This window comes from Puntigrus tetrazona, chromosome 20, assembly GCF_018831695.1.
Source record: "Puntigrus tetrazona isolate hp1 chromosome 20, ASM1883169v1, whole genome shotgun sequence".
NCBI lineage: Eukaryota > Metazoa > Chordata > Actinopteri > Cypriniformes > Cyprinidae > Puntigrus > Puntigrus tetrazona.
In genome coordinates this window covers 20,922,551-21,035,037 of record NC_056718.1, presented here as the reverse complement: position 1 = coordinate 21,035,037, position 112,487 = coordinate 20,922,551, and the positions used below count along the sequence as shown (strand labels likewise).

The 112,487-nt window shown below is 36.5% G+C and overlaps 5 protein-coding genes and 1 long non-coding RNA gene across 7 annotated transcripts; 3 read left to right on the top strand and 3 right to left on the bottom strand.

Annotated features, from left to right (window-relative positions):
- Nucleotides 1-30,659: 30,659 nt before the first annotated feature.
- Nucleotides 30,660-32,948, bottom strand: insm1a (insulinoma-associated 1a). Its single transcript, XM_043219754.1, has one exon. It carries the CDS (start codon nt 32,799-32,801, stop codon nt 31,605-31,607), a length of 1,197 nt encoding a protein of 398 aa, XP_043075689.1. The 5' UTR covers nt 32,802-32,948; the 3' UTR covers nt 30,660-31,604.
- A 171-nt stretch (nt 32,949-33,119) lies between these two features.
- cfap61 (cilia and flagella associated protein 61) lies at nt 33,120-59,261 on the bottom strand. Its single transcript, XM_043219752.1, has 26 exons — nt 59,167-59,261; nt 58,787-58,936; nt 58,054-58,204; nt 57,889-57,965; nt 57,480-57,547; nt 57,262-57,379; nt 56,327-56,459; nt 54,577-54,786; nt 54,425-54,475; nt 54,187-54,308; nt 53,606-53,645; nt 53,023-53,162; nt 52,242-52,368; nt 52,086-52,163; nt 51,797-52,003; nt 50,627-50,755; nt 46,993-47,120; nt 43,457-43,549; nt 42,376-42,544; nt 41,423-41,597; nt 39,389-39,681; nt 38,358-38,685; nt 37,438-37,517; nt 37,109-37,317; nt 35,358-35,454; nt 33,120-34,918 (listed from the first exon to the last, which is right to left on the bottom strand). The coding sequence occupies exons 2-26, from the start codon at nt 58,927-58,929 to the stop codon at nt 34,721-34,723; spliced, it is 3,564 nt and encodes a 1,187-aa protein (XP_043075687.1). The 5' UTR covers nt 58,930-58,936; nt 59,167-59,261; the 3' UTR covers nt 33,120-34,720.
- On the top strand, nt 39,525-42,517 carry LOC122324961. Its single transcript, XR_006247242.1, has 3 exons — nt 39,525-39,641; nt 40,891-40,990; nt 42,388-42,517. It is a non-coding gene; the product is annotated as an uncharacterized LOC122324961 (long non-coding RNA).
- A 21-nt stretch (nt 59,262-59,282) lies between the features above and the next one.
- crnkl1 (crooked neck pre-mRNA splicing factor 1) lies at nt 59,283-66,850 on the top strand. The gene is made up of 14 exons (XM_043219753.1): nt 59,283-59,456; nt 59,614-59,766; nt 61,025-61,116; nt 61,203-61,361; nt 61,468-61,634; nt 62,282-62,460; nt 62,552-62,722; nt 63,513-63,704; nt 63,818-63,877; nt 64,107-64,187; nt 64,514-64,753; nt 64,892-64,993; nt 65,079-65,327; nt 66,380-66,850. The coding sequence occupies exons 1-14, from the start codon at nt 59,409-59,411 to the stop codon at nt 66,758-66,760; spliced, it is 2,274 nt and encodes a 757-aa protein (XP_043075688.1). The 5' UTR covers nt 59,283-59,408; the 3' UTR covers nt 66,761-66,850.
- A 428-nt stretch (nt 66,851-67,278) lies between these two features.
- Nucleotides 67,279-69,705, bottom strand: naa20 (N-alpha-acetyltransferase 20, NatB catalytic subunit). Its single transcript, XM_043219755.1, has 6 exons — nt 69,589-69,705; nt 69,122-69,146; nt 68,945-69,035; nt 68,455-68,590; nt 68,200-68,345; nt 67,279-67,563 (listed from the first exon to the last, which is right to left on the bottom strand). Exons 1-6 carry the CDS (start codon nt 69,639-69,641, stop codon nt 67,478-67,480), a joined length of 537 nt encoding a protein of 178 aa, XP_043075690.1. The 5' UTR covers nt 69,642-69,705; the 3' UTR covers nt 67,279-67,477.
- A 410-nt stretch (nt 69,706-70,115) lies between these two features.
- Nucleotides 70,116-89,401, top strand: cd109 (CD109 molecule). 2 transcript variants are annotated; one of them, XM_043218874.1, is made up of 33 exons: nt 70,116-70,249; nt 71,130-71,296; nt 71,853-71,881; nt 71,965-72,201; nt 73,072-73,197; nt 73,387-73,426; nt 73,498-73,579; nt 73,652-73,745; nt 74,217-74,349; nt 74,460-74,569; nt 76,089-76,394; nt 76,499-76,597; nt 76,674-76,736; nt 77,566-77,742; nt 78,382-78,534; nt 78,996-79,085; nt 79,196-79,265; nt 80,160-80,262; nt 80,518-80,632; nt 80,728-80,841; nt 81,699-81,917; nt 82,375-82,516; nt 82,619-82,795; nt 82,888-82,969; nt 83,141-83,369; nt 83,944-84,115; nt 84,326-84,516; nt 85,426-85,584; nt 86,321-86,386; nt 86,931-87,067; nt 87,686-87,842; nt 87,980-88,082; nt 88,161-89,401. In XM_043218874.1, exons 1-33 carry the CDS (start codon nt 70,179-70,181, stop codon nt 88,355-88,357), a joined length of 4,410 nt encoding a protein of 1,469 aa, XP_043074809.1. In that variant the 5' UTR covers nt 70,116-70,178; the 3' UTR covers nt 88,358-89,401. The 2 variants fall into 2 exon arrangements, with proteins under 2 accessions (XP_043074809.1, XP_043074808.1); XM_043218873.1 differs by having other exon boundaries at nt 80,157-80,262.
- The last annotated feature ends 23,086 nt before the right edge of the window (nt 89,402-112,487 follow it).

Below are 112,487 nucleotides of genomic sequence, written 5' to 3'. Positions count from 1 at the left end.
GAGATTCCATCCATAATTTCTGAACTCGAGTGTTGCTATTGTTTTAACGTGTTAATAGTTGCAATGCCACAAGAGACGAACACAGACTGTGGAGTCTCACCGGTTTCAACTACATGGCCTTGGTGGTTGTTTCAACCTGCTTTCACAGCAAGTGTCATTCTCACCCTGTCTAAAGCATCCCAACATGCACCTGGCTCCTGTTCAAAGTGTCTGGCTGTTTGCCATCCCAAACGCTCTTTTTGTCAAACAGCACTATGATCCCATGTGAAATGTGGCTCATCAGAAAAAGAGAAGTTCTGGATCTGATCTCTTAGCTGGCAGACTTCAGCATGGATTAAATTTCATGGGCTGAATAACGCAGTGAAAACCCGGGTTTAGGGGTGTGTGATGATGATGAATGAAAATATTCAGTTAATTATTTAAAATTGATATATATCTATTATGTCATTATAAATGTCAGTGTTCAATAAATTGGTTGTTATTATGAATGATAATTAACTAGGTGTGTGTGTGTGTGTTTGTGTATCTATGTATGTATATGTGTGTGTGAATATGCACACACACATTGTGAATAGAGAGTTCACAACACATGTTGTGTTTCCATGTTTTATGGGACATCCCATAGGATACCGTACAGACTGTATGTGTTATTGTCCTATGCCAACCCTACATCGTAAACTACTCCTTTAGAGGAAACTATCAGCATTTTTACATTTTCAAAAAAAAATAATTCTGCATGTTTTATAAGCTTGTTTCCTAATGGGGACCTAAGGTCACAATTTACTGATGTTCCTGTTCTTGTGGGGACGTTTGGTCCCCATAAATTGATTAAATACCAGGTTCTCATACACACACAGACAGCCCTCAAAACGTTTGGATACACCGTAGAAAACTGTTGTTTTGGATAATATTGTCTTGAATAATTTTGAATTTGGTAATTTTGCACTAATAAGGGACAACACAGACTATGAAAACATTTTATTACGTAAACAGTTTATACATAGAAAATACTTATACATCCTCATATATATCCTCAAAATAGCTCAACTTTGACATGTATATATTGCCTTTATGTAATCAAGATGATTATTATCGCTGGTCTTCAATGATAATGTCAAGTTACTTTAATAACAAATATTGGCACCAAAAAATCATAAGGATTTATGCTGATATCATCCAAAACCATTTTTCGAGGACGGTGTATATGAGATATGCTGTTAACTAATTATAACAAATTTTATATATTTATATAAAAATAATAAAAAATATAAAATAATAATATAATTTATATCATGTAGAGTTAAACCACTCTATACCGGTATAACAAACTAAATGCTAAATAAAATAGTATGTAATTACTTAGTCATTTATATGAATAATATATAATATTTTATTTATTTATTGAACATTGAGATAAATAAATGTTACCTGTAAAACGTCACTGTAACTGTTATACTGAAGTCAAATCTTCATGTGTTTTAGTACAGTAGTTTAGTTCATTAATGCTAGGGGGCGCTATAACTGAGAACATTTTTTACCATTTTTAAAAAACAACTTTTCTTCACAGCACAATATATTTGGTTGTGGTCACTGTGTGACTCTCTTATGGCTAGCTGTGAGTGAAGCTCACCTTCAGATCACGTTTATAAATTTCTTGAAGAATTCTGAACATTTAGAGAGATGCTTGGCGAGTTCCTGCTGATTCCGGCCCTCATGTATGTAGTTGAAGGCAGCGTGTTCCGCAGGGCTGGAGAGCACAGGCGGTCTGATGGTATCAGGCTTTGGCAGAGATCAGGTCTCTGGCATCATCAGCAGCTCCTCCTGTGAACCTGCGGTGCTGCTGCATCGAGGAACCAGGTGCTGCCTATTCATTAGCCATTAGCGCTCAAAGCTGCAGCCAGAAGGGCTCGTCGAGCATCTTAAACCTGCAAACAGGTCTTACTCCCAGAACATTAGTTTGGTTAGTTGGTTTGGTGATATTATAGAGTCACATTGAAGAATCAAATCCTCATCATTATGCATTTATTCGTTTACTTAGAAAGTCTTGGCATCTCTACAAAGCCTCTGCTTGTTATTTCCTTCAGCTTGAAATGACTTGTATAAGTCCTTCTTTTAATTAAATTTTAAATTAACATGCCAAATCCAGGTGCACAGCAGGTATTTACAGAAGCTGCAGTTAAAGTAAACAGTGTTTAACTACCCTGATTTGTGCTGTGTGTGTGTGTGTGTGCAGATGCTGAAGGAAGGACAAACAATGAATGATCACATGCACACCAAAATACTTTATAGTAATAGTAAAAACAGTTCTTTAAAGCGGGATAATGATACATGAAACAGTTTGAAAACATTAAATATTTAATTTCCAATTAGTTGCCCATCTGTATGCATATTTGTAAATGCATAGTGTTGTGGTACAAGTGCATTAATGAATATTTACGGATCGGTATAGACGCGCCATGAAAGAGAGGCCTGAATTTAAGGCTTGTGTTTTTAATCTGGAGATTATGTTCAGATAGGCCTCTCTCCAAAGCCTGTATTAAATGCAATCCTCCCCATGGGCAGAAAACATCCAGGAGCTTCAACTCTAATTGGCTTTGGCTTTTACAAAACCCACGAAAACAATGAGTAGCTGGCAGCTTTGAAAAAAAAACAAAGCGGTTTTACTTCTTCCATCTGTAGTGTAACGTGTTTTAATGTGACTGCTTCCATTCACTTACTGTGTTCACATCGTGAATGAAAACCCATCAGTGCACTAATATGAGTTTGTGTGCATCTATGAATTATTTATCTAGATTGGCTCCGGGCGCTCTGTTACTATCGGGTGTTATTTATTCACTTTGTCCAAGAATGTAGTGCAAATGGTTTGATCTTCCACTGAAATATCCATTCAGTTCATTTCACACACACTGTCTGCCTCTTATAAAGATGAAAATCCAGTGATGTGAGTAGGTGAGTGATGTAAGTTTGAAGTAAAATTGACAAAACCCAGAGGACGTTAATGTACAAGCGCAGCCGTCTCTCCTCCCTCCCGTCTCTCTGTACTTTCATGCTCTACAGATCACACTCTTAATGTTATGAACGTGCATTTGTGGCATCTGGATGGTTCTGCTGGCTGATTCATGTCCAGTACAAACACATCCAGACACTGAACAGATACGAGTAACACAAACGAGGAAAAAGAATCAATGATTAGAAGAGAAACAGGCAAAAACCTTTGATCAGAGATGTGAAGATCTATCTATCTGTCTTTGGTTTGTTCTATTTGTCTGTCTGTCCTTCTGTCTATCGATGAATCTAATGTTTGTTCTGTTATTGTTTCCATCGTTCAGTTTGTCTGTCATTCTATTCTGTCTTTCTCATGCTCTGATTCATTCTGTCTTTCTGTCTATCCGTCTGTTTTTTTACTATCGTTCTGTTATCTTTCTCTCCATCAGTCTGTTTTATGTCCTATCTATTGACGAATCTGAGTTCTATTTAAATTTTTTTAGCATTGTTTTGTTCTGTCTATTGTTCTGTTGTTCATTTTGTCTATCTAGTTCTATCATTCTTTCGTCCTATTGTTCTATTCATCATTCTGTTGTCCTGTCGTTCTATTGTTATGTCTGTCTATCCTTCTCTCATATGTTATTCTACCATTCTTTCAGCCTCCTCTGCTATATATTTTTCTTTCTTCTCAGTGTTGGCACGCTGCTGCCGCTTTAATGCAGCTTTAATCTCGGCTGATTTCAGGTTGAACACACTCCACTCTCGATTCCTCTCTGATCTCCGCGAGCCGTCACACACACAGATGGTCACCTGGACCTTTCGCTAACCTTAACACCTGTAGCATCGCCTCACCTGTGCGATTTGTCATGAGAATAATTTTCCTTCCCTGAACTCCTGAGAACAAGGTTTTAGATATTGCATTCTGTCAGTCGCTTGATTTATATTATAATAAAAATGTTACCTCTTTATTGAAGTGTTCATTGTGAAGAATATATAAATGCATCATCTCAAAGCGACATGTAATAAGGGTTTAAAAACATTTCAAAAACCGTTTAAAATGCATAATCACCTTGTACAGGACTATTAGTACATTACAGTAATACTGTCAGCTAAATTAAAATGACAATATATCATCCATAAATCATAAAGAAGGTACTCAGAAGTTTTAGTAAAGGCCGTGAATGTTATTTTTCATGGCGGTTTCAAACAGGTCTCAAAGATTCAGGAAACTGGAATGACCACAAGCAACCCAAGAATTGTAGAATTTTCAAGGATTTACAATTTTATCAACGCTTCATTCCAGGATTTAGTTCCACTTCCCTTGTTCTTTGTTGAAGGGAACTACAGAATGAGACCTAGTAAAATGGCGATTAATCCAACCGTTTTCCTCCTGGCTAAGCACTGGTCAACCAGACTTTCCAAATACAACTGTACTGGTAAAAAATTATTTCTGCTGACCGAGTCTGGAGAAGTGCGTCGCTGATTTTGTAAACGGCTGCCAGGTATGTGCTCAAAATGTCTCGGGCAGCAAACTAACGGCTTGAATCTTTTTATACAAAACTTCACCATGCACATAACAGTCCTCTGACTGCAGTTACACTACATTTCACAACGTGAATCTGTGCAGCAAAGCATCTAGTGACAATTTTACCGGTACTGAAAGCTTTCTGATGTGGTTGACCAATGGAAAAGGGCTCTGAATTGTTCAAAGCAAAGGGATCAACAAATTTAAATGACTTTTACCCTACTTCAGTACGTACAACTGGAAGGCTATAGCTAGAAACTTATTTTTTACAAATGTAAGTATTAAGATATGAGGGAAATAAAACCCAGTATGATTTGTAAATAAAAGCATGCCAATGTATTAACCTACGGCTAGATAAAGCAGACTATCCAACCTGGGCGTACAACTCACAATGATAAGTGAGGTATAAACCTCAGTGCACAATAATAAACAGTGTTTATGTAAACTCTGAGAAGATGTGTGCATATATATATAATATCTCCATAACAGCTGCAGTACCAAAATTATTTTTTGCCTCAAAGAAAAGACAGGATTTAATTCTAAAATAGAAGCTTAAAATATCCTGTTGCCAGAATCAACATAATACAGCCTCAAATTAGAAATATGATAATATAGCTGATGTTACTGCCCGACCAAAAAAACAACAGCTGTGGTTAAACACTATAAACAGAGCAGACTGGACAGAAACCATCATCAAAAATGCTTGAGTTTGCACACTTCTTATCAGAAAAGGTTCATTAAATCATTGTCTTTTGTTGTTATGGGCGCGTCTAAACTTGTATTGCATCTCATGACTATGTCATTTATGAAATAATGTCTGTGTGCATGTGTGTAAAACAAGAAACCGACTTATATATAATTGTGTTATTGTATATGCAATGTTGTAATTAGCTGGACTAGTGAATAGTTGAAATGGTAGCTGAAATAATGATGTAACTGCAAGTAAGATACATCTTATGGGGGACCATATGCAGGTTAGGGGAACTCATATTAATGTTAAAAAATCTCATAAAGTGAAATTTTCATGCCATGGGACCTTTACATTTTCACCAGTTGCTGGACATGAGTCAAAGGAAAGGGTGTCATCAATTAAAATTTCAAGATACTTATACTGAGACACAAATTCAATCTCTAAACCTTGAGAGGATGTAATAGAAAGAGGATTATAAGGGATTGATTTTGATTTAGCATACATTTTGTTTTATAAGCATTTAAAACAAGTTTTAGATTGAATAAGTTACGCTGATCAGTAAAAGCAAGCTGTATCTCTGAAAGACCCAAATTAGGTGTAGATGCTGAACTATATATTACAGTATCATCAACATAGTAGTGAAAATTTTTATTAACATTTTGATCAATTTTATTTAAAAAAAAGTGTGTGTATATATGTATATTTTATAAGTAAATAAGAGTGGTCCTAGGACTGACCCCTGTGGCACACCTTTAGTTACAATAAGTGAATTAGAAATACAACCATCTGTTCTATTTCTAAAGTTCTATTAGAGAGATAATTTTTAAACCAACCAATAGCATCTCAGACGAGAGATATATAGACATAAAGAGATATTTTCTGATATATTTAAAAAAGTGCATTATTTTGTTTAACGACTTTTGGTCAGTAACATGTACCTTAACTGTTAAATTATAAGTAGATTGTATAAGCTCTATATGCCTCGGCTGTGATTTTGGGTACAGATGGAGCTCAGATTTTTTTTCTCTCTAGCATCTACAGGTTACGCTTCCCGTCATCATTAGCAGGTCTGTGTCAGCCAGTGGCCCAGAGGGAGTTCAGAGAGGACCTGAGTTGTGAGATGAGGTGAAAGCCGCCCATATTCCCACAGTGACGGTACAGTCTGTTCACATTATCAGGTTACAGAATCCATGGCAACATGGGACATCTCGGCATTCTGGGATTAAGTAAGACCAGCCTTGATCTTTTCCTTTTTCTTTCTTTCTCTGTTCTTTAAATAAACAAATGTTCAAAAGATGAAAAAAAAAATTAAAGCCTACAATGCATTTATTTGATCAAAAAATACAGTAAAAAATTGATTGAGTAATATTATTACAGTTTCAGATAATTGTTTATTGTTTATAATTTATTCCTGTCATCAAAGCTGAATTTTCAGCATCATTACTCTAGTCTTCAGGATCACAATTCTTCAGAAATCATTCTAATATGCTGAAAAAGCACACATTTCATATTTGTATCAATTTTGTTTCCATTTCATGCTGTTTTGTTAGGATCCTTTGATGAATAGAAATAGAAATTTAATTAGAAATGTATTTGATAACATCAAAGTCTTTTATAACATCATAAATGTGCTGTTAAATGTGACAATTTAATACATGCTTGCTTAATGCAATGCTTCTTTAATCATTTAGTTTTATCACAATTAATATTATAAATGCATGCATGTTATTTTCATCATTTGTGCCTTGACTTTCATTTCCTAAATGTTTAACCATTGTTGTAATCTTTAGCACTGAAGGGTATTGACTGAATCATTTTGCTTTGTTTGTGTATGTTTAGTTTTGGTTGTGATAAGTAATACATTTTTGTTACATATCCCATAAACTTTGCATTTGTTGGGTGTGCTGACTCCTTTTAAATTTTTGTATTTTTTTTTCTCCTGTTGATTGAATCTGTGCGCCCAACTATATTTTCTTTTTTACTCATCTGGCCCAGGAATTTACGTCATTTGCGATACTTCTCTAAAATGCCACATAAAACAACATTAAGCAGTTGCTGAGATGTTTTAGATTTATTATGCATTCGAATCAGCTTTTGTCAAGATTAAGAAATCTTTAAAGAGACAGCCACCCAGACTAAAACATTCCATAATACCTGCATAACAACACCCTAGCAACCGGCTGGAACACCCTAGTGACTTTTGCAGTCGCGTTTTCTTCACGAAATCTACTCTGTGCTTGATCCCGCTTTCAAAACTGTGACTGTGCATGCGTTTTGTCTTTTTATTGGTTGATACTGATTGCTCATTAGAGTCTGGATGGCGTTTAATTAAAAAGCAATTGCGTGTGTGTGTCTTGAACTAATTAGGAGCGGCAATTACCCCAAACTGTGACTGCGTCCTCCTACCGGCCGCGGGAACAATGGACTGTCTGTCAGCGGCGGTGTTGCCCAAGCATAACAGATGTGTGTGGACACACTAGACAATGGCGTGGCTGGATAAGTGGGTTCCTGATCTCAGAGGCAGGGGGGGAGGACAGCAGCTTGTGTCCGAGACGCCCGCGTGGGGCGAGGGAGAAATCCACAGGACCAGATCTCTCTCTCCCTCTCTCTCTCTCTCTCTCTCTCGTGTATATACACACACACATACGCATACACACACTCTCTCAGACCTGTCACGGCCCCTGTGGAGACAGACCCTGCTGATCGGCTGCTAATGGACATCTGCCATAAATGCCTTGCACCCGCCGCTCTGATGAGACGGAGATTAGCGTGTATCGTAGATGCACGTCCTCTCACCGCTCACCTCACACAAACAAAGCGAACTGACAAGAAATGATGCAAAATCCACTCGGCTGAGTGGAAAATCCCCTGTATGAAGTGACACGCAGTCCATAAGGAAGGACGGATCAGCCGAGATAGTCAGTCCATCTGAACCGGGGCCAATTTTCAAATTAGCACTGATTTCTCTGTGGACAACAGCCGGCGTTTTAGCTTATGAAGTTTGCTTGCTAAGCTGCTTTGAAAGTTTGGTAGCTTCCCAGGCTACTTGTATTTTAAAGTAGTTCAGTATGGTTTAATATTAAATGTATTGAAGGAATATCTTTGTTGAAGATTACGTGTGTCTAATTTCTATGCTATTTTCTATGATTATTTTCATACATAATCTCAAAAAATCCCTTTTGACCAACAAAGCAAATCGCATGCCATTTAGTTAAAATAATGTTTCCTGGGATGTTTTTTTTTTTTGAAAATTATAGTTGCATATAAACCTCAAATAGGCATGGTATTGATATTATTTATACATTATTATCATATTTATATATTTTTTTACCCCTAGTTTCAAACAAGGTTTAAGACTAGTCCTAGACTAAAGTTTCAACTCAAAAGAAACTTGCACTGACTGTTTTTAAAACATGTCAATGCCTTTGTTTTGTCTTAAGATGCACACCAGTAATGCTTTTTTCTAAGGCACGCGAATGAAAATTACTTAAATGCCCTAAATGAACTATGGCCTAATCCTGGCTTAGACTAAGCCCTGTCAATGAAACTTGGCTGTTTATTGTGTTTTATAAAATACAAATGAATAAAGAAAAATTAATCAATAAATGAATATAAAGCTTAATTTTGTTATTCAAAAAGTAATTTGGTTAGAATAGCATTACTACTTGATTTTCTTTATACTAGATGACAACACCAGTTTTTATAACCGTCAAAAACAGGTTTCTTCAAAAATATGAGTTCAGCTGCATCATAGGTATAAATAAATATATTCAAATAGAAAATGGTTACTTTTAACTGTAATAATTTTTGATTAAATAAATGCAGTTTTGGTGAGCACGAGAGACCTCATCAAAACATCAAAACAAAAAATGTATATATCTCTTTAATATGTACATTCACTTCTGAGTAAAAGTGTACAGTTATATGCATATTAGCAGTGACATAGATTAAATGATGGTTTTTATTTAAATGATGCTACTAAACCCCCATTTTTATAACCAAGTTATAAAAATAGAGATGAACTTACTTTGCAATGCACTTTACATGTGCAATTGATTACAGAGGCCCAAACAAATCATTGCTTTTGGTTTTTTTTTGCACTTTATTAAGCACCAAATCACTAAAATGAGCTAAAACTTTCAGGGCTTTCTTTTGAGAGAAGAAAGTGCATTTGACTGTTACTTTACGCTTGGTTGTAAGATGCATGCACAATACAAAGAAACAGTTTTGTCTGCCTAATTTATTATTGGAAAAAGCTCCCCTCTGTTTAAACCTGAGCTACAATAACACTGCTTAAATAAGTAGCTGGATTAAGTAGCATATCTAATTTGAGTTCCTCACTCTTCCCCCGTACTGGAGTTAACCTAGCTCGTCTTGGAAGCTGTGTTTGTTTGTGTTCAATCGTCTGGTTTTTGTGTTTGCTGTCAGGAACAGCATGGCAGCGTGTCCGTAGAGCATGTTGGAATGGCATGTGAGGACATGTCGGTGCAGAAGGCAGCTGCCACCATCAGGTGCTGGAGGAGGAACCTGCCTGTGTGGCTCTGACTCACTGGCACCTTCAGCCGCAGGAATCCCCTGATGTGAAGAACTCATTATTCACTTTTGTCCTGTCTTTGTCTCCGTGGCTGAAGCTGTCAAACTTGTCATTGCCAGAGGAGCGCTGTTTTTCCTAGGGGATTCTCTCTCTCTCCCCCCCCTCTGTAGGAAATGAAAATCACCACCATGTGAAATGGAATCGCTGTAGCCCGTTCCTGGTTCACTGAAGGAGATGCTCGTACTTCAGTAATTTTTAATCAGCACAAAAGCCTGTGAGATTTATACTCAGATGGTTGCACCGCAAATGCTTTGTGTTTTTTCTGGTTCTTCATTTTTGCTGAATCAAACAGCAGATTTGTGACTACTATAGGCAAACGACCACCAATTATAATAATAATAATCATTATCAATACTTCTACAGCTTTTATTTATGTTCATTTCTATGTCTATTGGGTTGTAACATTAGTTTATGTTGTATGAGCAAACATAAATATGCACTAAAAGAATATACATTACCATTCAACTGTTTTGAGTTGGTCTGATTTATATATTTTATTTTTTAATAGACAGTTAATTGAAATAAATGAATGCTTTTATTCAGCATTGATTGATCAAATGTGACGGTAAAGATATTTATAATGATACAAAAGATATCATATAAATGCCTCTTGTATCATATAAATGTATTTTAAAGAACATCAAAGAATCAAAGCAGTAATTACATTTTACAATATATATTTGAATTAAAAAAATTTTTTATTGTAATATATTTGGCAAATTACCCTTTTTTACTTTGTTATCAGATGTTGTCTTGGTGAGTATAAGATATTTCAAAAACATTCAAAACATTTTTTTTTTTTACCAACCACAAATGTTTTAACTCTAGTGTATTTATTTATTGCATTAACATAGATTAAATTCTGTAAAATTGATGTTGATAGCCAGATCACTGTACCTAATACATTAAAGGTAATATTATTGTTATTGTTATATGAAGGATTTTCAGATTGGTTTTAGTTGTGGAACCTCTGGTGAATGCTTCTGATGTGTGCTCTGTTGTGGTAGAAATCAATAACTGTGTTTCCAGCCTTGTTCATTTCACGTTTTCTGTCTACTGTTGTCTCAATAACACTCTGTCTTCTCTTTTCTCATGCCGCTGTGCTTTTATGTGACTATCACAGATACCCAGAGTGTTTTCTTTCTTTTTGTTTGATGGAATTGTCTATGTCTTTCCTCTAGCAAGACCTTCAGCACAGCTGAAATCTCAATGGCCTCCAATCCTTGTTCTGGGTGAATGTTAGAGGACTGACATGAGACCTTTCTTTCTCTTTTTAAAAATAAAGTGTGTATTTATTTTCTTATAATCATTTAAATATGATGACTCTTTTCATACAGGTTTTCTGAAGACTTTATCAAGACTCAATCAACAAAAAAACCTGCTCCAAACTTTAGTTTGAGGTCATGTTCCTCTGGTTTATTTATTTATTTTAATTTAACAATGTAAGATTTATTTAAGGTAGTGTGTAATTACATGCCATTTTCAGTTTTTATTATTTGTCTTAGCATCTGATAACTTAATTTGTATAATCTATTATACTCTAAATGTTTTATTTAAAATGATTATTTTTACTTTTAATTTTATTAATTATACTATTTTTCATTATATTATATATTGTGTTCTTTATTGATCTATAATGTTCAGTTGTTGGTGCTTAGTCTCTTCATCTAACATTAACAACTAAGCAACATGTATTTATTTGTTTAAAATTTCATTCATTTAATATTTTTTTTCTTTCTTTCTTCCCTTATGCATGGTCTCTCTGTGTCTCGACAAGCCTAAAGCTAACTTTTAATTTGAACCAGAACTGATTAATCTTTAATAGGATGTGCATTATGCCTCTTTACATAGTTCAAAGACTCGTGAAACGACTGTGTGTGTGTATGTGTGTGTGTGTGTGTGTGTGTGTGTGTGCGTGCCTGTGCATACACACCTCACCTCTTGCACCTTAGCATGTTTACTCAGAGTGGAATTTGTTAGTCTCTGTCTCTCTCTCTGTCTCTCTCTCCACACGTGGCTGGGTAAAGAGGATTAAAGTGATGCAGCACTGCATCTGTCTGTCCTCCAGCTCGCAGCTTTCAGTCCCCAAGCTTTGATGTGTTAAATGGGGCATCTTCAGTGCGTGTGTGTGTGTGTGCCTGTGTGTGTCAACCTGAAAGGCAGAGGAGAGCAGAGAGAATGTAGAAATGCATGTGAAGAAATGAATCATGGGTCTAATGGAGCGCACAGCCTGTGTAAACCATTAAAGTTCCCTTAGCGCTTGACAAATGCAGAATATCATCAGCCCGGCAGAGAGAAGGATTAGCCATGCCTTTTTGTTCATTTGTGTTTCCATCTGAATTAATCAGCATTCAGGAGAGGTTCGTTTGCTCAATTAATCTTTCTGTATGTCTGTTTACTCATTCATTGGCTCTGTGGTGTCTTACTGCAACACAAAGCAACAGGCGTTCTGATCACTGATAGCATTCAGCTCATGCTCAAGCTGCTTAATTCGAGCTTGTAATTTGCGTTCACAAATTGCTGTTCATCATGACCCTAGCATATAGATCTACTTGTATTGTTATTAAAATGAGCGTTGTTTGCTCGACTCTCGTTACAATGGCTAGAAAACAAACAAAAAATGGAGCAAAACAAAGGTCAGTGTTATGGGTTTATTCTTTTCAAATTTCCATGCTACTGACATTTCTAACAAAACAGTACTGTGGAAGTACCATGGATTTTTTTAGAATTGCAGTATGATTAATTATTTTTAATTATTTGGTTTTTGTATATGTGCCAAAGTATACTTGGAAGACCATGTAAATACCATGTTACATGAAGTCGTTAGCATGGTATCTCTCAAAAAGATGATGTTACCATCTGATGCCATCCCTTTTTTGATGTAATAAGCAGCCTAATTTCATGCCTTGTCATTAATACTTTCTAATTCGCTCACAATTTTGCACAGTTTTTTGGTACAGATGTGAAAAATATTTCTTAACAACTGACTGGTAACCACCAACAAATCAGAAAACCACCCAGAACACATCAGTAATCCGCAAGAACACACTAGCAGCCTTTCATAAACCTATAGCCCATATAACCTATGCCCAGCAAACCACAGGGATAGTCTAGAAACCACTTGGAATGCCTTGGCAACAATCTAGAACAATGTTTTATCCACACCCATGGGCTAGAAGCCATTTAGAACACCTAGCAACCACGCAGGAACTGCTTAAAAACGGACCAGAAAACTCTAGAAACACCCAAGAAACCACTCAGAATATCTTCGCATTTGTCTAGCAGTTACACTTACCAACCAGAAAACCTTAGGAATGACATAGAAACCATCCAGAACAAATTCCTAGCAACCACTCAGAATGCTTTAGCAACTGTGTAGCAGCCCCCAGAACACATTATAAATCACCTAGAACAACCAGAAAACCCTAGGAATACCCATGAAACCACTTAAATACATTGACAACTGTCTAGCAGATACACTAGCGACCAGTGTAACCTTAGGAGCGTCCTGAAACCTACCTAGAACACTTTGACAACTGCCAAGCAACCACCTAGAACACTCTACTTTAGCCACTGAGAATCCCTTAGTAACCACCCAGTAAACTTAAGGAAAGAATAGAAACCACTCAGAACACCTGTCTAACAACTACAAAGGAACACCTTTGCAATTGTCTAGCATCCAACCATAAAACCATATCTGTCTAGCAATTACACTATACCAACCAGTTTTAGAAATGTCCTACAACTACATAGAACACTTTAACAACCATCATAGCAACACCCTATGTAAAAGAAGCAACTAGGGACTAGGGAAAAACCTCACTTCCCTAGTCTCAAGAGTATCAGGAAGAACTGTGTTATTAGGGGCTGTGGTCTTTCGCCTCATTGTTAATGCGCCTGCCTCCCATGTCAGTCAAGTCAAGTGACATGTAGTCACTTTGATTTTTTTGCTTTGTATTTAAGCTATCCAAGTGCATACACACCAGGAGCAGTGGGCAGCCATATTGCTGCAGGGATTTGCTTAAGGGTCTCACCTCTGTCGTGATATTGAAGGTGGAAGAGAACTTATTAAGTGTTTTTTGGGCATTCTTGCTGGTCCTGAGATTTAAACCCGTAACCTCCGGGCTACAAGTTGGACACTCTAACCATTAGGCCACAGCTTTACCAAAATCCTAAGTGGGCACCCAGACCATGTCAGAAATGGTGGTTCAAATCAAGCAGAACTGAAGGGTTTACGTTGGTGTTGTGACATGGATAGGAGCGAGGTTTAGGGAGGCGAGTGTAATGGAGGTCAGTTAGCAAGATCTGTGCAGGTAGACCTCACTTCTCTGATTTCAAGAGGTTCTTTAGTGACTGATGCTAAGGGCTGCAGTCTTTAGCATCCTTGTTAGTACCCCCACCTCCCATACCATGAATGCTGCTTGAAGTCCTGTAGAACACCAAACAGCCAGGAAAACTTGACAAAATGCATTGGCAGCAGCCATCACCACCACCAAGAAACAGCTTAAGCAATGGATTGTCAAATGCATGGGAAATTATTAGGCAAATTTAACCATTGTTGCATTGGGCTTTGCACTGGCAGGCACCCCTTACCCTGTTTTCTGAATATGTAAAAATCAAGTGTTTTGTTGTTTCTGTAAAGGCCCTATTGTGAGACAGTACACTTGGAATAAATAGACCTGAAGAAATCACAGAGGCCTCTTAAACATTCGGCCCGGTCCTCAGTGCAGGGATCCAACCCCTTAAATGGGTTTAAACGACATTGTTTCTGAGCCTGTAAAGAATACATAGTGTCTGCCCTGGGGTGAAAAGGCTGGGCGGCAGGCAGATCAGGGAGGGGGCTGCAGTCTTTATTAACCCTAGAGTGGCCAGCTAATGTGATTGAAGAGGTGCCACCTGGCTGTGTGTATGCGTGTGTGTGTGTACAGTCAGCTGCCGTAGATTGGGGAGGACCAGGTGCTGAGATTCGGCTCTCCTAATTGTTGCCATGTAACAGCGCGCTTGACTGCACCGTGCGGCTTGGGGCGAGAGGATTAGAGCAAAGAAAGACGCTGTTGCTGACACAGAAGTCCATTTTCTTTCTTTCTTTCTTTCCAGATCCCCACCCCCCTGTCCTCCACAATCCCGGCACTCCTCCCAAGAAAGACTGAGGGATGAGGGCGGACAGACAGAGGGAGAGAAGCCGGTCGTATTGTTTAATACACTGGAGGTGGAGATCTGGAGTGGATTTTGAGAAAGCAAGATATTGGCTCCATCTGTTTACGAACTTGACGACTCTGAAACTCATCACTCCTTCACCTCATTAAAATACAGTCGACTGTAAATCTCAGAAGCTTGAGAGAAATAATGAGAAATGCTCGAGTGGAGATACTGAAGTGGAAACGCTCCCTCCGGATATTTGGAATCAAACCTTGCATATTTCAATATAAACTCATACATTTCTCATCATGTTTTTGCCAAATCTAATGAACTGAAAAGCTTTATATACTCATTTGGGTTAATATTTCTCTCAAAAAATGTTTGAATCTCATGTTTAACTGATGTACCTGGAATGTTTGTGACGCATTTCTTGTGTTGTATTTCGAGTGCCCTTGAAGGCCATCTGCATTCATGTGCGTAAGTGCTGTAATGTTCCAGGATCTCCTCTGTGGTCCTCTGGAGATCCCCATCCGAAGCTTAATGTGAGAGTGACAACCCCTTTTTTTACAGCAAACGCACAACGCTTTTACTAGTTAACCCACCCTTTCCCCCCGGCCACAGGAGACGCCGTCAAAGCCCGTGGAGAGAAGTGAGTCAGCCTCGCCTCCGTCCTTTCAAGCTCGTTACAACTTGTGTTTAATGCAACGCTGCTCTTAGAACCGTTTGTCTAATTGTGCGCCATTGTGTTTAACCCATCTGAGCCTCTGACAGCACTCAACAATTGGAAATGCAGTCGCAGGGTAGCAGTTGTCAGCGCGAGCGTGCTAATTTGAATATGCAGCGAACGGGGGGCTTTCAGAGCGAGACAGAGAGGGAGGCCATATTGAGAGCCGCCATCTGTGTCCGTGTCGCTCGGTGCGGCCAAAGCAGGGAGATCCCATATGTCACACAAAGCCCCGCTGGGTATAGCACTCTTGTTGCTGTTTGTTGTTGTTATTTATTTACGAAAGGCCCTAGGAATGAGAAAATCGAGCCGGGTTTGCAGTGCCAGGGCCGAAGGGGCGATAATCTGGCATCGTTATGACCATCTAACGAGCAGACTACATGTCAATTGGTCTGTGGGTGTGTGTTTACCATCTGCAAGACGGTATGTGCACATCTGCTGAATCACTGTGGTCCGTTGGGCGTTGGGCCGTCGTGGGACCATGTGGTGCGGTGGCAGAGACGGTCCCCTGAGCTTTCAGTGACAGGTCTGGACGGCTGACATCACAGACACACCTCTACATGAACTGACATCATGGCTAGGCACTCAACTAGAAATAAAGGTGACATGTTAGCTTCAGGGCGATTTCACACTAGAGATTTTGAAGTCAGAGTTCAGTTGGTTTAGTTGGTGTGAAAGCTGTTTTACTAACACAAATGCACAACACTCTTTAAGCAGTGCCTGGGACAGGGTTTCCCAACCTTTTTAGGCATGTCTATCACACGTTTCCATAATTTTAGTGACGGCTAGGGACAAACTAAGCCTAAGAGTGACTATTAAGAACTTAAATGCAAATAAAGGGACAGTTTTCCCTACAATTTTAATTGTCATGATGTTCCAAAACTATACAACTTTTAATACTGCAGAATACAAAGATAATTTTGTTAAAAATGTAAAATTAAATTAAATGGTATATGATCTTGTCTTGTTTCCTTTCCGAAGAAAAAAAAGTAATGAAAGCTTGGATTGACATGAACTAGGGGTGTCCAGTCCTGGTCTTCCTGGGTCAATATCCTGCAGAATTCAGTTTCGGATGCAAGTATACACACCTGAACAGTGTTGAGGAGAAAGTTACATGTAATAATTATGTAATTTAATTACAAAATAAATGTAACCATAATCTATTAGAGTCACTGAGAAAAAAAATCTGTAATTAAATTAGCTACTTACAAAAATGTTAAATGTTACAAAGGGGGATATTTTTAAACACATGCAGAAAGGATTGATTTCTTCCCCAAGTTGCATTGGCTGTTTAGAATGTGGAGTAGAACACATGCTTATTCCATAACAGTTTTATTTCCTATTTAGGGCTTTGTTAGATGCCAGTTTTATAGTTATGCATGGATTTAATTTCAAAATCTTAGATTGTGTCAGGAAGGATTTTAAAGTCAGTTGTGATTGTTGATTAGTACTGTAAGGTTAACAGCTGCTTTAAATGTTTGGGAATAATTAACAGTTAGAAATGTAGAAAAGTAAATCAAAAAGAAAAAGTAATCAAATGTAATAATTTACATTAATAAAATAATTTAAATAGTTAACACTTCTTAATACATATAATTTGTAATCTGTAACCTTTTACATTTCCAAAGTAACCTTCCCAGCGCTGCACCTGAACCTCAAGTACTGTAGCGAACCGAATTCTTCAGGCATACTAGAAACATTCATTTAAGTGTATTGAAGCAAGTTCAACACTGTAGGATTTTGACCCTCCAGGAGCAGCTTTGGTCTCCCCAGAGATAAATGATGACAGAATGTTAATTTCAGGTGAACTTGGTATTGTAGGTTTAACAAAGCAAAGCCAAAATGTTTCCAAGGACCTTAAGTGTATCCTAGTTGGGAATATGAGTAAGAGTGAATTGAAATCACTGCAATTTAATGACAAGTAATTTGCCTATTTTAGTATCTCTTTCAGTGCATCCATGGACTGTTCTGCAAAGAGACAAAACCATGGGATGCTGTTGTCTTCCTCTTTTGAGTTGTTCCCTAGTTACAATGGTAAACAGCTGCTGCTGGTGCTCAACAGTGGCACTTGCGTCAATGACAAAAGCATGCAGGGATACCCAAATAATATAGCAGGAAAAAAGCATGTAGTGGACAAAGAGGGTTGAGTCAGGTTTGAGATTCAGAGCACGCATCTCCAGAATAACTACTTCCTTTCCCTCAAATGCAGCTCCTAATGCACCTCTGAAAACCCACGTCGCACAGTCAATGTTCTGGGAAATGGAATCAGCCCTTACTGTAAGAGAATGCCCCATAGGCTCAATTAACCTGCCAGCACAGCGCTCTCTTCTCCCTGTGTTAATTAGATGGCTTCGGTGCCTGCCAGCACAGCGCTGAGACGTCGCCATGCACAGAGCAAGAAATGCCGCCGGGGCCACGGGACACTCCCCACCCACAACAGCCCACTGCTGTCATCTCTAAAGCAATAATAGTGACCAACTTCCAGTTCCAGCAGAATTCCAGATCAAGGTAATAAGACAAATACAAATCCTTCCTAGAAAAAAATATACATAAGCTGTTATTGGGGCTGTACCTTTTTAAAAGGTGCTAATATGTACTCTTCTGGTATTAATTTTGCCTTCAAATGCTAATGAAAACGTCCTATCTCCCACTTATGAGTCATGATTATGAGCTTGGCTTATTCAAGTGCTTTAATGTTGAAAAGAATAAAATGTAGCATCCCATTGGTTGACAATAATATAAACATCCACGGGCCATAGGCTACATGCAGTTTGCTGATCATTTTGGAATTTCGGTCGAATACATACTTATTTCACTGCTTATAGAATATAGAATATGCTTCGAATGATTGGTCATATCTAGCCTATAAATACACCAGCGACAAAAAACAAAGGGATGTAGTTGTTGTGAGAACAGAACAGGTGAGGGATGCGCAGGAATTCCTATGAGATTTCAGCAACTTCTACTTTCCTTGTCTCTCAAAACAGATAAAATGAGTCATCCAGTTTTGAGGTTTCATGTTTTAAGATAGGTGCACCAAGCATCTTTTCCTGACTAATGTGGTGTCCATGTCAGATTTATTTAGCCCTAATGTGATTACTCACAAGCATAATTACTTTAACAGCATTCATTTTCCTTGACACTCACCCTTATACTGACGCAACATGGACTACTTCCAAAAATAAAACGCTCGCTGCATAATCAAGCTGCCTCTTGGTGCTAGCAGTAAACTGATCTATACTGGCCCCGAAATGCATATGAAAATGTAATTAGTGCGCTTATTTTGAGTAATGGAGATGAGATTGGATTAGCAGGCTCTGATTCCGTCTTCATCACGGCAGTGGACGCATTTCCTCATTCGCTTTTAGCACCTTGTTAAGACTCAGTAGCTGATGAGGTTAATTGGAGTCTTTCAGTGTGGCTTTAATGACTCAAAGGGGCAAATCTCGCAACTGGCAGAACGTGTGGCATGTCTGCATGGACCCAATTCTCATAGGCTTGGATTTTGTGATTGGCTGAATGTCAACGAGGCAATTATCCGCAGGGATTCAGGTCGCCCCGTTGAGGAGCACAAGGGAAGGTCATCATGATCCATGGAGGTTAATTAGTTGACCTCATCTAAAGGAGGATAACTTATGAAGGTAGCCACCTCTTTTCCATGTGCTGGGCTTAGCACACTGTTGCATTTGGGAGTTTGCATGGATGTTTTAGTTCTTTTCAGGTTTCTCTGAGCCCTGACCTTCTTCTTGCTGAAATTGCATTTATTTATTTATATTTTGAATAGCTGCATCTTTTTCTGAATGCCCCTATTCTTAAACTACCATGTGTCTATAATAGATTTGTAGGGTCTCCTGTCTTTTGCGTGTGTCTTGCGTCTGGTCAACACACCCACTCCAGACCACAGTGAATGTCAGAGTAGACCGTTGCTGACCCCTCATGACCCTTACAAACGGTGTCATCCATCTCTAAAAGGACAAACAATATGAAGTGAACAATGAATTCAAAGGGATTTCCTTCACTGAAATATGTTCAATGGTAACTCTAAATGGAAGCATTGATTTGCGCTGTCCATGGTACTTTGAAATGTTGCATGCATGCTTAGTAAATTTGATTTGAGGAATTAATGATGAACAGATGTTTGGATTTTGGTACTCGTGCCTGTTTATGTTAACAGATGCATTGCTGAGTTAATTTTTAACAGTTCATTTTGTTTTGCTTTTTTTTGAAATAGCAAATAAATCTTTCTAAAATAAAAATGAAAAACAATGAAGCGTTTGGTCTGAGCAAGTTAGTTTAAATTACTAAATTGGTTGTACAAAGAATTGCTTTTAATTAATTACTGTGGCAAATTAAACTCAGGATTTGCTGTTTTCTAAAAAGGTCAACAATTAAACAAACTGTTGCTCTGCCATGGAAATAGCTGACATAAAAGGAAAAAACTGACTAATATGGTGGACTTTAGCCATGCTGAGAATTACATAACGCATGCTTTATTGTTTCTCTATGAATGGTGGTATATCATATGATGCTTAATAAATACCATGGTATTAGCATATTCATAAAGTAATGCATTTGAATGATCCTGCAACAGAAAATGTTTTTCTTTTTCTTTTTTATTTGCCACAGTAGAATTGAATCACAACGCGCTAAAAGCAAAGCACTTTATCAACAATAAACTTTGTCCACGCATAGCTCCGATGTTGTTTTCAGTCTGTTGCACCACAAGTCACTCAAACGGTGGCTGAATGCATAAATAAATATATAATACTCAAAACAAAGACACAATCAGCAAATGAGCATTGCTTTTTTGTGAGTGTGAGAGCCCTTTCAGCTGTGCTCACATTGTATTCTGTGCTGAATACCACAGTACTCAGGAAATGACCCCTTATGACATAGTCCTTGTTGCTATGGCAGCGTGGATAGTGATACACTTCCCAGTCCCAACAGAACGCAACATATTTTTAATGAAATTGCTTTAGGTGGGAGGTCCGTCATGAACCTTTGGTCTGTTGTCCTCAATGGATCGCAGATTTTTCGTTCTCCAGCTAATAAAGAAGAAAGGTTTGTGTGGAAATCTGTTCCGGACAAAGCTGAGGCTGTTTGTGCTTGCCCACAGGAAAGACAAATCACAAGTGTGATCTCTTTACAATCTCTATTATTTCTCCTAGTTGGAGAGCAAATGGAAACTTTGGAGACTGCTGGTGTTTCTTATATAGAGTTTCAGATTTTAACAATATGTCTCAAACTGAACTGCCGAAATCTTAAGTTAAAGTTCAAAGTCGGACCAGGCTGGTGTATGCTGCTTTTGGAGACAAACATAGTTTTTGCTTGCATATTTCTCTATTTAACACAATGATGTAAAGGAAAAACAATACAAGGTTAATACATCCAATTTATTGAATTACAGCAGTGGCCAAAACCACTAATATTTTCAGCAGCTAAAATGCGTTTTTAAATCAATTATTTCTATCTTTTTCTGTAGTGTGTGAGTAGTATCAGTTTACATTTCCAAACATTTATTATTATTATTATTATTGTCATTAATTGTAAGGAGTCTGACAACAGCACCCAGTCTTTCTAGAAGGACATGAAGAAACTAAATTGAACTGTGGCAACGTCTTCAAGATGCTTCAAGAGACCTCCCTACAAAACTCCCTAAAAAACATGTGCAAGTGCATCAAGGGCAAAAGCTGCTTTAAACGCAGGGATGCGCACACCAAATGCTTATTTCATTTAGTTAATAGAAGCTAATTGATAAAAAAAATCTATTTATGACATTATTTTTAAGTGCATAAACCTTTCAACTGTACTGTAGCTTTGCAGGGAGGTCTCTTGAAGCATCTTGAAGACGTTGCCATAGTAAAATCATCCTCTTTTATGGAAACTAAATCTCGAATAACTATGTACAGTCAGGACCATGGAATATTGATGAAAATAGTGATAGCGTGCAGTTTCAACAACTACTGAAAGAGTTAACTGAATCAAAGTCAAGTGCCCAATGAAACCCTGATCATCGTAATGGTAACCTTTGTACATGTGCCATACGAAAGAAATAGAGCCGACTGCTTTGTAGTGAGAGAACAAGGTAATGCTGTTTTTGGGAGTTGTTTAATCATTCTCTGGTGAGATATTGATTTAATCTGAGGCTGTAAGTCAGCTGTAGTTGTGTTTCTGCTCACCTCTTCATTTTTTCTGCTCTTGCTGTTCTTCTTATCCTCAGTGATTCTGCTTGTTAACTATAGGTGACTAATGCTCAGTCATCACTTGTATGACTTGTATGAAGAAAACATGCATTTGGCTGGTGACCAGAAAAAGTTTTTTGTGTTTAATATTAATAAAATTCTAAATATTTTTTTTAAAATGATTAATAAAGTATTTAAAAATTTATAAAACTATAATAAAATATTAATACGAACACATAACAATAAAAAAGAATGTCAAATGTAATTCATTATAAACCATACAAAACTGGAAAATATAAAAGCAATATTTAAGTTAAAAGTTAAAGTTAAAGGCATTTCATTATTGCACAGATACTACTTAAACTAAACTGATCTGGACAATCAAATCAGTTATATGAAGATCTAAATCTAAATCTTTCTGCCTCTGAGTGAAGCTTCCGGTTCTGTAGGTACATAACGAGAAGAATAACAACTTACAGTAAATGGTTAAACAGTTTGCACCAAAACCAGTGTGTTTGTTATTAAAATAATACATTAAAATAACGTAAGACAGCTATGTTTAATGTCAAGCAGCAAATTAATTGTTTTGTACAGTTAAAAATATCTGGACTCGAGAAGCTAGATCCATAGAATTTACGAACAGTGGCACCCATTTATTTTAGGAGAAAGGTCTAATAAAAGAAAGAAACAGCAGCTTTTTAGCAACAAAATAAAAGGCGGTTGAAAGACGATCTTGTTTGAATTAAAGCAAAATGCATTGCTTGTTTTAGACTGTGTTGATTTGTGTTTTTGAGCAGGATGCATGCTGGAATTCTGACGTGTGCATCTGTGTGTGTCCTCTGACAGCGTCCTCAGGTGCATGGTGTTGCGCTCTTGAATCGGGCTCTTTCAGCGATTTGTCACGGTTCTGTTGGGCCCTGCTGCGACGGCACGTGCCAGATCACCGCCGCGGCGCTGCTCCCTGTGTGCCAGACGGCCTCTCGTCGTCCTGACAGCCCACCACTGCTGTCACCCGCCCTGCGCCCGGGCACCGGCTCCCGGCCCTGGCAACACGAGCGCAGACACAACCCCTACCCAGAATAGATGCAGGCACAGGGGCCAGACAGAAACCCCCACAGGACACACACACACGCTGTACCCTGCAGCTCTGCAGACTGTTCATTTACTCCAGGCGGGATGAGACAAGGTCAGATTCAGACTGACTTTATGGTTTCAGTTTTTCAAAACATGTAAAATTAATGTTTGTTAAATTATTAAATGCAATAATTTTGACTCTAAATCCTGACTGGATGAGACTCTCTTAAAGCCACTGTAAAGTAATGATACACAAACCACAATTTAATTATGGTGTCCTCTTAAGGCACCATGCTGCTTGGCAACTTTAAATAATCTACACTTATTGTCAGGACAGGTCATTATTTTTTTAAACTTCAAATGTAACTTTGATTAATTTCTTTTGCTGCCATTTTTCTTAGAGCATTGTGCCTACAAATTGTTATATAAATGTTGTAAATAATAAATGTTGTGTCTAAAAGCTATTAAAAATCATCTCTGTAATTAAATTAAGGAAATAAAGTTGAAATAATTTTTTAATGTAAATTACATGTAAATAATAAAACAAACATTAAGTGAAAAAAACTAAAAATACAATGACAAGTGAAATATATGAAATAAAAGCTTATTCAAAATATAAAAAATACTGTAATAATAAATATTGTATAATAAATAATATTCAAATACATTTTTAGCATTTATCTAAAAATGGTGATGAGAATCGTACTTAACACTAAAAATAAAATCTTTAAACATAAAAACAATAGCTAATTTAAATATATATGTATAAAGGCAATTAGAATATATAAATAGTACTAAAACAAAGTAATATAAATAAATTATGAATAAATAGAAATAGAAGAAATGAATAAAGAAACAACAAAAACTAAATATAAAACAAAAATAAATAGAAAAACCTTTTTCAAAATATTATTAGTAATATATAAATAATATTAAAAGCTATTATAAATATTAATATATATATATATATCACTACTACAATACTAAAGTGTTATAAAATGCTAAACTGCACAAACAATATAAACAATCATTTAAAGTTGTATAAATATCTCTTTCTCTCTCTTTCTTTCTTGTACAGTAAATGAGTAATGAATTCTTTGTTGCTCTTGAAGAGGAGGGGGAGTGTTTGTTTCCATGCATTCATTAAACAGCAGGTGAAACTGAATTGAAGAAACAGACACACACACAGACTGACAGAGGTATGTAAATGAGGAGATTCCAAAGACCAAGAAAAGCAAACCTTCCAAATTGAGAAGCATGCAAGTAAAAAACATGGTATACCTTAATTTTAGAATAATAAAGACCTTTATTTATCAGTATTTTGTCCCATAAGTAGAGGTTTATTGGCGTTGTTGGCGTCTATTGTGTGTTTCGTCTCAAAGATGCATTTGTTGCATGTTGCTCCAAACTGAACACATGAAACACACACACAGGTTGATGTCATAGATCACATAGTCTGATGTAATCTATCCAAGCACTTTGGGGAGAGACATCATCTGTGTGTGTGTGTGCAGACATGTGGTCGTGCCCATAGCGGTCTGGCCCGATCAGCAGTCTGACAGTGATGAGAGAAGGCGGGGGAGCCAGCTACATTTGCATAATTATGGTTGTGCTTCCTGAAACACAGCCCCGCCCACCGACGACCTTTCAGCAACCCAAATACTGAAGAGCTCAGAGACACACAGCTGAGAGGAGTGTGTTTGATGTTTGTAGACTTTTTTGTAGACTTTTTTTTTTCTCAGTTCTAGTGTTTGTTAGTGCCAGTGTTGAAAGTCGTATTTTTGATTGATATTTTTAATTAGTTTTTAGTTTTTTATTGATATTTTTACGGGTTTGTTTTTTCACGTCTGTTTTGCTTTTATTTATTTTTATTTCGATTTAAGCAATTTAAAGTTACTTTAGCAACTTAAACTTATTTCGGCACCGAAACATTTATAATTGAATTCATATTTTACTTAAACTTTTACTTATACTTATTTGTTTGCTTTTAGTTATTTTACTATATCATTAAATGACAATGATAAATGTTTCTTTGGAAATTTTGTACACTTTTTACATTTTATGTTAATGTTTATTTCAAATACTAGAAATATTTTATGGTTTTAGTTAACTATAGTATCCCAACAAAGTGCACATAAAAATATAAACTATGGAAAAATGAGTGTAAAAATATATATATATATATAAAATAATTATTTGATACCTGTAATGCTATTTCAGTCTTTCTGCTTATGAAATTCATATTTAAATCAATGTAACTTGTATATTTTTTTATCATTAGTGAAACATACTAGCAGTGAAAATAACTTAGTATTTTAAAAAAAGGAAAATCAATTCGTTTGATGGCAGTTTTCTGTTTTCCGTTCTCAGATGTTTCAGCATCTTTGTCAGAGTTTTTTGGTTTAGTAGATGCGCTGGGACCGGCGTGCTGCCATGCGCTCTGATCAGTGAATAGATTTACAAGCATTAGGGTTGGGGTATTGTGTGCTGCTTGTGAACAGGAGGTCCGAGTCTTTTGTGTGGATCAGCTGTGTTCCCCCCACCCCAGAAAGCCGTCTGCAAACCTCCTGCTGAATTGTGCAGAGGGTCCGGGGTCCCAAAACACAATAGACATGTGCCACGTTTAACTGACACTCCAAAACCGGCCAACACTTAACAAACACACACACACACACACACACACTCAGAGAGACCATGGTTTTTACTGATATGCATGTTCAAGAATTTACTGATATGCATGTTCAGTAGCTACCTTTATTTCTTGTTTCTACTGCAGAAATGTCTTTCATTACTCAGTATTTTTATTTTATTTTAGTACAAAAATCTAAACATTCTTAAATCAACAGAAGTTTACTTGAGACACACATTGACTTATGAAATCTTCTGGTTTTCTGAAAAAAGAAAGATTAAAAGTAGGTATATGTACAAAGATTTTCCAATAAATCTGAAATAATCAGACTGATAAAGCGATTTCTCAGTTGATCTACAATTGAGATCTCTTACTGTTTAATTTTATTTTAATATTAAGTAATTAAGTAATAAGTAAATTTCTGTGAAGTGGGATCTCCTTTAAATCTCTTGAACTGTGAACGAGCATCATTGCATTAAACAGATCAAAAGTGACAGTTAGGACATTTATAATGCTACAAATAATCTTTTTGAAATTTTGAATGTTCTTGTGTGAAAGAATCCTGACAAATGTATTTTGGTTTTCGCAAAAATATGAAGCACCACAACTGTTTACAACACTGATAAAATCTAAATTTGACATTTTACAACAAATTCATATAGAAAGTACTTTTTTTACTTTTTAGCAGAGACTGGCCCCAAACTTTTGATTGGTAGCATGTGTCTACATGTAGACTTTTGTCTTTCATTTTCATAATTTTAAGAATCTTTAAGAACGTTTTTTTATAAAACGTGTGCCATACCTGAACAAGCCTTAATTCTCTTTCACAGCCCCATCAGGCTGTGTGTTTTCATCCTACTGTAATTTCCTTTGTGTGTGTGTGTGTGTGTGAGTCCACGACAGCAACACCTGCCATACTGGAAAATGCCTAGAGGTTTGTGTGCTTTGCTGTGAGCCTGAAAGTGCAAGTGTTTACTTTCCTCTCCGTCTCTTTGTCTGAGCGCAGGCCAGATAAGAGCCGCCACGCACCAGACCGCACGCCTCCGTCAAACACTGTTTACTTCTGAGGAAAGACAGCAGGCGGAGAGAGGGACGACAAACAGACGAGTGCGACCTGCAGCAGGCAGGTGTGACCTCTCTTTACACGCTCGTATGAAGAGAGAGATTTGTTTTCATAATACCACACCAAGCACAAACACGTGCATTTTAATGCTCTTTCATAGCTGAGGACCCTCAGGTTAATTCACGTATTACGTTGTTTCAGAAAAAAATTCTCAGGAGAATAAAAATAGACACAAATGAGTACACGCCTTAAAAATAGAGGTTCTTAAAAGGTTCTTTAAAGAACCATCTGTTTCTTATTTTTTTAATTTTCTGACACGTAACATAAGAGGTTCTTCAGATGTTCAAGGTTCTTTATTTAACCATTTAGACAAAAAGGTTCTTCTCTTTAGGAGCGTACAGTAAGAGGGCTAGAAAATGAAGGTTGAAGGCGGCTCACGCTAGGTTTTACGTTAGGTTTAGTATTAGTTCTAGAAAGGGATTTGGTTAGTACCACGAATATCACACACAAAGAGCGTTACTGGAAGAACTTTGATAGGATTTAGCGAGAAAGTTGTTAGCTAGGATATTGATTGGGAATGCATATTTATGTATGTTTTGTTTTCTTTTTTTAAATCTTCTAAGTAGGTTTTGCTGACGTTGCCATTTAATTGTGAAATGTTGATTCTAAATGTTCTCTGACTGTTCAAAACATCTGTTCATATGAAAATTTTAGAACTTTTTTTCTTGGTCCACTAAATGTTGCCGAAACATTGCATTTTGATAATTTTGAAAACATTACAGGAATGTTACTTTTATGTGTTCTCTGAACATTTCAAACATTCCATGCTTCATGTATAAATGATATGTAGTAACACTTTAAAATACTGTTCTGTCATTAATGAATAACTACACAGGTGCAAATGACTAATTTTGGAAATGACTACTATTAACATTGTAGTAACTAATATTACCTAACAAGAAGCAATTAAGTAATAGCACTAGCTAATCAAAACTACTATTTTTTCATATATCTAGTGTATACAGGTTCATAATTTATGTGAATTATGCATAATAAATTATTAATTCCAAAATTAAGGTAACCCACTAGTAATGACTCAAGTATGTACCTCGATAACAGCTGATCTCACTGTATGTTACTACATCCTTCTGAAGAAACTACTAGTTATTTGGATCCGTGTTCTAAAGTGAAGATCATAGTATCCCACTAGTAATGATTTAAATCTAGCAAAGTGAATTACTAACCAGATCCTTACAAAAACAACTTCAGTAATTACCAGAGAGTTATCATGATCTTTGCTTTAGAATACTGATCCCAAAATAGTAATTCCTTTAGAAGGACTAGTAATGCCTTAAAAAGTACTATTCAATACTTTACAAAACCTGCAATAGCTTACAATGATTTTAGTCATTACTAGTTAGTTATCGTAATCTTCACTTTAGAATACTGATCCAAATAATTTGTAACTCCCTCTGACGGATTTGGTAATATTTGAATCATACTAGTGGGTTACTGTGACCTTCACTTTAGAATTAATTACAGATTATTTATTTTTTATATTAATTATGAACCTGTATACAGTAATTCTTAGTAGTTCTTGGGGAAGTACTACAGTGAGCTACCACTTTCTACAAGTACTACTATGTACTAATTCATTAATCAGAGTTTCTTGTTAGTAAGTAGTAGTTACTAGAGTGCTATTATTTATTTATATTAATATTTTTTTCGCCCAGAACAGATAAACATATGTTGAAAAGCGAAAAATATGGAGCTGTACTTGTAACTGCGTATGAAAACGTTTTACCGCCTCCAGTGTTCATTTCTGTTAGAAACTGCAGTGATATGTACTGATTGGTACATATTTCGTGTCATGAGATAAATACATTTGTTTCTTGGTTACGCGAATGTTAAGAGAGCGCTGCATTTCGAAAGCATTCAAAGGAATGTTCTTTTGAATGTTCTCTATACATTCTGAGATTTAAAAAGTGTTAAACTACGGCATTTCAGGAAAAAATGTAATGTAATGCAATGTTTTTGTGTTAAACTTTTGAGACAGCTTTGATCCAACGCTCTATTAATGCTACTGTATGAACATTTGTTCATAACTTAGAATGTTTTGAGACCGTTCTCTGTTAGCCGGGTGATTGCTGGTACTTTATTCTCAGTGAAGGAAGTGCTATTAATCAGTTTCATTCTTTCTCCCAGCATGCACCAGCTCCATGGATCAGACCTCAGATGATGAATACCAGCTGAAATGTGTCCAGTTAAATCATTAGGACACACGCTACAGGCCAGTCATTCAGAGAGGCAAGCTAAGTCAACATCCAGCCTCTCAATGATGCTGAACTAATGCTGATTGATCACACCGCTGATGCCTGTGTGTTTGTGTGTGTGTGTGTGCGTGATCGGTTTCAGCTGTAAATCATATCGGCTTGTTTTTTGGTGTACCTTCAGATGCCATTACCTTGTTTTGTTCTGGTTGTAAATGTTGGCCTCAGTGTGTGTGTGTGTGTGTGTGTGTGTGTGAAAAGGCTTTATCTGCTGTTATCTTCGCCGGCCCGCTTTGCAGCTGCTCTCCACCTGTCACTCACACAGGGAGTGGTGCACATAGTCTGGGGCTGCGCGGGTGTGTGTGTGTGTGTGTGTGTGTGTGTGTGTGTGTGTGTTAGTGATTACGAGGTAGCAGAGGGTTGCGTTCTATAATACAATACACTGATGGAATGTGTGCAAATAATAATTAAAACTCAAGTCAAGTATTGCATACGACATTTCAAGTAATTATGTTATATAGTTCATCTAAAGCTGTTTTCACAGCATTTTCTCATGTTTGCATAATACATGCAGTTTTTGAGTCCATGCTACTAGAGAGATCAGTTGTACTCCATTAAACGTATTTGAATAGGTTTTTCTTTCATTATAGGATTGAATGGAAATATATAACATGCAAGATCTATCTATCTGGGTTCAGACTGGAGCAGGTTGTCACATGTGTTAAATGTATAAATTGTGTACAGTTTATTAATTACAATTTATTTGTTCCAAAACAGTGATTTGTTTCTTTTCAGCTTTATGAATTGTGTTTTGTGCTTAGATGTTTTATTGTTAGTTCAAATGCCACTAAAGTGACGTTTAAAATACAATTCCCTCCTATAGATAGTATTTCATATTTTAAACAAACATCTTTTCTCCAATCAATGTTAGCAGACAGCAAGGCCCTATTGTGACAACTTGCCCCAGGGTCAGTGTGTTTCCCTGGGTAATAATAGTAGTCATTAAGGGTATCTGTTTGTGACAACTAGCGCCAGACTCCATTACAGTATTATTTTCGTCTAAATTTATTTTCGATCTGTAAAACTTTCTTTCTCAGCCATTAGGTGAGGCTGTTTGTGGACATGTACTTGTGTGTGTGTGTGTGTGTGTGTGTTTGTGTGAAGCACTGATGGCCTTTGGGAGGCAGTCTGCATAGCAGCAGTGTGTCTGAGGTGCTGCATTGTGGGATTTGGTGTCTTTGGTGAATTCTCTCTTCAGGAGAAAGTCCCCTGCATACCAACACCAAGCAAGACCATTTTTTGTTATTTAAAAAAACACGATCAAAAATTCACTCTCAGTATAAATTACATTTATATTAACTTCATTCATTCAAATTGTTAGAAATGTCAAGAAAAATGGCAATTAAAAAATACTACTTTATGTTAATCATTAAATGATTAATTGAATAATTAAAATAAATGCTGATTTTTTTGTGCATTTTTACATACATTATACTTTGTAGTATTTAGGACCAAATTTAGTACTAAATACTACATTTTAGTTTAGTATTGCTGTACTGAGTTTTTTTTAGCTTGTTTAACGTTACACTTTGTCATTAGTTATACAAAAAAAATGAAGATATTTAAAATAGTTGAAAAGAGTTTAAAGAATGTTTGAGAATAGCATCCTATTATTTGAGTTATCGCTGAGCTTGTGAAACAACTGTACCTTTCATAATGAGTTTGAGCTTGCTGTTGATCTGGAGGAAGTCTCAGATGTAATTAGTCACAGACAAACAGATTGTTTTAGGTTGATGTGTTTTATTAAGTGCAGACGTATCTTGGTACAGAATCCGGTGGGACAGATGTCGTTGAAGATGACGATGAATTTCTCCGTTTCACAGTGTCCGGGTTTCCACATGACAACAGATTGCTGGAATGTCACATCACGGGTGGATCCCACTTTGACTTTTTGGACTGTTTATTATTGTTATCATTATAAGCATTTTTGGACAAATAGCAGGACTGCAGAAACACACAAGCGCTGAACATGTAGAAAAATCAAAATAAATTAATTAAACGATTGTATCTAATGCAAAGTGAATTTCAGACTTTCAGCACTGACAAAGATCGATCTTTAGATCGATAAATGAAACATTTGGCTGTCGAGACAAAATTCAAATCAATCTTAAATGAATTAGGCAAACGAATAATTTAAATAAAACATTTGAAATAAATAAATAATAAGATAAATAATCACAAACATATACACACACACACACAGGAATAATAATAACAACAACAGCGATATAAAAAATATTATCAGCAATCGCTCCGACATTTACATGATTAAGGCAGTTTTACAGCATGTCAAGATCTAATTCAAGGCATTTCTGGCTACACTAAAGGGAGAAACCCTTGTCAGTAGGTTGTTTGGAAAGCTACAGTCAAAAGTCCACAGATTCACAAGCTCTATTAAAGCTAGAGACGATGGAAACGTATGTACAGCCTCAGCCTGTGAATTCAAGGCATGTTCTAGGATTTCTTAGGTCTAAAAGCTAAAAGCACTTGTGCGGAGATCCTAGAAAAATAAGCGAACAGTCTAACCTGTTGTAGATCAACTACCTTAGATTTGAAAAGAGTCTCATCTGGTGCTCATCCGGGTCGCGTCTGTGGGTTAACGCAGCGCTTCCCGACCGGATTTCCGAGAGCTGGGTCGAGAAGCGCTGGTTTAAGGCACAGCTTTGCCTCAGCAGGCTGGACGCACCGGCATCTGGAGCAGGATCACCTGCCTGTTCTCCGACGGGTGGCATTTGTTGATGTGTCTCGTGAGTCCCGGCGAGCTGTAGAACATGGCGGGGCAGTATTTGCAGGGGTAGATCTGCGCCGAGTGCTGCAGACGGATGTGCCGCTCCTGGCTCACTCTGCTGGGGAAGTTTTCTCCGCACACCGGGCACAGGTGGCACTCGGACGCGCTCAGGTTCAGCGGCGCCTGGCTTTGGGATTTGTCGCACGCGTCGTGGTGTGCCGTTACGTGCTTCTTCAGGTACGCCTGACGCTTGAACCTCTTCCCGCAATGCTGGCAGTCGTAAAGGCCGTCTTCGGAGCCGGATTCGGAGAGCCCAGGACTCGGAGTGTCTCTGTCGCTGGAGGTCTCCTCTTTCTCGGGCGCGGGGGTTTTGGTGCTCTCCGGGTTCTGCGGTGCCGTCTTGGGTTTGTGCCAACGCCGGTGCGAGGCCAGGTTCGCCGGGCAGCTGAAGAGCTTGTCGCACTCTGGGCATCTGTACTCGATCCGGACGATCCTGGAGCATTTGTGTTGGGCTAGAGAGAAGGGGTCGGCGTAGGCTTCTCTGCACAGCTGACACACGAACTCGCCTAGCGGCTTGTCGCCGCCTGCGCACTGGGATCTGGGCTTTTGCTCCACTGGACCTTCTTTGATCTTCAGTCCCAGCACTGGTGAAGTGGTGACTTCGTCCTCGAACTGCAACTTCCGCATGGCTTTCGCTTTCTTGGATGCTGGTTTGCCTTTGCGCTCCGCGTCTGGCGCGGGCCGTTTGGCGGTTAATGTGGTGCCGGTTCGCGTGCTGTTGCTGGTGCCGATTTTTAGATCCACGGGCGCGAACGGTGCATGGTCGGAGCCACTGGGCGCCGCTGGGAAGGACTCCGCCGAAATGGGCGAGCCGAGATTGAAGCGCCTTTCCAAACACGCCCTTTCGTGCTCCCTGCTCACCGGTCGGGTCGGGCTGTACATGGATCGGTAGACGATCTCTGGGTTCCCGAACTGCACTGGCTGCGCCGAGTCCGTGCGCGGTGACGCCGGGCGGTGCGCGCTCGCCGCGTCCTGCTGCGCGCCTGGAAACGCGCCCTGCTCATCCTCCTCCGAGCGGACGCGGTACGAAACAGGTGTCGCTTTCTTGTTTCTCTTGACTAAAAATCCCCTCGGCATCTTCGCCAGCTGAAAGGCACTTCAGACGGGTTGGATTCAGAGGCACACCTGGTACTATATTTGGACGCGTGCGGCGATCTTTCCATCACGGAGGCATAGCAGCAGTCTTTTTAAGCAGGAATGATGACATTGTTCTCGCCCCTCGCCGCCTCGTCCAATCAGATGGAGCTGGAATCCCTATGGATTTGGAGATGGGAGGGTCCGCAGATTGCTCGGGCAGATGTACCTGAGGTTTATTATATTAGGATGCTTTAGGCACACGCTGGTTCCTCCTCTTTTCACGCTTTGATGCTTCCCGTCAATGCACACGTGCCCTGCCTTTGTCAGCACCCTTTAGGGGCTTCTTCACTCTTAGAGCATCAGAATTTCAAATTAAAAGGGGGGAAATGGCAACAAAGAAGTTCCGTTTTTAATTTTCAAGCGCGCAGAGCGGCGCAGTTTTAACCCAAATGTCCCTAAATCGGTTCGTGCTGCAAAAAGGCTCGCAAGTTGCATGCGTAATTTGTCTCGCGACTAATTAAATGTATAAATCAGACGCCCTCGGGCTCAGGACATGTGCGACAGTTGAATGCGGGACGTATTAATCACTCATTGCGCGCATACATAATTCATAAAAGAGGCTCCTCTCGTTTGCATCACAAAAGACACGCTTGCGCGAGCGGCAGGGACAGACGCACACCATCCTTCTGTTCAAACGGACTCGTTCCTGTCTGCAAACTCGCCCGTGCCATCGGCAGCAGCATTGTGCTCGTGTGTGATGATGTCATTCCAATGCAACGGTCTCGTCATAGCGGAATTTCTCGCAATCTTCCTCGAATCGTTCGGAGAGCGTAGCAAAAACGGCGTTTTATTTGCAGACGAGCGCATTTCTTGCACGTGATTTTGACTCTTCACGAGCATTTTTGTGAACGCATGCATTTTTTTATTAACACACGACGCGTTTTTGGGGAGCAGATAGGCTACATGCATCATTTGAACAAACACACATTTGAACAAACATTTGTTGCATCTGGAATAAGCTTTTAGTTTATTAAACTTTAATGTGCTATTTGGAGGAATAACATTTCTACATACATATTAGCCTAATGTGCAAGATTTGACTTTCCAAAGATATCTTCTTTTGTATTTCATTTTATTTTATTGCATTTGATATGTAGTTTTATATTGCATTGCACATTTCTATTTGTTTTGTGTGTTACTGCATTTTATAGTGTTATTTTATCATTGTTGAGAATTTCAGAAGAACCATTTTTTTTTTTTTTTTCATTTTACTTATTTTGTGATTATGATCAATGTGCATTTTGGTGGAACCTATATTTGTTAAATTTTAGTTTTTATTGTATGTCGACATTCGACTTTGAGTTTAAGAGGCAAGGTGGTTTACTTGCCTAACTTCAACAAACACATTTGTTGCATCTGAAATCTCATATGCATGTTTATTTCATGTTTTTAATATCTGCTCTGCTCACATTACTGCTCACCAGAGGTAAACATAGTAAAAGACACGAGCTATGTGACGTGGAACTGTTGGATCATGCGTCTGTGATTTTTCTGCCCCACATTCATTATCATACAGCTGCTGCGCTCCGTCTCTACAACCGCTCAGATTCCCCTCATTCTGCCGCTCTTATCTGCCCCGCCGCACTGAGGAGCCGCCGCATAATATAATACTGGACAGCAGATACGTTCGAGATTTCAAAAGAGCAGAGTCAGATATTTTAATGAATAGTCACCCGGTTAGACACAAAACGTTTGCATTTGACAAAAACAAGAATCTTTATTTATTTGCTAAAGTTCTTTGAGCTCCAACCCCCCACAATGTGTCCCCCCCCCAAACATATGGTGCAGTGAATGCAGGAAATAAAGAAACCAAAGATAAAGTACTGAATAAATACTTGTAAATACTAAATAGATATTGATTACAGCAATCCCGGCCGGGCGTACATAGTCAGATGGTATCTGTTGTACTTCAGATAATCCAGAACACTCTTCCTCAGAGCAGAATAAGCCTCGCTTTTCTGAAATACCTCGCTGAGACTCATCGACTGATCGGACTCTGCTTTATCGTCCACTATCTTCTGAAGGGCCTCTTGAATCGACACTGAACCATTCTCGCCCTGGGAAGACACAAAAGTCTTGTTTTTTGTATTTTAATATTAAAATCTTATTGTATTCTTACTATGCTTGATTTTATTATGTCTTAGTGGAAGCTGTGTAGTTTTTATTGTTTTTTTAAACAAACCCATTTATTTTACATGACATCAGTTTTTTATTTATTTATTTAGTTAGTGTTTTTCAGTGTGCATTTTGCTGCAGTTTTATTATTTATTTTCACATACAGTATCCAAAATTTCATTTAATGGACAAGATGGTTTGCTTATTGAAGCTGAACAACAAATTTGTTTTTCATTGCATTAAAATGACTGGTGCGTGACAAACAGATTCAGAATGTTTTATAATTGCATTAAAGCGTTAATCTGAAATCACAGGATCTCTGGAAAGACGTATTACAGAACAAATGCTTCTGACAGAGATGTAGATGTAAAGGAAACTGACCTCTAGTTTGGTCGAGTCCATGATTTGACGGACTTCCTGTTCAAAGTCAGCAAAGCGATCGTGATAAAGAGCCAAACACCAATTCTCTCTAAAATAACTGGAAAAGGGAAATTGAAAAATCACATTTGGATTTTAAAAAAAAGTTATATGTACTACTTGTTTGACGCACAATGTTTTGTGGCTTTTTTCTTAGAGCTTGACAGATGTGGTCACTATGAACTGTGATGGTTGGCATAAAGATTCATCAGAACTGTTTCTTTTGCATTCCATGAAAAACACAACAACACACAGGTGTGAAACGACGTGAGGGTGAGTAAATAATAGCAGACACACACACACACACACACACACTCCACTTAGCATGTTCATCTAATATGCTCCATACAGAAGCGCGGTTGATCGATTATATTCACAGGTCTTGATGGTCAACTGTTTCTGTAATGACATTGAGCACCGGCCACATTCAGAGTCGTGACAAAAGAGCAGTAAAGAATCCCATTTTAATAAGTGTGATCAGCGCTGCTGGGTGGCTTAACTATTGTGTGGTGGTGCTGTGGGAAGGGGATTGCACACCTGCATAAACAGATTAGTAATGCGGGACAATGGCTCTGAGGGTGGAGGGTCAGTGGTGTTAAAATTTAAGAGCAGAGGTCACTCCGTCGGAAATAGATCATCATATAAAGTGTGACCAGATGAAGACAGATATGATTACGGTTTGGAGTGTCATAATTAATCCACTGCCTAATTCAAGAGCATTAGTTGTTTGATTTGGTGTTCAGGTATTGAATCAAACAATCACAGCGGGCTACAGTGTACCCTGTGAAAAATGAATGTGATTTTAACAGAAAAAAACTGAAAATGCTACAGTAAAAATCTGTTAAATGGTTAACGGTAAATTCCGTAAATTGATGTTCCCAGTATTCCCTGCATTGCAATTAAAATGTTGTTTGAATTTGATGTTTTTTCTTTCATTATGTTTCTTAGTTTTTTTTCTTATCAGTTATGTTTATCAGGGTTGTATATTACATCTAATGTTGATAAATTAATGTTTATTGCATATGTCAGTTTAATGCACATGTGATGGGCATTGGGTAATCATGTGACTTTCTCATCACCTCCTGCATTTGGTGGTACAACATTGTTATATTAATGTTATATCAGTTTAAAAAAAAAATACGGTATTTAACTGTAAATTTAACTTAAAATCGTAAAACCAAAATTTAAATAAAAATTTTATGAAATTGTCAATTTCTTTTTTTCTTTTTAAGGTTTTTTTGGCCACCCTGTATATTAAGTGGCCTTAACTACTATGCACTTGCTTCAAAATATAAGTACATATGGAATATGTTTATATTGTACTGAAAAACACTTCTGCTGCTACTGGGACAGGTTTAGTATATGGGTAGGTTTAAGTGTGAGTTTAGGGGTCAACAGTGCAATTATGAATGTAATTACAGAAATGATTACAGATGTAATTACATATGTTTTTTTGTGCAAAATAAAAAACATTCATGTCCACATTTGTTAAGGCAATCTGATATAAAGTGGGACTATTTTTTTCTTATACTTTTAGGGTGAAATTTTACTTTTGTGAGACACCTTGTGAGTACCTTCCTAATTTGTAGATTTGAAATTCCAATTTTGAAGCTGAAATCTGTATCTTGTAAATTAGAATCAGGCCTGATTTGAGGGCGGATGCATCGTCAGTAAAATGAATTTCTGACACTAAGATTGATGTAACGCGGTTGAACCTGTACATGTCATGGACCAAACCCTCGTGGTAGCGTGAGCAGAGATGATTCAGCAGCAGCTGGTGTTTCCTGTAGAGACACAGGAGGTCTGAGACGGGAAGTGTGTTTTTAGAGAGGCACGTGATGCTCTCCACCACGTCATGTGGGCTGAGATGCAGATGGAAGTAGTTCCCTGTTTCAGTTCGGCCGGTCACGATGTCACAACCCTGCTGCATGTGAATAATAAAAATTTGTCTTTTCAGCTCATAATACAACTCTTAAACTCTTGGTTAAAGTAATCTAGGACTGTACAGTGATTGAATGTAAACTCATCTTTATTTAGACCATACCTTCTGAGCCGCTGCTTTCTGGCCAATGGCAGTGGGTTTTGTGACATGGAGGTAATTGTAGCCACCTGGTAATCTTCCCCCTATGGATGTGAGATTTGTAATAAATGATTCCTCCTAACTCTTGTTGTTACAAACACACAATTAGTAGTATTTTCACTCGGACACCACAAATATAATTATAAGGCTGTTTATCTCATATCAGATGCTGTGTTTCTGTGTAACAGATGGTCCATTCTGCTTTAATCACTTAGCCCCGTGATTAGATTATGCAAATTAACTGTCAATAGTTTGGTGTCAGTCAGAATTAGATGAGGGCGAAAAACTGGGTGATGCAACACATGTTAAACAATTTAAACTACTGCACGGCTATAAAATGGGAGAAAAGTATTAAAATTGTAGTAAAAATGATCACTGGGTCCTCTAATAAATGCATACTGAGCACTTGACTAAGTCTTGTAAGAGATGCAAATGAACTAGGCGAAACTTGTGTAAAAATGTAAGCACTACAAAAAGAGTAGTGTCATTGCTAGGTAGTTTTGAGTTACTTTGGTTGCTACGAGATCTTCTAGTAAAGTGGATTTTTAGAACTTTTTACAGAGTATTTCAGTTGCTAGGGTGTTTTAGGCAGTTGCTAAGGTTTTTGAGTGTATTTTCTGAAGTGTTCTTATAGCTAGGTGTTGCTTAGGTGTTCTAGGCAGTTGCTAAGGTGCTCTGAGTGGATTGTAGAGCATTTTTCTAGAGCGTTCTGGTTGCTCAGGGGTTGCTAGGATGTTCTAAGCCTGTTGCTAAGGTGCTTTAAGTGAATATTCTTGTTGCTAGGGTGTTCTAGGCAGTTAATAGGATGTTGTTTAAAAGAGCCCATACTGAAGTGACTGGTTTGTTTTAAGTACTGCTTAAGAAATTCCCAGAGAAATGATGACCTTGGATCTTGGCTTGATTATACACTGGAATGAGGTGGTCGTGGTCAGACGGTGGGCAGGCGGGACCCTCCAGGGTCGGGTCACATAAGGGCAGGACAACAGATGCCAAACTCTGCCCCACCTCCTTACAATTAAAGCAGGAGTCGCTCCACTGGTCGGCATGGTAACGACGGGAGTATTTGGTCATGGGGCCTGCGGCGTATATGGAGGGGTCGTTGGTGTGGAAGCTGGTATCTGTGACCAAACGCCCATCGAACACAAGACAGGCATCATTGATGGCCTTGAAGGCATCGTAGTCAACGGTTTTATGAGAGAAGCTGAAGAAAACCTATGAAAATCAAATGCAAGTTAGTGAGCATCTGAGTTAGACGTTTTAAAATGGACCAAGATTGCAGGTGTTTTCCAAAATCATGATGGACTAAAAATCCCACAGACATTAAAAGAAGAGCTGATGGACGCTTGTTAAAAAAACCCATATTAAGAAGCGCCAAATTCCCTTGCTCTTATGAAAGAAAATACTTTGAAATTGTAACTCAAAATGTAACTCAAAATGTCATTTTAACTAAATAATGGTTTAATGGAACAGCAACAAGATAAAGATAATGTTAAATAAAAAAACGATTTAGTCTTAAATCTGAAATATGTAGACTACCTCTACATTTTTTCAACATCGATGGTGATCATAAATGTTTCTTAAGCAAATCAGCATATCAGAATGATTTCTAAAGAATCATAATGATGCTGAAAATTCTACTTTGATCACAGAAATAAATGACATGTTAAAATATATTCAGATGGGAAATGCTTATTTTAAATCATCAAAATTTTACTGTTTTTACTGTATTTATGCCCAAATAAATGCAGCCTTGGTGAGCAGAAGAGACTTTTTACAGACCTCAAAGCTTTGAATGGAAATGTGTTTTTTGGCAGAAAACATTATGTAAAAATAAATACTAATACAAAATGTATAATATGGCTCCTCTAAATTTGTGTACTTATGTTTCAGAATGTTTTCTAGAGGTTTCACTCACCGCACACTCCAATCGAAGAGTCTGAGCATCGCTGGTGAAGGTCACTGAAGTCACGGGATCTGTGTGTCGTCCGTCATTGATCTGAGTCAGCAGGCAGTCGTGATGCACGTGAACCTCCTCTCTTTCTAGAGCCTGTTTCACTGCCTGCTCCACTGAACCATTGGGGAAACAGGAAGTTGTGTTGTCTTCGGGAGGATGGACCACATGAATCCGGCGGCCGCTGACACCGAGACACATGAGCGTCTCCGTGCAGGTGAACACGTCTATGGTGTTTCCATAAAGCACAGCATCACCTGCCAACCAGTCAGACATCATTTGGTGTTTCGTACGTATTTAAAAGAGTGGCTTCATTTGAAATGTACAACATGTTGTGAAAAACGCCGCACTGTATTACATCCATACCAAAGAGAATTCATCAAGTTATGTTCCCTGCAATAAAAAGCTGGTTTACTTAACTGTAAAATAAACTTAAGGCCATTTAGCCTCCACAAGGGGGAAGGGAAGCAATTTATTACGGCTATTTGGGGAGATAATATCAGTGGCTGTGAAACAGAGAAGGGTCACTTAGCAACCCGGAGAAGGTCCCATTAGGTTATTTGAGGGGAAAGAAAGGAATAAGGAAGAGAAGATGAAGGAAGTGATGTCCTTTCACCGCTGCACCCAAACAGTGTCAGAAACGCTCTCACACCATCAGTGCTGGATTGATTTAATTGAGATCTTTTGTGAAGGAAGGTCTTTGATGTTAACATTAGAGTCCTCAAGGATGAAAACTAATCAGACGGTGCTCACAAAACGAACAGAATGACATGCTGAATATAAAAGGCTCACATGCGTGATTCTGTGTAATGGCAGATGGTTTGAAAAATCATTGCACAGATGAGCATTACTTTTGCTGTGTTTATAATAAACCTTGATTTATATATCAGAATAAAACATTGTAGGGTTAATTTTTACAGAATATAATTTAGAAACTCACTTTTATAATAATTGAAAGAACATTGGAACGTTATAAATTTTATTCCAATTGATTTTAATTAGCATTATTATTTCAATATATATTTTTATTAGATAAATACATATATTTTAAGATGCAGTCTATTCTTCTGAATTTTACCCCCAGCTTCAGTGTCACATGATCCTTTAGAAATCATTCTAGTATGCTGATTTGCTGCTCACAGTTGTGCTGCTTTATATTTAAAAACAAAAATCTGGGTCTTGCCACAAATGATTTAGTAGATTTACTGTCATTTTTTTAGTGATTTAATGCATCTTGCTGTATAAAAATATTCCTTTTGTTAGTATTAACTGTGTGTAAAAATAGTCTTTGAACATGACTCATCCAATGAGATTAGAGAGCCAGAACTATCTATTTTATGAATGTGGCTTTGTCTTCTATACATCTCATGCATTCAGTCCCGTAGCTCCTCTCTTCAATGCCATATTTACTGTGGTTTATGTTAAACAGCATTCATTTACATATCATCTGTCTTTGCTCAGAAAAGGTCTCGCTCAAAGCCCTGTCCATGGTGCTGAAGCACAGCCAGCGCCGCACGACATGGATGTTTTCAACCGCAACAGGATTTCTGCCAAAACTATTATCAGGTAATTTGTGTTGACAACTTATTCGGAGCCAGACCCAGCGATGCCTCTCTGGTTGACCCAAATACAAATTCTCATGCCACTAAATTGATATCTTTCATATGCAGACGGTATAATTAGCATTCATTGATAATTGCGCTACTTCCCGGATTATTAAAGGAGGCTGTAATTAGTAAATATAATAGGCTTAATCAGACAGATAGCGGTGGCTCATCTCTGCCTGTGCAGATTAATTCTTAGCTCACCCTGCTAATATTAATATTCCCTTGTAAATGGATGGAAGGAGATGAGATTTCACTCACGCTAATTAGCTACTTGTTATGCTCTGACAGTTGGACACGGCTTTAGAATAACAGTGGCTTGGTAAATGAGATTATGCAGGAGAGAGGGCAGCCAGAGACTAATAAAATCTTTGTAAATTTGCAATAAACACACCTGTCAGTTTCACAAAGTTGTCCGTGAGCCACTGATGGACGTGAGAGCAATCGTGCTGGTCGTTTAGGGTAAAGAGGTTGGACGGGCCGGGCCGTACGTGTCCGTCTCTGGGCTGTTTTGGGTTCAGGCTGTTGGTTTTTTGGGTTAATACATCTGCACTGGTGAGACTGGGCATCTGAAGTGTAGTTCAAATACAAAAAAAAGTACATTCCTCATTTCACAACACTAATAATTTTAGGTATATTCTCCAACCAAACTGTTTAATAGAATTTTTATATAACAAATCACAAATTGCAGATACTTTGTAGAAGCTGGAAAATGTATGCGTGTGCGTGTATATTTATCTGTGTTATTTAAGTAGTAATATTTAAAAAAAAAAGTATTTGTATTTTAGGCTTTCATTTGAATTTTAAGTAAAGTTTTTGTGATTTTGTGTTCCTTATTTAAATTTAGCTTTTTGTACAAAAAAATTAAGTAGTAAGAAATAAAGTTTTTAATATTTTATTTTAGTACGTGTTTATTTTACTTTTATTTACAAAAAAGGTTACTTTGTGTTATTTTAGTTTCAGTTAACCCTTGATATAAACGCACACCACACCATTGTTATTATTATTTGCTTTTTATTATTATTATTAAGTGTAAAAATGGACGTAATGGAAGGTATTATTTTTTTCAAGATTTTTTGAATAGAAAATTCAATTTGTATTCAAAATGTAAATGTGTGTGTGTGTGTTTATAAACATAAATATCATACATAACGTATAAATTATTCAAATGTCTTCTGCCAAATACAGCAGAATCCACACAAGCTGAATTCTTATGTACTAATTATTGTGCTCTACATGAAAACCATATTAGCATTGCATTAATTTGCAAATACTGATCTACTCTGGCACAGGATACACGTCTCATAATTCACAGTGACATCTTGGTTGTGTTTGTGTGTCTCTGACCTGATACTGCAGGCCGGTGCAGAGGATCAGATAGTCATACTTCACTTTACCGTCCTCCATCAGCTCCACGTGTTTGGCCTCGCGGTCAATGGCCTTCATCTTACCCTTCACCACGCTGATCCAGGAGCGCAGAGAGAGCCGGGCTCCATCCTGATCGCTGTAGCAGTGGCTGTGGAGGAACAGATCCGGCATTAGTGTCACACAACTATGAAAAGAAAATATAAATATATGAAAAGAAAATTTTTTCTTGCTTTTAAGCATAAATGTAATTTTTGATCAAATTTTCTCAAATAAACTAAATGAGTTAGGCACAGTTTCACAAACAGGGCTAAGCTTAAGCCAGTACTAGGCCTTAGTTAAATTAAGAAATTTAAACAATTTTACAAAAATGCCTAAAAAAGGAAAACATTACAGGTGTGCATCTTGACACAGAACAATGACCCTGACATATTTTAAGATATATTACAGCAAGATATTTTCAGTTGAGACAACTCAAACATCCATTGTTTGTGGAACCGGGGGTTAATGTTTTAAACAAGAAATCTGTTATTTCCCCCCATGTTTTATATTTTTTTTTATACATATTTGTCATGTAAACGAAGTAACAAATAATCAGTGTGAAATATTTAATGTAATATAAAATTATTACAACTGAAAAATAATACATTAGAAAGTCATGTTTACTCTAAATAAAAGCAACTCTCAATTCTCATTTACAGTCATATTTTTTTTCAACCTTTCAGCATTTTGATCATTTGAATTTGACAGAAGTGTGAATGAGATAAAAGCATAACGTTGCCATTTTGACACACACACAAAAAAAAAAAATCAGTGCATTTTTTTTTCATTTGCTAGTAAACTTGACTCCTGAGAAATGATTAATAATGTTTATAATGGATGGAATTTTTGGATTTTCAGGCCTTGGGGTCTGAACTCTACTGAGAGATCAGGACGGCTTCAGCGCTTCAGCACTTCACATCTGTATGACAGAATAGAAATAAAGCGGTCTTCCCCTCTTTCGTGGAGTGGAAATATGCCGCATTGGAGTCTGAATGCCTCTCGTTTGTAATGCATCTCTCACCTTGTAGCCAGAAATCTCATGTTGTCATCAGAGCTGCGATCTGGAAGGCCGTGAGTGGAGATGAGAGTGAGATTGTTGAATCTGAGATGAGGACTGGTGGAAAAGAGAAATGTGGACGAGTCAGAGTCAAATAATGCCAATGAGCCTTTTTTCTTCAATCAAGTTTATGGATCTTGACATTATACAAAGAATGGCTGGTGTTCATAATGTTGATCGAACACGTCTCTGAATTGATTTCAGGTACGGAAAAGCTTTTCTGAAGAACAGACTCTGTGTAGGGCAGATCTTGTCCATTTTAGATAATGAGGCTATTTTTGTCCAATTTTTTTGTTCCTTTTTTTCTGTCTAGAAATGAATACCATTGAATGACGAAAGGACAGTAGAGATGGCTGAACAAAAGCATGTGGGGTGTGTGAGGTTATTCTGCAAACACTCGTCGGACAGATGCTGAAATCCCTTAATTTCCAGCGCGGCGCTGGCCTGCATTAAAGCGCTTTCTTCTCCAGCCATCACAGTAAAAGCCTTTCCTTTTGTTTTGTCTTTTTTCCCCTCTTGTTTTGTTTCCTGTGTGTAGTGGTCTCCCCCCGTCGCCCTCCCCCCGTCCCCTCAGGAGTGTAAAAAGGTCTCTTGTCATGTAAATGCCCTGTTTTGTATGTGCTGGAAAGACATGATCTCTATCTGTGGCGGTAGAGGAAATCAGGCTAGCGTGTGCTGAAAGAGGAGCGTGTGAGGCCTGTGGACCGTCATGATTGATCAGACAGAGGACGCTGGACACAAGGCCCCAGCTCTGCGTTCTAGCATTCTAAGTGATGCAGACAGACAGAGCCGTGACTGTCATCTTCAGCTATCTGTCTTTTATTTCAGCCCGCTTTCATTTAACCCCTTCCTGCGCATTTTTAAATTTGCACCAATGTTCATACGCAAAAGTGCAAGAAGGCCATTTTTAACAGCTCTTGAACAGTCAAATTATTTTTAATGAAGAGTCCATGAAATTTGTTAAATATTATGGTATAAAATTTATATATATTTAATTATAACAAGCCAATAAATCCCCCAAAACAATTTGGGAGAGGTCTGAATACATTAAAAGTAACATTTATTATTTATTTTTTTATTTTAACCCTAAACATTAATGAAATAAATGTAATGTTTAATTAATATTCATAATTAATTTAATTAATAACAATAAAATATATTTAAAAACATTTAAAAGTTAAAGTTCATGCATAAATACAATAAATAATTAAAATAAATGAAAATAAAACATAATTGTTTATGCAGTAATTAATTAGGTGAAGTAATGTTGATGTTAATTAAATTAAAAATAACAATTTTATTTTAGCAATATACTGTTTAATTAATGTTTACTGCTAAAAATAATATTAACGTTTAAAAATGTGAACAATACACTTTTAATTAAAAATGAAAAAATAAATCAGTTACATTATTGTTTAATTAATGGTTACTATTTAGCTAAAATAGCATTAAAACAAATTAGAAGTCTCAACAAATATGCAAACATATAAAATTATTACTACTAATAAAATGAAAATTCTGTGATTAATTACTCCTCAACCCATAAAGACCTTCGTTCATCTGTGGAACACAAATTAAGACGCTTTTGATGAAATCTGAGAGCTATCTATCCCTCAATAGACAGCAACACAACTGAAATGATCCCAGATCCAGAAACGTAGTAAAAACATCAGTAAAACATGTGTCCATGTGACATCTATTATTTGTATGTATTTACCAGATGGCAGTGGATATTTTTATCGTTTCAGTAAGAATTTATCATAATAATCAAAGTACAGAATTATTCGTGAAAAAATTTTTAAGAAAAAAAACTAGAATCTGTGTCAGTGTGAAATGTTAATCTTGTGTGTGTGTGTGTTCTCCACAGGCTGTTCTTGACCACCAGCTCACAGCGTTCTGGCCTTATCAGCAGCTGACAGGCCTCTATTGTGGCCAGTGTCTGACTGCTAAGTTTAGGGGCCAAGCAGGGGCCAAGCATCTTTATCGGTTCTCTATGGTCCTGCGTTTCACCCCATCCTCAGGGGTGATAAAGGACAAGAGAGCAAGCGTGAGGGGGGCCAATGGATTTGGCTTGACAGATAAGCGCTGTCGGCCATGGCCTCCACCTTCTCCATTAGACAGGCGGCCTCTACAGGGGCTGACCGGCCATAAGTTTAGTGGACACTAACTGCCTCATTAGTCAAGTCATTAGCGACAGCAAACACCAATTGCGGCCCAGAGAACAGTGGCAGGGCTAATTAAAGGGCCAGCGCGTGACCTCCACACACTGCCAGCTCTAGACAGCTGCGTGCCCGCGGTGCCTGCCAAAGCAGCAGGAGTTAACACACACACACACACACACAACCGCAGAGCGACCCCTGGTTGCCAGGCAGTTATCAGCTTTCAGAAAACAAGAACGGCCTTAAATCGCAGCTTTGTTTGGTCAAATGCTTTGCGAGAAGCTGCATTCAAACCCTGACATCCCTTCGAGAGACTAAAGACCTAAAGTGTGTGGAAGTCATTATCTGATAAAAGAGTTACCCAATATTTATTTTGTATGCTATTGTTTAAAAGTTTTCCTTAGGAAATAAATGAATACTTTCATTTAGCAATGATGCACTGAATTGATCAAAATGACAATACAATTTATATTTTTATTATATTTTTGATATTCTTTCTTTTGAAATTTATATTTAAGAATCTTGAGAAAATATATGAAACAGCAGTTTTCAGTGTTGATAATATTAGGAAGTGAGTCTTGATCAGCAAATCATTTCTGAAGGATCATGTGAAGACTAGAGTAACGATGCTGAAAGTTCACCTTTGATCACAGGATAATTCTTTTTTTTTTTTATTATTAATTATTTATAGGTTACATTTTTTACATTTACATTTTATTTATTTTTGATTAAACAAATGCGGACTTGCTAAGCATAAGAGAGACTTCTTTCGGAAATCTTAGGACCTAATGGTCCCTTTTTTTGGTAAAAGAAATCTAGATGTGATTTTTAACAAAGGAAATTTTAGCCAAAATCCTCTGCATTTTCTACAGTATAAAGGTTTTTCTCACCAGAATGTGGCCCCGATTTTTAATTTGAAGTTTTCCAAGTAGTCTTTGGAAACCATGCCTGTTTGGGAATCACTGATATTTTAATAAAGGCAATCAAATATTTTGAAGGATCTGTTTTTCAAATTTAGTGGCTTAAAACACAAAGAGATCTCTGTCCTGAGGCAGAAAGATCCAGAATGCAGGTATTAATTGGCGTGTGCTGGGCTGAGTGTTATTATATAAAGCCGTGAGCTCAGATTTCATGCAATCATTGTTTCGCTCAGATCCCTAAGGGTCACTCTCACTAATTATAATCACGCTTGAGATGATGTCCCTCCACCCCCCAGACAAAAAAAAACCCTGTTTTAGATACAAATATCTTGCTGTTTCTTCAAAAAGAAATCATAAATGATATTTAGGGCTTAATTATCAGTGCTGATTGAAGTAGTGTCTCTAAAAATGGCATGCTTACCAGAATGTCAGTGCTTCAAGAAAAGCTAAACCGGTGTCAGATGCCCCCACTACCACAATTCTGCCATTGACTGTGACCTTCGGCTCCATGGTGAGTTTTCTGTTAGTGTGGTACAGGGCAAAAGGAGCCTGACAAGAAGAAATAAGAATAAGAGTCATTTAACCCATAAAAATGAGTTTCTCAGTGGCCAGTGCTGATGCTAACGCATAGATACTGTATGTACAAGTGAATACAATTTAATCCAAGCAAACAGTATTTGGAATGAATACTTTCATTAAAGAAGGATGCACTAAATTGATCACAAGTGCATTTATGAATTTATAAGCATCAAAATAACAGTTTAATGGGGAAAACATCATTTCCGCGGTCATGTGAAGCACCAGCTCATACGGACCTTACTGCTGAACACAGGCTAGTCTCATAAGCCTCTGCTTGTCGATGCAACGAAGTGGTCGTGTGTTGTGTTTGTGCTTTAACCAGAGAGTTAACAGCTAACAGCTAAGCTCAGCTAACAGTAATTGCAGTTTTCCTAAAAGCACTGGCGATGTCCTACACACGGAAGGGTTTCCCTGCGTGACAATAGTTTAATCAGAGCCGGAGCGACTGTACGTTTCACTGAGCACTTATTGGGCTAAAACAGGAAAAAAGCATTTGCATTAGCGAGCACTATAACTCACCTAACATACTGAAATGTGCTAATGTTAAATAGTTCCACAGAGGGAATGGAAACGTACTTTATTAAAAAAAAAAAAAAACCTTGCAGAACACCTTAATAGGCTCTGCACCTAATATGAAGCATTGAAATGGTCAATTATCAAAAGCAGATTTACTGAGAAAGACATGTTTGGTCGCCTGCAAATCATTTGAAGGTGAACAGCTGCCGTGTTCTTCCAGTCATTCTCTTTCTGGTTCTATAATTGGCCCTTGAGCATGAATAATTTGAAGGATTTGTTCTGTGGCGCACCTTATCTGATTTAAGAATGGAGACCCAGTGGATTTTGGGAATGGAGAGGCCCGAAACTATGCCATTTGTCACTGTAATATAAGGAAACGTAGCTGATTACATGACCATCAATGACTGGCTCTTCAAAGTCATTCATTAAATGCTGTAATCAATGGCAGGGACTGAAGGAGGTTTAAATTCTGGACATGTGGGGCCACTTGAAGAGACAAATCAGAAAATGCACAACAGAAATCTTGCACAAAATCACACACATTATTTTCTAGCACCCTCAAAACTTTGAAGGTCATATAAAGAAAAGCACAAAAAATCCAAACATGTATTAACTGTATAATTTCATATTAACATTTTTTATTTTTTTAGTTTGGCGTTTGTAAGCTTTTTTTTCTGTTTGTTTTTTTTTAAATTTGTTTCGATTTTGAAAGAAGGCTCTGCTCATCAAGTATATATTACAAATATTACAATTGCATATAACTATTTTGTATTTGAATATATTCAAAGCTATATTTTCAGCATCATTAATTCAGTCTTCAGTGTCACATGATCCTTCAGAAATCATTCTAATATGATTTGCTGATTAAAAAAATGTGTGAAAAGAACAACATTTATTTAAATTGAAATCTTTCATGGTAAAAATGTATTTGCTGTTCTGATTCATTTAATGCGTCTTTGCTAATTAAAAGTAAAAATTTCAAAACATTTCATAAAAATTAGGGGAAAAAAATTAGGGGAAAAAAAATAATAAAAACATTATATATATAGAAATTGTACACATTTGCCTGCTGCATTTTGATTGTTTGTCCTCTCTTGTGTCTCTTTTACCCTATAGCTGCTGTGAAGATTGCAAAAAGATGGAAACCTGTTTGAAAATGGTCAGTATTTTTGTGAACCATTATCAAAAAAAAAATTTGATTTTGTTCGTCTGCTCCTGAAATGATGTGACAGGGATGTGATGTCAAATAGGAGCTGACCCTGTTTTCTCTGGTCAGGTAAAGCCAGCAAATGTGCGTCTGTCTCAAATATGTAGGACTTCTGCCGGACATAATGCCCTTCGTAACACAACACTCGACTGACGAAGACTGGACAGGTGCTTTAACTCTGATTAATTCATCTGAACCGGACGGAGGATTAGTGCAGTCATTGCGCTCTTATCTGCAGCGCTGCCTGGACACCGGCGTTGCTGCGTTACCAAATGGAGCTTTCTAATGTGGACTGAAGGGTGACAGCTTGTGTTTCTTGCTAATGCACTACACACACACACACACACACATCCACAAAGCTGCATATGACACAGCAGCTCTGTTCCAAAACCTAATGAGCACCCTGCTGCCTAACATGGGCAGTGGCTTTAACTGATTTTACTTCAGGAACCAGACTTTACACAGGATTTCAAGTGGTGAAAGAACTGTTATGTATCCACTGTAAAAACATCCTGTTACAAACTGGCAGCTGTGATTGTCCGAAATTTACCATAAAATTTTTTTAATTATATATTATTAATTTTTTTACAGCGTATCATGTCAGAATTATATATATTTCTCAAACGTATAATATATAAATTACATTTATTATTACAAAGTAGAATAACTGTTTTATATTTAAAAAATATTGTAAAATTTATTGTTTTGATGCAAAGCTGAATATTCAGCAGCAATTATTCCAGTCTTCAGTGCCTGAAGTTTGCTGTACAGAAATACACAAAACAATTTAATACATCACTAACAATGTGGTAACCGAATAAAATAAAAAACACATACTGGGTTTCACAAATATTTCCACTGGATAAATATAAGTCTTTAATTACATAATAAATTCCTAGTAATAATATTTCAAGAATGTAATTCGCAATGTTGGATTGATTTTTCATAGCGGTGATGCGATTGATTTTTCTGTAAAGTATACTTTAGACTTTGACTTCAATAATATACCTTCTAGAGGTGCCAGTTATTTTGTCAAGGCATGTTAAAATGCTGGCTACTTAGGGTTTGTAACCGCCTTCAAGCTATAATAAGCCCTGTTGGGTTTATTGAAGAAAGTCATGTGGGCAGAATGTGCTTTCATAACACCTCATGATTAATTTAGCTCGTTTCGATTGTATTGATGAAGAAACATTGTGTGAAGTGAAATCCCCCCTCTTCCTAGTAGGTGTGTGTGATATCTAACTCGGGAGTAAACACACACACACACATCTACAGCAGATGTTGGTTGTTCTGATGATGGCTGGATAAGAACGCTGCTGCTTTACCTGTTAGAAACCAGCGTAAACATTCTCCGCCATCTGCCACCATCCATCCATCTGTTTCTTTACAACTAGACGTTCAATAACCTCAGGCAACAACGGCCCTGTGATCTGCACCACGTAAGGCTAACGATTCTGCTTCACAACGCATTACGAATGGAATAATGCAGACAGCTACAGCGTTAATTATTGATAAACACTAGTGGGAGAAACAAAGATGTCACGCTGTCCATCGACAGTTTAGGGATGAAGAGCTGCAAGTGTGTCACAAATTACTAGTGATCCATTCAATTACTGCACAGCACCCTCTTGTGGCACGTAACTTCCTCTGTGTGTTTACTAAAGCGTGCATGCGCATACTTACATTTCATGATGTAAACAGTCTCAACTATTGCTGTGGTTTTGAATATATAGCGTTGTGGTTTTGGTCTGACCTGTTGTTTGGTGATCTGCAGGGATGGTGCGTTGATGGCCAGCTCCTCCAGCGGGTAGATGATCTGTCGTCTCGGGCTCACCGGGACCATGAAGTTCAACACCGCTGTCAGAGAGCGAAGGCTGACATTCTGAGAGCAAAGTAGGACGAAGGAAGAAATGTTTGTCAAGCCTTGAACTGAAATACAATACTTCTGATGTTAACCTTTTGCTTGAAGAGCCCCTGAGAGGTTAAGTTAATAATCTGGTAATATTTGCATGATAATTGTTGTTTGATGTTGGTTAATAGTCACAGATAAAATATTAAACGTATATAGGACTTATTATTATTATTATTACATTATAATTTTAAAAATGTAAAAATAAATATATAATTGTTTTAAAATACAGATGCCTTATGGGAAAAGGGGCATTTCATAATAATTATAATAATTTGATTTTACACTACAAGTTACAATATTTATATTGTAAATTCTATACTTTTAATCATTCAAGTCCTCAAGCTTTTATTTTGGCAAAATACAGGTAAAATTCTGTAAACATCTGTCCACTAAAAATTTGGCAAATAAATCCATTCTAATAGCACAATTAATAAAAGAATAGTCATGGATTTTAATGAAATCTAAGTTTCAAAGAAGTCTCTCACGCTCACTAATTCTGTATTTATTTGATTAAAAAAACCTCTGAAATCAGTAACATATTATTATTACTTATATTATTAATATATATTATTACAATAAAAAAAGGAATTATTTAATGTCATTTATTCATGTGGTGGCAAAGTTTAACTTTGTGCAGCCATTAATAAGATGTGCCAAACTACCTGTAATGTTTCACAATATTACTTTTTTAATGTTTCTACTATTTTTATTAAATTAAATGCAGCCTTGCATTTAAAAAAGCATAAGAGCATAAGAGACTTATTTCAAAAACATAAAAAACCTTGATTACTTCAAAACTTTGAACAGTAATATAAACATTCTTAAATCAAGAGTTTATGCTTACATTCAAAAAATATATTCGTTTTTTTTTCTCTATTTTTAAAATGTTTGGATATTCATATTGGAACACAAAACAAAAATATAGAGTAAGATAATCATTTAGTCAGGATACTGTAGCTTTTTTTTTTTTTTTTTTTTTTTTAACAGGATAAAAAATTAACTTTTGCCCACCGTCTGGTTATATTGGGATGGATGGAGGAGGTAATAGAGGCAGGACTTGTGTGCCAAGCGCATCACCTCCCTAAAGATATATTTGGTGTGATGCAGGAAAACGGGGTTGAGGACAAAGTGACACAGTCGACCGTGTTCTTCTCGCTGGTGATGGCTGAAATACATGAACCTCTCAACGTCGAAGTTGGCTCTGATGAACTCAATGTCCTGGGGACACGAAATGCATTTGAAATGTTTTATGGTAAGAAAACAGCAATGGCACACCATGACACATCATTAAAAAATTTACCTCTTCATCTCTAATGATTATCAAACCAACAACTCGCCCCTCGACCTGCGCCACGAACGCCTGAAGAGCAGTTCCACCCTGAGAAGGAAAGACGTTGTTCAGACATCACAAGCGCTGCTCTGTCGGGGATGATTTAGAGAGTGGTTTGTGACAGACCTGGTCTTTTCGGGCCTTTAGGAACAGATCCAGATCTTCACTGATGGACTCCTGCTGGCTGAGACTCTCGTTCAGACTCTGGACAGCTGGGATATCAGAGGACACCGCCACTCGCACCTCCAACGTCCTGATGGACAAACAAATTATTCGTTTGAAGCATAAATCCAATGTCGAAGATTTGATAATATAAAAATATACCACTTTTAAATATCAATTGGATTTCTCGAAAGAGCTCAAGTCAAATATATTAGAAGACAGAATAATTTATTTGTCTTCACTAGATCATGTTTTGTATCTGGTTTTATTTGTATTTGAACAAAATTCTAATTTTGGCAACTTGCAATCCATATTAATTCCTGAGGCAATATTTCAATCATTAAACAGTGCGACAGAATGTGATAGAAAAACTTAGAGTGCCTTAATATATTGAAAACAGTAATATTAAAATCCACAATCCGCTTAATGGTTGTGTTTTCCTTATAATGGTTTTCTATGGGAAACCACTTAACGTGAAACTTTGCACATTGCATTTATATCCTGGCTTGCCTGTACAAAATCTGCATTTTACTATAATACTTCTTAATGCAAACTGTGTAAAAATAACTAGTGGTCAGTGGAGAAAAGCTTTGTTTTGTGGGAGGTGATGGCACGTGGAAACTATCAGTATGCTGACAAATACTATAATGGTTGTTCTTTAATTGTATTTTGATTTATCACGCTTGATTGTACAATTCATCTTTAAAGGAACTACTGGTTTGGAGATTTGTTAGAGTGTGAGTACCTGGCCAGTCCCCAGCGGTGACACAGGTAGAGTTCCTGTGAGCTGCTGCTGGTGTCACGAGGAGCGACTCTGATGAAGGACTGCAGCAGCGGGAACTCTGGTGTCAGTTTAGGTACAGAGATCACACAGAAATCCCGATCCTGCATAACAGTTTATCACATGTATTAGATTCGTTATGTTACATTGTAAAACTGGACACCCAGTGCTGGACTGCTGGACTAATCACCATTTACTTTCCCATTTAAACATTTAGTGGCGGCAATTTTTTTTTCATGTTTTCTCTTATGCTTAGTAAAGGCTGAATTTATTTGATAAAATGTACAGTAAAAACATATACATTACAATTTATAATATTTTTTTCTATTTTAATGTATCGTAAGATGTAGTTCTGAAAAATATGATATGCGATAAGAATATGATAATAATAATAATAATGTTTGCTTGCTTCTCACACAAAGCCATCGTAGGACTACTGTTAGGATTTTAATTGTCATTTTGTTAAAAGGAAAAAAAAACTTTATCATAATAATCATAATGAACATACTTTGGGTGATTCCTTTAATGAGCCAATTGATGTACTTACCAGGAACAGTTTAAACAGGTATGGCAGGAAATCTGCTGATCTTTGAGGAAAGAAGACAACAACAAAAATGAAAGCTTATGGGCATCAGCTGTCCTGTAGGAGCAGTGAAAAAGGCTGCCATGTTGGGCAGCAAACAGAGAGTGTGGTCTAGTTGGTCTCGCTGTCACTTTAAGCATTCTACTCATTAATTACATGTTCATGCTCTGTGGGGAGCGACAGGCCTCCATATTCCACAACAGCTGGCCAATAAGGTGGCACACAGACCAGCTCAGCAGGAGCCAAATAACACTCAGACTGATTTTTACAACAGCTCCTCGCTGAAATCCACTGGAGCTCGGCCAGATGAGCACAGACAGTTTTCCTTTACCCAAAATTAATTTAACCAGTGCAAGTTTTGATTACTTGCGTACTTCAGAGGAGCCCTATTTTACGCTTTCATTCCACTATTCGACTAAACACATGGTTTCTTGCACCAAAAATGATTTTCATGATAATTATCCACCCTGTCTCACGTCCTTTGAACTAAACAGGCTGTTCTGATGGTTACTAGATGATTACCTACTGGTCCAAGAGGTCCTTACCTCGTCTCAAACTTCTTTTCCATAGTGAAGAGCTGGATGCAGAATGCATTAGGTGGCCCGTCTGGTTTAGAGACCTCCACTGAGCCCACTGTGTCTTTGGTGCCTGCCCTAATACACTCTGGCTAATTAGAGAAACAAAAATAAGCAAATCACATTTGGGAGGTTTCGCAAATATAGTAACTGGTATTACAATGCAAAAGAAGGAAGAAACATCTCAAAGATGATGTTTAGCTCTGACCTGAGATGTTTTAGTAGGCTCATCTCCACTCTCCTGTTCTGCTGTCAGTCCCTGTAAAGGACATTTGGATTAGTTAATAAAAATGCATAAATTAGCCCTGAAGTCCCTGATGAGTAAAATTAAATATGCTGAATGTGTGTTTTGAAGCTCACTTTCACAGGTTCTTTGGCCTCATCGGATTGCTGGGCATCAGTGACGTTGTTTTCCTCCCCCGGTGTTTGTGGTTCCTCTGGTGGTTCTTCTTGATGAGCTGGATTTGTCTTTCTCAATCCTTCAAAGTCCTCAAGTTCAAACCACTTATTGAATAGCTTCAAATCCATGTGACTGCTCACACTGACAAAACCAACTACAGCTCCTTCACTCTGTGTAAGTACACACACGCTAACACTTTATTAATAGTTTAACACATTTTTATTGAGATATTTAAATCATATGGTAACAAAACCCTGAATCATATTTGCTGAATGAAATCCAATACTTATATATTACTCATTTTGGAGAGATGAATACAAAAATAGTGCCCTTTTTATCAAACGTTCTCATTTCATAGCATTTTTGCATTCCACAACCATTTGTAAAGTTAAGTGAAGTCTTTTGTTATCCCTTAATCACCAGAAAAACTGTCACAAAGACATGATTCATGAGCCAATCGTGACCATTTCTTTAATTCTCTTCATTTCACGTGTATAAATGTATGTTAGTATAAGCCTAATCCTGATTTCCACTTCTTCCACTTTGCAAATTTTAAATAAATTGATAATTTTTTGAATACTTGTTTTGTCATTTAAACTTTTGGCTTTTGCTGCTTTAAGCGCATTAAGGCTCATACGTTTTTTGATACAAAAGAATCTGAATTCTTATAAAAAGTTTTAATGGTATTTTTGAACTTGGCATTAAAAAAAATAGCAAATTACGGATTGTAAGGCTTTTTCAGATTTTTCCTCGAGATGCAAGCCTGTCCAACCATCATTTGTGTAAAATAGTGAAGATATAAAAATGCTAAATCGTAATGGTACTAAAAATTGCCTTCTTTTTCTTCAGGTTAATATAATTTATTCCTATTTCTGTTTGATTTTGGGGTGAAATATGACGCGGATGTGCTCTTGATAGATTTCATGAGATTCGCTCATATATAATTTAAAAATCTCATAAAAACGGAGTTAGAGACCTAGAAAAACAACACCTCTGTAATAATTTATGAATTTTCTCTGGAAATGTATTTTTTTTGTAATCCTCCTGGGCAATGTAGTACAGTTGTCCCGCTGAATGGACGGGACATTCAGACAAAAGGCAAAACCGCTACAGATGTCTGGACACAATATGTTCAGTGTGAGTATGTCTTGGCAGGGCATGAGCTCTCATCTGCCATATGTCGCATGAACACATGTCAGCATGCGCCACAGGGGAGAGAGTGGGGCGATCTGTCGTCCTGTCATTCCTGCGAAAACACAAACTAACACAATTTCTGCCCCACTTTGCATAAAGAGCCTGTGAACTTGAGAGGTTACTGGGCTCTTTCTCTCAAGAGACAAATCTGAGAAACAAAAAAGCTTTGAAACTCTGAAGTTTCTTTCCTTTTTGTTATTTAAAAAAATTTTGATTTACACAAAAAGGCACGATATTTGGTCATTTGATCATTCTTATACTGCTAAAAATTTCCATTGCATAGGTTTTTTTTTTTTAACTAAATAAAAAAGCAAATATGTCATATTTTGTGACAAAGCATACACTAATTTTAAAATCAGCACCCCTAAAATTTGCAAGAAACAAGTATAGGAAGACATTTCTCAAATGTGATGCAGGGCAGTGTAATATTCGTATTTTTATCTGCCCCAAAATTTACTAAGCTTTATTGTACACATTGATTTTTGATCTGTCAGTTGTAAACAAAACCTGACTAACTTCACAGACGACTGCATGGTTCTCCTCGTCTTGAGCCTCGATGAGCTCAGACAGGAAGTACGGCCCGTGGGACTCCAGCAGTGGCGTGATCTGCTCTGCAAATACGTGCATGAGGTCATCGTGATCTTCCACTCTGGGGAATATAAAGTTATTGCACCAGGATTTTAATACATCATTGTGCTGCGAATGCCCTGTATAAACTGTATATTGATAGAAATTGTGTACAGCAGGACAAAAACAGTCTAGACATGGATTATGATCGGCTTTACACTAGATGAAACTACACAACCGTCTGAACAAGTGCATTTCACAGTGGTTGTGCCACATTTCATCCAAAACACGGGGAACAAATTATAAATTATATTTTGCATATAGAAAATTACATTTCTTTATTTTAAATTTCTTTAAATATTTTTTAAGCATATTTACAGTTATATTTATAGATTTATTTTTTTTTTTCATTGTTGTCATTGATGATTCTCAATAGCTTTATTATTATTATTGCAAGACAAGTATAAAAAAAAGACATTACAGTCAGTCTAGTTCTATAACTAATAATAGCATAATATCATAATACTTTTATAAGTATTTTACTATATCATTTTTATAGTACTTTTATAAATACTATATAATTTTGTATAGTATTTCAATTACTTTAATGCTTTGAGATTTGAATTGTTTCAATTCTGAATCTGAATAAATGACTTCTATATTAAAATAATTATGGTTAAATTAATCGAATTAATATGTGTATTAATATAATAATGCATTTTATGTTATTTTTGCATTACAGTAATGTTTTGCAAGTTGTACATTCAGAAAATGTGCTTAATTCTCATGATCAATGTCACAATACAATGAAATATGCCTCAGCCATGCACTTGTCAGTTTTCATGAGATTCATCCATCCATAAGTAAGCGAGAGGTTTACAAACCTGGCTCTGCGGATGTGAAGTCGAGGGCAGTAATTGTGTCGATGACAAACATAGGCTGAATACTGAACCTCCTCCTTAACAGGCATCACGGGTTCAAAGATCTTCTCCAGTGCTGCCTCTGATATGCAGAGAATGACAGAAAAATCTCTTAACAATGTTAATGTCAATTTCAGCGCACAAAAATGTCCAAAGTAATATTATACTCATTTATTTCCTACCTAGTGAGCCTCTGTGGGGAGTCAGGAGGCAGATGTATTCCAGCTCCACAACGGCGCTGAAAACTGCTCTAGAATTTGCATCGGAAGGAAATAAAAATCTTAGATCGTTAAATTTGATTGAATGGATACAGGAGTCATTGCTATACAGTCAATACAATTTGTGCTGCCTAAACCAAGATTCATATCCAGCCTAACCAAGTAACAACAGAAAAATCTTGTTTTATTAAATTAGATATAAACCAAAGAGCAGACTGTGTGTATTCTTCATCCTTATAGGTGAATCTCACAAAACCTGCAGAGGTCACATTTCCTCAAAACTGAAGGAAAAAACTATTATTTTTTCCTCTGTGAGAATCACCTTTAAATGTTCACATTATTAAAAGCAAAATACAAAGGAGTTCTCTTTTACCTCATAATCTCTTTAGCGCCCCCTATGGAGAAGCCAGGCTGAGTCACAAATAAACGCAGAAAAAGAGTGTTCATAGGCTGAAGGAAAGACAAGCAGTCTGTCAGGGGGCTGTAAAATGGATATGTTAAATATTAATGGACATTGTGGTTTGTTTGCTTTGCCTACAGTGAATTTCTCGCCATTGACGTGATTCTGAAGTAAATGCTTCCAGCACGCCTGATCCACCAACTCTTCAAGGGGGTGGTCTGAGAAAGATGCATGGGCCAAAACTTCATTTGCAGTGGTGCTCAAGGTCACGGCTAGATGTGCTTTCTCACTGCAATGAGAAACAGAAAGAAATTCCTATTGCTGATTATACTACGTTATAATAAAAGTAAAGTACACTCTCAGAAAAAAAGCTGTTATAGGGTGCTACATTTTCAAAAGCTATAACATTTAGTAAATTATTTCCCCCTGATAGCATAGTTAGTCTTACAAAATCAAAATAAAGCCAAAATATATCAAGAATTTACATGCATTGTGACATTATGTTCATGAGAATTTTCATATTTTTAAACAACAGCACACACACACACACACACACACACACACACACACACACACACATATATATATATATATATATATATATATATATATATATATATATATATATATAATATTTTTTGTATTAAAAACATTAAAAGCTTAATTTACATATTTTATAATTTATAAATGACTTTTATATTCAAGAAATTAAAAGGTACTTAAAATGTCATATTTATCTAACTAAAAATAAAATGTGTAGTTAAATGTTAATGTTTATTTTGGCATTACAGTAATTAAAATGTAATTATAAAATGTGCATGATTTATTTGATTTTTATTTTTGCATAATAATAAAAACTCTTAACACTTACAGAAGATTGATGACATTGATTCTCCCAAACACAGCAACAGCTGCAGGACTGATCAGATTATTGATCTCTTCAGCATCTGACCATTCAGTTCTCCTCACAGTCACACTTTCAGCTTTACCAGCGGATGAGGTGATGGTGCTCATTTTAAATCTGACACAATCAAGAAAAAACACAAATGTTTGAATACAGACATAACTTGTGTAATAACTGTACATTTGCCTTTATTCTTTCATGTCTATGCTACCAGTCAAATGTTTAGACTCAAACATATAATTGCTAAACAAATCAATAACAAAGCATTAATTTCACTAAGAATTAATTTAAGAATACACAGCATAAAAGAACTATGAAAAGACCTTTCCAGTGAGAAAACTTCAAACCTGTTTTAAAGAAGTATATTTCACGTAAACGTTCACCGCTAACCTTTAGCGAGCGTCCTGTAACCATGGTGACGGGGCTTCGTGACGTAGCTGCAGTCAAAGGTTGCCACACGTCACAGCAAACGCGACGCGCGACACACGGCACCGAAACGTCGCTAAAGTTTTGGCGGCTTATCGAAGTTTAAAAACGTAAAGGAATACTCAAAGGTGCTTTATAATAAAGTGACAGGAGCGAAATAGTCATGGCGTCCACCGCGGCGGGTAAACAGAGAATACCGAAAGTGGCGAAGGTAAAAAATTATGTTTAGCGAGTTAGCATTAGCATTTAAACAACGCGAAACGCTTGTGTATTGCCGTTTCAGGAAGCAGTTGTGTGATATTTACGGATGAAGCTAATTGAGGTAAATATTGTTTTTTGTTTGTATTTGTTTTGTGTTATGTGTTCAGGTGAAAAATAAAGCCCCGGCGGAGGTGCAGATCACCGCGGAGCAGCTGCTTAGAGAGGCGAAGGAGAGGGAACTAGAGCTGCTGCCTCCTCCACCCAAACAGAAGATCACTGATTCAGAAGAACTCAACGACTATAAACTGAAGAAGAGGAAGGTATGAGTGCTATATGTTCTGTGACTTCAAAATGCATAACGGTGTCAAATGGTAGTGGTTACAACTATACGCATGTACCATGGTTTTTCCATACACGGGATTACCAAACTACATGTACAGAAAAAATTGTATTTGCTAATCTCATATTTTAATTTAAACTGTGCTTTTTGCAATAGAGTTGATTTTAATGCAGTTTCACATTAATAAACTGGAAGAAACAACTTCAAAAGACTGTAGTCTCATTATTCAGCTCGGTTTAATTCTGTGTTGATTTAATTCAGATAAGAATCAGTGTTAGTGTTGCAAAAGGTCACAAGTTCAGAAACAAATTCTGTATTATGGTGTGTGCCACAAAAATACAGTGTATGTTAGGGTTGCACCAAAATAAATAAAAATTCGGATGCGCAATTAGCCAAAAACTGAAACCTAAAATGCTTTGCAATGATTTATTATCTTATTAAATAATTTAAAGTAATTTGGTAAAACTTTATTTTAACGTAATATAAAAAAATACAAGCATATAAAATAACCACACTTTTACTGAAAGTAACAAACTTGGATAGAATTTATATTAATAATAACACTTACAATAGTAACACTTTACAATAGGATACTATAGTTAACTATAGTACTATAGTTGACATGAACTAAGAATGAACCATAGGTTATTTTCATTAATTTATTAATCTTGGTTAATGTTAATTGCAGCATTTACTAATGTATTATTAAAAAAAGGGATTGTGCTTGTTAGCAGTTAATGCAATCTGAATGAACATGAACTAACAGTAAACAACTGTCATTAAGACTAATAAATACTGTAAAAAATGTATTGTTTATTCGTGTTAGTTAACACATTAACCTTATTGAACCTTATTGAAAAGTGTTACTTCAATATTAAGTAGCAATACATTATTTTTATTCATTTCCATACAACAGAATCATATATAACTTTTTTTTTTTTTAAACTAATTGTCCAAATAATGTATAATTCCTCAAAGCTATTATTATCAGAGCATGGCACTGTTAAAGGTTAGCGTCAGCGTTACTACAGCATTTTACAGCAAACAGGAACAAGTATACTACATAGAAATTTCCTGTTGGTGAGTTACTTGAGCAGACTCCAATTTTTTTACTATGTTGTAACTCTAGAAAACATGGTATTATCATATGAAAAAACATGAATTTGCCATTGTCCATGCTCTAAAAATGGCATTGCTATGGTACATATCTAAACACATTTAACTTTTTTCCGCTACAGGGGTTTGAAGACAACATCAGGAAGAACAGAACTGTCATCAGCAACTGGATCAAATACGCACAATGGGAGGAGAGCCTGAAGGAGGTCCAGAGGTGAGTTACAGTTCAGTGTCCGATGCCTGAATTGTAGACTAGAGTTGATTTCTGTAACAGTTTTTTTTTTTTCGATTTGTCTTTAGAGCTCGCTCTATATACGAGCGGGCACTCGACGTGGATCACCGCAACATCACACTGTGGCTGAAGTATGCAGAGATGGAGATGAAGAACCGACAGGTGAACCACGCTCGCAACATCTGGGACCGAGCAATCACCATCTTGCCCCGTGTCAATCAGTTCTGGTGTGCTACCTTCTTTAATTCATACAGACATTCAGACAAGGATGCTATGTTTTTTTTTTTTTTCTTCCTCCTGATTTATTCTTTGACTCATATGTTTATGCGCCAGGTACAAGTACACCTATATGGAGGAGATGCTGGGAAACATCGCTGGCTGCAGGCAGGTGTTTGAGCGCTGGATGGAATGGGAGCCGGAGGAACAGGCCTGGCATTCGTATATCAACTTTGAGCTGCGGTATAAGGAAGTGGACAAGTCCCGCAGCATCTATGAGAACTATATCCTTTCGTAAATAACCTGTTTCATCAGCAGTGTCCGAATACATACATAACTGAAAAATGAATTAAAATCAGTGAATTAATTTAAGTGCAAAAATGGTATCACCTAACTCTTCAACTACTTGGTATACTTATATAGGACTATATAGTAAATTTCAACTACTTCATTTCTGTTTTATTGATTGCTTTGTAAAGTCGCTTTTGCTCACCAAGCCTGCATTTATTTGATCAAAAGTACAGCAAAAACAGTACAATTAAAATATACATTCAAAACACAAATTGATTTAAAATAACTGATAAGTTCTTTGATGGAAAAAGTTATGAAGAACAGTATTTATCTGAAATAGAAGTCTTTTGTAACATTAACATGTCTTTATCATTATCATTCACTTTTGATCAATTTAATTACAAATCATTTTTAAATAAAAGCTTTTGCTGTATTTTTGATCAAATAAATGCAGGCTTGGAGGGTAAAATTGAATTCTTAAAAAAAATATATATAATATATATATATATATATATATATATATATATATATATATATTTGCTGTTCAAAAACTTTGACTAGTAGTGTATATTATTATTAATATTAGTCTTAATCGTTTGAATGGATTTAAGAAATGTAGTTATCCTTAATAGCAAAGCACTTGTGATGGTCCATCCCGAAGTGAAGAACTGGATCAAGTACGCTCATTTCGAAGAGAAGCATGGTTACATCGCTCGAGCGAGGAAGGTGTTTGAGAGAGCTGTGGAGTTTTTTGGCGAGGAGCAGATCAGTGAGAGCCTCTACGTGGCTTTTGCCAGATTCGAGGAGAAGCAGAAAGAGGTATGATGTCCTGAGTTCATGTCATCCAGCAAGCATGAGACCCTTCTGATGTGTCCCGTTTAGAGCTGACCCTTTGATTTGTGTCTTTTAGTTTGAGAGAGTTCGTGTCATCTATAAATACGCTTTGGACAGAATCCCCAAGCAGCAGGCCCAGGAGCTGTTTAAGAACTACACTGTGTTTGAGAAGCGCTTTGGAGACAGGAGAGGAATCGAGGACGTGATCGTCAGCAAAAGGAGGTTTCAGTATGAAGAGGAAGTTAAGGTGAGCAAAGCATGTATGTTAATATTAATGCCGTTTGTGAATGTATGTGTATATATAAATTCAACAAAATGTATATTAAAGACATCATGATGTCTGCATCAAAAATGTTAAAGTTAAAAGTGTCTACTTTTTAAATACGTTTTTGGAGAATAAAATGTCAAAATTTGGTTGAAATAATGTTACATTGTCATTCAGTGTAACACAATATTTATATAAAAAAATAACAACTGACTGATGAAAGTCTTTTAATGTTATAAATTAATTTTTGTAAATAAAAATGTCTGACAAAATTGTTACGCTGGATGGCATTTTAGTTGGTGTCTTCTAGTTGGTAAATCAAGGAAATATATACAATTTTTATTTTTTGCTCAGAAGACTACAGTTTTTGAGAAAAACAACAACAATTTAAGCCAGTATTACACTTAATGTTTTTATGCTTAAACCTCTTTTCCGTCTTTGACCCATAAATTATAAATAATTGTTAGTATTTATATATTTTTTATATTGTTAATAAAACATTTTTTGAAAGCTTTGTAAATAGTTTAAGAAATGACTCATTCAGGTGTATGTGTATATTAATCTTACAACGTTGCTAACAACAAAATCAACAATTAAATTGTAATTATTTAAATGACCGCTAACCGTTACAAAAATTTCATGATACGTCCTCTTTGTTCAGATTTTTTAAAAGATCCTAAGGACTTTCCTGGAAGCCTTTTGGTTGTATTAAAGCAAGTTGTAGCCTTTAGCAAAGCATCAATATCTTGTTTAATAATTTTCTGCTGTGTAGGCTAACCCACACAATTATGATGCCTGGTTTGATTACCTGCGGCTGGTGGAGAGTGACGCCGATGCAGACACGGTTAGAGAAGTGTACGAGAGAGCCATTGCCAACATACCCCCCATCCAAGAGAAGAGACACTGGAGACGCTACATCTACCTGTGGATTAACTATGCTCTCTATGAGGAGCTGGAGGTCAAGGTAGGATGGACATCTCTGAGATGGAAGTATTTAGTCTCAGTAAAGCCGTGGTAATACACGTACACCTTTAGAATTCGAGCTTGATGTATGATGTTTTTGTCTGGTTTGTTTAGGACCCTGAGAGAACGAGGCAGGTGTATCAAGCGTGTCTGGAGCTTATACCACACAAAAAGGTAAAGCTGTCCTTCTTAATGGTGGTTAAAAACACTATTTACACAACCTCATGTCCGTTTTTGATGAACCAGCTCTTAAAATGTGCTTTTTTGCAACAGTTTTAACAGCTCAAAAAAAAAAAAAAAGTTTGACATTGCATATTATATGTCAAATCCTGTATAGGTACTATTTCTGAGTTTAATTTTTATGAATTGTTTTCTAACTCCAGTGCATTTTTTAAATACACAGTTTACATTCGCCAAGATTTGGCTTTTATACGGACAATTTGAAATCAGACAGAAAAACCTTCAGAATGCTAGACGAGGCATGGTAAGTGTTTCACTTAAGAAATCATTACACTTATTGAGAAAGAATGCTTTAAATGGATCAGAAGTGACAGTAAAGACATTTATAATGTTAGCGTCAAATTAAATTAATGCTGCAAATTAATTCCTGAAAAAAATCTTTCCACATAAATGTTTTCAACACTGATCATAATCAGAAATGTTTCTATTTTATTCAAAAAAAACATTTGCATTGGGCACATAGGAGATGTCTTTCATTTCCGTAAAAAAATTAAAAAAAAATGACCTCACACAATGGTAGTGTTCTTCCTACACACTGCGGAGTTTGACCTCTGACCTCTTTCCTGTCAGGGTACAGCCATCGGAAAGTGTCCCAAAAACAAACTGTTCAAAGGCTACATTGAGCTGGAGCTACAGCTGAGAGAGTTTGATCGCTGCAGGAAGCTTTATGAGAAGTATCTGGAGTTCAGTCCAGAAAACTGCACCACCTGGATCAAGTTTGCAGAGCTGGAGACCATCCTGGGAGACACAGACCGGGCCAGGGCCATATTTGAACTGGCCATTGGACAACCGCGACTTGACATGCCAGAGGTCAGAACTTCACGTTTCTCTTTTTTGTCCGTTTCTCTTTTTCATTTCGAAAAATGTGTCGGACTGTTGTTTCGTGACAGGCTTTTACAGGGTTATGGGTGATTCTTAACGGTCTCTCCATTGTATTTTTCACATCAGGTGCTGTGGAAGTCCTACATCGACTCTGAGATCGAGCAAGAAGAATATGACAACACACGAGGGCTTTATAAAAGACTGTTACAGCGTACTCAACATGTCAAAGTAAGCCATCAGAATGACATCTACACAACATGCTCATCCTTCAAGAATATCCGATGCGATTGTTTCCCATCTGGTTGTATTGTAGGTCTGGATCAGCTATGCTCAGTTTGAGCTGTCCATCGACAGTGACGACCGCATTCAGCGGAGCAGACAGATCTACGAGGAGGCCAACAAGAGTATGCAGAGCTGTGAGGAGAAGGAGGAACGTCTGATGCTCCTGGAGTCTTGGAGAGACTTTGAGGATGAATTCGGATCGTTCACCAATAAGGAGAGAGTGCGCAAACTCCTGCCAGAGAAGGTGAAGAAGAGGAGGAAGATCACAGCAGAGGACGGGGTGAGAGTTCATTCCTTCTTCATTTTTTTGTTTTTTTCTACATCGGGCCATCACAAGAATCGAAAATTAAATTAAACTAGTCGCATGCACAAATTTATGATATCATAGTGATGCTTGTTTTTTCAATGCAACAATTAGAAATTTATGTATTTAAAATTAAAATAACTAAATGAATCACTATTTCAGTAAAATTCGGTAAACTATTTTTACAAATTTAAACGGATTTTTGGATTGTGACATGTTTGTTTACTAAAAAATCAAGTCATTAGTGTTGAAAAATATTCAGTATTTTTGAAATATTTAAACATTAAATTATACTACTTACATGCACACACATACTAATAAGGTAACACTTTGATAATTCAGTTTCTACATTCTACTTACATTCTATTAAAATCTACTATACAATTACATGTCAACCAGCAGTCATTAGATTATTAGTAGACAGCTTAATATCTTCTTTATCCACTTTATTTTGATGAATTCACAACATACTACCAGAAGATTTTATTAGTATGTCAACTTATTCCACTAAACCTAAAGTTTTTAGACAATTAGTAGCTACAAATTAATTTGAATTAGTTAACATGTAATTACAAAGTTATTATAAAGATGTCAATCAAAATAAATGCAAAAACTAATAAAACTGTCAGTAAAAATATTTATGAATACATGAACAAAAAAGGAAATTTAATACCTTCCTAGCTGTGTTTAAATCAATGTTTTTGACATTGCATTCTTTGTTCCAAGTTGGCTATATAGGCACATGAATTTTATATTTACTTAAAGTTCCTTAGAATAAACAATCTTAAACCGTTTTTCTTTCTTACCAAAGACACATTGAGAGAAAGCATTTACATAATCAACAATTTATGTTAATAAAAATACAGAATCATTCATTAAAATCAATTCATGTCCAGATGAGAATTTAATACTTTTCAATTGGGGGAAAAAGAAATCTTTCTATAATTGGAAACCTATGAATCATTAATTGGATCGAATCAAAGCCCTATCAACTAGTCGGCCCTAATACATTGTCTTTTGTTTATCAGTCGGATGCAGGTTGGGAAGAATATTACGACTACATCTTCCCTGAAGATGCTGCCAACCAGCCCAACCTCAAACTGCTGGCCATGGCCAAGATGTGGAAGAAGCAGCAGCAGGAGGATGAGAAAGACCAGGAGGATGAGGATGAGAAGGAGGAGGAGGAGGAGGAGGAGGAAGGAGGACAGCAGGTTCCTCAAGGGAAAGAAGCACAGGAGAGCCCAGAAAGAGAGGAGCAGGGACCTGCAGCCAGCACAGAACAGCCTGAAAACGAGTGTGATGATCGCGACGATGAGAGCAGCAGCAGTGAAAGCGAGAGTGACGGTGGCGACCGTGAAGAGGACAAAGACGAGACGAAAGAAACAAAAGCGGACACAGAAAATCAGTGACCTAGTGTGCTGGAACTTAACACGTTATTTGTCTCCGTTTCTTTCTGTCTGTCTCTCTTCTTTTGTAACAAAATAAAGGTGTGAACCAAATGTGTCAATCACTTACTGTTATTCAATATGGCGTCCCCCCCAAAACCGATCGTCGCTTGCATTGTAGATGAAGAATCAGAGAATCACATTTCAAACGTGTGCACAGCCGTTGTTTTTAATGATTGAGCAGAGCCCAATTTTTTTTTTTAAATAGTAGGAATGCAGATGCAGAGTAGCCTGTATTTAATTAATTTACTGAAGCTGTGCATAGACGTTTGACACATTTACAGGAAGATGTTTATGTCCATATAGTCCGTCTTATTTTGACAGCTTTTTCAATATTACAGGGAAAAGCTTCGAACTGTCAGAGGCAGACAGACATTACTGCAAAAATAGCCTATGACCTGACCCTTACAGTTTTCAGTAAGCTAATTAGTTATCAACCTGCACAAGAGTGTTTTAAATTTTATATAAAAAGACATGCCCAGTTTTTGCTTTAACCTTTTTATTTCACATAACTACAGTCCCAAAGTCTTTTATTTTCAGCTTATTAACCCAAAAGAAAAAAAAAAGATCTTCTAAACAGTGGCTCTCTGACATTTCAAATCAATATTGCGACCAAAAACAACAACAAATGTCTGTTTTTCCAGATGGATGTTGAGGATTTCAGAAAGCCACATATTAGTGTTATTCAATATCTTCTGGCCGGACTGGATGTGGTAACGGGATTATGGATTTCTTCTCTGTGTCTCTGGATAAAGCTTTCCTCATATCTGTCAAATGGAAAGAACAGCAAAAAAACCTAAGATTTTTACATTTTCTTAAATGTGAGTTTTTAAGTTACCAAGTGACACAAATGTTGCAGGACATGTTATGCATTGTCCTTAAATTCAATATTTAAGATTAAGGGTTTATTAAAAGCCCTAACCTTCAATATGAGCAACAATATTATTGATGCCCACCTTAGAAATACCAACAATAAAAAGAAAATCACAAACTACCGTTCAAACATTTGGACTCAGTAAGATGTGTCTTTTGCTCAGCAAGGCTGCATTTATTTGACCAGAAAATACAGTAAAAGCAGTAATATTGTGAAATATTGCAATTTTAAGGGTCTATTTTCTATATGAATATATTTTAAATGTCATTAATCCTTCATGATCCTTCAGAAATCATTCTAATGTGCCGAATCACTGCTAAATAAACATTTATGATGATCAATGTTGGAAAAAAGTTGCTTCAAAAAATTGTGTAAAGTGTGACGGAGTTATTGTTAGGATTCTTTGATGAATAAGTTCAAAATACCAGCATTTTATTTGAAATTTTAATGAAATTGCTTTTAAAGGACATTGTACCGAACCCAAATGTTTTGAACAGTAGTGTAATATTCAAACAAGTGAATAACCCACCATACGCATCTTCGTCAGGTTCACCGTTACTGGCCGAGTAATACTCTATAACGGTTCTGTATACGCTGTAGCCCAGCTGTTTGTACATATTCACAGCCACTTGATTAGAAACTCGCACAAAGAGATCCACAAAGAATCCTCCCTTCCTAAATAAAAGAGAAACACAAAAGAACTCTGCATACACGGATACTGTGCAAATACCAATCTTTAACGAAAAGCTTTTTTCTCAAGGAAACTACAAACGAGCCACGCTACCTCTCCGAGATCTCTTCTAACATCTCCATGAGTTTAGCGGCTAGACCCAGCCGTCTGAACTCCGGGGCCACAGAGAGAGCGGTGACGTGTCCGTGCCATTCCTCTCTAGCCACGGACCCCTCTGCCTTTCCCATGACTGCAGGATGACATACATTAACATACAGGTTAGAATTACTCCGGTCTGACAGCTGTACATAAAATCTAAATTCACCTGTTTTAATTCACGTTAGTGTGAATGATGTTTTTCTAAAAAAAAAAAAAAAAAAAGTGCATCAAAACATAGTGACTTTTCTGCCTCTGAAACAACTTTTCTTTTCAGGTGCCATCTTCGATCCCTGCTATCATTGAGGCTTTAACCAGCTGGATACATTCTGGTATGTGGTGCAAAAATGCATCCATTTTTAACACAGGAACATGTTGGATTTTACATATGGGTTTGTTGAGTGATTATTCGATTACAATGAGATAAAGATAAAGACGTCTGACTCACTGTAACCCATGAGTTCACCGCCTGGAGCCTCTGCAACTATGAAATACTCCGGCCAGTGAGCCAAATACTGAAGATAGAAGGGAATTCCATACTGTGCAATACATCAGTGTTAAGAAAAACATATGAAAACTAAAGAGATAGACCAATTAACATTTTGTCACGTGTTTTATAGGATACAGTTTCTGTCAAGGGGTCCAGATTACTGTGGGACAAAAATACACAAATTAACGTAAATATGACCACAATCTCAAATAATGTGCAGCATATAAAGATTACAGTCGTATGTGGACGAACACAATACTAATGGAATAATTACCATACTGAATGTTTATTCAAATCATGTAGGTAATACACAATATAAATGGAGCAGGGCAGCATGCTAACATAAAGTAGCACGCTTTTTAACAAGTACTGCGGTATTCGTGCGCTAGAGTAGCACGGAAATACTAGAAAACACGTTCTTACGGTTAGTATACTGCACTGTAATATTGTTGAATATCTGGCGGAACCATTTTAAGTGACAATGAAGGTGGCTGACTGTTAATTCCCGAATCTATATGGTGTTATCATCAGGCACATTCAGTGCACTTTATAGAAAAGATCATTATTGGCGCTGCTGCATGACTTGCGAACATGTTACTCACATATTGTTGAATTTAAACAGATCATCGCACGTGAAGGCTCGCAATGTTGTCATTCTCCCGGGCGCGCAGGACGACGCTCTGACCTTTCACCTCTGCGTCGCGTGCGTGACGTTTCATTGTCCTTTTAAACAGCGACACCTGTCGACTTTTTTTAATACTGTTCACGAAATCTTATTTGTTTGTCAAAACCGAAGGCTGAACACATTTTAATTAAAATCCCCAAAAATAAATGAATGCGATTTTATATTAAGTGAAAATATTAAACATTATTTACAATGCAAAACTTAGGCAGCCTACTTATCGTTTATGAAAACAGCACAAAACTATTAGTTTAGTAGTAGAGTGTCAATAGTTGAGTGCAACAGTATTTTTTTAGACACCACACCGCTTTTCGTTTCAGTTTTATTTGTTTAAGGCTAATTAATAGTCTTCTCTTTGTTAGTTCTTCTCAAACATTGTGCAGAGAATAGGCCTTTGTTCTCTCAGGTGTGTAGGTGGAGTAATGCAGGATCAGGTGTTGGATGGCTCTTTAAAAGGATGTGCTGGTCTCAGTGGTTCAGTAACAGCTTTCACTGAAGCGTCACGCCGTAATGGAGTGGCTTCAGGTCTTTGGAGTCCTGGCGGGTTTATCACTCTGCAAAGGAACTCTAACCACGCCGAGGTTTGTTCAATTTACAATAATATAAAGAAATTAGTAATCTGTTTATCACTAGCGCTTGAAAAGGCTATTATAATTTTTTAAAATCTTATTAAGCCTTCTAATAATACCGTAATTAATTATGATTAAAAAAAGAATGGTAGATTTTCAAAGATATTGTCTGTTTTTTTAGTATACTTTTAGGATTTTCAGGGTTTTAGGGATGAAATATAATTAATTCCTGTGATCACTTTTGCGCTGAATTTTCAAAATCATTACTCCAGTCTTCAGTGTCACATGATCCTTCAGAAATCATTTTAATATGCTGATTTGTTGCTTAAGAAGCATTTCTGATGATCATCGTTGTTTGAAACAGTTGCGTTGCTTCATATTTATTTCGAATGTGATTTATTTATGAGTCTTCAATGAATACAGAGCATTTATTTAAAGTAAAAGTCTTTTGTAAATGTCTCGTTTGTCAGTTTTGATCAGTATAATGCAGTTTTAATTTTGCTATTTTCTTTAAATAACAAAAACACTTTTGGAACTGTAGTTTCTGATAGACAATTAGCTGTTTAGACTTTGTATATATATTTACATTTACATTTAGTCATTTAGCAGACGCTTTTATCCAAAGCGACGTACAAATGAGGTAGGCAATAGAAGCAATTTATATCAACAAAAGGGAAGTAGTGCATAAATGCTCTGAGTGGGGTCTTGGCTTACCTAACGCAGACACGAGGCTTTTTTTTTTTTTTTTTTAAAGAAAAGGATAGAAAAGAACAAGATAGGATTTGATATATATCAAATAAGTCCTGATATAATTTATAATGTAATAAATAATCACAGATATAATGCATCTTTATTACAATTCCATGTAAAATAAGATATTTTCTAATTTCAGCCCAGCTCACAGTCCCACCTATCTCATATCCGTCTCTCAAATTCTACACTGTGGTGTTCCGACCACTTTATCAGTCACCGTTCTGGCAGATTATCCCATCAAAGTCAAGGCTGAACTCTTCCATGAAAACAGGAGTTTGGCCCAAACAGAGAGCACCATCCCAGGAGGTAAATCACCACCGTTTTACTTTTTATTGTGTCATTTTATTGCAATTTTATTGAGGTGTCATCCAGCTCATCCGAAGTTTGTATATCTCATATACACATATGTAAAACATTTATCATGACAAAACCAACATACACCATTTGGTAACAATGGGGTTAGGTTTATTGATCATTCATTTTATATTTCATTCTATTATTATTATTTTTATTATTTATATATATATATATATATATATATATATATATATATATATATTATAATATATATATATAAAGGCACTTTGCAGGTTCTTTATTTAGCATTTATTGTTTAACAATAATGAACATATATTCAGATGTAATTTATTAAACTTATATGCAATGTCATTTATTAAATCCTAAACAGATTATTTAACAGATCAATTAAATTCACATTTAAAATCACACTGTAAAACTGGAAAAGTGACCTTAATAGAATGACCTATACAGTGTACATATGATATTATAATACACATCTCCACCCTGTTCAAACAAGTATTGATGTCATTACATTCACGTCTGCTCTGCATTCATTTTTAAGGCTCTACCAGACTGCTGTCTCTTCCCCCCGTGAGTATCTCAGTTGCAATCTCCACCAGTTCACACTCAGTACAAGGTTGCAGGGTTTACTGTGTGTTATTTTCCCTCTACAGGTCTTTTTAAATGACACGCGTTACTGGTATCCTTATCAGCTGAATGTTAAGGGGTTTGTTGGAGCTAATCGGGTGTTCTCCAACTCCACCACAATGTTCTTCAGTCCCAAGTGCATGTCCATCTTCATCCAGACCGACAAGAACAACTACCAACCAGGGCAGACGGTGAAATTTCGGGTTGCATCGGTTACGCCTGAAGGCAATCCGTACAAGGGTCAGATCGATATTTTTATCAGGGTGGGTGTCTGGATTGCTTGGAAGTAAAGAGATTAGCCTAAAACTCCCTTAGCTCTAAATTCACTGTAAACCACATCTTCAAGAGGCTTATTTCTTTAATGAAATGGTTACCACACAATACGTATACTAAATGCTGTCAATCAATTAATATTATCTGTTATCTAATTCATTACATCTGTTGTGTGGAAACCACACAATATGTATATTAAAAACTGTTAGTCGATTGTCATCTAATAAATTACATGATGTGTTGATGTATTAATCTGATTAATCACAAATTAAATTTGGCTGTGAAAATAGGCACAGAATTCACACTCACAAATGAAGTTCTGTTCTAAATCAAATGATTCGCAATCTTTGCTCTGAACTCTTCGCTTTGGATAATGATTCATCAACCATCATTATAGATTTCATTATAGACTTTAGAGCGTGTACCATAGTCTTTCAATCTGCAAAATGACTCTGAATCCTGCTCTGAAATTCATGAACCATCATTTTAGATCGGTGCTTCGGAGCGCGCATCACAGCTTTACAATCTGCAAAATGACTCACGAACACACGCCAAAGTTCTGTTCTGAATAAAAGGATTCGCTTTATGCCCTCCAAAGTTCTGATATGAATCAAAAGATTTGCGAACACGCTATAATGTCCGATCTATATCAAATGATTCAAAATATGCTCTTCGAAGTCCTGATTTGATTCACGAGCCTGCTTGGAAAGTCTAGATCGTAATTATTTGCAAACCCGCACCAAAGTTCCCATCTAAATCAAATGATTTTGCGTTAGTTCCAACCTAAAATGGTTATTTTAGCACTGCTGGTAGAAAATGAACAGATACATCAGGCACTGAACTGTTTTTAATGTGAACAGGATCCCAAGGGGAATTTGATTCGGCAGTGGCTGTCTGTGGACTGTTTTCTTGGTGTTGTTTCGAAAGAGCTGAACATCTCTAAAAACCCGCCACTTGGCTCTTGGAAAATTGTCGCCGGACTCAATGTGAGTTGTGTGAAAACTTGAATGAAAAGCCACTTTTTTGGCCTATTATGCAAATTATGTAGAAAAATACACAATCACAATGCACAATGCCCAGCAATGACTTATCAGTTTTCTAACCGTAACGTATATAACTTGAGCCATAATTTGTGCTGTTTACACAATACTAACACTGTTATTTTTTTCATGCAGGATGTTGTACATGAGAGAGAGTTCACTGTGGACAACTATGGTGAGATTACAAATCTTTTATGATCTACATTTTGACAAGAGAGCGGTCTTATTATTGACATGTGTTTTCAGTGCTGCCTAAATTCGAGGTGAATGTGAGCGTCCCCTCGACCCTGCATTATGAAGACAAACTGACCGGGACGGTCACAGCCAAGTGAGCGTTTGTCCTGAACAGTGGTCTGATCATTTAATAGAAACACAAAATTCATACTTACTCTGTTCTCAGGTATTTTTATGGGAAGCCCGTCAGTGGGGTGATGTCTGTCACATATGTTCACTTTTACAATGGCCTACAGAAGCTTTACCAATCCAAAGAAACAGTGAGTACCGATTCAGGAGAAACATCTGGATGCACCGATTTCTCAGCCGATACTGATAACTTTATTTTCTTAAAAATGTATTTACTTTATTTCTCTCCCAACCAATGCTTTAAACTATGCAGGATAAAATGAATACCAATTATATCACTTGCTATTTATTTTCATTTATTATTATTAGTGCTGTCAAGCGATTTATTGCGATTAATCACATCTAAAAAGTTTTTGTTTATATAGGATATGAGTGTGTTATATATATTTAAATACACACCCATGCATGTATATATATTAAAAACATTTATATATTTTATGTATTTATTTATATATCGGCCAGTGGCTGATGATAACTGCTTTTATCGACAGGATACCGATGATTGGCTGATACATTGGTGCATACCTGTTTGAAACCCTATGTGTTGAATATGAAGTGAACCTTTTATTAACCGTTATCTGGACTCATTATCTTTGGTGTAGATTGACGGTTCTGCTGCTATCACATTCAGTGTGCCGTACTCCAAACAGTTAAATGACTACACATACTCCTATTATGAAGGATATGGGGCCAGTGAATATGTGGACATTATGGTGAATGTCACAGATGTTACAGGTGCGTCCCGTGCTGTCTGTGCCTGGCTATCATTAATCGCATGGCTGCATTCACAAATTGAGATGTCCTTACGGGTTTAATGTAAGCCGCTGTTTTTTCTCTTTGTGTAGGGTTAACCTACAACGGCAGCGCGAGGACTTCTGTTGTGAAGAATAAATATAATCTGGAGTTTCTGCAGTATCCACGGATCATAAAACCCTCCATGACCTTCACTGCTCAGGTAAAGTCATATATAAAACAAATAATGCACAAAAATGAAGTTTATATTTTTAGAAACATTAAGAATGACTTTGGCATTTTCTTGACAATTAACTAAAATTGTGTGATGTTTCTATGTATAAGTGTCATAAAGTAATAAGTGCCGGGCAGTAACTAGTTAGTAACAAATTACTAATAAGATTTCAGTAATACTATTACAGTTACCATCCATAAAACAGCTTAGTTACTTAGTTACTTTTGATGCCTCAACGCCGCTGATTTAAAATTAAACAATAACATTTTCCTAGATTTATTTTTATGATTTTAACTAATCACAGCAGGCAAGCTTTGAATATGGAAAAGCTTACATTAAGCAGATAGAAATAAGGCATTATATATTTTGTCAGGAAAAAAGTACACAGTTGTGGCATTTCGTCCCACCCACATAAATTTGATCATCATTTATTAAAAAAACTTTTTGGGAAAACTGAACAGATTTTGGTCAAATGATGAGGCAGAAATATGTTGTTATTCTAGAAGTTTTTATGTGGAAGATACACATGTTACAACTTCTGTGGGGCGTGAAGAAAAAGTGTAAGACAACTAGTAGTGTAACTAATTCATATTGCCAGAAAGTAATAAGTAAGTAGTAATGACTAATATATTACTTTCTTTGAGTAACTATCCCAGAGCTGGTTGTAATGCAGGCGTTTTACTTTATTACACAAAATTATTGTAATTATTCTAAATTATATAATTGAAATAATATACAATTACACAATATTGATAGTAAAACCACTCAGAAAACCATAGCAACAATGAAATTACCTTGAGTGGTTTCTAGTTCATGCTTACTCAGCTCATTGTCTGAAGGTTTTCTAAGAGGTTTTTAGTGTGTTATATTGTTTTTTTGCATGAATGTCAAGAAAATAATGACACAGTTTTATTTTCTTTATGAGTTATGTAGAGATATATTTTGGTTCTGTCTGTAATGAGGAGTTAGAAGCAGGCAGATCCATTTGCAGTTTTATTGAATTAAAGTAATAGACAAGCAGGGGTCTTGACAGCGTCAAGAACAACACAGAGAATCCAGAGACGTAAACTTTTATCGGGTAATGGTTGAGGGAGGTAGCAATCAGCATAAACAGGGTCACAAGAGGTTAGACAGTCCTAAATCACACACGGCAGAATCAAACAGTAGGTAAATGCTCAGAAATGTCAGACAGGGCTAAACAAGACTACACAAATACTGATCTTACAAAGGGCAGCTAATGAGGCACAGTCTGGGAAATGTAGTCCGAATGATTGTTAAGACTCAGATTAATCGCTTACAAAACTTTTTTGTTTTGCATAATATATGTGTATATTTATTATGTATACATACACACACACATATATTTTTTAAATATTTACATGCATTTACGTGTCTATATTTATATTCATAGAATTTATGTGTGAGTTTCACTTTTGTGAAATATGACCCATACGTGGCCAATACAGTCGTCCTTTACATATTTTTTTCTGTGCTTTTATTTTCTAAGCTGAAGCTAAGCATCTTTGATGGCCGGCCGCTGTCAGCTGAAGAGCAGAGCAGAAGCGTGCAGCTGGCAGTGACCCAGCACAAGTACAGCCCCTGGACGTGGATGTGGAACACGGGCGAATCCTCAGCGCCTCGATCAACGAACATAACGGAAAACACAACGGAAAACACAACGGAAAGCACAGCGACCAGCTTCTATCCCATTTTTGATGTTCCAGTGGAAAACATCGATCTTCCCATCACTGCTGATGGCGTGATGTCTTTCCAGATTCAACTCACTGACAGTGTCGCCACTCTGTATATAGAGGTGCGAACCTTTCATCCACGCTTTCCTCTGCTTTGATATCGTTATGCTTAAGGATGTCAACCAGGAGGAAGCTTGACTTCTCTTCCTGCTGATGTTGCTTTCAGGCCAGGTTTGAAGACACAGTCCAGAATCTTCAGCTCTACAGGACTTATACTTCACCGAGCGGATCCTACATACAGCTTCACAGAAAAAGTGAGCCCCAGGTACTTAAGATGTTTGTATTTCGTGTTGTTATATTTGTTTTCGTTGTGTTTTTGCTGACAGAGTTACTTTTCGCAGGTCGGAAAGGAGCTGTATTTCACTTTGGAGAGCAATTTCAATCTGACAGAATTTCACTACTTTGTAAGTATTTGAATAAAATGTAAATATAGAGAATGTAACTGTTGAGCCAGTGCTGATAAACCTCCATTTGTCAGTCAGTCAATCAATCAATCAATAATAAGGCCAAAAGATCAAACTAATTTTTTAAAGGAGGAAATCTGATTAAAGTTAAATTATTTAGAATGATTTATTAATTTAGAAATAATGTGTTTTACTGAAATGATGTAATTTGTTTAATAACAATCTATTAAATGTAATTATGAAGAATGGGAACCTGCAAATGTATTATTTTGCATATTAATAAATTATATATATATATATAATTTATTAAATGTAATTTTATTTATTTTCTTTTACATATTTGTAAAGTTGCAATGTATAAATATTTATAAATATTTAAATTTTATAATTTAAAATATTATTTAAATATAGATTCTTTAGACTTTTGTTTCATTAATATAATGTTCATTGTTTTTTTATATATACATGCTTTTAAGATTTGAAGTATACTAGAAGTTTGCATTCAATGTGTTTAAGCGGTAACACTTTACATTAAGGTTCATTAGTCATTAGTTAACTCGAACTAAGAATAAACAATACTTCTACAGCATTTATTAATCTTACTAACGAATTATTAAAATCACAAGTTGTGTTTGTTAACATTAATGCACTGTGAGCTAACTTGAATAAACTATGAATGATTGTATTTTTATGAACGAACGGTAACAAAAATGAAGAATAATTACTGCATTAAATGTATTGTTGATTGTTTGTTCATGTTAGTTCCCAAAAGTCTGAGTTATTGGGACATTTCTGAGATTGAGCCTGTATTGATGGACGTGTTCTGCAGGTGATGTCCCGTGGTTGGGTGGTGGATGCTGGGACGGTACATTCCTCCTCCTTCAGTCTGAACACAGATTACTCTTGGACTCCATTGGCCTGTGTGATGGTGTACCACACGCTTCCGGACGGAGAGATCGTGAATGATACTCTGCTAGTTACTTTCACACAAGTCTTAAGGAACACAGTAAGAGTTCATCGTGGGATATTAGCATAGAAATGTTCAGAAATGCTACATTAGTAAAGACCAAGAAGGAAATTTGTAAACGTGATTGATTTTATTTCTAAACTTAGTAAATGCCTATTTAGTCATTGTTTTAGCCTACTGTTGTAAGTAGTATGTAGGTAACCTAAATAGTTACCAAAAAGTGGGTCGTCCATAACTTCAGAAGTGTACATAGGCTGATTTTTGTAGTCCCACAATATTCTGGATAGAATATTACAGCAAAATATCTTTAAATTAGTTCAATTACTATAAAAATGTATGTGTAATTCCAGAATTAATAACTTATCTGACCTAAATACTCAGAGAATAATTATTATTATAATTCAATTATATATAATTTAAGAGGATCTCTTTTTTGTTTTATATATATATATATATATATATATATATATATATATATATATATATATATATATATATAATTTTTTTTTTTTGTGTGTGTAGAAATGTAGAAATAATATAAGTTAATCACATCTTTTGCAGTAAAATAAAAATGTAGTTTAAATTTGTTTTAAATGCTGTTGAATAATTCTTGTTGATTATCCTGTGTCAAATGGGTTGCAGTGTCATTATAATGATGATACTTGATCTCAATTGCAGATATCTCTGAGCTGGAGTCAGGATCGTGTGGAACCAGCAGATTCCATCTCTCTTTCCGTGTCTGTATCCGAGCCCGGATCTCTGCTGGGAATCCTGGTGGTGGATAAAGCAGCACTGGACTCCAGCAAAGACAATGGCATCACAGAGAAGACGGTAACATGGCTTTATATGGCTTCTAGATCATTGACAACCACAGAGTGATCAGTGACCTTGACGCGGGAAATATGGAGATCCTTGGAGTTTTCCGGGTTTCTCAACTGATTTCTTATCTCGTTCGGGTCATTGGGTTTTAAGCTGTGGGAAATCGTCTCTGGGATTTTCAGGCAATTGTTTTTCTCACAAAAAGATCACACGATAACTAAAAACTGGTCATCCTATGTAACCGAACGCCGTCACCACACCCGCGTTTCACTTTTAGACAAAAGTAAGAAACTGAGAGGAGCTGTGTTTATCAGAACTAGGTGAACAGGTTTGATAGTACAGACAGCATTGTGTTGCCCTGAATTCAGAATAATAGCTGGTTTGTGATGGCCAAACATTCTATTCAAATGAGGTTATGCATCATTAAAACTAATCTAAGATCAGCAACTTGAGCTCGTGTGTGTGTTTTTCAGGTGCTGGAAGAATTCATGTCGTATAGCATAGACATGACCTACGCGGATTACAGCAGCATGGAAATGGGAGATCCGTATTCCGTATTCATGGTAGATCAGATACATGCATGTCATCTGATGCTCGATTTTATCTCAGGAACGGAACATGTATCATATCTTTTCTGCTCACGGTTTACGGTTGTTGTTGTTTTATTCTGCAGACGGGCAGGTTCACCGTTCTGACCGATGCCAAACTCCATCAAGAACGGAGTGACATATTACCTTTTTTCCGTAAGTCTTAAGGCTCAACTCAGAGCACCTAGTAACACCCTGACAACCAACCAAAACCATGTGACATCATATTGACGAGCTTTGCCCTCATAATATATGTATGTGTAATGTGTTTATTTATTATGTGTATATATGAAGACACTGCATAACATATATTTTTCTTACATGTATGTTATATACACATAGTAAGTTTTTTTTATTTAATTTATATACATAATATACACAGTACACACAAATACTTTTATTTTGGATATAATTATTCATGATTAATCATTTGACAGCACTACTTTGTTCAAATGAGGCGTTATACAATTAAATATTTACAAATTAGCATATTTCTGTTTAGCATATACATTAGCATAAATTAGCATATAAACCTGGTTTAAAATTCTCATTTTATTTTGACAAGTTAAATGTTTTTTGAATCTCTTATAAAGAAAAACAAGAGAAAAACACATTTTGAGGAATTGTTTCTTGAATAGCAAATGTGTATACTAGAATGTTTTCTGAAGGATCATGTGACACTAAAGACTGGAGTAATGATGCTGAAAATTCAGATTTGCATCACAGCAATAAATTACATTTTACAACATATTCAAACAGGAAACTTAAATTATGAAAATATTGTTGTTTTACTGTATTTTTGATTAAATAAATAGAGCATAAGATACCATTACCATATTTGTTTATCATACATATTCCTAAATTAGTGTGAAAAAATGTGTATTTTAAATGTTTTCTTTCCACTAGTCTGAAAAAAAGAAATGTAATAGAAGAAAGGTAGCATAAAATCTCAAAATTAACCAGTACATGGAAAAACAGTAGTTTTGCCAGTAAAATGTTTGCCTGTTTTTGTAATCATTTTCTGGCTAAAGCTCACATGTTCCACAGCAGGGACGGCGCTCTTAATGAATCAGCAAGACAGCAGTGGTTTCCAGGAGCCCAGAAAGCGAACAGACTTTCCTGAAACCTGGATCTGGCTGGATGCTAATGTGAGGTATGTCTTTCCTCGTGCTGATTTTAACTAAGAAATAAAATGTATTTGACTTAAATATTCAATACTTTTCAAAACTTTCTTAAGGATGTCTTTATGCTGACAAAGGCTTAATTTATTTCATTAAAAATGTCCAGTATTCAGTGTCGATTTTAGCAAATTATTTGTTCCCCCTAAGAATGATCTGAACATCTATATACAATCATTTAAAGTCAACAGTGTACTAATTTGTGTTTGTTTTTATTTCTTATTTTGCAGTGATTCTGCCTTGGATTCTTTCCATTTCACCGTGCCGGACAGCTTGACCTCATGGGTGGCCTTTGCCATCGTGATGTCAGAAAATCTAGGTTTGGGCATCAGTGCTCCTGCAGAGGTAATGCATCATGTACATGTTTCCTGTCAATGAATATTGAGATATTGATATAATATATAAAATACAGGTGATTATTAAAAGAGTTTCTTTCTCAGTTGACTGTGTTCCGAGATTTCTTTGTGTCACTGAATCTCCCTGCGTTCCTGATCCGTGGGGAGCTGCTGCTGCTGGAAGCCAATATATTCAACTATATGGATGTAGATTTGGAGGTGAGATTTGTTTTTATTAAAAAATATTGATACTAGAATACAGGAATATAAGAAAAATATAAAATTTGCTGAAAATGCACTCATTCTCAGGTCACTCAAGATATGAAGGAGTTTGTTTCTTCATCAGAACAGATTTGGGGAAATGTAGCATTGCTCACCAATGGATTGGTCTGCAGTGATTGGTTGCCGTTAGAATAACAAGTGCTACATTTCTCTAAATCTGTTGCGACGAAAAAGCAAATCTGCATTTCGGATGGCCTGAGGATGAGTTATTTTTACCACATATTAATTTTTGGATGAACGGATCCTTTTGTCATGAGTGAGGGGTCTGAGGCGTGCGGATCCATTCGCAGGCTTTTATTAAACAAAGGCATGGTCAAAGCAGGCAGACGTCAAATCACAGCAAACAGGTATATCAGAGGCAAGGCAACAACAAAATCCAAAAACAGGCAGAGGTCGGGTCAGGCAGCAAACAATCAGAGTATCAGAAGACAGGCAGGGTCAAAACCAAAGAATCTATGACTAGGGAAACACAAGGGATACCAGGAACAACAATCTAACAATCGAACAATGCAACCTGCAGGTGAGGGGCCTGCTACAGTATTTATAGTCATCAAACAGGAAGTAGCAGCAGAGGGAGTGATCACAGATCATCCAGACTCAAGGGCTCCCTCTGCTGGCTTGGTGACAGCTTTAAAGCAGCATCAATAAAACTGTCAGAGTTTTTGTTTTTGTCACAGTAAAGCATACAAACAAAAAGAAATGTTTTGTGAAAGTTATTTGATGTTGCTTTGTGAACTGATGTCAGCTAAATGACAAATGACCTGAAGCTCTTTTCTTGTCTTTACCTGTCACAGGTGATGGTTGTGGTTGCAGAAAGTTGGATGTTTGAGTTTGTGTCACCAGACAATGGAGGACTTTCTTTGGACAACGTGAGGAAAGTCTCAGTGATGAGTCAGAACATCACAACGCTCCTGTTCCCCATCAGAGCCACTGCTCTGGGAGACATTCCCATCTCCGTGAAAGCCACGTCCATCTACTCTTCAGACTTGGTCTTTAAGACGGTTCTTGTCAAGGTGATTCATTTCAGTGTAGCATTTCAGAAAAAAGAATTGTTGGCCTATTGTGCATAACGAAAATAAAGCTTGTTTTATGCAATTATTCATGCATTTATTCATTTTTATGCTTTATGGTTGTTGATGAGTGCAATACTATTTTTCCCTCATTATGACTGCTAATTCTGTATGTATTACAGCAGTGGAAAATTTGCATCACATTAATGTTTTTATTTAAATAAATGAAACACAGTACAACGTTTTTTTTGACAGATTCATGACACTTTTTGCTTCATGACGGCAATGCATCTGGACGTTTTTAGCTTTTTCCCCTCGTTCTTAACGATTCTATTTATTACAGCAAACCAAATCTGTAATACATTGGTGTTGTATATAAACCGACGACATGTGCAACAGCCTGAGAAAGTGGAAAATCCTACTAAACTTATTTGTTGTTGCTGAATGTTTTTTTCTCTAGCCAGAGGGACTGGAGCAATCATACTCTGAAACCTTGTTTCTGGAGTTTCAACCGAAGCAGAACACGCTGACTAGCACAATGTCGTTTAATTTTCCTGCAAATGTGGTTCCTGGCAGTCAAAGGGCCAGCGTGTCTGCTGTGGGTATGTCTTCTCACTTTTTATTTCTCTTCTAAGAGGACATTATCATTCGGCTGTTGCATAATTAGTGTGAACATCTCTCTCCTCTGTATGTGTATGTTGAAGCTGATATCCTGGGCCCATCCATTGGCAATCTGGACTCTCTCATTGAGATGCCTTACGGTTGTGGAGAGCAGAACATGATCCATTTTGCTCCAAATATTTATGTCCTGCAGTACATGAGAAGGACCAAGCAGACCAATGAACAGACCAGAAACAAAGCTATGAGCTACATGATGGAAGGTAAATGATGTGTAAAATGTTGAGTCTTATCATTCTGAGACAAAGAGCAAATGTCCTTGAGTTATCATATATGTTCTGTTTATGTTCTGCAGCTTATGAGCGTGAGCTTTCCTACCAAAGGGTTGATGGCTCCTTCAGTGCTTTTGGAGACAGTGATGACTCTGGCAGCACATGGTATACAGAAACACATTACAGCTTATATTCTACCCATAAATCCTGATTTCATGTACCATCACGCATATTTACTCTTCTTTTCTGCTCAGTGCTGATAACAGAACATGGCTGAAAATGAAATCTAACGCACATCATGTGTGGGTGATTGGTGGTGTGTTTTGTGATATTCAGGCTGTCAGCGTTCGTGCTCAGGTGTTTCCTCCAGGCTCAGGGCTTCATTTCCATCGACCCGATGGTGATACAGAGGACAGTGTATTGGCTGCTTGCTCATCAGAACGCTGACGGTTCGTTCGCCGAGCCGGGTCGGGTCATCCACACAGAGCTCCAGGGAGGAATGGATGGGCCGGTGTCTCTTACAGCATATGTCCTTATAGCACTTTTGGAGGACGCTGAATACAGGGTGAGTGAGAGAGACTGAATGATGGATAGATAGATTGAAAAATCATATTAAATCTTATGGTTTTACCTGTAATGCAGTAAACAGTATGTTAACCTGGACAAAAAAAAGATAGATTAAACGTAGATACATGACAGAATTAAAGATCGATTCAACAGTAGATAGACTTAATGACAGAACTTCAGATCTATAGATGGGTTGATTAATAGGTAGATGGAATGGTAGACAGATAGATAGATAGATAGATAGATAGAATAAGTATATTTTGGAATAAAAATTAAATTGAACGATACATAGATAGATAGTCCCTGACCATTTTCAAGCGACACCTGAAAACTTATTTCCTCATCCTAACACAAAAAAAATGTATTCTTTGCTTAACCTCTCCCTGTCTAGCTACTATTTACTTTGAACAATGCCTGAAACTTCTTGTGTCTATTTAGCTCTTTATAATGACTTGATTTTTGTATTTTTGTATTTGTCGATGTACATCACTTTGCACAAAAGCTTCTGCATGAATGTAAATGTAGAGAGATAGATCGCCTGACTGAAGACTATCTGATGGTGTCTCTGGTAGACTGCATATGAAGACAGAATCTCTACTGCCGTGAGTTTCCTGACGTCTCGACTGGCTCAGAGAATCTCCAGTAACTACAGCCTGTCTTTAGTCACCTATGCTCTGTCACTGGCCAACAGCACCGCCGCCCCATCTGCCCTCACCGAGCTGCTGAACAGAGCACTAATTGTTGGTAAATATCCTCTGGAGTTACACTCAGCATGCCACAGATGCGCAACACACACAAACAGAAAATAACCTGCAAATTTCCCTTTAAAAAAACACGCAGTGAGGCGAGCAGCTGTAGTGTTATGCATGAGCGTCGCACCTGGCTCAGTAAAACGTGTTAGATGCTAATGTGTTTATAATAGTTGGATGGTGACGTTGTATCTGGGTCTTTCAGATGGAGTGCCAACCTGGAGACCTCCAGCCAGCGTCCTTTACAATTCCTGGCAGCCAAGTTCATCAGATATTGAGATGTCGGCCTACGTCCTGCTCGCCATGCACAGACTCCAACTAATGGATGAAGGATTCATTCTGGTGAAGTGGCTCAGTAAGCAAAGAAACCATCTTGGGGGATACGGATCCACTCAGGTACATATCAAACAGACGTTCAGCTCACGAGAAAGACAATAGAAACTGTTTAAATGGGACAGAACGGCTGACTTTTTGGCACTTTTAGACATTTCGGTTGCGACATTTTTCCACAAAAATGCTAATAAGTGACTAAAATCATGCTAGCACACATATTGTTTAAATGTTGTGTTTTTTTTCTATTAATACAGTATTGTAACATGTGATCCTGGCGCACAAAACCTAGGATGAATAAAAAAAATGTAGTAATCAAAATTACATCACCTGGGAATATTCCTTTAAGAACGTCAGCATGGTTTAACATCTTCTTCGTCATTATCTGGTGTCCCAGTGTCAATGATTACACACATCTATGATTTATTCCACTGATTCAAGGAGGTGAATTTGCTGGCAGGGTGAATGTTTCAATTGGAAATCAGGCTGTGCGAAAGGCCATCGAGGTGAGATAAGCAAATGTACTTTTAATTTCAAAAAGGCCCTCATGATACTACATTTGGCTCGATTGATCGAATGCCTGTGATTTATCACGAACACTATCCTCAATGAGGACTAGCAGTTTCCGGGACGTGAGCTTTGATAAAGCGCTGCGCTCATGTCGAAGCCCCTCGCTTTGACACAACAACTCGAACATCTGACTGCGCTCGACAGAGTCCTGGTGGTATTTGGTGGAGTGTGCAAAGATTAAAGGATGTGTGTCTCTGCTCCGCACATGTGCGGTGATATTTACCAGGCATCAGGTGATTGAGTCGAGAGTGTATCTGTGACACAGATGCACGGGCACCTGTTACTGACGCAGAGAGGATCACATCTGCCAAAACTGATACATGCTTATTCCTTGTTGAATGCCCTTTTTATTGTTTGATCAGTTTTATTAAAATCTGTGCTTTGTTTGTATGTGTTTGTTGTCAGGATACAGTGATGGCGTTGCAAGCTCTGTCAATCTACGCCATCTTCAGCAGCGCAGAGTCCATAGACGTCTCCATCACTGTGAACGATGCCTTAGGCACTGCCGCTGTGTTCAACATAGACAGATACAATTACCTGGTCCAGCAGAGTCAAGACCTGCCCGTATGTATATAACACACTGCTCCAGATACACACCAATGTACAACTGATTGGGGTCAGTAAGATGTTTGGGGTTTTTTTTAAAGAAATTGATACTTTTAGTCAGAAGGGCCACATTTATAGTGTTACAAAGAATTAATAAATGCTGTTCTTTTGAACCCTCTGTACATCAAAGAAAAATGTTTCATGGTTTTCGCAAAAGTATTAAGCAGCACAGCTGTTTTCTACACTGATAAAATAAATGTTTCTAGAGCAATTAGAACTATTAGAATATTAGTAATAAAGGAATCATGTCAGCTTCAGCTTTGATCACAGGAATACGTTACATTTCAAAATATTCAATTAAATTACAGTTATTTTTAAATAGCTTTTTATAATTTTATAGTTATTTTTACTGCTTTCCTCTGTTAGCAGTAGACCTCTTTAAAAACATTACAACATTAAAATTATCATTATAATTGTTCTATTTTTTAATCACAATATTATTTAATGACTTTCTTGTTTTTACTATTTTTGTGATCAAATAAATGCATCCTTGGTGAACATAATAGAGTTCTTTAAAAAACTTGAATAAATCTTAAACTTTTGAGCGGCGGTGCATAACTCCTAACGCAAAGTATTAAACTTCAAGCATGTGTGCCGTTTCTTTGATAAATGACCAGCTCACTGTTTGAGAAGTTGTAGTATTTTGTCATTGTCTGGTAAGTGACACATGCTAATGGTGGATTTGGCTTTACAGATTGAAGCACAAGAGGGGGTTGATATTGAGGTGGTGGCAGAGGGTAAAGGCTTCGCTCTGTTTCAGGTAGGTCTAAACATCTCCAAGTTAAAAACATGTCCTTAAATGCACTGTTTAGCAGTGCTGTGAAAAATACTGAAGCTGAAAAGAGACTGCTAGTCATAGATCATCTCCATTGCAAAACTGTCAAATAGCGAGGTATTACTAATGAAAGCAGGTCGTGAAGGTTCAACAGCTGCGGGTAATAACCAAAACCCCCCAAAAGATAAAAAGAAACGTAATGACAGAAATATTCAGTTGTCATCAGCAGTCGGATCCCCTCTTTTTCTGTCCAATGTGTAATTATACCTTTGATTGCTCGCCATGGAGCACATAAACCGGCCCAGACGCTGTTTTCCTCATCAGTGAGACACCAGCAACATCTTGAGATGCTTTGAAAGGCCACACCGAAGAAACAGCGTCCATCACCATAATATACACGAAGCAGAGATGACCTCATTTCGACTTTCGTGTTTGCTAATTTGTTCTTCAGACATGAATGATTTCACAGTCATCTGGCTTGTACTGTTGCACTGTAAAATATAAAATTCATTTTCTTTTACTGCTTCAGCTTAATGTGTTCTACAACGTGATGAACCTGAAAACATCACTCAAACGGCGTGATATACAAACAGAAGAGGCCTTTTATCTGTATATAGACGTGATGGACAATGAGGAGTTCACTGTAGACCTTCAAATATGTTTCAGGTGAGCAGCTGAGCCGAACATTGCCAAAATGATTTTATTAGCACAAAAAATTATAAAAAATCTAACAAAACAATCCTGAGATCCTGATTAATGAATATCATTATTTAACTCATTGACTTTAGAAAAATTATGCATTTATTTATTTTAAAGTATTTAACTTAACTCAAAAACTATTACTACTACTACTGATAATAATAATAATAATAATAATAATAATAATAATAATATAAATTATATCAAAAATAATTATTTTTAAATAATAAATGACACTGTTGTTTTTCTCTTTTGACATACATGTGAATTTGAGATCCATGAAAAATGGATGTATAATAAAATATTAGGCTCTTAAAAATTTAGGTTATGAGGTTTTGAAAACCTCAATTACTGTTATTTTGCAGATTCTTTCTTTTTATCTCATCGTGAATATTAAAAAGTGCCCAAACTAATTAAAAATAACTCCTAAAACTGTAACCAAACAAACAATAATATATAATCAGTACATTGTGGATTTTGGATGTCTCCTGCGTTTTTTTTGGACAGTTTTAAGTGTCCAAATAATTTTGTGTGTCAATGGAATCACTTCTGAGCATAAATCATACAAATCTCCTATTTTTTAAGGCTGAGGGAGGACCAGGGCCTGAAACAGACGGGTATGGCTATACTGGACGTGGGATTACTCACAGGATTCAGTTTGTCCCATAACGGTGTCCAGCTAAATGATATAGTCAGAAGAGTAGAGACGGCTTCAGGACGAGTTACACTTTATTTAGACACAGTGAGTTCATTTATTCATCAAATATTACAGTGTAAGTGTGCTTAGTCTGCTTTTTGTGCTGACGATGGTTTATTTGGCTCATGTTTTGTGTGCATTACGCATTCATGACTGTATCTCATCGTCTTTTCTCGCCACAGGTGACAACAGAAGAAAAATGCGTTGAAATATCCACCATCCTGGACTTTAAGGTGGTCAATGTCCAAGATGCTGTGGTCATGATCTACGATTACTATGAGCCCCGTAAGACTCTTTAAATAGTAGCTTTAGATTCTGTAACGCATTGCAGTATGTTTCAAGCCTTCCCCTTCTCTTCTTCAGGACGGAGGACAGTGCGGTCCTACACATCCGAGTCAAGACGGGACATGTCTGTGTGTTCGTTATGTGGGCCAGATTGCTCCCAGTGTGGGGTTCGAGACATCTGGGCTACTGCCGGGACGCCGTCCGTTAACCAACATCCACTTCTGACTCTAAGTTTGACCACAGCACTCTTTATCCTTCTGTCAATCTGCAACTAGTGTTTTCCCTAAATCAAAACCGCTGTAATCAGTAACACGTAACACAATTTATAAAGCTAAATTTATGTGTAAATTGTTTTTAAAAAATGGTTTCTGTAAATGTGAAAGAAAAATCTGTGTAAATTCTACGTGTGAAAATTGGTGCATTTAGTTCAGTGCAACAATGACAAACAGTTTAGACAGATTTTGTTACTTTAAATGAGGTTTCAGCAATTAATATTTTATTAATTAAAAAGAAATGATTACATCAAATTAATTATTCAACTTTCGATTAATATTATAATAATTATTATAATTCATGAATTAATTATTGATTAAATAAAAGATGCTTTTATTTTTTAGATTTTTCCGATGCACCCTGTTTTTTTGTCTGGCTTTTTTTTTTTTTATGAGAATAATTGAAATAGTAAATCGGGGTCAGGCTCAAAACTGATAAATTAACTTTTTAAATGTAATTCTTTCACTGTGATTCTTGCATTCTCTGTCAACATTGTAATAATCCACTGCTTAAAGCTGCGTTACGTACCTCAGTTACAAATTTTACAATAGTGAACATGTTTGTCTTTTTTGATCTTGTGATGGCTTTTATGAGTTTCAACATTATTTGTTCATTATTTGACGTTCCTCTTTATCAATTATATACAAAGTGACCTACGTTGAATTTTGACCTTTAGTTACAAACATGCAAACTTTGGAAAAATTATATTTTTGCCCGCTCGAGGAGCGAGTGTTTTAATTTGGGAAACAATAGATTTAAGTTTCGACATTATTTGCTCTTCAGACATTCCACGTTAAAAGATAAAAGTATCAGATGTACGCAAAGAGACCCACATTTAGTTTTTGACCGCTGAGATTGTGTAAAAGGACTTTAAATCTCAGGTGAGAATTCCCTCTATAAAACAGTGTAGTAGTAAATCAGAAAATATTAATTCATAGCATTTGATATTTTGGTTTTTGTCAATTTTCGACCTTTCTTTAGAAAAAACCTGAAATGATAAAAATGGAGAGTCACTCCACTGACCTGAATGCAGCTATATTGCAAATATTAAAGTGTAAACTAAAGCCATGCATTTTTCATGCCTGATTACACCACGATACAAAAACACACTGATTGCTGATTGCTTTTTGCTTTTCAGTTAGATTGTGGTTAGCATGCTGCTAGCTTGTTATTGTATCCTTCAGTACAACACTGCAGACTTACTGTATACACATTACAACATCAATTTACACTAGATATGACATCATAACTTTGCTACAATCCCAGCCACGAAGGTAATGTGCTGGTTCTAACCGGTTTAAGATAGTTTAGCTGCTCTTTCAGCATCAGACAAAACCCTTATAAAACCAAAAACAGAGCAGCTTGATAAGTTGACTAGACTTTGCAAGTATAAGCTGTTTTCCCCCAGAAGGGATAGAACTATCACAATATTTATTCATAGGAATAGCAATTTATCTTACTGATTCTGGGCTTATAAAACAGCTCCTGTGAAATAAATAGCAGACACGACGAGCGGAGCAATTAACCAGCAGGAAACGTTTACTGCGAACTTTGACGTTGCATCCCAGCTTGTTTTCGTTCGGTGACGAATGGCTCTGGCCCGTGTTTTAGTCGAGTTGAAAACGAGACAAATGTGCCCCATATCCAGAGCCAATCAAAGTCAAAACCACAGGTCTTAATGACGAGAGCAGAAGCGATTGTAGTCGCCCTGTTTACGACAAAGCACGGTAATGTGCACAAGATGTGTTTGTGTTCATTAGCAGAGATCAGTGCATCTTTTTACTGAGCGCAGGAGGTCAGATCTCTTCCATGTTCACATGATCGCGCCACACGAAACGTTTTCTCTGTCACCTCATTAGTGCGGCCCACATGGAGCGCTTTATCTAACAGGAAACATCCTGACCCGCAGGCCTGCCTTTCCTTTTGGTGTCCAAATCCTCCAGCTTGATGTTGGCAGTGGGGTTTATGCAACTTTGTAAACAATGGATTTATGATCTAATGTAAACACATGGGCACTGCGGTATAAGAGGAACTTCTCTGTGCCTCATTCAGATGTTTAAAGGAACATTCCGCTTTTTTGGAAATAGTCTCCAAATAGTTCTCCAACTCCCCCAGAATTAATAAGTTGAATCCATTCAGCCCGTTTTTAGGTCTGACGATAGCAATTTTAGCATAGCTTAGCATAGGTTGTTGAATCCAATTAGACCAGTAGAATTGCAAGAGTTTTGATTTTTTTCTGATATGATTAGGAACTATACTCCCATTCTGGTGTAACATCACGAGAGTTTGCTGTCAGCTGCGCAGTGACATCACGGACCACCTGTGGAAAATAGTCCCCTGTGATATCACTGCACCTGCTGGTGCTATATATATATATATATATATATATATATATATATATATATATATATATATATATATAAGAAAAGGCTGATAATGGCTGAAGAATAATAATAAAAACAATATTAATAACATTATAATTATGTATCATACCTAACGGTGGTGTGAAGGGTAGTTTCCTTAAATTAGTTTATCATCTATTTTATTAATTCAAGACATATACAGGTAAACTCAATTTGTGATTAATCATGATTAATCGCAATCTATGACCGTGATTAACATTTTTTTGATTGATTGACAGCACTAAATAACATAGAATTTGTTACTCTTAATTCTTCTTTTATTGCCTTTAATGACATCAAAAATTCTTACGTTCCTAAAATTCCTAAAATCACAAAATAAATAAATGATAAAAATAATAAATAAATAAATACACATTTGGTTTACTAAAATAGGTGCTATTTTAATATTGAATTAGTTTGCTATTTCATTTGTACAACAAAATCCAAACTTGAGCTGTTTTGTATACTCTTTACTCGAATACAGTAATGATAATCTTTTGTGATTTATTAAATAAATGCAAAAAATGAATTTACTTAAAACATGTGCTGTTTAAATAATTTGTCGTCATTTTGTTTGCTTATTTTATTTTTGCTAGTCAAAAAAAAATCTCTTTTGACAGCCAATCACAGATATATAAATAATGAATGATTTCATTTAATTTCGTGTTAAACAATTAATACATTCTTCATGCTGTTTGTGACTTACACACCTTAGGATGGTCGAAACTGAATGGTTCATAATGCCTGTGTCCTTTTAAGGTATCGTGTCATTTTCTGAAACCATAGAGTGATTAGTCGCATGACATTTGCAATTTGCATGGATTGGCAAATTGACAAATAAATGTCAGTGGTAACCGAGTAAAGATGTCCAAGTTACGAGCTAGCCAAGTAAATGCCATTAAGATGAATGGGAACTGATAGCTCTCTAGGTTTCGAAGACTTTGTTGGTTCACACTGACTCTCAGACTTGATCAACCAATATCATTTCATCATATATTTAACTGAGGGAATATATTTCAAATTCAAGATGAATGTTGCGAGCTGTGTTCCTCCTGAGATGATAAATGTCAAAGATAAATGATCTAGTGTGCTTTACTTAGTAACTTAATACATTGCTAAAGCAAATAGCAACAAATAAAAATTACATCCCACGCTGTAATGTCAAACCCAAATCCGTCAAAATATGTCCCTTTTAAATCATTTATTAAACGGTATTAAGCCTTAAAAAAATATATATATATATATATATATATATATATATATATATATATATATATATATATATATATATATATATATATATATTTTTTTTTTTTTTTTTTATTTATTTATATATAAAATTATTTTTTAAAAATAGGCCTAATAATTACAAGTAAGCCTATAAATAATCCTACGCCCCAAAAATGTTCTTATATAATGAATGACTGAGGAAGTACTATTAAGGATTTCCTCTTATTTCCCAAAAGTGAATTCATCATTGCTTCTCCCCATTTCGTTAGTAAGAATAAATGTCAAGCGATTTCACATTACATCAAGTTTTATTTAGCTCATTGTTACTCTAAACTGAGGTTTGATGTGGATATTGCATCCAGGGGTACGGAAGTATTAATCCACAGAGGCAGAGCGTGGGGGTGATGAAAGAGCAGCGGACAACACTTCCTCCCCAGCGGCACACAGGAAATGATTCAACGGCCTGCGCATCCACTTAATTCGGACATCGTGGAGGCTTACACAAAGTCAGCCCGGCCGTAGAGTCAAAGTGACTGGATTTAAGCTCCCAGTAGGTGGCAGACATGGCTAAGCGATGCTCGACCGACTTACCTTGGTGCGTCTCGACTTGAAGCCTCGTAAAGCATGTGCTGATAAGAGAGTGGTGAGTGTTTTCCATCTTTTGACTTTTCTCGGGGCATAAACTGACATGTAATCACTCCCGAAGTGCGCGTAAAGCTGTTAGCATTACAATGGCTAAAAAAACCACAAAGAGAGTTGGTAAGACACTGCGTATGAGAACATGCATGAATGAAATCAAAAGATTCTGTCGCAGCCGAATCAAAGCTTAAGGCCCGATAAATAAATTAGCGCTCGTTCCAACGCATGGAAACGTTCAGCTTATTATCAATCGCGCTCTCTTTTTAAAGTCATGTGATGCGTGTTAGTGCATAGATAAGACCCCTAAAGTTGCTAAGACTAAAGTGTCGAAAGCTATATATAAAATTATATATTATTTATAAATGTTAAGACACGCCCACACACCCCTAAAGCGGCTCATTTAAACACGCCCCCGCATCTCTACGTCACAATGTGTTAATCAATTACATTATTTAAAACAATATAAGAAAACAATATAAGATATTTTGGCTGAAAACCAGGAGGGACTGTTCCATTGACTCCCAAGTAAGTAAGGTCCTGTCAAGGTCCAGAAAAGTATGAAAGACATCGTCAGAATAGTCCATCTGCTATGAGAGTTTTAACCATAACGTAAGTGTAGCTTTCAGTGTACACAGTTTGTGTTCAGTGGATACTCTCCAAAATGGTGCTATCGAATTGTTGAATGAAGTCATTATTTCATTTTTTTTTTGGTACAAAAAGTATTCTCGTAGCTTCACAATATTACGATCCAAATGTCCGAAGATGAACAAAGATTTTACAAGTATTAAAATACATATTTGCTATGACAACTGTAATAACCATCAAACTAACAATATAATTTTTAAGGATTAAAGATTACAAAAAAAAAAAAAAAAAAGTGAATGCATAACCACCAAATTAGTGGCGATATGCACTAAGTATGCAAATGGCCTGTGAGCAAAAGAATAAAGTAGCAGTATAGTGTGCTTTTTTTTTTTTTTTTTTTTTTTTACCATAGTGATTTCGCTCTGTTGAGAATGTTAACTAGGAGCATACTCTGATTTGAATTAATTTACTCCCAGATGTGTTTAAAAATATAATTCTGAAATAATTTCAACCATAACATTCTTGTGTGCCATTATCATTAGAGTTGTGGTGTCTTGTTCCTTATTTTCATATAATTGGAAGGGTTATTAAAACTTTGTCATTATAGTTATTGTCTGTGGTGTGAACAGGCCTTCATTTTTTCAGAGTTAGCATTTCCTTATCCTGTTTATTTAACTTTTTATACTTCAATCTCAGTAAAAATTGTTTTAGAGTATTGTGATGTGGTTGCTAGGGCATTATCTGTGCGATATTTGAGTCTCCATGACCTACTTGTTTCTGAATATGGTTCAGATTAATATTCAGTGTAAGTCTGAGATTTTTTACATTTTCTGAACCAGTCTTTGTCATCTGCCCAATGAAAGTTTAAAACACACCTTTATTTATTAAGTCACATAATTTTAACAAGAGCTCTCAAAACTCTTAAATGTAAGTCTTAAATACAAGCTACAAAGCATATGAGATGTAGACATGACCTGTCTGGGCAATGGCCACTATAGAATACATTTTTGCTGAGTATGGTCATAAAATTACCACGCGTACACGCATGCTCTCTGAAGGGTAGACTTTATGACTGAAACAGACAGAGTGAGAGGATTTGTAATGATGTCAGCAGGACACAGTGTGTTTAATTCATTATTGTTGTAGGGTTCTCTCTTTTTCTGCCAACTAGTGAGTAAAACCTGATAAGTCCCTAATGGAATAGATATGGTGTTTATTTTGGCAATTTTAAGAAAGGAAGATTCGAATATGAAAAATAAGAATTTCGGAGAATCAATAAATGAATCTATTATCAATATATAGATTATATTGCGTGTGAAAGATGAAAAAGGGTTTAACCAAATAACTGTCACCCCACATACTAATTTGTTGTAATTTAGCATTTTTTTGTAAGTGTAAGTTCACTAAGATTTTTTTTACTGATATAAAATACAATGCAATTTAATATGCTTCCTTATTCTTTTATATATTTTGATGTGTACAAGTCCGAATAAGCATATAGTTTGAATTTTTGCGCAAATAGTGTTACGAAAACATATTTGAAACCTTTAAAGTAGAAACATTTACTTGCTTTTAATTTGTGTTCTACAAACATAAATCTCTTTAGTGATTTTCTTTTGATGCGGACAACTTAACGTCTTTGACCCATGTAGAGTTTATTGCTGTTTTGGGAATAATATGCAATCATGTAATCAATAAAGTGTAACTGGTCTCAGTAGGAGTTTTTTAAAATGTAATTTAATCGAATTACAAGTACTTAATTTATGGAATCTGATTATGCAATCCGGCTTAAATGTAGGTTAATCAATTTCTACCCAACACTGGGTATGTCACATTTTGTAAAAAAAAAAAAAAAAAAAAAAAAAAAAATTCCATTCATGTTGATGAATGTTCAACAAAATCATGTGCATGCAATGTGTTGGCCAAACATTCTGTGTGTGTGTGTGTTTTTTTTTTTTTTTTGTCTGACTAAACCGTAGTCAGGATGTGATTTATGTAGTTTTGTGTAGTTGCTCAGAGCTGCTGGCTTTGGTTTTCCTACTGTTTATTCTGCAATCAGAGAAGACAATACCGGATTTATGGGTGCAGAGTTCCGGACTGGATGGATCATTATCGATGGGAATTATTAACTGCTTTAATGGGCCATAACTATTGCTTCTAATGCTTCTTTGTTTTCCCATTTCAGTAATTTGTTATGAAATCTTACATTAAGCCAACGAGACCACAAGCCTACAAAGGGTCGTGAGCTCCGTGCTGCATTTCAGCCGGAAAATATTAGCAAGTTATCACATCAACAGGACATCTCTCGTATGAACATATTCATTATCGTGTACAAATTAGATTAGTCATCATGGCTTGGCTGATTTGGAGATTTGGGTGGAATCGCAGAGGTGAGGTCATAGATCGGAGTAGCCAGTAGGAAAGTTCTCATTTGTTTCAGACAAACAAGCAAACATAACCTCGCAATGGCCTACGGTGATGACGTGTTCTTCTGGCAAGGCCAGCTCACCCTCTCATGGGGAGTCATGGAAAAACCGTCTGGTGTTTTCATCCCACCCAGAAATTTGATTTAAAGAAGAACGCCCGCGCATACCTCCGTCTGGGGTCCGCAAACTGAGAGTATCGTGAATGACCCACATTGCTGCTCTGTCTCACAGCTGCTGCTGCTGATGCACTGGAAACTGTGAACAAAGTCCGGCAATACGTCATTTTTTGTTGTAAAGCTGCTGCTATGATAATGTTTGTTTTAACTTGATGATAAAATATGTTTATATCTCATACGGGGCCCAATTTGACCCATAAATACTGCTGTTGTCAAAATAACCTAGCATGTATGTCACTCCTAAGGCCTGTGCTTTTAAATGTCCCATCAATACCATGCCCTATTGCTAATTTCAACAAACCTAGAAACCGCATAGCAACATACTAAAACCCAGCTATTCTAATCATTCACCAACATCTTGGCAATAAGCCAGAACATCTAGAAATGTTTTAACAACTAAGCAAAATACCTAGCAACATTCTAGCAATCAGCGTTGGACGTAATGCATCACTAGGAAATTATTAATTACTGTAATTTATTGATATTTCTTTTGGAAAAGTAACGTAAAGGATTTATGCATTGTAAGTCTAATTTTAAAATGTATGTTTTAACTCAACGTTCTCACTTTTAAATCCTTTGAATAATTTTTGCAATTGCATTTTATTTAAAAGGTTTAAAAGAGCAGATCCATGTCTAGCTTTGTATTTGTTCAGCTGGTTGAGGTTGATATGAGACTTAGTCATGAGTAATACTGTAAAATACTTTTTATACAGAGTGATTTGTACAAGAACCTAATTACATCATTGAAGATGTAATTAGTATCTGGTAATTTATTACTTTTTTGGAGTAACTTATCCAACACTAATAGCAGTTGGCCAGAAACTAGCAACCACATGGCAGCATGTTAAAAACCAGTCAGAGCACCCTAGCAATGCTCTAGAGACAGTACACCACAGCAACCACATAACATGTCCAAAAAAACTGATTCGTTCAAAATCACTGATTCATTTAGAAATGAAGAAAGTGACTGTCTTTATGAAATTGATTGTTTACTGGCTCGCTCCATTTGTTCAGGAACAAACACAATTCTGTGTTGCTGAGATGCACAGATGTAAAGCTTTGCATTAACCAAATTTATTGGTTAACGTTTCCATAAATCAGTGTCATGTGACTTAAACGTAATTTTTCCTTTTTGTGATTAAATCATGGCAATGAATGTTGGAAGGTTTACGATTTCACTTTATTTAAATTCTATTGACTATACATAGTGTTGCACCTACATATCTACTGGACTATTAGTGTAGTAGAGTGGTAGGGTTAGGGTTAGAATAAGTTGACATGTACTTTTCAAGTTACTAGTAAGTAAGTTACTAGTCGGTAGAATGCCATATGGGAGACAATAAAGAGTTAGCAGATATTAATCAGATAGTGTACTAATATTCTAATGAGAGTTAGTTGACTTGTGGGTGCAAAGTTACTTGTCAACAGAAATATTCAAAAGGAATCATCAAAATAAAGTGTTACCAGGTTTACATATATTGCAGCTACTTCACTTGCCATTATTTTGGCCATTATAGGCATGTATCTTTAGTGAAGCAGTGCGGAGAGTTTGGCATGGCTCATATAAACTGAAGCATGGACTAAAGTGGCTGTGTCAGAGCCATATTCCGCCACAGACATATGCAGTATAAACATGGGGTTAATGGGTATTAATGGCAAGGAAAGTTCTTTATACTTGAGAGCATCCACAAATTAGTTATTTCTTGGACGTTAAAGTACATTGAAGAATGATCACGTAACTTTTACATATGCCAGGTGACCTGCAAAGTCGGAAAAACTGTTTACATTGCAGTCATTGCAGAATTGCCTGAAAAACCACCTCATACAAGTGCACAATATTTTCTCTGAGAAATTGACATCTTTCCATTTCCATTTTTAATTAGTGCAGTTTGAAGGATAACCGAAGTGCGGCTCATGACAGTCAGGCTTGATTTATAGAGGCTCAAAACAAGGGGGAAAATCTGCAATTTTTAACATGTCACGGATGTGCCTCTGCTGGAAAAAAAATGCAGCTCTCCTCGGAAAGGTCAAGAGAGGGCAAAACCCTCCGGGATTTGTTTCCTTCTCCTAAAGAGAGCATGCATTAGGAATCCACGCTGAGTTCCCCACTAACTGATCCTGAACACGCTAGACACAAGGAGTTTATGAGTTCTCAGACATACGGTCAGTCTCTCCACGGATTTCCTGTGGCCTCCGTTTGACTGGAAATACGCTGTGTCATACGCGAACGGTCAAGATGGGAATGCAAGAATGTTTGTGATGAATGAACAATGATCCCCCTAGCGAGTTTCTCTTGACCGATGCAGGGTCTGAGCTGTTTGAGAGCGTTGCTGATATTATGTAAGACTTCTGTTTGAGGTTTGGTTTTGGCTGATCTCAGATGTGCATCTGTCAAGGGTGAGTAATATCGTGCAACAGACGTGTCGTTGAGGAAACGTTAAAGGTGTAGCTTATCCAGAAATGATTTACTCAACCCTGTGTAGATCCAAATCTATGAGCTATTATTTTCCAGGAAACACACAGAATTTGGAGACAATCTTTACAGCATTTGGATATTCAACAGGTAGAAGTGGTCACTGCTGTCAAGCTACAAAAATGACAGATACAAAAGTTGGCCTGTAATGATATTTCATTTCATTTATATCCATGTTTTTTTTGCATTAAAATGTAAAAAAAATATAAAAAAAAATGTAGATATTTAGAAAAGAATAACAAAATGATTTCCTTTTATTTAGATAGCAAAATGCCATAAGCCAGCCAGAAAATGCTAACACTTGCAATCTGCCATAACACCCTGACAACCACAGCAAATGCATAACGTGATATTTATGAACACCATGAAGACTACACAAAATGACCTAACTAATACCTTTCAGTACCCTGGGAACCACATAGTAACAGCCTACCAGCCATATCATAGGCAAATGCCTTGCAACCCTATAGCAACACCCTGCAACCATAATACCACAAGAAAATACCTCACTGTAGTGATGCAATAGCAATACCCATCTGACCATAACAACCACCAACAAATGCCTAACAACCCCCCTAGCAACAATATAGCAACGCCCTACCAGCCATAATACTACAAGAAGTTGCCTGACAAAATCACCCTAGTGATTCCATAGCAACACCCTTTCAGTCATAATACCAGAACCAAATGCCTAACTACACCCTAGCAACCCCATAGCAACACCCTACAACCGTAATACCAGAAGCAAATTCCTAACAACACCCTTGTAATACCATAGCAACCACAAAGAGCACCCTGCCAGCTAAATAGTGTCAAGACAAGTTTGAAAAATGTAACTTTTAGGTTTCTTTAATTTAGAATGAAATGATAGTGATACAAATAATTATTGTCATTTTAGACAGATTGTTTTTTATTCTACATTTTAACCCAATGTGTTTTCTGTGTGTTTTCTCAGTATTGGGCAATTTCAATATTGCAGTAACTTTTTTTTTTTTTTTTTTTGTGGGCCTATTGATTGTTTGTGCCCATATCTGGAGTTTGGAGACATTGCCAGATGTACCAGTGTAAAACCAGGCATGTATCAGAGCTTATGGCACTTCACTCGGCCATGTGGTGTTCAGTCCTGAGTCAGCAGGAGTGTTCACTTGTAGATTTAGACAGCTGAAAACAACAAGGACATAATCAAAAACAGGCCGTGGTTCTCCGGAAGCGCCACTATGTCTCAACAAGAGCTGTTTGTAAATGACTATGAACGCTGAAGAAACTTCAGGAGATTAAACATTGTGTGCATTGTGCTTTTCTCAGCACTATTTGGTTGATGTCTGAGTGCTGGGTAGTAGGCTAAATTATTACATGCAATCTGGATTTTACCTTTTATGGATTACATAATTACAAATCACACAATGGCTGTAAATGATCCATAATATATTGATTCTCTGCAATTCTTTCTTTTATTTTTACTGTTCATGTGATGCAGGGATTCCCAAACTTTTAGTCAGTCATTCCACTTTGATCTTAAACATTTTCATGATGTCCCTCAGAGATTTAAAGTTGATGTTTCAATAGTACAATGCCATTTAAACGTATAAGCAAAAGCATGTCATAAATTATCTAAGAGTAATCCCAAAGTACTCAGAATACATTTTGTATCTACCTTGCTTTGTAATTATACATTTAAGTACTGGGTATTAATTGACATGCACTTACTATATAGGTTATGGCTAGGATTAGGGTTTGACTTGGGGTTACCAGCGTGTAATTATTCATATTCTTAACTATGTTACGCTTCTGACCTTTTAAATGACCTGAGTAAAACAAATACAGGCACATTTTGTCATGTGAAGTCCAGCCAGTTAAAAACAAACACCATTGTTGTGCAGGATATTTTTTATTATTGTGGGGATACATCCTACACTACAATAGCTCTAAGCAACATTGAGTTGAAATGAAGAGTTTGCTCAAGTCTATTTCTTTTCTTTCAAACTATGGTCAGATATGCTGAGATATCCACTTCAAAACTCAACTGCTGAATATTGAAAATGTCTAACATTTAAGTATAATGAGAAGCCTCTGAACAATAAACTTTTCTTCTGATGGGCCGATCCAATACTTTCTCTCGACTTTGGTCTTTCATTAACTAACTCCCTTGAGTAAAGAACTATTGAACACAGACCAAAGTTTCTTTGAAAATCGTCTCAGCATTTGTTTGTGATCAACTCTTGCTCTGAGAATGGCTTTGGTATCTTGTCTTTCTCTTGGATGACTGATATGTTTGGCATGGAATGATTTTAGAAGTAAATATGGGATTCACAAATCTTAAGAGAAGCGAATGTACAGCTATGTTATTATTTTAAGGGGATTTAACAATAAATCTTTAATCTCTCCCCAGGGAAAAGTAAGAGTTTCAACGTCTCTGCTTGCATGCTTACACTAGCCATGACTGAAAGAAAAATCCTTCAAACTATTGTGTTTGGTACTCTACAAATATATGAATGATGGTTTATTCTGAGAGCACTAAAAAAAGATTTACGCCACCACCAAGTGGCCCTTTCATTTGATATGTTCTGATGGTTCAAATTGAAACAGTCTGAGCTCCAAACGCTCAGAGCTGTCAGTGATTGATTGGGTGAGTGATCTACCAATCTGACCTCTTGCTTATTTGAACAAGGAGCAGTAACCCAATATGTTAAGAGCTGAGATCACTGGGGAGCTCATGGGTGGTGGTAGCTCAGTGGTTAAAGATCAGGGCTGGAAGCCCAAAGGTCATCGGTTCAAAACCCAGAAGGGGTTTTAGTTCAGAATAGAAGGGTTGCTGATTTTAGCTTACATCATCAAGCCTTAAAGCACGACAATGTAGGCCTGAAAGTGAATGTAAGTGCTTTCAGTGATGTTTAGAGTAACAGTCAAGAGAAGACATTCAAAGGAAACAATCACTTCAGTGGGTACTGAGCTTTGTTATTGCCACAGCAGAGTAAGAAATCATATTAAGATATCATACTAAGACTGTACCATTCAGATGCACCAAGGCTGCATTTATTTGAGCCCAAATACAGTAAAAACATTTAAAAATATCATTAGAGTTCAAAGCTGTTTTTATTTGAATATACTTTAAAATGTACTTTTATTTCTGTAATGCAAAGCTGAAATTTTTACTTCATTTCTCAAGTCTTCAGTGTCACGTTCATTCAGAGATCATTCTAATGTTTTTCATTTTTTTTTTTACAGTAACGTTTGGTTCTCTAGTGGCTAATAAGCTACTTCTTTCCATTTATGTCTATACATTTAGGTACAGAGCTACTCTGAAACATACTTACCTGAACCAGTCTAAATAGTCAGAGTATAAACACTTCTTATTCGCCATTTGTAAACTCTATGTCTCATCCCCTTCCAGTTCATTTTTCTGCTTGATATTAAAAATTGTTATTGAAAAAGTATTATCATGTTATTTCAATGTATTATCTTAATTATGAACTCACTGGTTTGTAGTGCAAATAGTTTTGCAGTTTACTGCAAAAGATGTACCATAGTGATTCAGGACAACCTGAATAAAAATAAGCATATACAGTTTTGTGACATTCCCCTTATTTAAAATTTGACATAACATTTTTGAGTGGTAGTGTATATGCAACAGGCTTGCACACTATAACACTGTCATGCAAAATATATTTCTCTGCTAACGCTGTGTGCTTTGGATAAGCAGCATCAGCTAAATAACTCAAAACCACACAGAGGCTCGTTTGCTTTTCACAAAAATACACACAGGCTTGTGGCTATGATCAAGAAGCCTGACTCAACGTGGAATCAATTTCTTTATTGTAAATTTTCCAGTGGCTGGCGCAAACGTTTGGCATGAAATTGCCGGACAGGGAAAGTAAGACGAAAGAACGAAAACGTGTAAGTATTTCACCACAGGTCAATGGTAGTCCTCTATTAGCAGTTCACTGTGATGCTTTAACTCCCAAAACTTGTCTTTTATTACAAGAATGAGAGGTTTTAATTTAAAGCACAACGTTGATTCATAGTTTGATTTGCAAATTTATGGAAAGTTAGTTATACGAAGGCACACCAGTTGCTCTACCAAGTAGGAAAGTTCAAGTTAACAACATCAGATTGAGATTCATGAGAGAAGGTCATGCTTAAAGTAAACCATATATATAAGGCCACAAAGTGAATATCTTCTGGAAATTTTACAAGCCTTTGTGTAACTCTTACGCATGTTGTAGAATTATTTAAATTGCCTGGTTGGTTTCTGTTTGCATGAACATCATTGCTGTATTGTATTAAAATCTAAATATTATGCGTATTTAATACTAATTATTTGGTCGCCTTCTGGTTTTCCAGCAAGCGATGTGGTTGGGACCTTATTACACACTAGGACTACAATAAGATTTTGTCAGATAAATGTAGAGGGTATTTATAGTTGACTAATTTGTGTGTGTGTGTGTGTGTTTCAATATACAGTAGTCCACAAAATGTTGTTCATCATTGCCATTCCCTTACTTTAATGATTTACTGTTTTGAAGCATTCAAAGCATTCAGTTTTATTAAATTAGTGTGTTTTATGTAGAGCTTTATTAATCAGGCTAATAAGAAACTATAAAAAAACAAAAAAATATATATATATATATATATATATATATATATATATATATATATATATATATATATATATATATATATATATATATATATATCTTCCTTTTTATTGTGCAAATAAAAAAATGTCAAAAAAATTTACACAACTGATATAGTCAACCAGGGGTTTATATTACACTTTTATATTAACTATTCAACTCTCATGGAGATAAACACAAAAATTACACAAAGACAGAGGCAGATGTTAAACACACAGGATACGCTGAGACGTTATGTCATGAAGACAGTCTGAGGTCTTGTTCAGAGACCGGATTTGCTCTGATTAAGAATTGCTCTGATTATGAAATTTGGCTAGTGGCTAGAGCTCCTCCCCAACATACAAGTATAAAAGGGCGACAGGTGAAACAGGCTTTGCTGAGGAGCCAAGAACATGTCCCTAGCCCTCAGCAATGGTTCGAGGTTGTGGCAAGGGGACACAACCTGAAGCCCGTCACAACCAACAGCACTGCAAATGTTGCCAAGCAACTGCTGGAAAAAAGCACTACTCCATGGGTCTTTTCTTCAAGAAGAACACGAATCAGTAGGGTTTTCAGTGCATAGGCCTGCCTCATAGAGGGAGCTCTGGCCTGAGAGAAGTCTGTGAAGTCCGTGACGGTGTGACTGCAGATGCCGTATTCCCCAGGAGCCTCTGAAAATGTTTCAGTGGAACCACTGTTCTGCCTCTGAAGGAACTCAGGCAGTTCAGCACTGACTGGGCACGCTCCACTGAGAGAGGGCCAGATTATAACTATGACTATATAGGATCCTATAAATATAAATATATATCCTATAAATATAACCATAATTTATTAATATTGTTATATTGTGGTTGTCAAGCTTAACAACTCAACCACATTACATGAAATAAAGATAAAGAAAAATATTAATTGTAAAAATGATTTTTGTTATTTTAACAATATACACAATTTCTTAATATGCATGTCATGTGTTATTTACTGCATTTGAAAAAGTGTTGATTTAGTGTTGATTTGACATTGATTGTAAAAAATCGAAACCACTTCACACTCAACCCTGTTACTTATCATAATTTAAATGTAGTATTTTTGATATCAAATGCATATGTTGAATATAGTAATGTCCATGTTAAAGCTGTGTGTGTGCGTCTGTGTGCGTGTTCTCTCTTGATCTTGATATCTCAGTTGGTTCACCCCAAAGTGAAAACAAATTAAGATTTTGATGAAATTGGAGAGAGAGCCATCTGACCCTTGATAGACAGCAATACAATTGAAATGTTCCCAGGTCCAGAAACATAGTAAATACATCGGTAAAACAGTCCATGTGACATTAGTAGCTTAACTTCAGTTTGGCGACGCTACGAGAATACATAACTCGGGCGGGAAAAATGGTTTAAAAAATTATTATTATTATTATTATTATTATTATTATTATTATTATTATTATTATTTATTTATTTTACAATAGAAAATTAATAGGACAATGTTGATATCATTATTAATACATTTTAGAATCATATTCAGAGAGCTCCCATATTGTCCATAATGGGGTTGAAGACTAATAGTGCCAATGTATTAAAATAGTTACCAATAATAATAGGGATTCAATGTCTGAGGTGAGAAAATATGGGTTTATTGAAGTTAAGTATGTCATTTAATGTTGTGGGATGTTCAAAAAAGTAATACATTTTGGTAAAAAAAAAATTAAAAAATGTTCAAAGTATGAATCACAGTGGTTTTGTGGAATGACATTTGTGGAGGAATGGAAAATTTATTTTTTAGTGAGAACAATGATCAATAGTGCTCACTTACCTTTATAGCTCCTATGGCAGACACTGCTAAATTCAGTGATTGAACAATCTATTATCCGGATTTAATAAGTGTTAATAATAACAGCTTAATGTAATAATAATACAACTGCAGTTGCTTACATGGAGGTGGTGTTGTCGAGTGAAAGCATTTCTAAAATATTATGAAAAGTACTGCTGAATGCTTTTTGAAGCAAATGGTAAGATTTACACATTTTCTTTTTTAAATACTTTCTGAGTGAAAGCTGTTGTAAGCTTCATATATGGTAATTCCTGGAAGGTGTCGGCATGGAGATGCACATATACGCAATCTTCACCTGACTGGGATTTTTGTGCAAGCTCCAGTGTACGCATGGTTTTATAAATCTGAAAACTTCTGCACGTACGTAAACTCTACCTTTTGAGCATGCACATAATTTTAGGATGTAATCTATGGAGACTTTCATAACTGAGGCCCCTGGTCTCATAAAAAATACGTACCTCTGTGCACTTTCTGCTAGAAGTCTGTTGGACTGTTGCTAAAAAGTTCCAAATTCAAACCTAAGCCCTATCCCAATATTGTTAAAAATGCAAAACTGCCTCTAGTGTTCATTTCTTTTGGAAACTGCAGTGATTTGCACAGAAAGATAGTATTTCTATATGGTTATGCCATGAGACCAGGTAGGACATAAGAACTAACATATCATACAAAATGGCAACTTTTTTTATTGTTTCTGATTGCATATTTTGCATATGTATCAATTAGTGTAATTGCCAACAGAGGCCAATAAATGAGTTAACTGCACCTGACTTACTTTGTTCAGCACAGCAGCAGCTCCGTTCATTCCACATCCTGATGAAGAAACTCACCAAAATGGGTGCTTAAAAATGTTAATTTACTTCCTCTAATTTTACTTTACTACATAATTGTTTGGAGCTGGCTTTAGGCTTAAACTTCAAAAACAAGTAAAAAAGAAAAAGCTTGTTCTAGAAATGTTCAAACATATTGTTCTGGACAAAACAGCATATGCAAAGGTTTAGTTCTTGTCTGGTGAGTTACACCCTCCTCAAAATAAGGTTCCCCGAATCATTTGAAGCTCCACCTCGAGTTTAAAGGTTTACGTCTGATTCTCAACTATGGGATGCCACATTTGCTGTCCGCCAGATTTTACAGAATTATGTGCTCTGTGGAATTTCCTTTCAATGGCTCACTTCAAACATCTGAGCTGCACATGAGGACAACAGCATGGGAAGGCTGACCTATCAGAACCTTCACACAATATGAAAGGACCGTGTAGGATTTACAAACACCTCATTAGAAGTCAATCTCTAAATGGAGACCAAGAGCTATTTCTACAACAATTGTTAATGTGGGATGAAGGTCTAAGTGCTAATACCCAAAGTGAGATTCCCACCCTGATCCTGAAGTCACAAGAGTTTCATGAGTATTCGGTGATGATTAATGATTTTCTACTTCAGTGTTTTTGTCTTGTTAATGTTTTCCAGAACAAATATTTATATATTCTTACACTTACTTGAAAATGACATGAATGGGATAAGATATTGAAGGTGAAGTAAGCAAGTTTTAAGAAACTTAAAGGGGTCATATTTTCTCTGTGGAGTGTTAGATAAGAGTTGCAAAGACGAAAGTTTCAAAACCAAAGAGATGTTCTTTTTAAAAGTCAAGACTTGCCCACAGCCCACTAAAACGGCTCGTTAGGTTTGGGTTAGGTGAGGGGAAGGGTGTGACATTATGTAAAAACTATCTGATAACTGATATTGTATAACTCCTCTCTGAACCTACCGCAGCCCTGTACTGTATCTTGCTCTCTCATCATTGTCTAGTTCATCATCGGTGTATTTTTTTCAGTCAGAACTTGCTGACAGGTCCAGATATTTAGCATGCCAGAAATGTCAAGGGTGTCAGTGACATGTTGACAATTCTCTAAAATTGTGACTTTAATAATTAGCAATGTGTGAATGTCACTCGCGTGATTTTGGGCATTTTTCAGCTATTTCGCAAAACCCATCGGCTAGTGTAAATGTGAAAATCATGAACTCTGCACTAGTAAAAACTTTCTACATTCTATTATTATTATTATTATTATTTTTATTTATTTTTTAATCTGCTGACTTTCTGACCTGTAGTGTGGGGCTTTGAGCCGAACTTGCGATGTCAACTCGCAAAACACACACCGGTAAATCAGCGGAGGACGTATTGAAAAGCAGGACATGAAACAAGGCTCAGATCAGCACCGCATCCAAGGAATGAAAATCAGAGGTCGGCGTGCACCTAATTTTAGTGCTCCTGAGACGTTTTCCATATCGTCTGTCTGAACAGACATGACATACTAGGCTTAAACAGCAGCTAATTGGTGTGTGTAGACAGGATCGCGAGTGGCAGATGAACAAAAGCGGCGCTCGAGAGGTACGGCTGGAACATACCCTAGAGAGGCCTGCAGGTTTTGAAGAGCCTGCTCTGAGGTTTGGCGAGGCTGATTAAGGGTTATGACATCCAGACGCAGTCTAAGCCTGCAGGTTTGGATGAGTGATAGCAGACCAAACAGGCCTGACTCATGCTAATCTGGGATCTTTAGAAACATTCTGTTACAGTAGAACATGTTTAGCTGCCACAGATCTTGAGTTGCCATTCTGAATTGAATTGTGAATGAATTTAAAATTGCAGTTCAAATCATATTTATTTGTTTAGTGCTTTTTACAATAAACAAAGTTTCAAAGCAGCTTTACAAGCTTTAAATATCGGTCGGTTTTGTTTGATTATGAGATTTGAATAGTTCTGTTTTTGGTCTGTTAATAGATATAAATATTGGTTAGTTTTGTTCTATTTTGTTCCATTAATACACTTAAATATTCATTGGATTTGGTCTATCATTATATTTAAATATAGGTCAGTTTTGATCTGTTAATAGATTTAAATATAGGGCAGTTTTAGTCTTAATGTAAATATAAAAAATTTTGGTCTGAGTTTGGTTTGAATAAAGGTTGCTCAGTTTCGGTCTGTTAATAAATTTAAATACTGATTGGTTTTATTTTAATAAAGAGAATAAAATATTGAACAGATACTGTTTCATTAAGAGATTTAAACGTTGGTTTTAGTCTATTAATAGATTTAAATATAGCTCAGTCTTGGTGTGTGTGTGTGTATATATATATATATATATATATATATATATATATATATATATTTTTTGTTTGAATAAGAGATTTAAACTGTCAATGATTGTGTTCAAAGCAAGAGGAAATGAGGCTCAAAAAGTGTTAATGAAATAAGATTGGTTGGTGCAGAGGAAAATTGTTAGACTGGTTATCTTAAGTGAACACTAGCAGGAGTCTTGGCAAAGGATCTTCAGTTTAAGAAACCTGAGTTTTGTGCAACACTAAAGCAAAAAACGCCAAACAGACCACGTTTTTGAATATAAAAAGCGTGCACATGATTCCATGCAGTTTCATGCTTGAAAATAAGTCCGTTTTGGTGCACTGTGGGTGATTGCTCATGCGCATGTGTCTGCATGCGTGTGAACATGAGTTGACTTAATGGTTAAATAAGCTAAGGTAGCAAATAGTGTCATGTTACGCCCACTAAAAGAAGACTTTCCAGTGGCTTTTATTAGAGGTTAAATGATGATATAGTGGAGATGAACTCATGGCTTAGGCATGTTTCTGCGGTAGTCGGTTTTTACGCATACTTGAACGTGCCCTCTAAAATCCACCCTACCAGTAACCCAATACGACAATGTTAACCTAGAATGCACTTCTGTTAAGACACCATTGTCTGGATGGATCGACAGCGTTTCATGTTCTGACGCAATGCAATGGCTTTCAAACCATTAGAACTCTGACCTATTACAGAGGCTTTGGAAAACTGGTCCATGAGCTCATATCTTTAAAACAGAAAGTTGAACACAGGTTCAGTAATATTGTTTGCGCTGGATGGATTTCTGTTGGATGGCAACAGTGGAGCCTGCCACAGTTAAGAATTTAATAACCAGCAAAAGAGCACACGTTACAGAATGAGTATCCTTGTGCTGTTGTCAATGATTTGTCAGTCTTACCTCATACCTCACTGGAGGGCATGCCTCCAGTCAGCTTGGAGAAGTGTCAACGTTGGGCAACAATGAATAGCTTAACATAATATAACATTTTGAATAAGGTATAGCTGCAGTTTTTGAAGTCCAAATTTTTTTTTAATACCATAATGCATGTTTTTATTCAGGACCAAAGAATCAGCAGTGTTTTAAAAGAAATGGGTCATTCAGGACCTAAAAAGTACCAATATATATACAGTATATTTTAAAATGCCAATTAAATTGTTTTTAAGTAAATGCCATAGTGCTTGTATCATTCACAACCATGGTGTATGTCATGGTATGACTGCAGTTTTTGTTCTGTTGTTTTATATGTTTCCATGGCAGTACATTTAGTGTAGTTCAGTACTATTAAAGTGCCTTTATTATGGGTCATGAAAAGTTCATATTTTGGTTTTGCAGTCCCAAACAACAGGGTGACATGCATGCAAGGTTCAAAACCACTTTCATGTCTTATAATATGCATGTATTTGTTTAACGACTTAAATGATTGGTCTTTTCAAACCCCTTTAACATTCATGGAGCACCGTGTCAGTACCACGGTACATAAATAATTTGTACAATGCGATGTATGAAAGGTACCACGTTATTACGATCTGATGTTACGATGATAGTATCAGATGGTACATTACGTACCATGGTTCGTTTAGTCTTGATGGTACATCCACGGTACTGTTTCATGATCTGTAATATGTGTAACAGCACCTTTTAACGCTGTGGGCTTTTGTCACTCTCTTGTGTCTCATTCTTTCTCCCATGCAGACTATTACGCAGCTCATGCACACAACATCGTTATTTACGTTATTTTTTTTAATACCATCTTTATTGCTTGTCGAATGGGACGTGTCCAACAGCTGGAAGGCCTCTGGAATACTTTCCGAGCCAGATATGTGAACATGGCCCATGGTTCTGTTTTCCACTCATTAAAAAACAAGAGCTCTCTCGTCATAAATCCAGTGTCATCTCAGTGCTGCTCGCGTCTGGAGGTCCAGGAACCGTGGTCGGCACTTTGCCATCAGCGCAGCGTATTTAAAGCAACAGGTTATCTGGGTCTGTCTCGAGCATGTTCACGTAATGCCCTCAGGACTGCCGTCACTTGATAAGTATTTTTCAGCTTTCTCGTAAATCAACATCTTCTCCTCTTGAGAAGCACTGGAGCGTTGGACAACAGGGGCCCCATTTATAAAGAGATGCATTCAGTTCATCTTTAATTCAAGTGCATTGTGTTTAAGAACATCAACACCTGACACCATACATAAATTTCTGGCTGTATAAATCCAGATTTTTCTCACTTTTGATGCTCAACATTATGTTGGTGTCGGATGGTGAGTTTGAGTCATTTATATTTTGTTAATTAAGCATCAATAAACAAGCCTCAATATCACTGTTGCTCATATTTAGGTTAGGAATAAAGCCCAAAAAAAAAAAATAAATTAAGAAATAAAAAGGCAAAAATATTACAAACAAGTACTGATATTATGAAATAAGGGATACTAGTTATAAAAGGTCAAAATTGGGATAAAAAAATATTAGACACTGACATAACTTTGAAATAAAAAAAAATTAATGGTGAGATACTAAATAATAATTACATTACAAGTTGAAAATAAATCAGTATCATGACTCAAGTTGTAATAATTATGTTGAAACTTTTTATATCATAATTATGATTTATGAGGACATTTATTTTCCTACGTGGTGGAAATAAGCTTTCATAGGTATGTGAATACATGTTTAATTGGTAATGTCTCCTGATTCATTAACCCTTGATGCTCATGTGGGTGGTCCAATTTCGAAGCATGTCTTCATCTAATTTCTGTTGCTAATTACTTATCTCTTTACTGTTGCTCCCTTCGGTAAATCAGAAACTGTTGGAGGGACTAAACTGGTTTAAGGGTTGTTATCGGAGCTAGAAATTACAGACAAAATCAAATCTGGAAACTGAGTCTTTGAAGCAGCATGGTGTTCCAGTCTGCTGATACCACAGATGGGAATAGACTTCAACCTCAGAAAACTTTGCACAACCTTTTCCCTTGTGATTCACCCGTGCCCACCGACCCGCCATAAGTGTTTGTTTGAATCGAGTTTCCAGGCACAACAGAATAACTTTGGTTACAGTAAAACAGGTGGATGAACTGGTTGGAATTGTGGAATCATAGTGAATAAATACAGGGAGGAGGAGGTGTGTCAGCCTAAAAATAGAAACAGAAGTCTTCATAATTAAAAACAACGATGCAGAAAACGTTTGTCATCACACTGAAAATGAAGATTTCCTTAATGAAAAAAAGTAAACGGAAAATAACAAGAAGAATCAAATGTGACACTTTTTCAATCAAGACTTTTTCCCCTAGTTACATTGTGGCATGAAAGATGGTCACCTGTGTGTGTGTGTGTGTGTGTGTGTGTGTGTTTTGTGTCCATTCTGATGAGATGAACCAGGAAGAGCCCATGGCAGCGGTTCAGGTTTGGGCATGAAAAATTCTTTCCCCGCAGTCAAAGAGCTTATATAAGAGCGAGAATAAACACAGATGTGATGCTTTAGCTCCTTATATTCCACATCACCGCTTTTGGAAAACAGTTTGACTTTATTCACAAGAAGAATTAAATAAGAAGTAATCTTGCATCATGAGGGTATTACCATAATTACATATTTCAACTCTGAGCGGGCCATTTTCTTGGACACGGAAATGTTCATAATGCCAAAATAGATCCATATGCGGATTTAATGTTGCTGATGCCAAAACAAACCTTTTTATTCATTAATTATTTACAAAATCTTGAAGTGCATTAGGTTGCATTAGCTTTAGTTAAATAATATATCAAACAGATATACGTTCAAGTAGCTGCATAATGCTTTCATTTAGTTGTAGTCATTTAAGTTATTCTTTGGCTTAACTGAATTGAACTGTGCACAGTGGTTCCACATGTTGAAAAAGATTTTTTGTAACGTAAAATAACTTAAATAGCATGTGTGGTAGAATGTGAATTGAGTAACCCCCAATTAAATTAGACATGGCAAAGTAACTCGATAAACCTCTTTTGGATAACTGCGAACATGCATCTTCAAACTAATTTCATATTTTCTGCAATGCATGGGATGAACAATGCACGCTGCATTAGAAAAAAAAGCATACTTTTTTCATACTTTGTACTTTTTAATAAAATCAAAGGTAACACTTTAGAATAGGTTACACTTGTTAACTATAAACACATTAATAGTTTATAAGGTAGCTGTTAAGTTTAGGCATTGGGTAGGGATGTAGAATAAAGCATTAATATGTGATTAATTAGCACTAATAAATGGCTAATATTCTAGTAATATGCATGCTAATAAGCAACTAAAGGTGTAACAGTAAATTATCTATAGACCATAGAATAAGGACAAGGCAAGAGGATGAATTTGATCCATGTCATTTTTAAATAATTAAGTATAATTATTGTTTAATATTATAATATATACTCTCTGTATATACACAAATAGTGGATTAACGCCACTTATTTGTGTTTCACTTTAAAACATAGTAGGCAGTATACAGTGTCAATTGAACAGTAGGACACTAATATTCCATTCTGAACATAATTCCATTCAGAATCTTCACTCAGTTCCCGTTATGCACGGCATCTAGTTCCAGCGTCCTGCGTAACCATTCCAAAATAACATGAGCTCATTTTTCAGCTATGAGGGAAAGACTGTTTCA

What these genes read in the sequence shown, in the direction of transcription:
- insm1a (XM_043219754.1), bottom strand. Translation starts at nt 32,801, where the DNA reads ATGCCGAGGGGATTTTTAGTCAAGAGAAACAAGAAAGCGACACCTGTT.
- crnkl1 (XM_043219753.1), top strand. Translation starts at nt 59,409, where the DNA reads ATGGCGTCCACCGCGGCGGGTAAACAGAGAATACCGAAAGTGGCGAAG. An exon ending in AGCTTATACCACACAAAAAG is followed by an intron (nt 63,878 to 64,106) that starts GTAAAGCTGTCC and finishes TTAAATACACAG; the next exon opens with TTTACATTCGCCAAGATTTG. An exon ending in AGCGTACTCAACATGTCAAA is followed by an intron (nt 64,994 to 65,078) that starts GTAAGCCATCAG and finishes GTTGTATTGTAG; the next exon opens with GTCTGGATCAGCTATGCTCA.
- naa20 (XM_043219755.1), bottom strand. Translation starts at nt 69,641, where the DNA reads ATGACAACATTGCGAGCCTTCACGTGCGATGATCTGTTTAAATTCAAC. An exon ending in CTGTTTAAATTCAACAATAT is followed by an intron (nt 69,147 to 69,588) that starts GTGAGTAACATG and finishes TTTGTCCCACAG; the next exon opens with TAATCTGGACCCCTTGACAG. An exon ending in TTAGAAGAGATCTCGGAGAG is followed by an intron (nt 68,346 to 68,454) that starts GTAGCGTGGCTC and finishes TCTTTTATTTAG; the next exon opens with GAAGGGAGGATTCTTTGTGG.
- cd109 (XM_043218873.1), top strand. Translation starts at nt 70,179, where the DNA reads ATGGAGTGGCTTCAGGTCTTTGGAGTCCTGGCGGGTTTATCACTCTGC. An exon ending in AGATCGATATTTTTATCAGG is followed by an intron (nt 72,202 to 73,071) that starts GTGGGTGTCTGG and finishes TAATGTGAACAG; the next exon opens with GATCCCAAGGGGAATTTGAT. An exon ending in AAGGCTTCGCTCTGTTTCAG is followed by an intron (nt 86,387 to 86,930) that starts GTAGGTCTAAAC and finishes TTACTGCTTCAG; the next exon opens with CTTAATGTGTTCTACAACGT.
- cfap61 (XM_043219752.1), bottom strand. Translation starts at nt 58,929, where the DNA reads ATGAGCACCATCACCTCATCCGCTGGTAAAGCTGAAAGTGTGACTGTG. An exon ending in ACCTGTTTAAACTGTTCCTG is followed by an intron (nt 53,163 to 53,605) that starts GTAAGTACATCA and finishes ACTGTTATGCAG; the next exon opens with GATCGGGATTTCTGTGTGAT. An exon ending in TGCAGATCACCAAACAACAG is followed by an intron (nt 47,121 to 50,626) that starts GTCAGACCAAAA and finishes TCTTCTTGTCAG; the next exon opens with GCTCCTTTTGCCCTGTACCA.